The sequence below is a fragment of the Rhipicephalus sanguineus genome, chromosome 3, assembly GCF_013339695.2.
Source record: "Rhipicephalus sanguineus isolate Rsan-2018 chromosome 3, BIME_Rsan_1.4, whole genome shotgun sequence".
Classification (NCBI taxonomy): domain Eukaryota; kingdom Metazoa; phylum Arthropoda; class Arachnida; order Ixodida; family Ixodidae; genus Rhipicephalus; species Rhipicephalus sanguineus.
Window position 1 is genome coordinate 205,539,274 of NC_051178.1, and position 144,179 is coordinate 205,683,452.

At 46.8% G+C, this 144,179-nt stretch overlaps 4 protein-coding genes across 4 annotated transcripts in view; 1 reads left to right on the plus strand and 3 right to left on the minus strand.

Moving 5' to 3' along the window:
- The window catches only part of LOC119388145 (osteoclast-stimulating factor 1), a 12,421-nt gene extending 924 nt beyond the window's left edge, over positions 1–11,497 (minus strand). Inside the window, exons 1-7 of the mRNA XM_037655795.2 lie at positions 11,256–11,497; positions 10,914–10,960; positions 10,667–10,784; positions 8,356–8,447; positions 4,870–4,989; positions 4,346–4,424; positions 2,497–2,595 (exon numbers count right to left, since the gene is read on the minus strand). Of these exons, the coding sequence (XP_037511723.1) occupies positions 2,497–2,595; positions 4,346–4,424; positions 4,870–4,989; positions 8,356–8,447; positions 10,667–10,784; positions 10,914–10,960; positions 11,256–11,301 (601 nt within the window). The 5' untranslated portion in view covers positions 11,302–11,497. The remainder of the gene's footprint in view (positions 1–2,496; positions 2,596–4,345; positions 4,425–4,869; positions 4,990–8,355; positions 8,448–10,666; positions 10,785–10,913; positions 10,961–11,255) is intronic.
- Positions 11,498–11,651: 154 nt separating this feature from the next.
- LOC119388144 (co-chaperone protein HscB) lies at positions 11,652–13,042 on the plus strand. Its single transcript, XM_037655793.2, has 2 exons — positions 11,652–12,093; positions 12,647–13,042. The coding sequence occupies exons 1-2, from the start codon at positions 11,677–11,679 to the stop codon at positions 13,016–13,018; spliced, it is 789 nt and encodes a 262-aa protein (XP_037511721.1). The 5' UTR covers positions 11,652–11,676; the 3' UTR covers positions 13,019–13,042.
- A 3,174-nt stretch (positions 13,043–16,216) lies between these two features.
- LOC119388146 (protein trunk) lies at positions 16,217–17,448 on the minus strand. Its single transcript, XM_037655796.2, has one exon. The coding sequence runs from the start codon at positions 17,401–17,403 to the stop codon at positions 16,561–16,563; it is 843 nt and encodes a 280-aa protein (XP_037511724.1). The 5' UTR covers positions 17,404–17,448; the 3' UTR covers positions 16,217–16,560.
- Positions 17,449–31,872: 14,424 nt separating this feature from the next.
- Positions 31,873–111,117, minus strand: LOC119388147 (uncharacterized). Its single transcript, XM_037655797.2, has 4 exons — positions 111,099–111,117; positions 103,754–103,935; positions 33,658–33,740; positions 31,873–33,138 (listed from the first exon to the last, which is right to left on the minus strand). Exons 2-4 carry the CDS (start codon positions 103,781–103,783, stop codon positions 32,709–32,711), a joined length of 543 nt encoding a protein of 180 aa, XP_037511725.1. The 5' UTR covers positions 103,784–103,935; positions 111,099–111,117; the 3' UTR covers positions 31,873–32,708.
- Between the last annotated feature and the right edge of the window lie 33,062 nt (positions 111,118–144,179).

Consider the following 144,179-nt stretch of genomic DNA (forward strand, 5'->3'; position numbering starts at 1 on the left):
GCAGAATGTTTGTGTACGGTCCCCAGCCCGGAGAAAGAGGTCCCTTTTACAGCCTCTCGGGCGAGCTCGGAACCGCCCCCCTGGCTGTAACCTGACACCGCAGGGCAGCTGCGGGTGAAGAGAACGAGGGCACCGGACAGCGCTGTGACCACCGGGGGAGAAGGGAGGACGAAGACGACGCGGTGACGGGGCAGTCGCAAATTGCCCTCCGTGCCGACAAGAGGTATTGAACACATTGTGTACTCGCGCCGCATTTTTCTTGTTCTAATTAAACGGTTATTTTTGTTACCGAACGGACGCATCAGTCTTTCATTTTCAACGAATGTGAATGACAATTACACCTGCATAGGATGTTTTTCCGAAGCAGTTTCTAGACTTAGCGTGGCTCTGTGGTAGATTACTTGACTGCCATGCAGAATGCTTGGATCCGATTCCTGCCGGGATCCTAATTTTTATTCTTGGATTCGTCAGGTCAACACTGCCAATGTCGGTTTTTCTTAATGCTCTCGCATTTAAATTATCAATGTCTGTTCTTACCGTTCCTGGGTAGATATAAACTTTCTGTCATCTGTGGCACATACCTGTACAGCACGGCCCATGGTAAACGGGTATGTACCACACGTGTATGGAGGAAAGGGTTTGACGACGTGCGCGACAGGATTTTCACATTAATCATGTCATGAGCAGACAGCCATATTCGTCAAACCCCCTTGCCCTCCCATGCCAATCTTGGTCTGCACCAAGTTAAGGAGGTGATCACAAGAGCACCCAGACGTAGGCGGCTAGAAATAGAGATATGTAGCCAGAAATGCTCAAAGAGCCTTGGGTTCGCTGAAAAATGCTTCACATTTAAAAAGAATTTAAGGAGCGATAAAAAGTGCTGGCATTAGAGGGCTACTGAAATGAAACAAAGCTTTCATTAACCAAAGAAATGTGGGGCCTTTGATTGGCAATAAAATTTCATTTGCCCTCAGATTCTAAGCTCCAAAAACAATTTTTGGGGGCTGCAGTTTTACTAGAACATTACTTGGCTCTTCCCTTAATCTTGCAGTTTGTACGTTTCTGTCAGCTTGTAGGAGGTGAATTAACTTGGGACACTAGGTTATGTGCTTGCATAGATAACTTCGTTGCTGCGTAGATATTAGCATGCATTCATTTCAGATGCAAAGCAACTCTTGCTCGAGGGAATGTCCCGCAGCATGGTAGTCCGCACTCAAACTACGCATGCGCAACTCTCCTCCTTCCCTCTCTCCAACAGCTGCGCGTTACTCTCTCCACTTCTCTCTCAGCAGCTGCTTGCGCTCTTGCTTGGCTGCCTGCGTTCTTGCTTCTGCTCTCGCGGCGCATGCACTACTCTCCTCCTCTAGTCTCCTCTCATTCAAGTGGTAGAGCGCTGCGCGCGTTGAGTCCAGCGCTTGCCTCAGTTGACTCCTCTGGAATGGGGGCTCGATATGCCGAAATTCTCTCCTGCGCAGCGCCGCGATGAGCGCCAGCGCATGCGCGTTCCCTCCCCCTCTCTCTCTTATCTCCTACGCTGCTCCCCTCTCGCACGCCTGTAGACCGCGTTCCCCGCTCGCCCTGTGAGAATTAATGGCCAGGCTAGAGGGAAGACACGAAACTGTTCCTCTTCGCGTTCCACGACGTGAGGTCGGTAGCATGCCCGAGGTCAATAGCATGCTTAACGAATGCCAACGGAACGCGATCGTGCAAGTGCTCCGGCTTCGCATCGCCTAATGGTCCTTTTTAGCGGGAGATGGTGTAATTTTTTGCCTAATTACCAGTAATACATGTGCCATGGCAACATATATACAGCCTTATATAAGTTATCACTAAGAGCACTCCATCTGCAACAGACACTTCCTTGTCAAGTGAGGTTGTTTGATGAATGGCCATTGCAATGAAATATTGTAGCCAGGATACTAGAGATAGTAAGGGTTATGGTTTATTATATGGGTTAATCAGGACTATTTTGGTTTACGTAAGTTACAAGCCAAGAAAGGGAAACAAAAGATGGTGCACCATCTAAATAAGGCCTTCCCCTCCCATATTGAAGAAGTACTAGGGAAGCAGTAGGAAAATAGGGTTGCTGCACAGTTTCAAATGGGGTTCTCTGGTTACAACAATATATACCAGATGTCTTGTGATATCCTTTGTGATGCAATGGGTTATATTTCAAGACTCTTCACCCTCTTTTACAGTGTCTACGGTTAGTTCTACAACACTCCACACTGCTAGTCATTTCTAGCCAACACTAACGCACAAGAGCTGCTTTAGAACTGTTGTGGAACCCTTTTAACAGCTTTGCTCTAATGTTGGCACTACCTAGTGCAGTGACATACTCATAGGTTGCAGCTGCTCCAGTAACTATCCTTCACAGAAAGTTCAGGAAATTCACAGACATACCAAACCATTTTTTCTCTAAATTTCACACAAATTTGCAGCAATCTTAAAACTCCAAAACAACAGCACACCATAACGTGCAAGAGGATTACTCACAGGTCCTCTGAGGTGACTTCAGTAAGGCAACAGTTTCTGGATCACTTGCAAGCTCGAGTGGTGTTCTTCCTTCTTTGTTCTTTAGATTCTTGTTGGCCCCTGTCCATGGCACATAAGAAGAGGTATAGGTTATAACTAGGGTGCCGTGTTTTTGGATAAACCTGAAACAAAGCCTATAAATACTCGCCAGCAAAAGTTCTGACAAATCAGGTTTACCTGATAAACTCCAATTTTAAAGGCTAATATGACCCTGTTCCATCCTTTATCGAAAGGGCATGTTTTAAACGGTCACTGATACATCGGCCAATTTGGCCAATATAAACTTTACCCCACGTCAACAGCATCTCGTAGACCTCACCCATCACACATTTAAAGGGCTTGTTGCACACGAAGTGAGAAAAGTCAACGTATGCAGGGTCCCGGGAAGGCAAGATGACATCTTGATATACAGTCCCCTCACGGCACTAGGGCGTGCCAGACGACAACAAATATACCGACCTCGTAAAGTATGCTTGCGTCTGTCACAACAAGCTTTAAGGTTGTAATTCGCACAACCGTAGGTGTCTTGTATTCAAGTATTTGTTTGTGTGCAGATGTGTTTGTGCGTTCAATTCTTCCAGGCAACTAAAACACGATTCAAGTGTTTTTTCGTGTTCAGATATCATTTCATCTAAAATATTGGAGTATACAGAATAATGCAAAATTAAACTCTGGATTTCGGAGAATTGGGAATTTACAAAAATAAACTCCGAAAAACACCTCTGAACTTCAAGAAAAATAAACTCCGAAAACACAGAGCCTTAGTTATAACTTTGACAGGATAAGGGCCAAGAATAAGTACCAACTAGCCCAATTAGCCATGCTACTGCCTTACTTATAACATTAACATGTCATAAGCATAGCCAACAGAGGTTTCTGGTATGTCCACCCTTGCCCCTGAAACCTTACTAGTTTATATTAACAGCGAAGCTGTTAGTCAAACCATAAAGGCGGCAGTCGTGTTGCAGAAAACTATCATCATCATAAACGGGCATGTGCCACAGAATTTTGGGCAAATCCCACTACTCACCGCTCCGGCGTGGCCTGTAATAACCTTGATGGGTGAGAGAATGAGTATGGAGAGGGAAAGAAACAGATAGAAATTCTTGCTGAAAAAAATTATCCACGAGACAGGATTTGAACCCGTGTACCCTGAATCCGAAGGCGAGCGTCCAAACCACTTGGCTATCCAGGCACACTAGCAGAGCATAACATAGCCTGGGAAAGGCAAGTGAGCGTGAGGAAGAGAGATGTGATGGTGAGGAGGAGGCGAGAGAGTAAAGTGCAGCACAGAAAAAAAATGAGAGAGAAATAGAAAGAAATGCAGAGAGAAAGACAGAAGATCAATGAAACAGAGAGAAAATTGGATAGAAAGATTAGCAAGCAAGCACCACGACCAAATATCGCACCATCTGGCCAAGCCGCGCATGCGCGGTAGCTAAGCCATTCCCACCCACGGAGACATCGTGCAACCTCCGCTCTACAGTGCATAGCCTGGCTGCACCCAATCGTGCCGAGACAGCCATGGAAGTCCTAAGAAAGTGCGTACTCCCGAGGAGGACGCCGTGCATCTCAAAGCTAGACGCATCAGTCGACAGTGAGTACGAGCGGCGATGGCCCCGTGCTTCGCTGTGCCAAGCTTTGCGCCACTTAGTGGAAACTTCCCGCATTTTTTCATTATACACACACACAAATTTACAACAAATGTACATATGGGGTGTTTGGAGTCCCCATGAAATAAAATCCTGGCTACACCTCTGTAACATGCAATTCTTTTGTAATGAATAGCAGTGGCAAAAGTGTAACAAACCTGCAGCAAGCAGCATGTGAACAATGTTGCTATGTCCCTTCCAAGCGCTGGAGTGGAGTGGTGTATCACCAAGTTTGTTCTGCAGAAGGGAAAGGCCGACATGAATCGTCATTAGTTAGCTCTAACATTTATCTTTTGTAACTCCTTCAAGGACCCATCACAGTTAACAAATATGTTCACCTTGTGTCATCCATAACTCTTCCAATTTACGTACTGTCACGCTGTAATACTAGCAGCATTATCACAGACAGCCAACACAAAACCCTTTGTCTCCTTTGCTGCCTTATCTCTAATTGTCCACCAACATTGCACATTTTTGGCTTATGTTTTTATCGTTTAACTTGTATCACTGCCTCATACAGCATCATTATTTATTTATCAATACTACTATAAGCCATATGAAAAGGTCACACTCCTTTGAAAGCTTGTGAAAGAAATAAATAATTAGATGAACAAACAAACAAATAAATAAATACTGCCCACAAGACAAGTACCTAGTATGTCGGGCAATAAATAATACACACCTGCACATCAACTTGAACCCCAGGTATGGAAAGGAGTATTCGAGCGCACTCAGTGTGACCTCCATGCGCTGCCCAGTGCAATGCTGTGCATCCGGCCTTATCGAGACTATTGACTGAAACCTGGAAATCGGTATGACCAAAAGGATGCATTAAAACAACTTTACGTTACCCTTGTACTACGCTCTTTGGAGAAAACTCTGCAAGTTATAACCAAGCACATCACAGCCGACAACGTATTGTGATTACAGCCAAACACCAATATAATGAACACAGATATAACAAATTGTCAGGCAGAACCCAAGTAACTTAAAAACCCCTTTCACCTTTATTGCAGTGTATTCATAATGTGTAGAATACAATTTGAAGGGACCAACAAATGGCCAGAATGTGTGATTAGATCTTGGTGGAAATGAAAAGACCATGAATTATAGAGACAGACTGAAGCATCCTTTTTGCTATGTGAGTAGGATTTGTAGTTATAAATCGTGTGTAAAGGTCACTACGATTCGCTGATGACACTGCATTGATGAGTAACGCGGGAGACAAATTACAGCTCATGATTACTGAACTGGATATGGAAAGTAGAAGAGTAGGTCTGAAAATTAATATGCATAAAACTAAAGTAATGTGGAACAATCTTGGCAGAGAACAGCGCTTTGCGATAGGTGGCGACACAATGGAAGTTGTAAAGGAGTACGTCTACTTAGGACAGGTAGTAACCGCGGAGCTGAACCATGAGAGTGAAATAACTAGAAGAATAAGGATGGGATGGGGCTCATTCGGCAAGCATTATCAAATCATGAATGGTAGTTTACCACTATCCCTCAAGAGGAAGGTATATAACAGCTGCATCTTACCGCTACTTAGCTACGGAGCAGAAACCTGGAGACTTACAAAAAGGGTTCAACTTAAATTGAGGACGACGCAGCGAGCGACGGAAAGGAAAATGATAGGTGTAACCTTAAGAGACAGGAAGAGAGCAGAGTGGGTCAGGGAACAAACGGGGGTTAAAGATATCATAGTTGAAATCAAGAAGAAGAAATGGGTATGGGCCGGGCACGTAGCACGTTGGCAGGATAACCGGTGGTCATTAAGGGTAACTGACTGGATTCCAAGAGATAACAAACGCGTGAGGGGGAGACAGGAAATTAGGTGGGTAGATGAGATTAAGAAGTTTGTAGGTATAACGTGGCAGCAGAAAGCACAGGACCGGGTTGATTGGCGGAACATGGGAGAGGCCTTTGCCCTGCAGTGGGCGTAGACAGGCTGATGATGATGAAAGGTCACTAAAAGCTGGTATGTCACGCAGCCTAGCGAAAGAGTCTTGAAGCTGGATTATGGAGTCGTTCACTTTGCCGTAACGTAGTCTGATGCTTTCGTGGGCACCATAATTAGTGCTCAAAGTTATAGTACTATGTGTATTATTATTCATCCTCGCTCTGTTCTGTGTTGCTTACGAGGTAAAACAAACTGCAAGCGAAGAAGCGGCGCCACCTTCGCGGACACTGGTGGAAAATGTTGAGCCACAGTACATGCTCGTGGAGTGTATGCATGCGCAGCAAGCTGCCACACACAAACACGAAGCGCTCTCACACTCACCTCCCACTGTGTGCAGCATGTGTTGTTTGTATACGACTTCATAGTAGCTGCACATCGAACCATCTAGAATAGAAATGCTGCACGGTGTTTCCCACATTACCATTCCGTGATTAGACACTCTGACTAGTAAGCTTTCCGTTGCACTAAAGAAACTGTTGGTTCCTTTAAAGGGCCCCTCACCAGGCCACATAGCAAATTTTAGCTAGACGCTGAAAGTTGTTGTGTGCCGAATGAAGAGCTCTTTGCCGCAAGAAGTTTTCAAATTGGTCCATTACGAGCTGAGAAAAACAATAATTTGTAACGGCGCGAAACCATGACGCGAGGAGGCGAGTTTCAAACCCTTGCCACTCGCCCGCGTAGCCTTCGCAAGCCAAATCCCTTCCCTGCCCTCTTCACTTGACACATACGCATGAACACGTTATGCGCATGCATGGTCACATGAGCATGACGTGCCCGAGCCAGCCCGAGCCAATGCCCGAGCACGCGAGCGGCGTTGCACGGCCGCTACCTTTTTTTTATGTAGGGGCCGTGAGCGTTTTGTCGGCGTCCTCTGTGGTTTACTGCCTGTTTCTGCGGGACGGGCATGAAAGTTAAGACATTTGTACGAGCACGAGAGTGGCGGTATCATGAGCCAGTGCCGCATTAACGTTTACTTGGATGCGGTAGAATAAACGAGCATAATGAGTGCTCGAACGCGCCAGAACATTACTTTCGTTTCCAGGGCTGGCGTCTGCTCGATGTGCTAACCGCGGGGACACGAACGCATGGGAAAGGGAGGCACATTAGCCCCGCATCTCGCTGCAATTCACGAAAAAAAAATGAAAAAGACGCACACATTCTCTTTGCATGTCTCATTATTTCTCTCAAGTTTTATTAATCTATTCAAGCAAGAAATTACACAAACTACACATGTCGTGTCAAATAATTATCGCAGTGTCACGTGCTACTGTTGGCAACGTCAGAGCACAGTCGTCTACGTAGAGGAGCGACGTCACAGCACTACCATCTACGTAGGGCCATTTTCTCATGTACGTCATCCCCTCATTCTCTAAAGCGTGCGCCCGCGAGAGGAAGGGCAAGCAGCGTTCACCTTGAAATTTGACCCATTTCCGCGGCGCGTAGCGTTGCAAATTTTGGCATACGCGATCGTGAATGCCCAGTGTATGCATTGCGCTCGTTAGCGCAAAATTGTCAAACCTGGTGAGGGGCCCTTTAAAGGGCCACTAAAGAGAAAAATGATTTTTCTCATATACTTGTAAGATAAGCTTTCATAATATCAAAAACACAACTCCTGTCGTGAACAGGGACTTGGTGAGCCAGAAAACGCACATAAATAAAATGCAGCTGGTGATGCCACCTTGAAGTTCTTGCACCAACTTGCCATGATTCATGAATTTTGGTGGCGTCTACATAGTTCTCAATCAATGTAAAAATGAAGCACATTGTCCTTTAATAGGGCCAGAGATGTAATGTACCAAGTTTCAAGAAATTTTGTTGAGCCAATGTGACTAAAATATGAAAAAAGACACCTTGAAATCCGTGGCATCACGCTGACGTGCAGTGATTTTTGTGCGAAATTTAAAAATGTAACTTGGACCTTCATTTTCTTGTTCATTAATACTGTCAGTTTCACTGTAAAATTTTTGAAGAATAATTTATAAGTCAAAATTGATTCATTGTTTCGCTTTAGTGTCCCGTTAAGGTAATTTCACATCGAATACTGCTTCGATACAATGAGGTCCAATTGTGATTATATAAGACAGCCCTGGAATGCAGAGCTGATATTGCAATCCCCTAAAATAGAGCAGAGTTTTCAAACTTTGAGTGTGAGTATGTAACTCACAATTGTTCAGGAATTACGTTCTGTTCAGGAGCAAGATATACAACCTTGTTGGAAAGGCACTCTTCTAGGAACTGCAGGTTGCCTCGTTTTGCTGACTCATGAAGAGGGTGAAGAACTTCCTCTGCATTCTCTTCAACTGCAGCCAAAGAAAGCATTTAAATGAACAATCACTCTCTACTCAATCCTCTCTTTAGAGCTGTATATGGTTATTTTGTAATGGTAAACATGTTATACATGATGTGTTTTTCGTTTAATGCAATAAGATTGAGTTCACCAAAACTTTCGACGCATTTTCTAAGACCCCTTTCTGCTCATACACACTGCAATGCTCGTGTGCCTTGTTGCACAACATTTCCAATCACGTGGCTGTCTAAAAATATTCAGTAAACAAAAGTGAACTGAACTGAGTTTACACTCCCAAAATTGGCTCGCGCTTTCTCAGTAACCGATTTCTCTCTGTAGAGACTATGCCTCTGGAAGCAGAAAACATTCACTCACATTTTGATTGATAGTTTACATTGTCTATACAAACATGTCCTGTATGAGGGTGAAGGTTTTGTATAGTACCGACACTTTTTTTACTATGTGCACACAGCTGTTTTTGCATTCTACCCCAATCATTACACAGCAGGGATTCCACTCACACCTCAGGCTCAGCAGTAGAATGTCACAGCTGCTGAGCAACGGTGAATAACTTTTACTCAGAAACTGATGAAGAGCAAGATATGAATATTGAACGGTCCATTGCTGATCAATCTAAATGGCTGAAGAAGACAGCATGTGCTTTTGCCTACAGAAGCTTTCTTCTTTTGAGACTCTGTTAAAATGACAGCTACCTGCAACCGCTGTCAAGGGATAAAGAATGTTAATTGTGCCTCAGTGCCTCTCTACCAAGTGGTACTGAACAAAAGCAAGCAGGCTGCTAACCCACATCATGTGAAGTGTATGAGGCTTTGGCCAGATTGTTCATCATGTTATTTGGCGGACACAAGTTACTTCAAGCAAGTTACCCAACAAAATTGGTCTATGTGAATTGGTTGTGACGTCAGTCTATCATAAAAAGCAATGAAAGAGAGCCAATAACTGCTAACAGATTTGATTTCAGTTGGGCTCAACTACGGTAAAAAAACGATGGTTGATCCCTCAGTCATAGGAATCGGAATAACACGAAAGTTAGGCGTGCCCTTACAGAAGTAACTGAATGTTTACTGTACATTGATATATGAGAGTTTGCACAATGTATATTGAGGTCTGGCTGCTATAGCACCGTTTAACGTGGATGCACCCATTTTGATGATGGGTGGTACATCTCCATCCCGACGACTAACGTCCATGTTAATTAAATGACTACTCAAACCTTTGTAGTAGCTGTAGTTATTAACGGTGAAAGCGTAATCATCATCAGAGAATGAGGTGTGACAGCCAGAAGAGTGTCGTATATTGGACGCAGAACTTGGTTGCCCTCCTGCGGCATGTTAAAATGTGATTGAACACCGCAGCAGGACTAGAGGGAAATGCAAAGCACGTCGTGCCGCCCCGGTAGCCTGGAAGCGATTTTTCTCGGGGCGAGCGCATGAGTGGGGAACGCGGTGTTACAGCCAGGTGAGAGGTGAGACAGGCGCGCGTCACAGAGCTATTTCTGGTTTGGATTAACGTGATGCTATGAGCGAGGCCGACGCTTGGGCTACGATCGCCACCTCGCGGTGTGTTAAGGCAGTGACAAAATTGAACTTCTATTGAAAACGCACCAAATGGGACGGACGTGTAACGCATTGCAGGTGCTAATCACGGAGGCCACAGTAATGACGAATTACTTTACTTTACGGCTCCCAGAGGGCAACACTACCCCGCCGACCGGGAGAGTGTTAGACATAAAAGGTGCGTTTGTAAAGCCTCTAGAGTCTGTGACCATGGCGCAGTAGATAGCGTGCCCGGCATCTGTTGTTGCGGACCGAGCGGTTGTGGGTTCGATGCCCATTGACGGAACTTTTTTCTTTGCCATCTGATCATGTCAATTTTTTCGACGTCATTTCCGTGACGGAAATACGTCGCTGAAGTCTTGGTGGACCCCGGCATAAAACATTTTCGTGTTAAAGAAATGCAATGTGTGACACCCGTGTTCTTTTAGTTACCATCTATCTAATGTACACGTTAATGCTGACTGACATGCTAAACATGTGTTCAACTTGGTCCACTGTTCAGGATATAGTGTCAAAAGCTTTTTGCTCAGTCAATCGAGACTAAAAAAAAGGGCACTTACCCCGGCCTGCAACAAATTACTGGTGCAACAATTATGCTCTGGGTTGAATGAAGACAGTGCCAGTAAAGAGTGCCTGCAATGTAAACTTGTCTTACCATAATTACTCGGAATAAGTCCCGATCGGCGGTCACACCGCGCTTTCCACCAGTTCGGATCAGACGTCATGTCGAAAACGTACAGCAAGTCTCCTTCTTCGAACGAGAGCTCATCTTGCTGAAAAAAAAAAGAAAAAAAGAAAGCATCACCGGAATATACTGTATACGATCCGCTGCTTGTTTCGCTGAGACATCAGTGTTTTCCTCAACTAGTCGGACATCCGGCCGACCATTATATAATACCCACCTGTTGAGCTTGGTATTTGTAGAGCGCCCGGAAAACTTTCACGCTACCTGCATATAACGCGCAGGTTAGGAGGAGAATTCGCAAGCATTCACATCATCTTTTGCTTTAAAATTCAGCCACGATAACGAGCCGACGCACGGGTGTGGCCTCATTAGAAAGGATGACACAAGTTTCGCGCGATGCCGTTCATGCACTTTGTTGCCTGCACTTGCCGTGACACCTGCTTTATTTTTTTTTTAAGAGAGCACTGGCGCATGCATGACGTTTGAATTGGTGCCAGAGCCAGAGGTTTGACGATCGTAACGCTATCGCACCTAGTTTAGGTTCGACAGTCGACTTTACCTGGTTTCGGTGGGGGTGGAGCTGGCCTAGATGGTTTGCTCGACATCGTAGGACAATTCAACCTTTCACTGCTTAGCAAAGAGAAGTTTCGGTCATGCAAGTCAATTAATTCCCGCTGCGGATTGCTTTCCAACGGACGCTACAAACACCTCATTTTCGCTGTTTCCGCCACTGCCGGATTGAGAATGTTTGTTTTGGTTGTTTTTGTTGTATTATATTGGCGCACTTATGGTACTGTGTAAATATTGATATAAAGCGACGACTCTGTCTGGGTTATAGAACAAGATCTCAGTGGCTAATCTTTTAAACCCTGCAAGCACCGAAAGAAAATGTAAGAGACAGAAATACGTCATAAGCGCCATGAAAAGCACCAGCCGCGCAAACCTGACGCGATAGCCGTGGGGCCGCCACTGTAGTGAAAATGGCGGCCCCCTTGAAGCGCTTTGCCGCTGCATTTTCTGGGGTTTCGTTTCGTTTTTTCGCTGTTGAATGTGCTTGCCTAAATCAACCGTTGCGGCCGCCGACCACACGTAAAACTTGTTCACTATGCGCGTACAATAAGGACGCTTTGTTGGTAACAAGCCCCTTGCTGCCTCCGCTCGCACGGCTTGCCGGGCGATCGTCGAATGGAGCTTGCTGGAACTGCTCCGAGCCCCTCGCGAGAACAGATCTCGTGTGCCGGCGGTGCGAGAGTCCGCAGGAAGTGTCTCACGCACCGAACTACTTCGAAGTATTTGACGAAGAGGCGAAATATGACATCGACGCCAGTAAGCTTCAGGGAAAGTTCCGACAGTTGCAGCGCTTGCTTCACCCCGACAAGTTCGCTGCCAGATCTAAGGTATGAAACGTGCGTGTAACACCCTAGATTATCAACGTCAGCGTATCGTGGTGCACTAATTTGAACGTGAATCGAGCGAAAATGTCTATTCAGGCAATGCATGAAGTTTTAGCGCTATTACGGTCGTGCCGTAATAGCGCTAACAGCAATATTACCGCCTCTGCGTGCAGTCTTCGCACCGTGCAGAACAGTGGCGTTGCCAGAAATTTTTTGCGGAAGGGGGGGGGGGGGGGAGGAGGGTGTGTTGAACCGTACTCTATGTATGTTCGTGTGTGCGTTATACACATGCAAAATTAAGCACTTTCGAAGGGGGGGGGTGATTGAACCCCCCACCCCCACCCCCCGGCTACGCCAGCGGTGCAGAGGTGTGTAATACAGGAACATGCCACTTACCATGTTACACGAGGAGTAAGCGGGAAGAATCACCATGTTAAAAATTCCCGCTTGAATTGCCTTCACAGTCCATACACGGAACAAAAGTTCATGATCATATGCGTTTTTTGAAGTAATATCCCTTCGTGATCTCACCTTAACAGTTTCTCTGTCCTTACAGAAGGAGCAGGATCTGTCTGACAACCTGTCAGCACTGGTGAACCAGGCGTACCAAACCCTATCCAAGCCTGACAGTAGAGCCAAGTATTTACTCAAGGTTAGCGGGAAGGATCTAGACTCCGTAATGCTGGATGCTGCATTTTTGGGTCGCATGATGGAACTGAATGAGGAAGTGGCTTCCGTAGAAGAGCGGCGTGATCGAAAGTCAGCAGAAGAATATCTGAAGATTGTGCAGACTGAAGCTGAACAGGTGACAAAGCAGCTAAGTGCTGCATTTGAAAAGAACAGCCTTGACCAAGCTAGCATTGAATTAGCAAAGTTGAAGTACCTTAGAAATGTAGAGGCAAAGCTAAAAGAACTCATAGAACAATAAAATGCTGCTTCATTTAATGCTGGAGCTCAGTGGTTTTCTCTCTCTCTCCTTTTGTTTTTCTTTGGTACCTGTCTTTTCATCCTTTTCTTTTCCTTTTAATTAACTGAAGCTGACTGGGATGGTTTTTAATGTTTGAAATGCAGTTGCAGTCCTGGGACTCTGGTAGCAGTCAACATTTGTTACGCAAAAGGCAAATCAATGAAATACCACAGATCCAACACATTTGTCGGTTCTCTGGTTCCCCTTCATTATACCACTTTGGTAACGAAGACGGAAATGTAAAACTGCATGGCAAAGTTATGTCGACTGTTTTATCCCTGCCAAACAAGCTATAGTTGCCATTTTCTATTGCAAAAATACACTACGTATTCTCCATAGCTCACCGAGAAGTATTTTCAACAAACCGTGCTTCATTAATAGAAGTATCAGGTGATGGCTAACAAAGATGGCTGTGCATCAAAAGGGTTGCAGCACGTTTTACTGCAACAGTCATGCAAGAAAGAAACCTGATGAGCAGAATGTCTCTCACGTTGGCTTTTCTTGATGCCTAGGGTGACCAACTGTTATTGCCATAAGACCACAGAGTGAACTACATGTCAAAGGGTGAGGCTTAATCACCGGGATGGGTCACACTATGACACACTACAAAGTCTGCAGTAATCACATTGGTTTCAGAGAAGCAATATATTGTTAATAACAATTTTCGTGATAAAAGTGCACACAGTGGAATCGGTAATTTCGGCGGTTATGTTTAATATGACAGAAACTGAAGTACAGTTCATATTCAGTTCTCATGAAAGCTGCACCTCTCTAGCTATCACTAAACACTAGATTTAAGGGCAATCACATGCATGGAATTTTGCGCTCATTTAAATGTACAATCATGCCATGTTCAAGACAGCCACAAGCAACTAAAGGTTCCATAGAATTGTAGGAATTCTAGGAAAGTATATGTAGGCTTCCGTCCTGATGGTTGCAGCATTCTGTTATATATATTTCATATGGAGGTCCCACGGCTTTCTCCACAGGAAACACGTGCAGCTGCTACAACCAGCCACTCGTCAGATAACTGTGGATCCTCATTGACATACAAGATTTCTAGGAACATGCGCATATCTGAAAATTTTCAAAATCACTAGGACATTTTCTGATATACAATTTGATCATGATATGGAATGGTCACTGTTTGAAAATCCATTTTCTTAAAAGAATGGTTTTCGTCTTCAGTTGTACATGATGAAGCAGGATTTAAACAAAAATGCGATGACTGTTATCAAATCCATGGCAGACAGCAAATGCGTCACCAAGACATCCAGGCCATTCTGGATAAACACGATCAGTCACAATAACATGCAAAATAATAGTGGGCATTAACTTTATTTATAGATGCAGCATCTGTGCACTCTCATGTGATTAAATAGGAATACGTTCTCTTGCGATGTACTTCATACAATAGTAGCACCATCTGTTGTGACCCTTCAAACGAAAGGCAAAACGATATTTTGCACTGTCATCACCATGAACGGAACACATTTTTCATTTGCTAGAGAAGGCATGCACAAATAATAATTGCTGGTGTTTTACATGCCAAAACCATAATATGATTATGAGATATGCAGTAGTGGTCGACTCCGCATTAATTTTAACCACCTGGAGTTCTTTAACACGCACCTAAATGTAATCGCACAAGTGTTCTTTACATTTCGCCCACATCAAAATGCGGCTGCCGTGACCACAATTCAAACCCATGTTGTTGAGCTTAGCAGTGCAACACCTTATGTGCTTAGCTTCCACGACAGGTCAGTATTCACCGTTATTAATCAGCCATAAAAATTGCCTTGCTGAACTTCATACAGGGCGTGTTCTTTAGACAACACAGATTTTTCTGAAAATGCTATTAAGACACCTGTCGTCTTCACACACAAACTCTGTGTCGAGGAGAAAATATTTTGCCACTGCTAAAATTACATTGGAATGATAAATTAATAAGAACATGCTAATTAACTTTTTTATAATCAACTTGAGAGCAGTTGTTTGTATGGGAAAGGTGCAGGGCATCACAATTAATGGCACACTTATTTTTAGAAATCATAAAAATTGCACGTAATTTGAATTATTCATCAATTAAAGGTCAGGATATCGAAATCGAGCGCACTGGTCGTGCAGAAAATGCGGGCGCTGCGTTACGTCAGACTGGAACTACCCGTGACGAATTTTGAATGAAGGTGCGTCGCGGCAGTATCTTGTCGTTGAAAGTGGCAAGTCATCTCACTTGACCAGCAGAACGCCTTACTTTCGCTTGCGATGTTTGATGCTTATATGCCTCTTTCGCGCTGTGCGCAAGCAAACCGCCATTTGCACCTTTTTCTAAATCGAAGTGGGGGGAAGCTACTGCGGTGCTTCTTTGATAGTGCGACAGGCGAAAAAGTGGTTTGCACCAAACATAACTTGCAAAGAATAAGCAGTGCACTTGAGTATTCACGACTAGCCGCTTCTCCTCGCCGGATTTTCCTGCGACATGCCTCCATTCAAATTTCGTCATGTGATGTTTCGGTCTGTCGTAACCATTGTTCGTAACACAGTGGTCGCATTTCTTGCGCGCAGTTGAAATTTGTTAAGGAATATCTCAAATTAAGATAAATTTTTTTTTAATTTTCAAGAAATTGGCACACCATGAATTGTGTCAAGCCTACAAGTCTACCATATAAACAATTGCCCTATAATTGATAATAAAAAGTTATCTCTTCAAAATAACTTTAGCTGCAGAAGAGTATTTCTGCCTCGGCATGTCTTACTCTCATAGCTTTTTCATTAAAGACCTGTATTGTCTAACTCTGGGCATTCATGTTTTTATGTTCTCTCTTGTATGTCGCACTAAATGCGCGTCGAAAATTATCGTAGGTTTGAACACTTCCCTCCTCCCTCACTACGCCGGGGAACCTGGGAGCACCCTTTGCGATGCGCTCATAAGCGTGCGCAGGGTTCCTCATAAGGGGGGGCGAAGGTTCATCGCAGCGCCCCCCCCCCACCCTACTAAGTCCATGTATGGGGCAGATTTTGCGCCCCCCCTCTTAGATGATTAGGGGGGCGGCACCCCCCCCCCTGCCCACCCTGTGCGCACGCCTCTGGATGCGCTTACGTCAGTATTATTTCCCTGGGCGGGGGGGCGGATACAGTTGCAATGAGAGTAAATCATTGGAGAGGCAGAAACACTCCCGAAGGAACTAAGTTTAGGACTTGAGCATGCTCCCTCGCGCTTGAGAGGAACTTCTGACTGTTGCGGGTTATGTGGGCTTTGATGGTCGTGTACTGGACAAGCGCTGCCTGTCCGGGTCATTTAGCTTTCGGCGACGTGCACACAATCAATAAAACGTGGACACGATAGATCTTAACGCACCTTGAGAGGAGACTTTATGGAGGTCATGGTATCACTTATGAAGTGCACGAGCACATCACCGCGTCAGTACATTGGTTATGTTGTGGCTTTCAAACAATGATGACATGTGATCAGAACGCACGCGCACACACTCGCTGCCGAAAAGTCAATCTTCACTTGTTGCGGCGGTGCAGTCACAGCAGAACGTCACCGCCCGCTCTTCGAAGATCCACTTCTCGCGAAGGTCTTGAGGCAAGTTCTCTGCCGATGCGTGTCCTCCTTCGCACGCTGGCTGGGCGGTCACGCGCCTTAGCACATTGACCGTAAATGCGCGGCCCTTGCATTGGAAGTGGGTGAACCAGCACGCCTCGCCCTTGCAGCGCACCGTGCGCAGGTACCTCGGAAAGCGGTCCTCGCCCAAGTCGAGCCACTCCATGCGAGATTCGCAACCCCAGGGTTTTTTGTTGTCGTCATGGCGGCGCTGGCGGTGAACATTTTCATGCTGGCTACCTTGTCGCGATGTTGCTGCTGCCGACGTTCCTTCACGTTCACGGAGACCTGCCCAGGGAAACTCCTCTCGAAGCGAAGACAACGACTTGCGGTGCTTCCTCGGCTTTCCGTTTGCCTTCCCGTAGACGACAGCTTTCAGATTCCTTCGCGCTCTGAATATGTCGTACGCACTTGTGTGACCGTCGCTGGACACCACGTCTTGAACGAAGTCGGGGTCTACGCGGAAGCTGGGGTGTGCCTGCTGGTCGAGCTTCGCGTTGTCGGCGTAAGGGCCGTCGTTCTGCAGTACGGATTCCGTGTGTCGGGCGTAGATGCGTATGGGATCCTCGTCCTTCGGTGGTTTGTCTATGGACATGTAGCGTGCGTTGAACGCCGGGCCCAGACGCTCTCGAAGCTCTTCCACTGTGGTCTGGGCGCAGCCATCCTTGCTGGATGCCGCTGGTCCCAGGGACTGAGCGAACGCGGCTGCCAAAAGCACGATGCGCACCTGAGAAAGCATGGCGATCTCATGACAGTACCGTCAACGGTTCGTGCCGATTTCATTCAACAAGTCAGCTGATCAGCGCAGCTTCCGGCGCTCGCGTCTCATTTTCCAAATGACGATGCTGTAACGATAACCGTTTATCAGGAAGAAAATGATCAGTTTCCTGTAACGGGCGCCTGACAGTTCACGACGCTTCCGCCCGTTTGCTGCTCCTGCACTGAGGACCAGAGCGAGCGCGCACCATGTCTGAAGGGAAACGATAATTTTCTTTGGAAGCAAGGAGAGTTTGCCGTCTTGCTGACCCAAAGCCAACCAGGAATGCGAGAGAGAGGAACAAAGCAAGTAACAACCGGGGGAGGAAATAGCGAGAGAGTCTGGGTTAGTTCCGAACTGCCGAGAAGAGGGAGTCAGCAACCCCGCGCTTTCTTCGCGAACAAAGCAGAGGTCAGGTGGGCGCCGAGGAGCTGACAGGTATAATGTGCGCCTTCCCTGGCTGCCTGGGACTAGTTGAACCACGTGGCTTGAGTTTCCGGCATTAGGTTTATGTATAGTATGTTTACTAAATTTGTTACGTGTTAGTGACTGATAGTATGCGAATAGAATGAGAAGCGCGTGTCGCAGTGTGCCTGGCGTGTCAACGCATGCGCAGCCGCGCTGCCAAGCACGCTCGTAAAGCAAACGTGGCTCTCGCACGGTCATGATATCGATGCGTTTAGTCGCCACAGAGCAGTTCAGCTCGAAGGCATCGGCTGAGCGATTTTGCATTTCTGTTACAGTTAAAAGTTTATCAGTACCATAGACTCATATTTAAAAAAAAAGGAGAAAAAGAAGAACATGGCTCTCGCCTTCCAGTCGTCCTAGGTGAATGCATAGGGGACCCTGTGAGTTTTTGTTTTTGCTAAACTTCGTGTCCTTCCCATCTCCAACGTTTCTCTTTTTACTTTCTTATGACAATCTTTCGAACTTCTACACGCTTTTCGTAGCAAAACATCAAAACACATGTCAAGGAAATCAGCCTACAGGCCGCGAATATTTCATGCGATGTATTGGAATTAAAAGTACAATCGCGCAATTTTCGTACTTAGCGTGGACTGGCGATATGTCCGAAATGAGCTTCGGCATGAAAAACTGGTCTGTTCTCTACTGCATGCGCCAGGAGGCGAAGGGGAGTGTGCTATATACATTAGCTTATCGTTAGCGTCCTGCAAGGTGCGTATCATCGGTCAATGACTTTCAGGGATATCACTTTCATTGCGCACTGTATGCCATTATGCAATCTATCCAGTCGCCCTGAGTGCTACGTCAGGGGGCGTGGCTTGAAGGGAAGCTTTCTTCGTCGACCTGCCGTCGATTAGATATTGCTTGCCGTCGTTTTCACGTCGAGTAGAAGCTGTTGAAAAAACAATAAATCGTGGGGTTCGTGCCCAAGACATGGTTGAGTCACGCCGTAGTGGGGAACTGCGGATTAATTTTGATCAGCTGAGGTTCTTTAAAGGGACACTAAAGGCAAATAACAATTTATATCAGAGTGAAAGCTCAATGTATGACAACTTCTAAAACGGCAATATTATCAACAGCAGTGCCCTGCTTGCCGAGAAATCAAGCTAAATGTATCACATGATGAGCGCCACCAGTGGGACATTTTTGAAGTGATCCCGATGACGTATGAGAGTCTGCCTACAATAAATCACTGGTAATCAAACTAGCAGCAATAAAGAAAGAACCTTCCGTGCATCAAAAGACGTAATAAAATGCTGTTTGACGTAATAAAATGCTTTCGTTCAAAGGTTCCGTTTTCGCCGAACTGCGCTTTGCCCGGCGCCCTGCTTCGCTCACGCGGTCGCGTCTCAGTGGTAGTTTCGGGATCGCGTACTGCCGCGTGTGTTTTGCGCGCTCGTGAAAGTCCCTCTGACAAAGTTCGACAAAATGCTGCATGCAACGACGCCGGCACTACGAGCCCTCAGCAGCATACCGCGTTCATCGGGGCTCAAGTCGCTGAATTAGAGCCCAGCGTCGCGAGCCAATGTCTCGTTGTCAAGTTCTCCGTCCACATCCATAGCGGCGATTGCGGCAAGCTTCGGTGGCTTCGTTGGCCGTTGTTGCTGCTGTGGATCCCGCTACTTTCGCTCTGCTGCTACTAGTGTCGGCGGCCGCGCAGTAAAGGTGGACAACGTTGGGCACGGCACCAGTGACGTATGAAAGTCTGATTTCAGGCGGGTGATTTGAAGTGCGCTAACGCGATGCGGACCGCTAAAAGTGATTTTATTTCAAAATAAGCACTTCCTAACTGCGGCGCTCTGTGGTGTGTAGTCTTTCCTTTGTCCCTTGTTTTTGCGCCGCCCGTTTCGAATATGCACTCCTTGGCATAAAAGTAGCTCTACGAGGTTTCTGGACCGCTATTTCAGCAATCAACGTCGACTTAATATTTGCCTTTAGTGTCCCTTTAAGCACATGAGGGTTCTTGCGCTTCACCCCAGGAGCGTAGCCAGAATTCTTTTTCGGGGAGGGGTGGGGGGGTTCAATTATACTCTTTGTATGTTCGTGCGTGCGTTTTAGGGGCGTAGCTCCTCTTAGTCTAACCTTGTCACGTCTCCGTTGTCCGGCGTAAACGGATCTCCCGTATGATGCAATAGACGGTGCTGTCTCATAGAAGTACATACAAACTGCAGTTCAGAGACGATATTCTAGATGGCACTGTGCACAATCTGCGTCGTCATCACCATTTCTCGTCTCATTTCCTAGATGGCGTTGGTCCAATAGAATTGTGTGCAATATGGCGCTTGTGTGAATCGACACTAGATGGCGCTGGAAGTGCCGCTGCTCTCCGATTGGCTGCCGCGCGGGCTGCGCGGGGATGCGTGGGGAGCGAGCGCCTCTCTCATTCTCCTGGATCGTCGCCGTACGTGTCGGATCGTTGGCGGAGCATGGACGATGCGCAGCGGCGGGCGCTCGCTCGGCGGCAGCCAGGCAGATCCCGTGACGGCAGATCCCGCTGCGAAACGGGCTCAACGAGAAGCAAATCCCGAGACCATGATTGCGTCAGGAGCTTCGCCCAAGCTCTTCATCATTCACCCTTGGATATGCTGTAATTTTTTTATGTGTGCGTTTACGTGTGAGGCCGCTTTGGTCAGCAGTCGAGCCCGCGCCCTCGTGAGCGCAATAGCGGCACTTCTGGTCGCCTTCACATGCGGGAGAGTCGCGTTACCTTGTACAGAAACGTCACGTCCAGGTCAGAGACGTCCGGGTCACGAACTTTATATTGTGGGAACAGAAGGCCCAAAACGAACAAACATTTATTAGCCGGGTGCCTAAAACTGATGTCACAGCTGCGATGTTCGACCTCGTCGGTCTTCTTTTCACGGGCGTGAAGAACACTGCCCACTGAACGCCATTTAGGATACGGAAACACGCAGCCGCGTAACGCATATATTTGTATCATAAGTACAGGCCGGATTTTTAGGCACTAGAAAAGCGCGTTCTGGACGCCAAAAATATGCAGGCAAAACAATGTTACAGGCCTCCAACGTCGTAAAAATATAGACACGATAAATGTTAACATAAATGCAAATAACTTCAAAACAAAAACATCCGCGACCCGTATGTATACAACAGCAAAGCAAGAAATGTTATTGTTTGTGATGGCACAAAGGCGCCAACAGTTGAACATAGCCGTGCAATGGTCCTTTTTCCCGCACGGTTCGTTGAACACGGTCTCTCCTTTTATTCTGTAGCATGGTGAGTCAAGTGTCCACTGTCGAATCAACAATTCCTGGTCATCTTTCTTTTCAGCATAGCTGGCAAGGGCAGAGCAGGAGCAGATAGTCAAACCGCCAGTGGCGTACCAACTCTTTCGCGAGGGGGGGGGGGGGGGGGCTGGCGCCGCTCCCGCTGTCCGCCGTTATATATATATATATATATATATATATATATTAACTGCGCTGGTCCTTGTGAACTTTTCGTCTGTGTCTTCGTGTTGCGTGTGCAAAATTATCATTAAGCAAAATGTTTGTTTTAAATCAAGGAAGAATCTGCACAAACAGATTGTGCAGGCTGGGCCGCCCTATACCGCGACAACACAGCAGTGTTTAACAACATTTTGGAAATATTACCGTGAAGTTTAAACAGTACACCCAAATTTAACCTAATCACCTGAGCATTGCATCAGCAAACTTCCCAGTCTTAGTTTGGCGTTGTATATACGATGAGTATGAAGAACCTGCTATGATTCTAGTACCTTAAATTCTCACTTATTAAACAAAACATGTGGCTGACAAAGCAAGGTACTTTGCAGATGTCTTCATGATAAGCCGAGTTCCTTTACTGTTAGAGCCCTCTAATATAAAGTCTTTCTTAAGAAGAAGACCAAGTTCAGTCGATTAATACTTAAGCAAACCACATTGAACTGGTTGTGTATAGTTATAAGATTATAAATGACTACGAATTTATATACTAGGTGTCGTTCCTTGCCCTCCTACTTTTCCCAGCTTGGGTGGGGGGTGGACGAGAAAGCGGTGAAGTGGCCCTGTACGCCTCCCCTCCGGTTCCTTCTAGTAAAATAATAGTCTACGTAAACTGTGTAAGCTCAAATTTTCCTTAAACAAATGTGGGCGATTATAACGTTAAGCTACCCCGCACTGTTTCCTTCCGTATAGGTCGTTAGCTGTTAACGAGTGGTCGAAATTTTCTGGGTCATGCTCACAGCGCCTGCTCGCAAAACGACGCAACAAGTGACGCGTAAGTGATCTACCGCGTAATTACCACGTACGCACGACTGCGTAAAAAATAATAATACTGAACTACTTTCAATACGGCGTATTGTTTGTCATTAGTTCTTCGCTATTCGTCAAAAATTTTCAATGTGCCATAAAATCGCCTCCTTGTTACGCGACGTCACAAGTCTGCGAAAACTCGCGACGTTAAAATTTAGTGTGCACAATAAGCAGCACATTACTGTGCTGAACAATAACTCATTTTTTTCGGAATATCCAGATAGTGTCTCTTTCTCAACGCAATTTAAGAAGGCTGCTTATAGCAGCGGGCGAGATGGATTCATATGTGTATAATAGACACTTTCAGGGCGGTAATTAAGGGGGAGTTGAGGGGGTTCTGACACCCCCAGAAATTTTTTCGCCTTAACTTTTCGGATGACACTAAAATACTTGCCCGCCTTCACAGCGACCACCATTTGCCAAAGTTAGCCGGTCTGCACACAAACACACCCCGAAAAGAATTCCTTGGTGGCCCTGGACACTTTCACTTGCAGTATAACGATGTTGAGCCGTTTTTGCGCGTGTACAACTCTCTGGGAACTCATCGTTGCTGACAAAGAGGTAGAGAGAGAAAAAAAATTACACCATCTCCCGCTAAAGGGGACCATGAGGCGATGCGAAGTCGGAGCACTTGCACGATCGCGTTTCGTTGGCGTTCGTTGGGCATGCTACCGACCTCGCGTCGTGGAACGCGAAGAGGGACGCTACGCGCGTCGTATCTTCCATCTAGCCCGGCCGTTAATTCTCACAGGGCGAGCGGGGAACGCGGTCGACAAGCGGGCGAGAAGGGGCCAGCGTAGGAGAGGAGGGAGAAGGGGAGGGGACGCGCATGCGCTCGAGCTCATTGCGGCGTTGCGCAGGAGAGAATTTCGGCATGTCTAGCCCGCGTTTCAGTGGAAGAGTGGAAAGGGGGAGGGAAAGTGGAAAGGGGAGAGGGAGAGGGGAATGGGAGAGGGTGAGTGGAAAGGGGTAGGGGAGAGGAAAAGTGGAGAGGGGAAGGGAGAGGGGAGTGGAGAGGAGGTGTGTGGAGAGGGTATACGCATGCGCAGTAAGGGTGGTCACGCCGCACACCACCACCACCACCGGATTGAGCTCCGCCTTAAGATACTTCGCATCTAATAAACATTATTAGGAACAGACACAATGCATTCCAGGTAGGCAGCCTTCTTAGTCCAGAAAACCGTGGACGCTGATCATCTCCCTGGTGAGGTAGATCAAGTAACGGGGCAACATTGAAAGCTGGGCTTTTCAATGTGCTCGAGTCCACTGCCTTGTTACAAGCCGCCACGATCGCTGCAGGCTACCATATGATAAGCCAAGGGAAGCAGGCTAATCGGAGACTAAAGCGGGAATCTATTTTAGCTGTCCTGGCTAGGCACAACTAAAATACTGGACACTTCTGCACACTCATCAACTCACAGCAGCTGGACTATGGAGCAGTGGCGACGCTAATCGTTTTCAAAGAAAGAAACTGAATTACCTGAAAAATGAGAGCGTTTGATCGTGCTATAAAACGTTTACTGGTTCCCGCCCGTATTTGCGTCGCGGATTAACTTTCAGGCCAGACAGAACAAAATAAAATCATGACAGAATGCTGTAATGTTATAAAGCCCCTGCTGAGCGATATCCTCCTCTGCAATGCTCGAGCGCAAGACGCACGAGCGTGGAATAGGCAGCCCGCACCGCAGGTAGCCTACAGTGCGTAGTTATGACCCACGGAGGAATGTCGTCACAGCAGAATCGTAGGACTAATTTTATTACAAAATTACGTTATTGCTGCGTTTAAGTAAAACTTTGCCTGACTTGTTAGTTCCCCTGTCGGTCGAAAGTGGGGGTGGGGGGGCTCCGCCCCCCAAACATTTCTCAGTGGGGGGGGGGGGGGGGCTAGCGCCCCCCTTGCCCCACCGGTAGATACGCCTATGCAAACCGCTCACAGAGAATGGAGGGATGGCTCGTATTGACCGGGTCGAATCGCGTAGATACGATTTCTCTCCTGGCGGTGAACACCTTAAAAATTAAGTAACAAACAAAAACCGCCACATTTTTCTTCCTTCATTTGCTCTCTGCGGTTTCGCATTCGCCAACCGCTCGCGCCATGTCAGCGTGGCGGCGTACGCTGGCCGGCGCGTCCCATTTCACTGCTGCTAGCGGTTAATTGTTTTCCGGAAGTTGGCTGAACTAGATAACTAGGTTGAACCCCATATAGTTTAAAATAGCCATTGTTTCCAGGAAACATGAATAGCGTTCTCAAACAGCACTCAAAAGCGAAACTTGAGGCTAAATAGTGTTCATATAGGCCCCGATTTTGAAAACAGGCATTTATAGGCATTTCGGCACAAACGGCAAAAATAGGAATTTATAGGCACTATAAAAACACGATGAAAACCCTTCTTAACCTCTAATTCATGCTCATATATCGAAGTGGGGCGATATGAGGCCAAGGAATAGAATAGGCATTTGCCTAAAGTCCGGTCTCTAATCATAAGCAAACACAGCAGGTGAGCACAGCACTGTCGCTATCGAGGATCTTCGACCAAGGGCGTAGCCAGAAATTTTTTTCGGGGAGGGGGGGGGGTTCAAACATACTTTATGTATGTTCGTGCGTGCGTTTGTATGTGCGCGTGTATATATACGCAAGCAAAACGGAAAAATTTCGGGGGGGGGGGGGGTTGAAACCCCCCCAACCGCATCCCCCCACCCCTGGCTACGCCCCTGTCTTCGACTGTCGTCTGTCGCGCCGTTTAAATCCAAACTGAGAGCCGAACTCCGCCTGGCTCTCAGTTCTATACAGCAAAGCGGAGACGACAGGAAGAAAGCGAGCTGTAAGTGAGACACACACACACACCATGTTGTATTGCACGGGTGTAAGGAGCTGGGTCTTGGGTTGCTGGGGTGTTTCGATTTTATTTCAGCCATCACGTGGGTTGAGTACACTCGGCCACAGATATGACACAATGAGTAAGGGGCACACGTGATCACTGCTCGAGCAGGTGACTCAGTTGAGACAAGCGCATCGCGTTGTACAGCGCTCTCAGCGCACCATGCGTGCGGTTGTCACCGCTCCTTGCAGACAACAGCGCTGTGACGGCTGGGGGATATATCTTCTAGCGATGCCTCTCTCGATGCTAATCTCTGCCTGCGCTCTTCCTCGATGGTCAGAGCGATAGTCCGCCACGTTATTAACGGTATCAGCCGGCCGTGATTCATGGATGATAAGAATGGCATAAGATCGTGCGGGGGGCATCGCTACTTGATAGCGGACCGGGACTGGAATAGTGGCGCTCGAGACGCACCTCGCGTTTCATATTCAGTGGGCTAAGATTAGAGAGATTCACACACAGTCATCCCTGGAGTGACATCATGTGGGTTCCAAACATTTCATCCCATAGACCGTTTAGTGCCTGTTTCTCTCGAATAAGCACACTGAGCATATAGTCAACAAGGGTTTAGTTCCACAATCGCTCGGGAAAGATAACGCACGAACAAGCGCGAAATTCGCGTCCAGAGGCCTGGCAGGCGTCCACTTATAGCTACGAGCATCACGGCCACGATACAGCTGATAAGTAACAAAACAAGAGAGTTAGTCCAAGTTAGCAAAGTTGTTTCAACCACCGCTGTACTGATTTGTGAGAGACGGAGAGAAAACTAACATAGGAAAATTAAGAACATTCAACTGTCGTCAACTATAGGCACCCGTCACTGACCAGAGGGCGCGATGGAGCTCTTATCGAACGCCTGAGTGTTGAGGGCACCAGCCGCCAGGGATACCAAGAAAATGAAACGCTCGCTGGACACATCGACGCGCTCAAGTGTCTTCCTTCTGGGCGCCTCTTTCAACGAACGCTTCCTACGTGCGTTCGTAATCACCTCAGGGATGTTGCCACCGCCTTCAATGCAGCACAAACGCGTTTAGAACGCGCTCTTTTCAGGCTGTGCCAAGGCAGCAGAAACGCTACAAACGCGTTTCAAACTCACTGCATTGAGGCGATGGCAAGTCACGTTCAAGTCAAGGAGCGTTTCTGAACATAGAGGATGCGGAGGATAGACACTCGATTTTGCTGCGTCCACTCGCTAGGCTGTGTTTTCTGGCGCTACCATCGTATCTCGGAAACTGCATTGCAGGGTGCCTATACATATCATATGCGACAGTCTTGTAACTTTCAAGAGGATGGCAACTGACAACTTCCATCGACGCCACACAGAACGCAAATATTTACGTGAGACACGGTGAGCGTTCATGGCGGCTTTTTCCGCATGAGGCGGCGAGCGCATTGTTTATTGCGTCGCTGTTCCGCAGCACGAAAGAAGAAAATGAATGGGTAGAGAGGGGGAGGAAAGTGCAACCAGGCATAACGGGTGCTATTCTGGGCACTGTCAAATTCCGCCATATTGTCAAATTTTATAATGGCGGCATTTTAGGCCAATCAGGGAGGCCATAGCAGCCCTCTAGGCCAATCATAGTTGACCAGTGGCGGAATTTGGCAACATGGGCGCATTTGACAATGTCCAGGATAGCACCCCAGGTGGTATTTACTGCACCACGTGATATACACGTGTGCTGTTGAAGCTGTTTCAGTGATATTGACTCAAGCACGGTAAGGGCATGCAGAAAAGTCATAGTCACTTAATACTACGAATAGAGAGGGCCCTTCGTGCGATAACAAGAAATTGTAGACAAGTCTGTGTATGTGAACTGGTTTTTTCGTGACTTGTGCAGGACAAACAGCACAGCAGAGAGAACTTTGGGAAGGAAGATGCAACGGCACTACCAAGCAATTGTTTTTACTTCCAAGCGACGTTCCGTAGTGCTTGCTCAACAAGAAAAAGCCAGAAAAGCTGACAAAGGAAATAATGCAGGTGCTGTTCTTCTATTTCTTTGAGGTACAAAGAGAATTCGTTGGTGCTAAGTAATTAAGTGCTCACATTACGTTTTGCTTTTTGGCGCTCCCATGTCTGTACCCTCGCTATTCTCTAGATAAATTGAAAACTATATACTTTTCAGGCATCTCTGTCGCATCCTCTAAACGTTGAAACCTGCGCAGTATTGGCATAAGCACCGCTTACAGTCATGCCAATCATGCAATGAAAGTCGCTCTTTTATAGCGCCTGCATTTAATGAGAAAGAAATATCGAGTATATTCGAGCGCTTAACGCATATCGTTAGATTGGCTCAGAAACCATTGTTTCACTTATATCCCAGCAAACCCCAACATAAGTACGCGGGGGGTAGGAACATGCGATACCTGTCGTCGAAATTCCACTGAAATAGTGGACGCGCGTACTAAATGCCAGTATCAAAAGTGTCAGTTAGGGCGGGGGGGGGGGGGGGGGAGCTCTCGTACCGTTGTTACCCACGGGTAGGTGAAGCACCGCCTCCCCGTACCTCCTCCTCCATCGCTGAAAGCCTTAATATCCCCAATTAACTGTTGAATATATCGACGAGACACGTGAGATACTGCTGGAATTCAAATTGCGATCACTGTCACAGGCGTGCGCACAGGGGTGCGGTGCACCTAAGGGTGGGGGCGAAGTCTCTGCCCCATGCCGTTAATTAGTCGGACCTGTCCCCTGAAAAGGGAGCGTTGCTGTACTGCCTTATCGTATTTGCGTACCATATTTCCATAACTTGGTAAAGGACTCTAATATGGTGGTCGAAGGCCCCTGATGATGCACTGTTTACTTGCCATCTTAACTCCCTGAAGCGAGGGATCAAAGGCATTGTGATCATTGTGAGAAGCACGTGATCGCTTAATTTCATTTTCTTTTTCATTCATCGTATTGAGACCAATACGATTCATTTGGTGGCCCTTCTACTTTACCCCTCTCCCCCGAGCCGTCATCATCCGTGCGGCCTCATCCGGGAAAGTGGGAAGGCTACCATCACTGGCGAAGCGTAAGGGCTGGCATCTGTCAGGCGGCAAGGCCTGGACTAATCCCAAGCAACCGAACATAACTGCCGCGCTGTGCGCAACAGAAAACACAACGTGCTGGACAGGTTAATGCACTTTTCGCGCAAAGGCGGCATGATTCCTGGAATCCGCATTATGCACGCCATCTCAAAACGGCTCCCAGCGTTCGCTCTGCTGCTGCGAGTCTGGCGAACCTTATCGAATGATCTGCAAGTGAAATCACGCGCTGAGCAAACAGTTGGGCCCCGAAAGAAGGTCACAAATCCTCGAAACAACATCGGTCGCAGCATCACGCTGCTCTTGTTCGCTTGTCGAACTAGCTTTTTCAATTGGTGCCGTGAGGTGGTCTGCGGAACAAGCATATCGCTGGCTGCGTCTGTTTTTCTGTGCGCTTGTGCATGGGCTCGCAGTCTTTTCAATTATCCAATTTTTCACCTTCGTCGTCTGCAATAACAAGCTAGGCTAGTCGACCAGGCATTTCTGGCATATTTATTTATTATTGAAGCCATTTGTTTGTGTCTCGTTCTGACTGCGGCCGTCATCATGTTATTTCGAAAGCGTTCTCGCTTCGAGTTGGGGAGGGAATTTGAGTGTACACCCGGCAACAAAGGCTTAGGCGACGTGGGCTCCACTCCGAATGCGCATTTATGATCTGTTACTGCAGGACGCTTCTAATCTAGCGGGTAACTGTAGGTCGCAGGAACTGCTGCAGGCTCGAACATTTAATTGGAGGCTATGTTCCCAGACAAATTGGAAATATATCTTTCTCGAATGCTTCGCATCCCGTCCACTTTTTCTGGAGGATGTAAGTACCTGTAATATATGTTTATACATTTCAGTCGAGCCGCGGTAAACGCAAGGGGCTTGTGGTGCTACAGGCGATCATAGGCACGGAAATAAAGGTTATGGTTTCGTGAGTCGTATAAATGTTCTAAGCGCATTCCACTTGCTGTAATTTACGGCTTAACCGCTGCTAAGGTTGTCCGTGTGATAGGGGCATGATACACAAGCAGTCGTGGTATTTGTGGTTATTACCTTGATCAGCCTCAGTGTTGTGCTCGAAAAGATTACATCTCCTCTTTTCCCTTGTGCTTTGCGCGTATTACAAGTCCACATTATTGCTCCCTTTGAATTAATGCCATTGTTTTAGGAAAACTGAAAAAGGCGGGGTAGAGTGTTGGATACCGACTGAGTATAACAGATTGTATTTATTCTGCGCAACGCGCTGCAGAAAGATAAGCCCATAACCGGTGAAATCGATTCTTTCAATGAGTAATTTGTGACTTGAAAACGTCGATTTTTAAGGGGGTAGTTTTTATGCGTAGCTTGAGCATAGACTGCCAGTAAACTGTTCAATCGGTGCTTTTATTGCCGACGTCAGCTATCGGTGCCCCATACAAAATAGGACGCAGCTGCTAGCAAACTATAGCACGTGTGCACTCTCTTCTCCCGCGTATGTGCATGCCGAATAAATGTCACGTGCTCTGTTACGTTTCACGGCGAAGCTGCGTACGGCTTGGCGAAACCAAAATTCGTCCGTCCTATGTACGCGAAAGCTCCTAGCGTGCGTGTGCTCCAGAAATTGGGCAAACCACACTTCGCACCACTGGCCCACTAAAAGTGAAGGAGTCGTCCGCGGGCAAAAAACGTATGCGCCACAGAAATTGGTCAAATCCCACTACTAACCATCGATCCACTGAAAATTCAGAAGGAAACACACGCCCGGCAAACACAAATTAAGATTTTCTGCACAGGTGTAACGAATAATTGAGAAATACTTTAATGAACCGCCGGCATTAAACCAGTGATAAACACCGGGGCCGCACGTTTCAGCTTTGCTGGTTAACCGTCTGTACGGAGTGCTGGGCGGTTTTTTGTTTGTATTTTTTGTTTGATTCATCACCGTGAGTAAGTTTGCAGATGTATGTTCTCTGTCTCCATCATATCGAGTCTAAGCAACTGAACTTCATAACACATTATTCGGGCTGCCCGGAACGAAGGAAGTTGAACCAGAAAACGCTTTACAAAGAAAGGGGTGTAGTTTATCTTTGTTGCTGGCAGAAGGAAGGAAGGAAGGAAGGAAGGTGTCGAAAGAGAATAAGCGTCATCAATGGCAAAGTGCTGCACACCGAGGATCACAATGCTGGGTACGCGCGAATAGAGGTGTGCGAGCTGGCCCATAGAAATGCATGCGTATGCGGCTGAGCCTTCGTCATTTGAACAAAGCGGTGCGGTGCATCTGGGACAACCTGTCATCTGTGTCACTCTGCGGCCTGTCTTCGTTCGTGCATGTCAGTTATTTATGCCTGGTTCCACTGATCTCGTCTATGGGGCAGAAGAAACTGGGGCGGTGCAGTTCTCACGGAGAAGACATCGGGTCTTTAATTTATGGCACGCAGTATTTCAGTCCCAAAATATTGGCACGGTGCGTCGAATGCTGCTACTTCGCAAAGGCTTACGCATAATAACCGCGATCTCCATTACAACTCTTGAACGGCGTTGCGCTGTTAACTGTTAGCACCCGCGAAGATCGTTCCGGGAAGGTCACATTGGGTGTATACCTTGGCTGCTACTACGACGGCGATACAACGATAGGACACGCGCTTGCGCAGAATGTCTTTCCTTGCGAAGCTTCATCTCCCGGTTGCAGTGCTTCGAAGTAGCTGTACAAAGAAAGATACGAGATATTCAAGCCTGATCACAAGAAGGGGCGTCAATCAAGGGCTTGTTTTTCTTTGTTAGACACACCCTAATGAGACCAACGGACAATGAAGCCAAGGAAGGTATCGGGGACATAATTTGTGTTGTTTTATCTGTAGTGTAGCAATTGTGATATTAATGTAAAGAAATTAAAGTGGACAAAGTGACAACTTGCTGCCGTTCGGGACCGAACCCACAACCGTCGGATAACGCGTCCGATGCTCTACCAATTGATCTACGGCGGAAGTCATCCTCCCGTCCACTTTATTCGGTATTCCTGTGCACGGGAACCCGGGAGTGTTAGTCAGAGCCGCTCGTAGCCATGACGGCGTTCGGTCCCTACCGTATGTTCGGCCCCTACCAGCGGCGAATTGTCTTTTCGTCCACTTTATTTCTATAATAATCCGTATCATAATTACTACACTACAGTCAAAATTCCAGAAATAATGCTCTCGAAACCTTCCTTGGCTTCAGTGTCTGTTGGTTTCATTAAGCCTGAGCACAAGTAGGACGGGCGCTTTGGTCTTAGTATGCTCGTCTCTGCTCCTGTTACGAAGAGATGAAGTACGAAGACGCTGAAGCAAGAGGAAGATTCGACGAGCGACAGACGAAGCCATGTCGACGATGGGCATTTCATGTTTGCAGGCCACTCCGTGCTAAATTTTATGAAACCTCAGTCACTGCCAATCCACGGACATGTTACATACGTTGTGTTTTGAATCGCAGCGCGAAGTATATTCGCCATCGCCAGCACCAACTCTGTAATACGGACGACCGTTGCATGTGTAAAGGTTGGCCGCATGACATTGTGGATCACCTGGAAGTCGAAACCTGTCGGTCGCCTTTCCGCACCTCCATTAATTGAAATGGAATGAGATCGAAGTGCAGCGACACAGATGCAGAAAACACGAAACGTTATAAAGACGTTGTGTTATATTGTCTACAACCATGCACTGTACGTCGCAGTACCCCCAGTCGGCATTCGAAATTAAACGTATATATGTCAGCAGCTACCGCGAAATCAATAGTTTTCAGCCTGGGGATGCTGCACGGTGTTAATTCGCTACTACATGTAGCTGTGCTCAGACGCCCACAAGCGTCCCGTAGCTTATAGTTGATGCAGGCCCACCTCACCATACACAAACACTTTCTTGACAGTGACGATTATATTACACGACACGACGAAGAACGAAAACGGCAGCTGCTTTACACTGCACCCTGCGACATTGTTTTCAATGAACACAGCAGAAGCTTTGATTGTATGCACGTGCCAACCTGGCATGCATGTTCTTGATATGTAAATACTTTCAGTGTTACAACAGAAGGAACGATATAGAAGAGCCCCAACGTGCGGTCCGTTAACGAGCTATGAGACACGTGCATCGGAACGCGCTTACGTCTGGTGCAACTATGGGGAAGAGTCATCTAGGCATGGCTGAAGTCGCTACGGAGGTCATAAATTGAGTGGACGCGCTTGATGAGTCGCTCGCCCGCGTGCGCTGCCCGATCACGGCGTTTTGCTGCGTGGTGCGAGGGGCTGAATGACTCAGATGGAAATAACGTCTCCTTTGACAGGGCTGACCGGTAGTGGAGCTAGAGGAGTACCGAGAAGACAAAGACTGGTACGACATAACACGAGAGAGCGCCGGCTGCTGGCCTTCTGTTTACTGCTTCTACCATCCTTCGAACAGCTCTGAGATATACCTCTAGCGTAGGAGGGCACTGGATTGGGCTAGTTGGTAACGATAACCTCTAACGTGTCGACCTTTCCATACCCAACGACGAAAACAAAACGCCTCGTTTGACACGCGCTGCAAGTCCCTCGACGCGTGAGTCATCACATCACAACAGTTCAGCGTCAGCGGCAGCGGCTCTTCAGCGGAAAGGTCTACACCAGCAGGTCTCGTCCCGTCGTCCTCCAGGTGGGATAAGGGGCGGGCGATCAAGGCCTGCTCGCGAGCAGGCTGAGCGGGTACCCTCGGGGCCGGTGGACCTGGCAGGAGCATCCGCTGCGGTAGCGGATGTAGTCGAGCCTCCAAGGCCCGTCGGACTGGAACTCGCGCACCAGCGCGTACATGTAGCTGTAGGTCTGGACGCAGCGTGACTGGGCTTCGTATTTGGAGCGCACGTAGCGGCAGGGGCGGCCCTTGACTTGCTCTCGGCACGACGTCTGATAGAAGCGTTGCGTGGCGTTGGGCTCGCGGTACAGCTCCAGGATGCGGCCCGTGATGGAGACGCCGCCGAGTGGCTGAATGGCCTCGGTCACGGACGGGCAGCACTCGGCCGACCGCACGTAGCCCATGTCGATGGGAGCCGAGGGCGGCGCCGAGGGGTCGCGTCGTCGAGGGCGAGGCCACTCCAGAGGAAGGTCCCTGCAACGCAAGAGCATTAGTTCGCTTCTCGATTGGCGTGCACTTAGGTATCTAACAGACTCGGCCAAATATTATCACTATCACACTTCATATTAAGCTGTTGCCAGGCCGGAGAGAAATTTTCACACCCTGAAGCTGTAGAGATTTGGCAGGACGTTTCTCAGTGCTGCGATACGCTGGATCGCGGCAGAAGCACGGCAACATATCTTGTATGTGACCATGGTCGTCAGCGGGATTTTGTCATGGGGGTACAAACCCGCTGGAGGGGGGAGCGCTGGTGTGGCTTGGGATGGGGGAGGGGGGGTAAGTGTCCCTTTTGCTCTCCCTCTGCCGACGTCCATGCATGTAACTCACCTAGCGGCTCAATTGAAACTTTCAAGAGGAAATATACATGGACGACGTTGAAGTTCGTATGTTTGGATTTTAAGAAGTAAATTGCTTATCATCGTTCTTTTTAATGGCGGCAATAAAAAACAGGGACCTAGCGTCACCGTTCTACAAAAAGCGTCAACTACTCACAGGAGGCGCCTATTCTTCCTCGGGGCGGCTCTGCCATGGGCTTCTGTGGCACGGGAAAGTAGGCAGGTCGCCAGCGACACCACCTGCAATCACCAGAGAGATGTATTATGTCAAGAAGGTGGGCTCTCTTGCGAAACAATCTCTGCAAGTCACGGTAAAGAATAAATGAGAGAACCCAGACCGACGTGCAGCGCCATGTTTCCGCAACTTGTCTAAGCTGACTAGAAAGGATGTAGATCATCTGGGCATGTGACAATTGACACACACAGATAACAGTGAGAAATGATGTTTCTCACTGTTGAGCTGCGATGTTTCAAGCATCAGCACTGCCACTTGTTCTTTCCTTGTTTCTGTGAGAGTTTGAGTAGCACTCTTGCTTGCACGGTTATATTTATAACAAGTGCGGGTAAAACTTAAAGGACTCCTATAACACTTTTGGAAAAAAAAAACACGAGCCAGATATTATCGATGTTTTTTCATCAGCGGGTGCACTGGAAAGTTAGCGAGAAAGAAACATTTCCGGGGTCTTACGGGCCAAAACTACAATACGCCGTATTAAGTGCATCGAAGTGGGGATTGTGGATTAATTGTGACTACATGAAGTTCTTTGACGCGCACCTATGTACACAGAGTTCTTTTTTTTTGTTTTGTTTCTCATTTTGCCCCCTTCGCAATTTCGCCGCTGTGGCCGGAAATACAACCTGCGTCGTTGTGCTGTGACCCACACCGGTGCTGCTCATAGGCGTGCGCCGGATTAAGGGAAACAAAGGTTCATCGGTATCATATTCAAATAAGGCTTAATCACACACGTCGCCCTTCATCCCTCGACGACTGTGCACGCAGTGTATCGTGCGCCCGATCAGCGGCTGTCTTTTGCGTCCGCTTGCTTCCGCGGCTGCGGCTGCATCTGGCGTGCAGCTGATGTAAACGTCGGTTCCTCTACGCTGCTCAGGAAAGCAGTTTAGAGCACCGCAGTCGACATTGAGCGTAAGGGAGGCAACTTAGTTTTTTCTACCGGCAGCGCTTTCTCCTTACGCAACGGACGCGCTGCGGTTTTTGTTAACGTGAGCGTCTGCTCTCAATTTGCATTATCGCGGCAAGGTAAAAAGAAGGAAAAAATGTGGAAGGAGCGAGGGTGGAGAGATATAGTTTTTTTCTTATCGAGAAGAAACACTCGTGAGGACAAACATCAAAGCGCAGACGTTGGAACGCAACGCTTCCAGTTCGTTAAACGTGAGCATATGCTCCTCGTTCTCCGCGGATTTCCGCGGTGCTGACAGCTTTCCGCTGGTGGTGGACACTGAAAAAAATGAGATGGCTTGCTTCTGAGGCTGCCTCGCCTTTTTGAGTAACGAAGCGTGACACGTTGAACGCGGAAGCACGTTATTCTGATTATTAAACTTTGGAAACGCACTGTCAGGATTCTTTTTTTTTCTTTTCTTGCCTCGCCTGCACTTTAATTCACTTTGTCGCACGTGCTTATTTATATAATAGTCATTCGTAGCATTTAAAACGTTTGAATTCAGGCACTCGTCACGGAAATGTGCTTCCGAGTCGATAGGCTTAGAGTTCGGAAAACGCAAACTCACAACTTCTGGCGCGTGACCGTGCTAAACTACCGCGGTACGCACAACGGCGCTTCACAATATTACCTTAAATTACCTTTTCGCAACACCAAAAGTGTGACTCTTGCCTCGAGTAGATGCTTGGTGAGCGAGAAAACGCGCAAAATGTAAACACAGCTGGTGACGCCACGTGGGAGCTTCCGCTCTAAGTCGCTGCGACCAGGGCCGTACCCAGGAATTTTTTTCGGGGGGTGTTTGAGTGTAGAACGGCCAACTTTGGCAACTGGTGGTGGCTGTGGAGGCGTGCAAGTATTTTAGTGTCACCCGAAAAGTTAAATCATGCAAAAATTTCGGGGGTGTCAGAACCCACTCAACCCCCCCTTAGTTACGGCCCTGGCTGCTACCATTGGCGTGCGCACCTCAGGTGGGGCAGGACCCCCCCTCCCCTGTTCATCTAAGGGGGGCATCTAGTAAGCCCCATACCTTTATTCAGTCCGACCCAGCGCCGTCATTATTTAATGCGTAGGATTATGGCCACGCAGGTCTTTGACAATGATGGCGGCCGAGGGCCACTCATGTTGCGTTACAAGAACGGCTTACTTCCCACAGGAAAGCCGGGGACCAACGGCAGGCCATTGTGAGCAGCACGTAATTGCTTCGTTTTCATTCATTCATTGCGAAGCTTGTTTTCCTTGAATGACCTTGTTGTGCAATAAGTAATATTGTTTCCCACTCCTTTGGGACTCCAGCAAGGAAGGCGGGGGGGGGGGGGGGCGGCAGCGGTGCAAGAATGTGCATGCCAGGCCCGTAGCCAGGAATTTCTTTCGGGGGGGGGGGGGCACTTGCTGAAAACCTTGACTATTCGAATAGGTAGTATACGATCCGAAATCGAAACTCGAATATTCGCACACCCGTACACAGAATGCGTTACAGAAGTTACCTCGCTTCTCCGCAGAATGACGAATAATGGCGTAGTGGGTGCTTCCCAAATTCACAAAGATTATGATTTCTGGCGTAGTGGGTACGTTGCTGGTGCACTTGTATTAGTAGCCCCAAGCGAGTTTATGGCTGGCTCTAGAAATGCCGCGCTTCCAGTTTTTGCTGTGACTGTACTGCGCTTTCCGCGCAGGCCTGGCGTTTTTTCGATCGTGGGCGACAGCTTAAAAGGGGACATCAAGTCTCATTGACTGGCCGAAGAAGCGGATGCACGTACATATTCATGAGATGCAGGGGCCGAAGAGAAGTGAGCGGACTTTTGAACCGATCCATACGCGTTTTAACGCTGTCTCGGATAATTCTATGCGCTTCTATACAGGGGCACCAAGACTTCGCGCTTCCAGGCTGCATGCCCGAAGCGTTGAACAAAGGCTGTCTTTGGAAAGGGTTTATAGACGGAAGCAAGCTCTAACGTAAGTCGTAAAAAAGACAAATGAAGGCTGAGGCGGCCTGCAGCCACAACGGGTGCAGCAAATGTCCGTACTCACTGCGAGATGTTTGTCGGATAGAGCCTTCAAAAGAAACTAACAAATGCAGTAACGTTTGTTTGCAGAGTTTTAAAGCCGCAAGTTTCAGGCGATCGCCTCAGACGCAGTAGATATCCTTTTTTCTTTTTTCGATGTGCATTCCTTGTGGTGGTTTCTGTGAAATTTGAAATCCCTGGACTTTTTCTGTGGTGCACCTTCTACGTATCCTGTATACACGCCTAGGCCCGGTGCCCCTTGACTGAAAGTCGCGCTGTGAAAATGCAGCTCAAAGAAAAGTGATGCTTTAAACGTCCCCTATACATTATCCGCTGTTTCTATTCTCTTGTTGAAAAAAACGGTGACTAAATTTGGAAGCTTGCGGCGAGCCGCAGTAAACAATAGTACTAATAAAAAGGCAGGTTCCAGAAGCGACGAATGGCGCACTTTCTATAATCGGCCGCGACGGCTTGCGTTGGATAACGTCCGCCGGTTCAGCGACCGTGCATTCCAGACGCGATATTTTCTTTGAAAGTGCATGCGAGCTACAGACCTTGCTTAGTTTTGCCGTTTAAGGAGCTGCACGATTCGTTCTTTAGATAGCGCTTTTTTTCTTTATTTTTTCTTTTTTTTAATTTATTATTATTATTATTTTTTTTTTTTGCTGGAGCATGTATACATTTGCATGCCACGTTTTTCTTACTTTGCGAAGGCTTTACGAACAGACATTCAGAAGGAGTTCAAAATTTTGTGTCAATACTCCACCAACCATACCATATTCCCTTTTGTACTTAGCGTGAAACGCAACGGAAGTAACAAGGTAATTCACCGGACATCTATTTTCCTTTGCCCCTTCACCCCCTCTCTTTATCTGTTCACGTTGCCATTTTCGTTCGCCTGTTCAAAATTACTAAAATCATTAGGGCCGCAAGGAACTGGAGCTGTCGAGTTTAGAACTTTTCGCAACACATGCATCCTTTGCTGAGAAAGGGGCGCATAACAGTGACCATTCCTTTCGCAGCGTACACATTCCCACGGCGACACGCAAGCACTTGGGCGGCGTAGAGCATTCCCAACTAATACCGCGGAATCTCTAGCGTGCTCAATACGAGTTATCCTTTGTTCGACCTTGCGACGGATGCAACGCGTAAGAAAGAAACCGCGGCCCAGTGGCGCTTTGGTCTTCAAGCACGTGGGCCGTCTTTGCTGAGCAAACAAAGAATCGTGCACGCTCAGTGAGTCTTCCCACGACCTGTCAAAACCGTCACGGACAGCACAACTACTACGAGGAAACCACGCGGCCTGCAGATAGCGTGGTTCGTAGTCGTGGTCGACGTGAAGCTCTCGATCGACGCCAGCGTACGCGTCTTGCGCGCAGCGAATGTAGTTCGGTGCAGTAACATTGATGCGTGCTGCGGGAGTCTTCCCCATCCTTTCTAGTGAACTTGATGGCCAGTGAGGGTTCGGGCAACTGTCGGGTTCGACACTCTTTCGGGACGCGACACGTGCAGAGCAATATCGAGGTTGAGAGCATGTACATGCGTGGATTACATATATTGATGACTATCATACTAGAAAACATAGTAACAGCAGGAAATGTTTGATAACATTTTTTGTTGTCGCCTAAGCTAAAGGGAAAGAAAAATGATAGGTGTAACCTTAAGAGACAAGAAGATAGCAGAGTGGGTCAGGGAACAAACGGGGCCCATTCCCATTACGAAGAAGAAATGGGAATGGGCAGGGCACGTACATACGCAAGATAAGCGCTGGTCATTAAGAGTGACAGACTGGATTCCAAGAGAAAGCAGGCGTGCGAGGGGGAGAGAGGAAGTTAGGTGGGAAGATTAGATCAAGAAGTTTGCTGGGATAACGTGGCCGCAGCAAGCACAGGACCAGGTTGATTGGCGAAACATGGGAGAGGCGTTTGCCCTGCAGAGGGCGTAGTCAGGCTGATGATGATGATGATGAATAAGCTAAAAGACAAAGATGCGGGACACCTCTAAAACATGCATGCACTTCACTACTTCTAACCTTTCTTTATGTTAAGAGGACGAAGCTTTCAAAGGGATTATATATATTGTCACGTGGTCGTGACGTCGACGAAGACAGCAGTCGGCGTTTGCAGGTTGAAACTGTTTATTTGGCCGAACTTGTGGCCGGAAAATGAGAACTAGCAATACAGCAATACACGCTGTACAATGATAGCGGCGAACAGGGCGTCGTCCGTCGATCAACTGACAAGCGGTCAAGCGCGTCGGCTTTTATACAGGCGCTATGGAACTTTCCAGCAATATCGCTGGTGGCGGTGTTATCTCTCGACAAAGCTGGAACATTCGCGTGCGGCGCGCAATCTTAACAAAACGATCTACCAAAATCGTGAAGCTTCTCGAACACTGCTTCGGGGCCAGCGTCGAGCGTTGATAACCGTCTTTGCTGGTCAAACTCGAACACATCAAATAAAAGAAGCGGCGTGGCATTGCCCCCCTCTGAAAGAGCATCGTCCCGATGCTTGCAACAGAACATGGAAAGGAAAAACAAGTGCAGACACAAATAAATTACAATAACAAAGGAAAAAGTACAGTCCCTAGGTTCGCTAACGCGCAAAAAACGGCTTAAGGCGCACGACATGGACGACTTCAGGTCGTGCGCGGCGTCGCTGGGAGTTCGTAATGCCGTCCGGGACGACCTCGTAGTCAAGAGGTCGTCCTCTTGACTGTTTTCCTATATATATATATATATATATATATATATATATATATAATATATATATATATATATATATAATATATATATATATATATATATATATATATATATAATAAAACTTCACTTAATAACTGCACACAAGAGACTCCATCTTGTTCTATCGAACTTATTCTTTATTGTCTTCTCCCCCCTGCCCCTTGTCTTGTGTTGTTTCGACTTCTTCCTCTTCTAGGTGTAGGCCGCTCGGCTTGCTTCAATATATATTCACCAACCATACCATATTCCCTTTTGTACTTAGCATGAACGCAAACGGAAGTAACAAGGTACTTAACCGGACATCTATTTTCCTTTGCCCCTTCACCCCCTCTCTTTATCTGTTCGGAATATATATATATATATATATATATATTATATATATATATATATATATATATATATATATATATATATATATTATATTATATATATATATATATATATATATATTATATATATATATATATATATATATATATTCCTTGCTGTCTATTATTATTATTTTATTATTAACGGGGCGAAAGTTCTTTAGATAGTTCTTGCTTCCTTGTTTTGTGTGTTTGCGCTGTGTCGCACATCGTAGCAATCCTTTTCTCCTTTGTCTTTCAGCCTACCTTGCGCATTGTTGTATACGATTTTGTCGTCGTTATTCTTCTATATTTCTCGTGTTTTGTTATTTTCTTCCCCTGTTTTCCTGACTTTTTGTTTTTCCATTTTTCCTCTTTTTTGTTTGTATTTTCTCATATGTAGATTGTCTTTATAGTGGTTTTCTATTGTTTATTGTTAATGTTTTTTGCGTGCGCCAGCACGTACCTCACGGTTGTTCCTGGGCACTTTAAAGGGACCGACAACTGATTTTTCTCGAGCCATTTATCTACGACGCGACAGAAAGCTCACGCTTCGCAGTGTTTGTAGCTGCAGTAGTTAATCCCAAAAGCACGTAGTTATGTTACAAGCAGTATTTTTCGATCTGAAAGGCTCTAAACACGGGCGTAACTTTCCTCCAGCAACGCTGAGAATTGATAGCGATGCCGCCAGCCCTTTTCGCGATTTGTGAAAGCCATCGTTGTTCCGCTTTCGCAGGAGTTCCTGTAACTATGCTTAACCACCTTTATTTAGAGCTTTTAAACTATTTTTGAAAATAGCAAGCTGTTACAATGAGATGATGTGGCATTATACACCTTCCCTGTATTTGTACCACGTTGTGTGCGCATGCGTCCAAGGTTGCCTGCGCCTGTGTCATGGGTGGCTTATCCCGGCGTCGTCTCTCGATGCACGAGCCAAGCCAAGTCATCGAAAACGTCACTACGCATATGCGCGGCCGCGCCGAGTAGCAGCGCGCGTCATTTCTGAGACGAGGTGTAGGTAGCAAAACTATGTTGCTCCAAAATCTTAGCGACCTGGAAACTGCGTGCACGGATGCATGAGCACGCTGAAAAGTTGCTCAAGACGCGCTGACGAGCATAGGATCATTAGGTCACGCGAAGGTAGCGCCACTTTAATGCATACCACTAACGCCGGCCTATATGTACATTTTTATGGAGTATTACCTTTTAATATAAAGAAACGAACAATATTTCATTACTAACAAAAAAATCGTCGACCGCGTACAGCAATCAACGGCCACGTGGCCGGGTTCATCGGATCATTCATGTTTTTGCCGCCAGAGGCGCCACAGGTCACTTTTCGTGACTTTCAATTAAGAAATAAAAATATAAATCCATCTCTCACGAAAAAAGTAGGCTTGGTTTGAGTCAATGCGTCGGGCAATCTTTACATCAGTGGAGTCAACTCATTTCATATTCTGGGCAGTTGTCGGTCTCTTTAAGTATCTGGCCGATTGATTGATTGATTGAATGTGTTTATTATTAGCCTTAGTAGCATTTAGCTGTTGAGCAAAAAAAGCAACAGATGACGCAATTTGCTATGTTGGCGGATGTAACACGCACAGGAAACTATTTCGCCATAGCTTCTGAAATGCTGCATGGTACAGTTGTTGACGCACGGTGTATAGATTGGCGGCTACTGGCACCGGTGCCCGATATGCACCACTGCTGGGCTGTATAGGAGGAGGACCGGCATGTTCGGAAGGGGGCAGAGGGGGTGGGGTCCTCTCGTTGCGTGGGTGCGGCGTGTTTGGATTTGACCTTGGGGCTGACCTTCCCACGGCGCCCAGCTGAGTGTGATTGCGCAAGGCTGACGTCGAGTGTGCTTCGAGTACTTGGTCATTGAATGGGCTCTTAAGTTCTGCGGAGTTTGCAGGCAGCCAATGACGAGCAAACAGTGTCAGTAATGTAGGGTTCCGTCGTCTGCGCATTCAATCCGATGCGAATGTGAGAAGCCTTTGACGATGAAAATGAATTTCCTTGGAAGATGGTCGTCTCGCGGCGCAAAGGATGCGTGATTATTCCGGATGCCATTTCTTTATAGCTACGCAATGGGGAGTAGCTACTCAATGAGGCTTTATGAAGCTGTACTTGCCGTCTGTGGCATTAGTGAAGTAAGGCGGAGCGAGAATTTTCGAATTTTGTTTCCCTCTTGTCAACTGGCCGCAATACTCGCAGTGCACCACATTCTAATATGTACTCGAATACTTTATACTGCATACAGAAGGAAACACGGGCTGTGCCATATCAATCAATCAATCAATCAATCAATCAATCAATCAATCAATCAATCAATCAATCAATCAATCAATCAATCAATCAATCAATCAATCAATCAATCAATCAATCAATCAATCAATCAATGTCGTATTTCTTGCCATTTTAGAATAGGGGGACAACATGAGCGGTATTCGTGTTGTTTATACTTGGTGACATCACCATGTTGTCAGCACTTATAGATTTGACTGACCTAGGCGCACGCAAACGAAGCGGCTTGTCCTGTTGTCTTCCCTTTTTCGTTTTCATTTGCGTGCGCTTAGATCAGTGAAACCACGCATTTCAACCAACTAGCCCAGTTTTCGATTCTGTTGCAACAGTTCTAGATTACTCTGCCATGTGAGCTAGAACTTTACCACGAAGGAGGCTCCTCAGTACGCAAACAGACATAGAGGCTGTCTTCTTAAGCCATTTCCGATCAGTGTGGCTTCCACCACAACAACCACGTGCGAATAAGGGATTTATAGAGACGTTAAGCTGCTCCTTAAACTAGTCAGCGCAAACTTTATTACGACTGTGCAACGCAGGACTTCGCACATTATCGCCCTGCGTACATTGCCATGTCCTCGGTGACAATCAGCGTTACACATTAGATTGCTCTGAATTCGACACAGAACGTAAAACATTAACAGATAGATTAAAACGCTAGATGGCACACTAGTGATGCAGAACTATCGGCAAATTGACTATTGATAGTACCGATAGCTTTCTTGAAACTATCGATAGTGTAAACAAACTATCGATAGTGCTACTATCGACAAACTATCGATAGTGCAATCGGTAGTACCATCGTTAATATTACTATAGCGATATTACTGCCACGCGTGTTTATTGCTTTGTTTTGACGTATTTGGGTTTCACCCACAACGTTTGACGCAGACCGCGCCGTAATGTTTGAGAAGCTTCACAATTGTTTGAGATCACTCTGTAAAGATTACGCGCCGGACGCGAATAGTCAAGTTTATTCGAGAGCTTACGCGAGCACCAGCAATAACGCTGGAAAGCTTCACGACTGATGCATAAAGGACGACGCGTTCCACCGATGATCAGATTACTCAACAGCTGACGACTGCTCCCGCTCCAATCAGTGCGCAGCATGTATCGCTTGTATTTTGAGTTCTGATTTTCTGGGCACAAGTTCGCCCAAATAGAGAGCTCCGTACTCTAGTCTTGCTGCAGCATTCTTCACCGTCACAACCACGTGACAATACTATCGATAGTGGTGTGAATAATGATGCGGTTGCTGGCCGGCCATATTGCCAAAATATTTGCGATAGCCTACTACCAGCTTCGCTTAATTTACGAGCATTATTTGGCAGAGAAATTAATTATTTCCGCAGTGAAAATGGCGGAATATATCCATCAATAAATTCGTATCCAAAAGCAACCAGTTACACCTTACAATTAACTTCTTGATATTTTTTATTTTGAAATCATAAAATGCAATATCAATTTGAAGCCGCGCCGTCCCACCACATGTAAAGGCTTCCTTTCCGTGGCAGCTGAACAGTTTCAATATGATCACGTGTCAGCAAAGCACTGACGTGAAGAACACAATCATATCACCTTTCTTGCCCTTCAGCCTGCTCCTCCGGCTCCACTATGTACCACGCGCGCGGGGAAGCAAGTTTGTTGTGCAGTGAGTCCGCGCTGTTGATTTTATACTATCGATAGTACCATCAAATTTTTTACTATCGATAGCGCTATCGATGGTATTTTTCACTATCGATAGTTCGATAGTGACTCAGCTATCGATAGTATCGATAGTACCATCGATAGTTTTGCATCACTATGGCACACACACAAATGCAACGACATATTGCTCCCGCGAGGACATTAGATATTTAGGAAAGAGGTGCTTCGTCTGCTACTAAAGGTCATCCGTGATACCGGGTTGGAGTGTGAATGCTGAAATGTGTCTGTCGACGTAGCTTGGATAAAGTTCAGTGAGTTACAACTCGATGGGATGAACTTGAGACTGTACCGCGTTTGATAGTTGGCGCTTGGGTAGAAGGGCTGCCGGTAACATTTGCATGCAGCACACATCACTTCTCCTTCTTATTTAATGAAAGGGAATAACGTAGTTATTGCAGTTTCGAAGGGCCCAATTCGTAAATCACCTCGCCAATGGCTGACCGCCTTAATATATGACCAGCATCAGGGGTGTCCCGAATTCACTCTATTGAACAACTCAAGCGGAGAGAAGTATTGACCCTGATACTTATTCTAAATAATATTAGGCTAAAAATAGGTTATTAGTTTACAAATGGGAGCAGATATTCTTATTTGTAAAACTTGAAATCGGTCGTGCTTAAGTTTTCAGAGCAGGTCAGCATTACAGGAATAAGTTGTCTGGTAAAGTCCAAGGTATAACTGTAGGAAACTAGAGGAAACAGATATAGTTTCCTGGCTACATTTAGCACTTCACGCAGGACATGATTGAGAAACGTCTTAGATTTACGGAAGAGCGCGCTTAAATCGACAAGCATTGGACGAAAACAGCACTGACGTGGTCGCTTTTTCAGAGACCCAACTGCTCCTACACTAAACGCTACTGGAGTGGCATCTCGTTTTCTCTCCACTCGCTCTTCGGTCTTCATTTCTGAGGTCAATATCCGCGTTTTTTTGTTTCATTTTCTTTTTTGTTGTTTTGCCGTCTGCAGACAAATGCAATTCGCCCAGTAGAAGACTAGGCACACATGCCGCGAGTTTGGACGCAAGGGCGCCACTCTGAACGTGGGTTCCGGTACAGCTTTCATGAAGACATGATTATCTACAGTTCACCGCCTCTGATTACTTCCACAGCAGTCGGCCACGAGCTTGCTGTATCACAGTGCTTTTCGCTTAAGTGCGGAGTAATAGCAAAAATATAAGAAAGAAAGAAAGAAAGAAAGAAAGAAAGAAAGAAAGAAAGAAAGAAAGAAAGAAAGAAAGAAAGAAAGAAAGAAAGAAAGAAAGAAAGAAAGAAAGAAAGAAAGAAAGAAAGAAAGAAAGAAAATCTTGATACGAGCTCCTGGAGATCTATGAACTAGTCTTGTAGTACCATTTTAAATCAAAGCTTCACCGCTGCAACGTTGAACGCCGGATATGAGGACGGTCCTCAAGCTGAAGACTTGGATGAGAAGAACCGGAAAGGTAGACAGATAAATCAAAGTTGAACTTCACATCGACACTGAGGTCGGTGATTACAGGTGAGCGATAGCGATACATTGAAGTAAGTAATATGGCGCTGGCTGAGTCCTGTCGGCTACCCTGTACGAAGAAAGGGGGAGGAATTAAGAATTAAGATATGAATGTAAAAAGTGGGAGAGGGATAAAAAAAGAAAACGCCCACAACACGCGCACGCATACACACAAGTCACAAGCACACTTTCGTTGTGCGGACTGAAGGCTATCTTTCTTTCACCATTATTTTTACCATAAATTTGTTGCATTTCTTTTCGTTTATATTTGTGCGAAGCATAGAAGGTATTCACGTGACGGCATCCGCAAGGTGCAGTAATTGCCATACCCGTGGTCGCGTGTGCGGTCGTCATCGTAGGACTACAATCAAGGCGCTTGGCCGTGCGCGTATGTTCTTATATCTTTTCTCATCACATCAGACCGTTATGACGGATCGCTGAAGCACCATGGCTATATGGTGGCTAGATGTAGGCACACGCTCGCGCCGCCTGCCAGACAGAGCTGAGTGAATGCCTCCTATCAATGAAGGAAAGCAGATGATTTTTCAAGGGCTCGTTTATCTTTGTTCGACACAATATTAATGAGAACTAACAGACAATAACGCCAAGGAAAGTACAGGGGGTGTTATCTGTAGTATTTAGAATATATTGTTCACAGTTGTTCAACATTGTTCACATTTATATTCTAAATACTACAGATAACACCCGCTGTACTTTCCTTGGCGTTATTGTCTGTTAGTTCTCATTAATATTGTGCCTCCTATACAGTTACACAAACGTAATAATAATTGTTGGGGTTTAACAATAATAATAATAATATCTGGGGTTTAACGTCCCAAAACCACGATATGATTATGAGAGACGCCGTAGTGGAGGGCTCCGGAAATATTGACCACCTGGGGTTCTTTAACGTGCACCTAAATCTAAGTACACGGGCCTCAAACATTTTCGCATCCATCGAAAATGCAGCCGCCGCGGCCGGGATTCGATCCCGCGACCTTCGGGTCAGCAGTCGAGCGCCATAACCACTAGACCACCGTGGAGGGTAAATTGTTGGGGTTTAACGTGTCAAAACCACGATATGATTATGAGGGACGCCGTAGTGGAGGGTTCCGGAAATTTCGACCACCTGGGGTTCTTTAACGTGCACCTAAATCTAAGTGCAATGGGCCTCAAGCATTTTCGCCTCCATTGAAAATGCGGCTGCCACGGCCGGCATAGTGACGGGAAGAATCTGTTCAGGAACAACATTGTTCACAGTCTGTTCACACTCTGTTCAGGAAAAACACTCTGTGCAGAAACACTCTGTAATTCCACTTCCAATCCGAGCCGTCTCTGTCGAAGTCCGAAGTGGCCGTCGTGACATAGATCTTGGTGGGTATGAGGTCTAACTTTCCCAAGTGTGGGGAATGAGGGTGCGATGTTATTGCAGTAGAAGGAGGGTGGATGTGTTAATGAAAAGAAATGAGCAGAGGTTGGCTGGAGGGACGTATTTTTGGCCTGCCGGGGTAAAATGGAAATACGAGGAAAGGGAAAGACTGATCGCCGAGGGAGGACGTAATACCGCAGTGGGCTATATCTGTGTACGTCGTCCAATATGCAGGATGTGTGTAACTGATGCCTTACACGAGGGCCATTATAGGGGCCCACACAAAACGTGCCCGTGAACGGGCGCAGGGGCAAACGTGTTCGCATAATGCGGCGGATTGCTAATTAGCGTACAGAACGTGCGTTATATGGCCTATAGCCTATGCGTCCGCTTGATCAGCACGTTCTGAAAGCGTGCTGCATAGCATCATTGACTAAAGTGTAAGCGCCTGTGGATGTCACTATACTTGGTTGCTGCCGAAGACGACGTATTTCTCGGGGAACATTTCTGCGGAAAATTTAAAAGCTTCACTTTTAAATTTCCCGCGGAAATCTCCGATGGGGACGTCACCGATTTCAAAGTGTCTTTTTTTTTCTGATTTTGGTCACATTGTCACAGCGAAATTTGGTATATTAAGTCTCTGGCTCTCTGAAACGACAGCGTACTTCATTTATACCGATTATAAACTACGCAGTTCCCAGCGGACACCGTCAATATCTATGACGTCACGGCGACCGGGGCGGGAACTTCAATGTGGCTTCGCCAACCGCATTTTCTCATTGCGCGTTTTCTCGCAGCAAGTGTGGTGTCTTTGGTATGGTGAAAGAGTAATCTACTAATACGACAAAATTGCTTTGCTCTTTAGCGTCCGTTTAAACATTGCTTAGACTGCCTGGAGTATGTGCCGCTGACTTCTTTAACAACAGTACGTTTAAACGAAATCATCGCGTTTTTTAACAGCGAAGCTGTTTAAGCCGGCCGTAAAGTGTCGACCCTGCTGCAAAACTATCAACGTCATGCATGTGCCATCATCGTCATGTATGAACGAGTACGTGCCACAGAATTTGGGCAAATCCCAACGACTCACCCCTACGACGGGGCCTGTAATAACCCTGGTGGATGAGTGAACGAGTACAGAAAGAAAGAAAGAAAGAAAGAAAGAAAGAAAGAAAGAAAGAAAGAAAGAAAGAAAGAAAGAAAGAAACAGAGAGGCGGAGAGAAAGATATACTGAAAGAGAAAGAAAATTCTTGCCGAAAAAATCTTTACGAGGCAGCATTCGAGCGCGCGTACCTTCGATCTGAAGGCGGGCGTCCTAACCACTCGGCTATCCAGACTCGCTAGCAGAGCAAAGCATGTTCTTGTATAGCATAGTGTAGAAAGGGGGTGGGAAAGGGAAGTGAGCTTGATGAGGAGAGATGTAATGGTGAGGATGATGGAAAGGAGGAGGGGAGAGAGTAAAGCGTAGCACAGAAAGAAGGAGAAAGAGAGAAATAGAGAGAAAGAAATGCAGAAAGAGAGAGAAAGAACGATAGAAAGAAAGGGAAAAATTCTTGCCAAAAAAAATTCTTCACGAAAAAATTCTTCACGCCCACCAATGCGACCAGATACCGCGACCAGACATCGCGACCAGATACCGCACCAGCTTGCCAAGCCGCGCATGCACGGTAGCTAAGCCATGCCTACCAACGGAGACATAGCGCGCAACCTCCGCTCTATAGTGCATATAGCCTGTCTGCGTCCGATCGCGTCCAGAGAGTCATGGGGCGTCCTAAGAAAGTGCGTACTCCCGAGGAGGAAGCCACGCATGAGCGGCGACGGGCCCGTGCTTCGCTGTGCCAAGCTCTGCGCGACTTAGTGCAAACATTTAAATCTTTAAACGCGTATTTCCGTTCCGGCTCAACGAGAACACCTCTGTAGCGTAAGGCGGTCATCGCCATAAAGAAAATAAATCAATGAAAGAAAGAAAACAAGTTTTCTTGGCGATCGATGCTGGGTTTGAACACGGGCACCCACGCCACAAAGGTGGGTGTCTTAACCACCGGGCTGTACACCCACGCTTGCAGAACGTGGGTATGAACCACATCACTGCGTTGCACCCGCAGTGACAGCACGTGTAAAGAGGATAACAAATGTAAAAAGAGAACTTCCTACGAAGGGTTCGTTGAATTCCCCTTTCGCTGGAATTATGGTTTTTGTAGCGTCGCAATACTGAAGACGTAAAAAGTTAGGCTTATTGCCTAGACATCTTATGCGCGATAGCTTCTAACATGAACGCATTGTTGCGGAAGCGCTAAGTATACGGATTGTAGACTAGCCAGTTGGTACATATATGACCCTTGCTGTTTGTGTGGTGTCACATATTTGTTCCTATTTATTGCTTTTCAAGCGATAATAAATTTAGCTGTTAGTCCGCACTGTGTGCGTGTACTTCATTCCGTTGTCCCGCATTTACGCGCTGTTTTCACGCTCAGATATGTACTGCACATGGTGTTTATGGCCTTAGCTTTCCGTTCGCACTCTCACTGCAAGTGCTGTCAGCAGGCTGATGACGACAAAAAAACAAAAGGATATAGTTTCATTTGAAGAGCTTACGAATACGTTTTAAGAGCGAATAATCGAGATATTACGTATAATAATATTTGCTATAGGGTTTAACACCCCCAAAACCACGATATGATTATGAGGGACGCCGTAGGGGAGGGCTCCGGAAATTTTGACCACCTGGGGTTCTTTAACTTGCACCTGAATCTAACTACACGGGCCTCAAGAATTTTCGCCTCCATCGAAAATGCGGCCGCCGCGGCCGTGATTCGATCCCGCGACGTTCGGATCAGCAGTCGAGCACCATAACCACTAAACCACCGTGGCGGGTAAGAGAGCTTACGTCGGCAAGCTTATTTCGCAAGTTTAATCCAAGAGGCCATTAAGGCACAATTGCAGGTTTATTATAGCCAGAAAATGCTGGGCCAGTTTTGTAGTGCACGTAAAGACTCCTGCGGACTTGTCAACGAACTGAAGAGCATTGTTCCGGGCAGTCAGCAGGCGTGGTCCATTGAGATAGCGGGCGCTTATAAGGCGCTGCATGCCAGGCAGACAAAAGAAGCTCCCGAATTCCCCGAAAGCCGCAGACGATGCCCAAAGGTAATGATGGCTCTGTCGAGACCGCCTACAGAAAACCTTTGGTGGCTCGTCTTTTCTCAGCGTGCTCCTCGCATTCTCGAACTGCGCCATATAGCTATACGAATTCGGAGACCCGCAACCGTTGTCTTCGGGCTCAGAACCCCCATAGGTTCTCCCTGACTGTATTTATAGCCAGGAACTTTATTGTGGTGTCGTGTCTCAAACAGAGTTGTATATAACCGGAACATAACAAACCGCACAGTAGCGGACGTACCATCAGAGACTTAACGCTCCAGCACGGTGATGGTATTCGTTCGCGGAGTCCATTGCGAAGGCTCGTCGTCGTCTCGAATCCGCTTCGTCAGAAAGGAATGAACCGAACAGAGAAGCCGCAAGTTGCAACGGGTGATTGCATCCAGCTGGTGGGCGCTTAGCTCGGAAAGTGCATTGCATGGGAGAAGAACGTGAAGTTGGCGTTGTGCAGGAGCTGCGTCGGGACGTAAACCTTTGCGTCGTTTCGTGGGCGAACGTTGACATCGTCTGAGCCATCATCGCAGAGCAGCTCCTGCATTTTGTGCCAAGGCGTCTGCACAGCGACCCAAACAGATTTGCGTGCCGCGCATTCCGCAATGGCTGTTTGGCGGCGACTTTTTCCTGCGGTGCATGCGCCTAAAAGGCGCAGCGTAATCCGGTGTGTGAGGCGTCACCTGCAGCGCGTGGTGCGTTGCACCCGACGATAATGTTGCTAGCAGTATCAACGAAGCGTTTCTTTCGCACAAGGTACGGCCAGCGAGGTTTCGTGAGCTTTGTTCTTCACGAAAATCGCTCAGCGGGGCAGTGCAGAACGTCACATCGGCTAATGGGAGTGCGAATAAACACACCTATAGACGACGTGCTTACGAAGGAAGCGGCCTTTGTGGCCAGCACCATACCTTCGCGAAATTGGCTACCGCGACTGACCATTCGAGGGCCACTCGGAACCGACTTTAAAACGTGATGAAAAGCATTGAATTCGACCCGTGCGTCTTGACGGCTGGCTGCCGTCAAGAAGCATGGTGCTAGTGAGAAATGGCACACTCGCTCCGTTCGCTCATTAAAAAGAAAAAAAAAAAAACGTTCGAAGATGATGAACACGCGCGCGTGCGCGGTTCGTTGTTTTTCGCGCGCTTACATTCGGCGCGCGCTCTTTGTTGCCTACCTCCGTCATTTGAGGAACAGTGTGGGCGGGAAAATACGGCGTACGCCCTCCCCATCCGCTCCTCTGCCCATGTTTCGTGCAAAGCTCGCTAAAATCGCGCACAAAGGCCTCACGCTTCGTTGCAAGCAGCCGCTTGCACGACTGCGACAGCGGCGTTAATCATCGGCATTCGATGCTCGGAGTTGCGCACGCCTCTTCATTTTTTTCTTTTCCCCGCATGGCATGTTCAGTTCGTGTCTTTGTTGAAGCGATGGATAATGTTAACGCGCCTTCCCGGTAAGGAAAGGAACACGCTTCACATGTGTACAAGCTATGCCACAGTTTGTTTACTCCGAGAACGTGGATGAGGGTGCCATTTTATGCGTACACCCGTTGCTCCGTACACGCTGCAATGTGGGACGTGGGTGGAACATTGGCTAAGCCGATGTGGCCATTCACGGGCTCTCGTGAAACCGACCCCTTGTTGCAGCGCAGCGGTTGACAGATGTGTCGAAGTGCGGCGATTCACTTGCGGAGGCACGCCCATCCCCGTATGCACAAAGGGCTGCGTGGTGCGTTTGGTTCAACGAACCCCATACGCAGTTTTAGCAACCCGTATGCGCCAAAAGTAAGCGGCAGAAACGCAACCTGAAAATGCTGCAGAAAATGTTTTCAACAAATAAAACAGGGGCGTAGGCAGAAAATCTTTCGCGGAGAAAACCTTTTGCAAGGGCAAGGTGGTGTCCGAATGCCTTTTGTGTATGTTCGTGCGTGTGTTTGTATGTGTGCGCGTATATTTACACATACAAAATGTAAAAAAATTCACCGCCATATCCACGAAGTGAATGATGTTAGAGGAGCTTGCTCGGAGATGATCGGTTAACCCGCGAATGCTCCGTGCACATTCCTCTACCATCATATATAGACGTGACAACGTTGTTATACATACATTACATCCACAATGTTTTTTTTTTTAATTTACGGTTGGATGCACTATATACATTTTGATGAAGTATATATACATTTGGATGAACTATAAGCATTATATACAAGAGATGTTGTTTTATCAAGTTCAAGAAGGGCGTCCCTCGATGAGTTCGGGGCCTGGTTTCCCTTTAAAGATGATTGCTTTATGATGGTTGAACTGTATGCGTTACATATACACAAGAGATGTTCTTTTACAAAGTACAAGAAGGGCGTCCCTCGGTGAGCTTGGGGACTCGTTTCCCTTTAAAGATGATTGCTTTATGATCAGTAAAGTATGTTGCCAAGGGGTCATCGATGATGGGACGCAATGGGAAGTTCGAGAAGGCAACATCGATACAAGTGCCCCTGATGGTGGTGGGACGTTTGCAGTCGTACGATACGCATCGGAGAGCGTAACGTGACATGATGTGTTAGCTGGTTATTGGCAAGGCGAGATCTTCCCGAGCTGCTGTTGCTGTTCATGCTGCGGAGCGGCAACGAAGAGAGTTCACTTAGTGAGCTCCCGGCGAAGAGAAAGGAAGCCAGCGAAACGAGCGGTGCGGTCAGCGAGCAGTCACCTAACTAGCGCTTGCGCCGAGCGTGGTGTGTGCTGCCTTATAGTTACTGTATATAAAAGGTAGCATATACAGTAACTCTATGCTGCCTTGAGCGGCGGCGCCATCTAGTGAGCATTCTTGAAATCACTGGAGAGAGCGCAGCTGCGTCGAGCGTGGTGTGTGCCGCCGCGCCGACGGTCACAGAGGTGAGGACAAGGCGCGAGCATAAGAAGCTTGGCGAGCAAGCTCCTAAAATTTCGGGGAGTCGGTTGAAACCCCCAAAGCACCCCCTGGCTACGCCACTGTTTAATGCCTTTTGTCGTTCTTGTGTATGATCAGAAAGGGTGCTAAAAGAATAACGCGAACGCTTTCTATCCATAATCATCGTCAGCCAATTCTATGTCCACTGCAGGGCGGAGGCCTTTCTCAATGATCGCCCACCCACCCTGTCCTGCGCGAGCCGATTTCATTTTATGCACGTCTGCAAACTTCTCAATTTCGTCGCTCCACCCGCTGCACGCTAATCGCGCGCGCCGAAGGACTAAAATAAAGTTGTTCATCCATCCATCCATCCTAAGACCCGGCCTTCCTCGCTGTGTTTCTCATCTCGTGGTATCCCTTCGTTCGCTGTAATTGACAATCTCAAGCTACGTGGTTTTTCAACTTCTCGAGTTTTGTTATTCGCCAAGTTTCTGCTCCATATGTTAGTGCTTGCAAAATGCAATGGCTGTATACTTTCCACTTCAGGGACAGTCGGTGAGTTACCGGTCATGAGTTGGGAATGCATAGCGTATGCACATCATTCCATCATTAGTCTTCGGTGAATTTCCTTTACCTGAGTAGACCTCCCCTATTAGCAATTGACCTAGATGTACACACTCCCGTCCATATTCTAGGACCTTCTTACCAATTGTGAACTATAGTTCTTTGAGCCTGATGTATAACATTATCATTGCCTTCAGCCCCTTTATCTTCAACCCTACTTTAACACTTTCTAGGCTTATGTATTCATTAGAGGTCTTACCTACAGTACCTGCACTGTTACATATACCTACAGGATGCCTATAGTACCCACTTACCCATAGCTATGCTATAGGTCTGTAGGTATAGGTGAGAGAGAGAGAGAGCTCAACTTTATTAATTTCTGGCAGATTGCTAGGCTGGGCTCTCACCTATAGGAGCTAACGGAGAGACCGGGTCTCCCGGCAGCTTCTTCGGCCTGCTGGATCGCCCAGAGTTGTTGGTCCAGACCAGAACTAAGCAGCGCAGTCCGCCAACTCGCCCGAAGGCCTTCATTGGAAGCTGCGACCCCAGTATTGCTGATTAATGCTGGACATGCCCATATGATGTGATAAAGTGAGACTACAGGACTAATAACCGGAATTCATCGTGAAACGCAATGAATACTCAAAATTTCAGAGAAAAAAGAAAGATACCCGCACGCAGCTGAGCTTGGTGTGGACCTGGGCCCGCATTCACAAAAACGTCTCACGCTAGAATTTTTCGTAAGGGAACATTTCAACCAATCACGGTACGGTACATATCATTAGCAAAGCCGGTTGACTCAATGGCAAAACGCAATTACAAAAGAGAAGTTTTGTGAATTCGGACTTTCATCTTTTGCACTTTGGTATCTTCTGTATGCTACCGGGGCACAGCATTTGGCCGCTGAATGCTCACATTTACTATGTAGATAGGATGTATACACCGTGTATCGCAGCCTTACTTTTGTTCTGAGACTATTCCTGTGAAGAGATCGTACATGGCTATCGTGTAGGCAGCAGCAAAGCCTAGCCTTGCACTTGTTACTACAGTCTCAGAAAGTCCCGCGCGCTGCGTCTTCTCTGCGCAGTGAGACAGTTTTGAGCACGTTGTAGATTGGCTTCGTTAGGCGCATGCGCGCACGTAGATGCGAGTGAATGATCGGCGTTTTCAGCAAAAACGCGGAATTCTCCGCCACCGGAGTGTGTCTGCATGCGGGATACTATGCATGAAACGAGCGAAGAGCGCGAGCCACAGTAACGATTCTTTGAATCTGTTCGCAACCTTTCAGGCTGCGTGGTTGTGCATTCGAGCTTCCTTCCTTACTAGGTTGTTGCCTAAATGTAGCTTCAAAAACGGTGGTATTCGATACTCAACGACACAACCGCAATAATACGAGCACCCAGCTTTTGACATACATACGTGCTGTTTCTGTGCTTCGAAACGCGGCGGGAGATTTCTCGCTCGCTGGCATTTTAAAATGGCAGCTTGATCATGGTGCTATTCGCGTGATTTTTCGCTGTCTTTACTCTAACACGTACGGGTGCCAGAAGAATGTAGCAGATGTAAAGGGTTGATATCATCCCTCTTTTTTTTTTTACTGCACCATTGCCATTTATTTATTGATTCACCTAATTATTTCAATGCCTTCAATGCCAGAAGGCGCTACAGAACGGAGCGATAGTTGAAAGAAAAATAATGCATTCTTGTCTGCTGCTTGTACAAACAATAACCTGCAATAATCGTAATACATATTTTCGAATGCTGCGCATATGCAAAACTTGTCGTAGCGGAGCAAGTTCAGGATATTTTCATTATATTTCTTCGAACGTGTGCCATTGATTAAACGTGTGACGACAGCCTTGTGTAGTAAAAGGTTTCTTTCTGCTTGCGCTTTCAAAGAAAACTCAGGGGTCCCTTATGCATTCGCTTAAGAGGACTCGAGGGCAAAAGCCGTCTCCTTTTTTCCTATTTTCATTCTCATTCGGTGTATTGATCCTCCCCCGCTGCCCTTCGAAAGCTTTCTACACCGAAAGCGGCGTTGTACTACGTCCAGAATCGGAGGCATTGCAAACATTCTGCACCTCACCTGGCTTTGTACTGCTTCCGTGATTGGCTCAGCTTTGACCAAGCGACAGTGCCATGCGATGACGTAATCATACGACGTCACGTCATGTGACATCACTATGACGTCATCGTGGCGTCATGTTGACTTCACAAATTTTGGCGACCTGTGTCGTCATAATGACATCACCACGTTATAATAACTTTTTGTACCACTCGTGTTGACGCCGACGCCGAGGGTAAATTTTCGCGTTTGATGAGGCGTCTAAGGCGTTCGCCCTAATAATTGGAGCTAATATGTACCACACACGAAGCGCTTGAAAACAACAGCGAGGATCACACGTGCCGTCGCGGTTCGCCTTAATTTCAAGTTATCAGTGCGGTAGTATAACGTTCACACTTCCTGCTTGAACTCGCATTGTCCAAGAAGTAAGCAAATAGACATGCTTCGTTAATTTTGTGCTAATGACCGGATTCCTTAGATCGTTGAAAGAATCCAGGACTCATGAAATTGCGCATATAAAGTTCGCGTTTGTTTAACAGCGTCCTATTTAGTGGCATTTCCAGAGACACGAGAATGCGGATATGTACAAAAAATACGGATCTTACCTATACGTTCGGCAAAAAGGTTGTATATGAGTTATAGGTTAACGAACCAAGCAAAATAACCACGAACGACTCAAGCGAGCTCCTCCACTCTCTACCAGCTTTTAAAGCGCTAGATTTTCCGGATGATGCGATGAAAGAAGAAAGAGAGAGAGAGAGAGAGAGAGAGAGAGAGAATGATCAAGGAAACTTAATTAAAGGATCAACTAATTTTCAGATCAGTCCACCGCGGTGGTCTATGGGTTATGGTGCTCGAGTGCTGGCCCGAACGTCGCGGGATCGAATCCCGTCCGCTGCGGCCGCATTTTGATGAAGGCCTGCGTGCTTAGGTTTACGCGTACGTTAAAGAACCCCAGGGAGTCGAAATTTTCGGAGCCCTCCTCTAGGGTGTCTCCCACAATTACATCATGGTTTTGGGACATAAAACCCCAAAAAATTGTGATATTATTGATCTTCTGATCAGTGCTTAAACCTGAGGCCATTCTAGTCGGGTTGGCTGCGTGGTGCAAAAAAACAAGATAAAACAAGATAAAAGGAATAAAGAGCGGAAGAAAGCTATATTTGTGTGTGAGGAAACGATAGTCACGATTTGGTATTCGAAATCGTATTTGTGCTTTTGAAGTCCACTGTGGATCCCTAACGGAATTGAGAAGCTGGAAATCATTGTTATGACAGCATACAGTTCTTCCCGTTGTCGAAGAGTTACGTTATATGTTGTTATACGAGAATAACAACCACTACATTTCAGCTGCGTGGCAAGCAGTTGCCATTGCTGCTTTTAAAAGGAAGCTGACGCGAGGTACATAAGCACAAACTTTTTTCTTTTTATTTTGCTATAGTAAAAAGAAGTGCCTGCATTAATATTGATGCTGTGTCAAGTCTAACATACGCATCGCCTCGAAAACTGAAGAATGAGTAACGGGAGATGACAGCTCCATTTGTGAGTTGCAGACGCCACCATCATTTTCGCAAGGGCCAACGAACTTCGCTCTGTCTGTTAATCAGAGGTGACGAAATCACTGCTAAAAAGTAATTAAATTATCTGAATTACTTTCCTAAAATTATAAATGTAATTAAATTGAATTACCAGTTACAGCTGACCGAAAGTAATGCCATTACATTTTTAGAAATTAAATGTATATAAGGAGAGGTTGGTGCCAAGTGCGGCACCGGCTACTCCTTTTCTCTTTCATAATAGTTGCCGTTGCAAAGTAGTGAACAAGCACAAATCTATATAATGGCATACAGAAGAACGCTCACGCACTTAGCCCCACTTCTCCAGTGCATTTACATATTATTACTTTTGAGAAGTAATAAAATTAATTTGTCAAAAGTTCATTCACTTTATTTACAGCACATATAAATTATCTCAGATATCCTAGTTCAACTTTCCACGCTTTAGTTTTAGCATTCAGATTAACTTGTCTTTGTTATCTTTCTTTCATGTTTCGGTCAATTTTGTATGACACAAGGGAAGCGGACACTCTATCTGTAATGTCAAATGTAATTGATAGTAATAATATATGGGTTTTACGTCCCAAAACCACGATATGATTATGAGAGACGCCGTAGTGGAGGGCTCCAGAAATTTCGATCATCTGGTGTTCTTTAACGTGCACTGACATCGCACAGTACCAGGGGCGTAGCCAGAAATTTTTTCGGGGGGGGGGGGTTCAACCATACTTTATGTATGTTCATGCATGCGTTTGTATGTGTGCGTGCATACATATATACGCAAGCAAAATTGAAAATTTTCGGGGGGGGGGATGGTGGTGGTTTTAAACCCCCTTCCCCCCTTCCTGGTTACGCCCCTGCACAGTACAAAAAGCTCCAGCATTTCGCCTCCATCGAAACGCGACCGCCGCAGACGGGATCGAACCCGCGACCTTCGGGTCAGTAGTAAAAAGTAATTGAGAAAGTAACGAGTGATTTTCTTGAAATTACTAGCTTGAATTTATTCGTTACATTGCTAGATTACCAGCCTACAAAACTAATTCATAACATTACTCATTGAAGCAAAACATAATTTATTTACTGTAGTTTCATTACTGCCACGCCTACTGTTGAAGGGAAACATTTGTTCATATGTTCCGCGGCTCGCAATGTACTCGCGTGCTCATACGGGGTCAGCTGTGTAAGCGCACATGCTGTGTGCCGATGTGCCATTAGCTTTACGTAAGAGAGGAGCAGGAGCCTATACGTGGGCGTAATGTCCTAATGTGGTCCTAAGACCCGCCCAGCGACGACCGTCTGTCCTCGTTCTACTCGCGGCGTTACATGTGTTGTTGTCCCGTATTTGGCAGCCTCGTATAGGGCTGCGTATCGAATGGACACCATTACAAGATAGGACAGGATGAGCCCCGGGCGGGGAAATGAAATACCCGACACACCCCCCACGCACGGCTTACTTCACGGTTACTTCTCTCGGCGTCCTTGTTTTGCCTGCCGCCGTGCCGGTTTGTTTACTCCGTGCCGCAGTGTCCGGTAACAAGAGCGACAAATGAGTGGCGAGGAAGTGTGGAACGAAATGAGACAACGCTGTCCATGCTGGTGGCATTGTGTACGGACGTGGCAAATCGAAGAGCAAGGTACCGTCAACACTCAGCGGGCAGTGTGCACACTACGTAGATAAAAAGCGAAGGCTTCGTTTACACAAAAAGTGGCCAAGTCGTCAGGATTCCTTGACGCTATATGTGTGTACGCGCGCAGTGCTGCCCCTCGGGGAAAGGAACGCTCATTCGTGGGCTCGAAAAGTATACACAATTCCACATCTTGAACGTTTTCGTGCTTCGCTGCTGAACAAGGAAAGAGCGTAGTGCATCGACATCTGCGAAGTTCGATGTATCGGGCTGAACACGACGGGGGTCCCATGTTTCTGTGTGTGGTAGTGGCTATTTGCAAGCGTTGCGCGCGCGCGCGCGCACACACACACACACACACACACACACACACACACACACACACACACACACACACACACACACACACACACACACACACACCACACACACACACACACACACACACACACACACACACACACACGCACGCACGCACACACACACACACACTCGCACTCACTCACTCACTCACTCACTCACTCACTCACTCACTCACTCACTCACTCACTCACTCACTCACTCACTCACTCACTCACTCACTCACTCACTCACTCACTCACTCACTCACTCCCTCACTCACTCACTCACTCACTCGAGGGCGCTCCAGAATTTGATTGTCACACAAAAAAGCGTTCATAACATAGTTCAGCGCAAAAAACAGGCAACGTTGCTAAGTTAAACGTCACAAAAAAGCGAAAAACTGGCCTTTTCGCGTTTAAAGCCGAGCAGAGCCAGCTGGTGGACAAGTGATACATAAAACTTAATGGTTGTTCAAAAACAGCGCAGAGAACGCTAATTCCTCCAATCTTGATAATGCCAGGTCAATTAGTAAAAAAGGAAAGTTAGTTTCGAAGGCGTATCTTCCCTTAAGCATTACCGCAGGTGCGTTTGTTCTTTCTTTCTTCCGGACACAGCTAATTTTTGTTCAGCCCTTTTTATGTTCCTGTTCCCAACAAAGTAGCTCACGGGTCATTGACTCGCTCACTCGCATTTTCAGCGTGTTAATACACGATTATCATACACAGTGTGCGGCCGAGGATTCAAGCCCTGAGGCGTGCAGGCCGGCATTAAGATATGCCTGGAGGCGTAGAAAAAAAACACAGAGAAGAAACAGCTCATAAACGAAGAAATGCTCGCAGGAAGTATTCTATACGAGGCATGACCAACTCCGTTCAGAGGCGCCGTGGGTATCGTTAGGATTAAATGACCGTTGAAATAATGAGAATCCCAAACGATGCGACGGTTGGAAGCACGTCTTCCTACACTGCCGATTTGAGTGTAAAGCTGTTGACTGCGCGAGAAGATAATACAACTAGAGCTTTGTTTCGTTGGTGTGAGGACGCCCACGTTATCGAAATACCAGCTGTGTTTGTGCCCTTACTATTTTTTGTTTCATCTGTATTGGAGTCTATAATGTAACGCTGGTTTCTCGTTAGTGCAATCATCTGCCTCGTTCTCTGAGTAGGTGTCATTCAGGCTTTGTGTTGCAATGTGTCCTTTTGAAACTCTCTCCGAGGAATCGACCTTTCTCGCTGTGTTGTGTCGGCGATTTGAAGCAGGGTAGGCGTGGCCTTTTTCCTTTAGACCAGACAACTTTGTCCCATGTCGGACATTAAGAGCGGGTGGTGCGCAATGACGGACTCAAGTTATGAGCGTTGGGAAAATGAAGCCAAGATTCGGGCTGCCAAGACCGCCTGTAGGCGAGTGGAACGCGTTTATAAGAACGATTTTATTGGTAGCTCCGCACATATCAAACAACACAAACTTGTAGCACTTTACACTGCAGCGCGCAGCAAGTATTGATTGCTTCTTCAAGGTTTTGTTCGGTAGCTGCTCCGACTGGTTGAGGCGGACGCGTCTGATGCTTTAATACCCCCTGCAGCGGTGGTTAATCCGTATGTAGCGTGCAATGTATCAACTTTATTACTTTTGACCTGTACTTATAGCATAGAATGGCGAACGGATGCGCTTAGGATATTGTATATTAATTGCACACAGAGTAAAGGCTCACAACCAAAAGGACGTAGAAATTGAGACTTATAGAGTTTGGTTTACATTAAACCACTGCGAGTTAAACTGTTTTCTTTTTATTCAGACTTCGGCTTGTAAAGACGAACAAGTACGAGACGAGTTTGGTTACACGGAGCTCGTTTCCGTAGGTTGCGACAACAAAATCTGTGGGGAGGCGAGAAAGCACAGCGTGGGGAAACACATTAGCGTTAAAGTTTGTTGATTGTAGAGCTTGATCTATAGACCTGCGAGCTATTATAATGGGCGTGAAAAGTGCATATATGTGGGTGAACCAAGTGGCCGAAGCCCTATAGACTATACACTCAGCGTGAGAAGGGCGATGCGGTCAACGTATGCTAAAGAGACCACGCGGCCAGCTAGGCTTTGGTACTCGTACAATAATAATAATTTGCTTGGGTTTTACGTCCCAAAACCACGATGTGTTTATGAGGGACGCCGTAGTGGAGGACTCGTGAAATTTTGGCCATCTGGTTTTCTTTAACGTGCACCTAAATCTAAGTACACGGGCCTCAAGCATTTCGCCTCCATATATGTGCGGCCTCCTTTGCCCGGTTTCGATCCCGTGACCTTCGGGTCAGCAGTCGAGCACGATAACCACTAAACCACCGTGGCAGGTGTGGTACACGTATAATATCAGTCTGACATCTGTTCAATGGAGAGTCTGTTTCCTTATAAGGAAGCAATGTTTGCCGTACGTTACTGCCCTTTCACTGCCAATCTTTATTAAAAATCGGTAGTGAAAGGCTTTTGTGTCGTCTTGATCTGTTCTCTTATGTCCTTGTTTGCACGCCTACGTTCTTTTGTCATCAATTTTTATTCTATTTGCACACGGTTACGAGTACAGCCACGTTTTCGGAAATGAAGGAGCACTTTAAAAAGGAATAAAAACGAATACGACAGAGCGCGCTGGCGGACTTCGTTTTCGACAGCTTGAGAGCCTACGCCAGCAGCTTTGAAACACGACACTACGAGAGGTTGAAAAGGGCCATTCTAGTCGTCGAGACTTTTCGCGGCCTTTTCCGACAGCCGCGTCAGGTTTCCATTGATCTGTGGGCAAATTAGGTGACAGGGTAAGCCGCGGCGTTACTGTTATGAAAGCTCTGAATCTCGCTCTGTGGCACGTAGCAATGTGGCTCTATTGTGTCACATGAAGCACATTTACACTCTGTCAAACATTTTTTTCTAGCGTTGTAGTGGTTGCACTCCAGTAGTTCAGAAGTGTTAGGAGAGCAAAATATTTACGCTTTCCGTTCAACTTTTCGTGTTGCTCGTAAGGCAAGAAAATATTGAACCATGTCACCTTTCATGTGTATCAAGAGCCTTGTGCTGCTAAAGATCGTACGTTAGTTTTGATAAAATAGAAGAAAAAAAAATAGGCTGCCGCAGAGTCAAAATAGCGACGAGGTTTTGTGCTGTTTACGCCTGACTCGGTGTTCATGTTCATCGTGTTATCAACAATACTTCTTTCTGGGCGAGTTGGTTCATAGTTAAATGTAATGTATACGTCGTGCTATGTTGCGCTGGATCGTAGAAGAACTAACAGTGTTGCGACTTTAATAATAAAAATAAGAAAAGTCTTCCCACAGTCTGTTGGGACTGGGGTTTCGTGGCCAGTGCGAACGCGAGTGGGCATCTTGCCCGGAGCGTTCATCAGGGCAAGTTGATGGAAGAAAACCCTTTATGTACAAGTATTTGCATGGTTCCGATCTCAGTGAACAGTCGCCGGCGCCTTTAGTGCGCCGGATTAAATAACAAGGTTTGTGCCCACCCTGTCTTCCTCCTCTCCATGGGGTAGCCAGGATTCCACCAATCCTGCAGCATTGGCAGGTGCACAATGCTGCACCTGCACCACCTGCACACCTGCACCACAAAGTCACTGTCCAGTTGACGACGTAGGGCGTAGAGATTGAAGACTGACACCTCGGATGACACTTTTTGGGGAATCGGCGGCTCGTTGTGCCTAAAGTTCCTAAAATCTAGGGTCTTTAGTTGAGGCCACTTTATAGCACCTGGACGGCATAAGACCAGACTGGTGAGAAGATCTGCAGGTTCGCGGAGTTTCTCCCGTCCGTCCCGCTCGGGAATGTTGTTCTCAGTCGCTATCGCTGAGAAGCGTGGAACGACGACTGGCGTCGGTGGTCGGCAAGGCAAGGCAATGACTCGAGAAGTCCGACTCACTATGAAATCTGCCGAAACAGCGGAGCTGCGGTACTCCTGCGTTTCCCTTGTGTTTTTTTTTTTTTGTGATGCTTTGTGATTTTGTGTGGCTGTCTGTGATTAGGCTCTTTGTAGAGTAGAGATGCGCGGGAAAGGACGTGTGACAGCTCCTGCCACACCCGCCCCTATTGCAGCTTCTTTAGTCCCCATTCCCGCTTGAGCCGCGCTGCGCCGTTTCAGAGTGCGGCTACGGCTTCGTGCACGACCGAGGCCGTTACTCCATATATGAGTGTATCTGGGAACCGCAGGGTGACAAGCGCGGGCACTCATCTGCCGTCAAGCCCAGCGCTAGCGCAGCGCTAGGTTAGAAGCTGAGCCAAGTTTTGTTCATGCTGTCGACATTTTTCTTTGTCACCACACCATCACACACACATTATATATATATATTGGCCCACGCCACTGAGGCTAGCTAGTACCCTACTCCGTGCCTCTTCGCGATTCTCACTATTTAGCATCACTACCGCCAGCAGCTTGACCCGCCACAGTGGTCTAGTGGTTATGGCGCTCGACTGCTGACCCGAAGGTCGCGGGATCGAATCCCGGCCGCGTCGGCTGCCTTTCCGGTGGAGGCGAAAATGTTTGAGGCCCATGTACTTAGATTTAGGTGCACGTTAAAGAACCCCAGGTGGTCGAAATTACCGGAGCCTTCTAGTACGGCATCCCTCATAATCATATCGTGGTTTTGGGATATTAAGCCCCAGATATTATTATTACCGGCAGAAGCAGAGTCGCCAGTGACGTGCGCCGCCGCTCTATCACTGACGTCATCCGTGACGTTTCTTCACAGGTCACGTGGCTCTCCCGCATGTGACGATAGCCGGAAGCTTTGATGCTGCTCAGCTTTTTAGGGTACGGAAACACGCCCTTGAACAAGGGCGTTATTTTTAACACTTACCGCAGAGAGTGTAAGGACGTCTTGCACGTTGTCTCAGGTACCCCAAACACCTTTTCTTCAGAAAACGAGCTGTCGGAGCATAAAGGCGGCCATGCGAGGCTGGCAGTGTCGCAAAAATAAGCCAAATCGCGTTTTGGAAACACCCTCAACGCATAGGTATATCTTATTTTAGGTCGATCCAGTCTTCTGTAGGCGCGTTCTACTGAACTGTCACATCCTGCCGGAGACAGCGATATATTTAACGCAAGCGGCCTTCGTATGTATCGACCAGTTCCTCTAGCAAGTCCTGTACATACGTGCAAAAGCTGAGCGCAAGGAACAAAGAAGGTTTCCGAACAGCAGCGCCGAGAAAAAAGCCAGAGATCTGACGTAAACTCTTAGATGAAAATAAAGAAAGCGTGCATCCAAATCAATAATATTGGCACACGAAGGAAAAAAGAAAGACTTTGTGTAAGCTATGTACCAAGGCTCTCAGTTATCACGTGATATTCAAAATGAGAAAACGTAGACACATTTGGAACTTCATGAAGAAGTGCTACCTATTCTTTATAAACATAAGACATCTCATATTTTAGGCTGCGAGTTCCAGTTTCGTGGGGTACGTTGCAGCGGTGAATACCTGAGCGCTGAGCGCATGGACATATCATTATGGATGTGTCAGATACACATACTGTAAGTGTAAGCCGACGTACGCGCACCAACCTGTCCTAGCCCTTACCACACGTGGTTTGTATTTCGTTGTGACAGGAACTGAAACGTTGGAACGGACGCTGCTCGTTCCACTCACTTTTTCAGTTCATTCCTTCACACCACTGGCGTAGCCAGGGGGGAAGCGGAGATTTAGAATACCTCCCCCCCTCCGTAATTTTTTTTAACACGAAAGTGTTTTATGTCAGTATAGCCGTGGTCCGCCACGGCTACAGTGACGTGTTTCCGTCACGGATATGACGTTGTAAGATATACACTAACAGATGGCAAAGAAAAAAAGAAAAAGCTCCGCTGCCAGATGTCGAACTTACGACCCCTCGCTCCCGCAGCGCGAACCGACTCGTCCACAGACGGCACGTTCTTCAGCATACTAACGGCGAGCTATTTTAGGGGGGCGGAGACCCCCACTTTCGACAGTGGTCACGGTCGACTGCACGCTGGGAAACCAACAACTGAGGTGAAGCTTTCATGCAAAACAGCAATCACATAATTATATAATGAAATTTCTCCTACGCTTCTGCTGCGAAGATTGTCCACCGCGTCTCACGTCCACACAGTGTAGGCTATCTGCGGTGCAGGCCGCTTATGCGACCATTTTGTGCCTTGCGCTGCAACATTGCTGAGTAGGCTACTGTTGAGGAGGAGCTCTGTAATGTTAGATCATTATGTCACGCTTTTATTCTGCTTTGTCTAGCCCGAAATTAAAATCATCGACGACGCAAATACGGGCGGTAACCAGCAAACGTTCTATGGACCGATCAGACAATCTCCTGTTTCAGGAAATTCATTTTTTTTTCATCGAAAAAAAAGATAGCATCACCGCAGCTCCATGTTCAAGCTACTGTGAGCCGATGAGTGTGCAGAATTGTTTAGTGTTTTAGTTTGGCCGAACTGAAAGCGCTATAAAATGTTTCCGCTTTAGTCTCAGATCAACCAATTGCTTATCATATGGTAGCTTGCAGCGATCGCGGCGGCTGGCAACAAGGCGACAAAAAAAAAAAAGGCCGTGGACTCGAGCACATTGGGAAACCCAGCTTTAAAGCTTGCCCTGCAACTTCGTCTACCGGACCAGGGAGATGCCGAAGGTCCGCGGTTTTCTGGATTACGGAGACTGAATTAAGAGACGGACTAGTTGATCTTGATTCATCTCGAATTGACTTTTTCAGCCCAAAATACGACTCGGACGGCAAAGAAGCACACACGCCCCGAGCTGCTTATTTCTCTCTCTCCCTCTCTCTCAGCAAGGACGAGTTCGAAGAGTTGTATATGCGCACAAGCAGCTCAACATCGTTGTACTGCAACTGAGAATATATATTATACTCATATGAATCCATCTCGCCAGATGCTATAACTAGCCACTACCATCGCTGTCGCCCACATTTTTTTTTTCGATGTAAATTTGTGGTCACACTATTTCCGTGGGCGTATTTACTTTGAGGTGCGGGGGGGCCCTCCAAGCAATGTTGTAAATGAGTATAAACAATGTACTACGCCTCTAATAACACCAATTCTTAATTTTTAAGGGAAACTTGTGGTTCACAAGCCAGCAATAAGAGTAACATAACAATAGTAATAATAATAATAGGCACGCGCCAGTAGCGCCATTTTGACTAGGAGCAAGTAAGGCAAAATATAATAAACGCAAGCATGAATATGTGCAATAAACTGTAGTACCTATTACGAAAAAGAAAAGGTGCAGTCATTCATTAAAAACTCATTATTAGTGGGCAGCTTTTTAAACATTAACGAAATGTCATTGAATAATACAAATCTATACTACTGGGGAGGCCACCACCGACATAATTGTATTCATGCGTAATATTGAGTGGTAATGCATGAAAAGTGTTGCTTGTAATACTGTTACATGGATATCACGCATCCCAATGTATGCTACGTAAAAAATCACTGAGCTTTCTCGGTAATGTTATTAAATACACTTACTAAGCAGATTCCCTCTTTGTGTATGAAAAATCATATCAAAGTGAGCGTGAATGAAGTTTTCTCTCTCTCTTCTAGTAATATATATATATATATATTCGGCCGATGGAGTGAGGGTGGTTTGCCCCGCAACTCACGAACAAGTTGATTGATACGCCGTTAGCCGTAAAGTTACCCTGCATTGTTGAACATGATTGAACAAAGTTTGTCGAGAGATAGCTCGTAAGCCTTACGGCGTGACGGTACAGCTCCTTCTTATTCTTCTTACATGCCTGGTTCTGGCGAAGCGACGGCCAGACAGCTGCTTTTGTACACAGACACTGCTCGGCGCCGTCGGCCCTCTCGGGGCGAACGCGCAGTGAACCTGTATGCAGCCAGCGCATCTGGCTGTGGCGGCACGAAAGAGTGATCTTGAGCCGCTGTTCACTTTCGCGAATGCGCCGCTGAAGCTCTTTTGCCGGCGTTGCGAGGACACCGGAAGCGCGTGTAATGAAGCACCTGATCTACGCGCTGATACGCTGGAGAAACGTCGGCGCCAACTCATCGGCGATAACTTTACGCCACGTCGCGGGTAGTGCGTAAACAATTTTCTACAGTGCTAACGCAGCTCTGAAACGTTGACATGACCTTGGCTGAACTTGAAGGTCAGATTCACGGAACGAGACGTTGTCTGGGTTTATGCCTGGGAGAGCAGCGATATCGCTGTAATATGTGGCTATTACGTGCTTAAAATTTTGCGTGTGCCGTCGCCACTGGGATTCGAACTGATGTATAGCTGCAGCAGCGCATGACCCATGATGATGATTTGCAGATAAAGGCGGGAATTCGTATATAGAGGAACGCACTTGATATGATAAAGGTAGTCTCAACACTGAAATGTTTACCAGCTTACTTTCGAACTGCCGCCCTGGTATTCCGAGCGTCTTCCAAACCTTTGCGCAGGCACAGCATGTTGCACGGTATACACGACACGTGAAAGTTAGCCATGTCGCCACGAACATAGCCTTTTGTGTTTGAGCGTGCTTTCTGTGCACGCTGTATTTGCGGCCCACGCCTAGCGCTTCGTCGATATCGTTTGAATCATCTATCCTACAGCGCCTTACGAAACGTATTTTATACGCAAGCCGGATTTCTCATTGGTCAGTGCTAGTAAAGATAGATGTCATAGCGGAATGACTGCACCGGTAAGGCACGCACGTAAGGGACGTAGTCAGGTTAGGTGTTTGCCTTGAGGTGTTCGCAAAGTTTAAAGGGGTCATGAACCACTTTTCCAAGTAATGATCTAATGGCCTCAGTATCGGAGTGTACTGCCTCTCGAATCGATTGCCGCAAAAATTTCTCGAATCCGTCAAGAATCAGCGGAGTTACGGGGGTTTGGCGCACGCTCCCAGCGCTTTCTCTCTTTTCTCGTGCCGACGAGCGCACTGGAAGCTAGACAGGGAGGGATGGCATGGGGGAAAGAAGTTACGCCAGCGCGCGTCATGAAACGCGATCGCTCTCCCGCTGTGATTCGCTTGCGCGAGTGCGGCTACCGTGTACTGAGGAGTGCGGCGCCGGCAAGTGGCGGCACCCCGCGGCAAGAAGCGCATCTGATCCGAACGCCGCTCTCGATTTACGTCGGCTATCGGCCAATAAGCGTGCTATGTCTCTTGCGACGTACAGCGGACAGACGCCCCGCCCACCGACGAGAGTGAGAACCGGCCTCTGTTTGAAAAGAGGGTGCCTGGGGAAACGGCAACTTCGCGCTCCGCTTGTGGCCATTACGCGGCGCGCACGACTGTAATATTTGGCAGAGCAGTTCATAGCCGTGTCAGCTTTCCGCAGGATGTGTTTTTTCAATCAGCCCAAGGGGTGCTTCATGACCCCTTTAAAGTATACGGCGTGAGCGAGTATTCGGACATATATTTTCTTTTATGAATAAATAAACCATTCCTCTGCGTAAGTTCGTGCATATACGCGTGCTATAACGTTCTTGTGCGGAGTAGTTATTGTTAGGAAAGTAAACGCGTGCTAGCCTTCGCGTTACCCGCCGTGGTATAGCTTAGCAGATAAGATGTCGTGCTGCTAAGCTCGAGGACGGAGGTTCGATTACCGAACACGGAGGTCGAATGTCGAGAGGGCAGGGGGGGGGGGGGGTGCGAAATGCAAGAACAACTGTGTATTTAGATTTACGCGCGGCTAAATCATCCTAGGCGGCCAAAATTAACCCGGAGTCCTCCACCACGGCGTGCCTCATAATCATACAGTGGTTTTGTCATCTAAAACCCCAGTATTTATTCATTTTGCAGCGCAGCTGTGTGTGGCTGTCACGAGTGAGTGCCAGGCGGCCAAAAGACGACGACGGCGAAGTTCTCAAAACATTCGAAGCGGCACGAGCGCGTGCACGGAAGATTCGACAGAGCTCGAGGCACGCGAACCGAGCCATGAAGGAGGACGAAGAGCAATGAGCTGGGATTGTCTTCGTGGGCTCGGCGAAGGAAGGTCGCATCGCCAGCAGACGCACTGGCGACGGCAGCGACGGGCGTTCGGGTCTGCGGACGGTGACGCGGGCGTCCCGAGGTGAGGCCGGCGAGATCGACGACGTTCGAGCAAGGCACCTCGGCGACGCAGTGGCCGCGCCCCGCAAGTACGGACGTTCCCGGCGCAAGACCCCTCCCGAAGCAAGCCACCGAGGGCAATCAACGGAGGGCCACGTCAGCGGTGGAACGCCAGGCTTGGCGAAGGAGCCGACAACGACGTTAGGCCTAGCGGGCCTAGCCGTCAGTAGAGCGGAGTGCCTGCTTGTGAACACGCAACGACGATTGGCGCATTGTGCTACGGCGTGGACCATGCCAAGTTAAAAGACCGGACGACGTAGACACCAGACGGGACTTTGGCTTTGCACCAAGTCAGCAGAAATGACAAGTAAGGCCGGTCCGACGTGTTCGTTGTTATAAGACTGGAGCTGGCTAGGGGTAGGACAATTTAGTTATGCACTGAGTTGTGAGGTTGAATTTTGTAGCGACTTTACTTTGTACATTTGTATATGTTAGAGTGCCAAGTTTTCCTAGTTTTTTGTTTGATAAATGTTTGCTGTGCTATGCCCCGAGTCTAGACTGAGTCCATTGCACCGGGCCACACGAAATTCGTGACAATTGGCGAGCCTGCCAGGATTCAATTTCCTGCCCGTTACGGATTTCGGAGCTGTGGCAATGGACTTCGTCAAGATTCTCAGCTTAGCGAGAGACCGAGGTTATTCAAAAGAAGAGGCATTGGAGTTTCTCGGAATGGAGCAAGAGCGTGTTCGAAAAGAGAGGGAGCGCGCGCGAAAAGAGCTCGAAGAAAAACTTGAGGTAAAACGTGCTGAAGCACGTGAAGCACATGCTAAAGAGAAAGAACAGCTCGAGCGCGAACTGAGGTTGGCAAAAGCCACAGACGTTAGACCGGACGTAGGAATGCCAAGGGAGGATTTACCTCGGGAATTGAAATGTCCTGATGTTCACAGCTGCGACCATGTTGAACATATTACTAGCGACCATTGGAGATGCGTAAAGGAAAGTGGGCTAGTAATTAGCAAGGAAAATGAGATCTCAGATTCATCATGTAGTAGCAATATTGAAAGTGTTAGTGCATGGCACGTCAATTGTGTAAATCAGGGAGCAGAGGAAACGATCGCGCTTGAGCCAGTCTTTGCAGAACGTGCTGAACGGGAGAGTAGTCCACCACTCAAAGTTACTTATCTTGAAGAAACAAACATGGGGCGTGCACCGGGAGGTTTATACCGGAGAGTGTGACGTTCATTGGCTTTGCTGACGCTCACGGTGCCTCTCAGTTAAAGCAAAGTAGAAAGAAAACCGCCCCCAAAACTAGGTACAGATACATGGGTGCTAAAAGAGCTGTGCCAATGCTCAGCCGAAAACGTTTAGTTAGGACGCACCCCAGAAGAGTAGTATGGATGAGGCGTTTGATGATTGGTAAAAGCAGAAATGAAGGCAGCGTTTGCAGTGGGCGTTCGCGAAGACGCGCAGTACGACGACGCAAAATAAAGTCGCAAAAGACGTGCACTGTTAGAAGACTGAGAAGTGTGAAATGTTTCAGTCGTGGACATGCAATGGAAAAGAGTGAGGTGGGGATTTATTAAAAGTTTCGCATAGAGAGTTACAGTTTGATGTGGACTTACGCAAGTTTGTTTTAGACAAGGTTATTTGGAACAATGTGAACTGTGACTACTGGTAGCATTTTGTGTAGCGTTTCCGAAACTGTGTAGTGGTCAGCGTTTTGTGAGTCGTGGCGGCCATCAGTGAAAAGTGTGTGCGCAGTGTAGTTCAAAGCAAGCAGACGCAACTCAAGTTACACCCCAAGTTCAGGACATAGAAAAGCAGTTTTTTGGGAAAAAACTCTTCGAAATGGTGGCGTATGTCACGAGTGAGTGCCAGGCGGCCAAAGACGACGACGGCGAAGTTCTCAAAACATTCGAAGCGGCACGAGCGCGTGCACGGAAGATTCGACAGAGCTCGAGGCACGCGAACCGAGCCATGAAGGAGGACGAAGAGCAATGAGCTGGGATTGTCTTCGTGGGCTCGGCGAAGGAAGGTCGCATCGCCAGCAGACGCACTGGCGACGGCAGCGACGGGCGTTCGGGTCTGCGGACGGTGACGCGGGCGTCCCGAGGTGAGGCCGGCGAGATCGACGACGTTCGAGCAAGGCACCTCGGCGACGCAGTGGCCGCGCCCCGCAAGTACGGACGTTCCCGGCGCAAGACCCCTCCCGAAGCAAGCCACCGAGGGCAATCAACGGAGGGCCACGTCAGCGGTGGAACGCCAGGCTTGGCGAAGGAGCCGACAACGACGTTAGGCCTAGCGGGCCTAGCCGTCAGGAGAGCGGAGTGCCTGCTTGTGAACACGCAACGACGATTGGCGCATTGTGCTACGGCGTGGACCATGCCAAGTTAAAAGACCGGACGACGTAGACACCAGACGGGACTTTGGCTTTGCACCAAGTCAGCAGAAATGACAAGTAAGGCCGGTCCGACGTGTTCGTTGTTATAAGACTGGAGCTGGCTAGGGGTAGGACAATTTAGTTATGCACTGAGTTGTGAGGTTGAATTTTGTAGCGACTTTACTTTGTACATTTGTATATGTTAGAGTGCCAAGTTTTCCTAGTTTTTTGTTTGATAAATGTTTGCTGTGCTATGCCCCGAGTCTAGACTGAGTCCATTGCACCGGGCCACACGAAATTCGTGACAGTGGCTAAGACCCGGGATTTCGTGGCGTCCGCGAGCAAAAATTCTAGTTTCATCAGGCTTCCCGTTATGGCGCCTCTCGTCCGCATTGGAGCAAGATGAAATGACTTAAATGTAAACATTTCGACAGAAATCTGTCTGGCTGGGTGGAACATTTAGGAGGTTAATATGGCTCCAGCCAAGTTTAAGAGAGCCCGACGTTTCGGGACCGATTCGGTCCCTTCCTCAGGGGTTGACTGGTTTGGTCATGGAAGCTTCTCCCCGACTTGTTCCACCGCGGCTCCGGATTTCCCTTTCCCTCACGTTTCGGAGGCCGTGAACGTAAACCGAGGGCATTGTCAGTCAACCCCTGAGGAAGGGACCGAATCGGTCCCGAGACGTCGGGCTCTCTTAAACTTGGCTAGAGCCATATTAACCTCCTAAAAGATGAAATGAAACCAGCAGCATGCTCTGCCATAGGACACGCGCGCGCCTCTGGGCAACAGCAAAAGGTAGGCAGGTAATGAACTTTATTCGGGTCCGTAAGAATCTTCACCCCGTTTTTATAGGGGCGAGGCTGCGGGCCACTCCCACGTCGGGACAGGGAGGCCAAGCCTCACCGCCGCACCTGGACAGTCTTCTGGACAGTCCGGAGTTGATGAAACCAGTCGCAGCTCTTGGAAATAAATAAGATGCTTCATCCGTTAATCCGTGGTCCGTGTGGCGCTGTAAAGAGGGGCACTCTCAGAGCATGTGCTTAAAATCGCTAACCGCTCCACAGTCGGGACACAAAGGGGAGACCCGTGTACCTATACTGATGGGGAGTGTGGAATACGATTTTGTTTGCAATAGCCTGAGAATTCCTAGGGCCGCATTATTTTGATAAGACAGTTTATATTGCCCCTAGAAAAATACTTTCAGCGTAGTGCATTTTATTTTAGAAGTGAAGTCGACTTTGAGGGGATCGCTTGGTTATTGTAAGTCGTGCGCGCATGTCGTGAGTCGCAGAATGCGGCCTTATAAGTGGGCTTGGCGAGCAAGCGTCGTTTAAGTGGGCACGCCTACGGCGGCGTCGTTGTCGATGGGTCGCGGTAGACTCTGCACGGTTGTTTGAACGTTGATCCAGCCTTTGATACCAAACTCGCCTCCGCCATGTCACCTCTGCTTCATGTGCTCTTCGCTGGCCATCCACCTTCAGAGTGTATCACAATTTTTCTTCTTCCATTTTTTGTCTTCCGTAGCTCACAATGTTGCGGAAGAGATGTAAGAGAGATTTAAAAAGATTGAAAACGTGCAGCCGTGGCGCAGACTTGGGGTGGTTTGGAGGATTTGAGAGCCTCCCCCCCCCCCCCCCAAATCTTTACGCCATTTTATTTGTGCTATATACGCGCACACATACGAACGTACGCACGAAAACACATAAGGGGGCTCGGCCTCCCCCCTCCGTACCCCCCCCCCCCCCCAAAAAAAAAAAAAAGAAAGGTGCACAGTGAGCGACCAGATCTTTACGACTTTCATCCACCAAACGACGAAAGTCTCGTTCACTCGTGATGGCTGATTCTGCGTTTGCGTGTATGCGTGTTTTTGGTGATTGTGGGATAGAGCGAAAAGTGCGCGCGCACGTGCGTGGGAAAATCTCGGAAGGCAGCTCCAGACAGACTTTATGGCGCATAATTGCTTGATTTGCTAATGCAAAGCTTCCAGCCTGGGTCTTTGGGCTTCGTTGTGATTTTGAAGGCACGGGCGCTTTGTACCACCGTTCGTTAAAGCCACGTGAAAGCCGACCGAAAGCTGAAAAGCATTTTAGTCTGCAATCATCACGGCTCTGCAAAGCTGCTTAACGTCGTGAAATGTTTCAGACTCATATTCTCCCGAAGCGCAATAGACTTGACGCGGCGCGACGGCGCTTTCGTAATTGATAAAAGGTAACAAAAAAAAAAAAGACGACGTATAAAAGGTCAACATAAAGAAAGGGCTTCAGGAAGTCTCAGAGGAGTCACGTTTTGTCAAAGAAAAACTCGATGTCTTTTGTTGCCTGTGGTGATGTTTTCCCTTGTTTCATTTTAGCTCGGAGAACGAAACCTGAGTGAGCAATATTTTTACGATGCATGATTTGGAAAAAAATTCAAGAACTAAATTATAGTTTTCGACAAAGCAGCTAGTTAATTTGAAACAGTTTCCGGAACTACAAAAGGTCAATGTGCGATCAAAGCCCCTAGGAAACCACGAGGAAACGATGCACGTTTTGTCCTCAAAAACTCATTACAAAACGTCTCCGGCAACGAGAGAACATAAAGTCGAATCTGTCTCGTTCACTCGTTTCGTAACACACGACCGAGCTTTGTGCGTAGCGTACTTGTGTTTTCTTGTCAGCCATCGCATGACCGGACATTTTTCTTTTCGCTGTCAAAAGGAGACCACCACGTGAGGGCGTTACTCCTCCGTGCTTGTCATTCACGTATTGTATTTCAAATCCACAATACGAAAGATTACAATTGTTTTGACCTCGTTGGCGAACCACAGTCTTTCTTGCCGTGTCCATAATTAATAAATGATGTTTTCTCTCTCTCTTTCTTCCTTTGCAAAAAACGTCGACCGTCTGTTCTGCCCACGAAGTATAAGTGTTATCACGATACCAGTAATAACTGAAATACTGAAAAACGTATCTCCTTTCCTTTCTTTCTCATCACTTTCACGCGTCCGCGGCTCGCTTTACACCTGCATGAGAGCTTTCGTACAGGGGTCCTTTCAATTATATGACTGGTCCCAAAATAATTCAAACAATAAATGTTAGGCAGTGCGATGGATTTTTCTTTTGCGGCAAGCTTCGTCGTGGAAGCAGACACTAGAAAATGTGCGACAATCGGCAGCAATTTTCAGCAATTAACGAAAAATTCAAGGCGCATGTTTAAAGTGATGGGTTGACGCTAGCGAGTGTTTGAGACGTAGCCAAATAACAGGAACGTTGAGACAGCGATTTTCTGCAATTTGATTTCAGTCCTATGCGAACTCTGCTCTTCGCACCCACGTCACTGTTCACGCGAGCAACTGTAGAAGTACAACATAGTTTCTGGCTACGCCCCTAACTGCGATGGCAGCTTTACGTCTTGGCGTATTTTCATCGTAACCCATCTCTTGCGTGTTTTGTTAACGAGTTCGGAGTGATCCGACATGCGGTCGCGGGGAGTAGAAGAGTTTTCGTTGAAACAGACCCGGAGGTATTTCTATATATGGCGTGGCTTTTTCATCGCCATGGACGTCACGAAAAGTGTATTTTTTTTGTTATTGAAATGATGAAATATAGGTGAGATTGGTGCCATTATGGTGGTACCGGCTACTCTTTCTCGCTTAGCAGACAAAATATGTAGTAAAAAATAATAATAATAAGGGCACAAAGTGTTATACATTCGAACATAACATGTGCAAATACAGTACAATCAAACACTACTTCGCTCCCTCAAAGTGTCACCACTTTTTGAGCCACTTCCACGCGCTTGCATCTTTAAACCCCGTTGCCGCCAAGAGCCTTATTCGCGAATAACTCCATCGCCGTATGAGCGACCACTTCACTGCAGATCACCCAGTGGGACGCACTTGGACCCCGTGTCCGAGAAATCGCGTCTGCCGAGAAGCACCTCTCGTCGCCACCATAGATCCCACATTGCACGCCCCTGCAGTCAAGCATTATTCGTCTTGGTCACGAAACACCAAAGATCGAGGCTATAAGTTACTATAAGCCATAACCTCGGCGGCACTGCCTGCAGCACTCGACTCCATGCTCGGTTTTCTGTACTGTACGCGTCGTGCAGCGTTGTAGTAGTTGTAGCCGAAGTTAGCCGATCAGAAAACAGCGGTGATGAACCACAAAAACAATCTGCGCACATTAAATGAGTGAGTTTTATGCATCAGTCTGGCATAGGTCGACTGGCGATGCGCAGCGCTCACACGCGATGGTTCAAATCACTCGCGAAGGGGCCAGTACGTCCGTTATGCAGAGTTTATTTTGCGAGACATTGCAGAACCAACATCCCGAGAGTTGGCATCATGCAGATGCAAGGAAACGACGCTGCGAGGTGCGAGATGTGACCATAGTTAATGTCAGATTTATAACTTGAAATGAAGCCTATTCATAAGATCAGGAAGCAATACGTACTCCAATTTTTTCCTTTCGTGCACACGACGGGAGAGGCTTCGCCGAAACATGGCGCTATCTTACCGCCTTACGCAGGCGTGGTATAGTTCCTACAGCGGTGCACCGATTTACTCGCGCAGCCGGGCCCAATAAACGCCCCCGATAGCTGGCGACTCCCAGAAGGAACGGCCGCACTCCAGCCAGGGCTGTGAGGGATTTCGACTTCGCACGGGACAAGTGGTGTCGCGACACATGGAATGGCCCGCGTGTCCCTGCACTCACCCCCTCCTCCTCTTTCCTCCTACGCATCGCTTTCGGCGCGGCGCACTTTGTGATCTCTCTTCGGGTGCCACCGATGGTTACAGAAGATGAAGAGAAGGAAAGCGATGGCCAGATTGCCATGCGGGATGGGTCGTTGTCTTCCAACGCATGGATGGCGGTTGTCGTGAGAGTGCGTGCGTTGGCGCCGTGCCACGGCGTTCGCGCGCAGCGTTGATCCCTTGATCTCGGAACGCGGCCGGACGGGTGGTAGCCAGAGCAACGCGGCAGTTGAAGCCGGGTAAATAAAGCAAGAGAGAAGCGCCGGATAATCCCCAGTCATTCAGTGGGACTCCCACCTTACTCCCTGGCACAGATGTCGAGAAACGAGCGGGCAGCAGGCGGAAGAGAAAGGGTGCGCCTCGGAGACACCGAGGATAAGCAAGTGAGCACAAAGATGGTACGATACGTCGACCGGAACCAACACGCGGACGAGGCCGAGCGTGACGAGAGTGGTTTTGCTGGCTGGCAATGTATGAGCGGCACGCGTCGCCTCCTAAGGCGATGCGCTGGAGCGAGTCATCTCGGTATTCGAGGGGGTTCGCCCAACGGTATCACATCTCTATGGCAGCAAGGCACCGCGTAGTGACGCATCTGACAAAACGGAGCATTTGCGCACTCTGTCTTGAACATCGAGTACGCCGAGCATGTGGCGAGGAGGTGAAGCGAAGAGTTAAACGGTCGTAGCGCTAGCTTCCGCCTGGGCTAAGCGAGTTGAATTTTAATTGACTTCATGAACGGAATGTATTGTCATCCAAATGTCCGTTGCGTGCAGCTACAACAAAAATCCATAGCTTATTATGGTTGACGAAAGCTTCCTAGTTCATGTACTGGCCCATTTTCCATCTTGAGAGACTCCGCAAGATTTAGTTGCCATATTTAGTCTCTCTGTACTTCGCGTTTTCGAATTTAACTCTCAATTTTTAACCCTAACATTTTGAACTCCAACCAAGTCGTTGTTGACTCTGCCCGGAGTACAATCCTCGATTTATGGATGGATGGAAAAACTTTATTGAGTCATGAAAAACGCTATTAGGGCGCAGCGGGTCGCTCCCACGTTGGGACGAGCCTGGCCGCCGCATCGTGGACTCTCTGCACGGCCTAGATTTGGTCCCCGTAGTCGGTGCTTTGCAGTGAGGTATTCAATCTTGACTGATCTGCTTGATATGTGCTTCGTAACGAGGGGCATCGCTTGAGCATGTGTTCTATAAGTTAGCTGAATCGCCGCACTGAGAGCAGGTATTGCTAGTAACATGTCTGGATAGATCGAGCGTAATGAAATTGGGTTGGGGTATGTCCCCCTCCGCAAAAGTCTTAGTGTTCAGCACGTTGTAGCCGACTGACGCCAATGCGTGGCCGGTTGAACACTCAAGTCAGTTTTAGAACAAGAAAAAAGAAGAAGAAGAGAAGAAGAAGAAGAAGAAGAAGAAGAAGAAGAAGAAGAAGAAGAAGAAGAAGAAGAAGAAGAAGAAGAAGAAGAAGAAGAAGAAGAAGAAGGCGCGTGCACTGACGCGACCGACATTTCAGTAACACATACATGCGTAACATTTGCTGAACCAGATCACGTCTTTACAAATAATTAAAATGCAGCATGTTGTTGTGACTCAACGCTGCTTCGGTACGTCGCTTGAGAGGCGTTGCTCGAAGCTAAACAAACTTGTTTCTTTATACGGGCTCATCACGGATGCCGCTTCGACGGTGTCAAACACGCGCGTTGGGCCAATTGACACAAATATGTTGTGTCGGAGAAAGGGGCTTAAATGAAAGCCCCGCGTGTTTCGGGCGCGCGACACTAATTAGACTTTTCGGACCCACTCAGGTAATGCCACATCCCGTCGGTGTAAACACGTCGCTCACATCGGGGCTATACTGACGGCCAAACTTTGCGCCTACTCACAGGCAGTTACGACGACCAAGTGCCGAAGAGAAACGACTCATTTAATGACGGTTATGACGCTTCTTTTCCCAGGACGTCACCGTTCTCCGTAAACCAGCGTATTCGTAGGAACCTGTCTGTGTTCTCCGAGCTCGTTTCGTCTTCTTGACATTTTATAATCGAGTAAAAAGTGTTTCCAGCCAGTTTGACACCGTTCGACTCTCATTACTGCCTTCATTCAGCTAATGAAGGCACAAAGCAATCAGGCCAGCGCGCCTCCGCAGTTACCTGTTTGTCATTCACTGTAAGTCCCGACGCCGCGCACACCGCCTGTACCTCAGAACTGGTTACTTGTTCTCGCCCATTTCAGAGAAAGTTTTAAGCCTACATACGACAAGCAGTCGACGTATAGACATGCGACAGGCTCACCGCATCCTCTTGTGCGTCATCAGCGGGCGGTATTTCTGAAATCAAATTGCCATGCTAGACGACTGGATGCCGAGCTACCTCACGTACCGACTTCACTGTTCTCTACGCTATCCAATTAGGCACGTGGGCGGTTAAGTTAATTATAGCCTTACTGCATCTCTCACTGAGCGAAGCGCTAATACACGGCCGTCCCCTCTTGAACATCCTCTCTCTCTCTCTCTCTCTCTCTCTCTCCTCTCTCTCTCTCTATATATATATATATATATATATATATATATATATATATATATATACACACACACACACACACACACACACACACACACACACACACACACACACACACACACACACACGCACGCGCGCACACACACACGCACACATACACAGCAGGGGTAAGGTGTGACAGTCACTTAATAAGGAAGAAGTGTTTCTTCTGCGCCCAGTGCTCCCACCTTCTGCCGTGTCCACAAATGCTTGGCAACAAGACAGGTTTTGCCTCATTCTGACGACCGCAAGGTTCATCTGGCTGTTTTGATTATGTAAAAAGTTAGGCCAACGAGCCTTCTATAGCGTTCGCGACTGCGCAGAAGAGAGAAGCGTGCTGTGGAAGTGGAGAAGGCGACAGGAACAGATATGGCGCGTTCTCACCTTTCTATGTACGTAACGTTATACTGTTGCCGAGCGCAGGCCAAATCGTAACCGGGCTCTTGGTATCGCAGAACGCCCTTTAGTGCTCTGTCTGCGTCAGAATGCACTGGAATAAGTAATTAGTAATATCTGGGGCTTTACGTACCAAGACCACGACATGATTACGAGGCACCCCGTAGGGGAAGGCTCCGGAAATTTCGACCACCTGGGGTTCTTTAATGTGCACCTATGTATAAGTACAAAGGCCTCTTGCATTTCGCCTCCGTCGAAATGCGATCGCCGCGACCGGGATCGAACCCTCGATTTTTGGTTCAGCAATGGAATACGTTCGAAATAATGAAATTGCTCTCTACGAGATTTGAGGAAGTCGCCAACTGTTACTGGCGAGTGATTCTCAAAAAAGCTTTACCTGCTCTCTTCGTCCTCTTCTTCACGCATGCGCCGATTTGTCCGGCGTTGGATGCAGTAACTCTGACGTGCGAGAGAACGAGTGCACACATAGAGAGTGAGAGATAGAAAGAAAGATAGCAATAGAGAGAAATAAAGGGAAGAAAGACAGAAGAAGATAGAAAGATAGAGAGCGAAATAGACAGAGAGAGAGAGAGAGAGAAAGGAAAGAAATAGAGAGAAAAATAGTAAGAACGAGAAAGAGAAAGAAATAGACAGATAGCGAAAGACAGAAATAGAAATAAACAGAGACAAAAAAAGAGGTAGAAAAAACAGAGAGAAAGAGAAAAAGAGAAATAAAGAGAAAAGAAAGAAAGATAAACATAAAGAGAAACAAAGCAGGCCGCCCAGCTCAGCACTTCCTTCAGGTTTGGCGCCACTAGTGCGAAGTTGCCTTGATTTTTTTTCTCGTCCTCTCTTTCCGAATCAATTGCTTCGCTCTGCGTGTGCGAATTTTTTTTTTTCTGCAACCTCGAAGGCGTGCAGCGCGTGCAACCTCCAGCACATGCGACGGATGAGAACAAGATCACCGGTGGCCTCGGCGATATCGCTTTTGCACAAGGCAACGCAGGTCGCGTGGCGACGATTACAATCATTACACTTTCCGAATACTTATGTTTTGTCCAAGATAGATCCTTCGGCGTACAATACGCAATGTAGATTCTGTCCCCAGACGGCCACCCTATATTCCAGATGGTCTGGGAGTGCCAAAATAATCTCAGTATATCGGCCAAGCATGATCCTACAGGAGTCGAGTGGGAGGCCACATTGTCCAACTGTGTCCCAGCGCAACAACAAGCCCTAATCGATCGAGCCCGGACGGTGGCAAGAGCCAATGGTCTTCCGGACTAGATGGTCCAACCACTAGCGACTCAACTCAGCAATAAATGTTTTATTCCCTCTCTCTCTTTCAACTTCTTTCCGAGAAAAAAAAAAGAGCCTGCGAAGCACTGTATTACTGCAGTGGAATTACCAAGCCTTACAACTACTCCCCCTTCGGCCACGTCCTGGCAACTAAATTGACACGGATGATTGTAGTCTGTAATCAGAGTGCCTTAACGTTGCAATATTGCTCTAACGTTACCACTGCTGTTACTCACCACCCGCGAACATCGCTCGTCTAAGCTGTGCGGCACCGCCAACGCACCTGCTTCGACTAAAACCTGACGCGTTCCCCTTTGGGTTTCATTCGTAACTCGTCGGCGTGACTATGAAAGAAGAAAAAGCCCCGATCGAAAGCAATCAGCAAAGTAATTACGCAGCGTCGTGTGAATGCCTCTCTGAACTTCGTCTTCCGTCTTTTATATCGTGCTGCGCCTCAGCTTTAGTAAAGTAGCGTTCGAGTACAGCGCAAGTGCATTGCAGGTAATTATTTTTGACACTAAGTGCAGCCGCCACTCAGTTTTATCGCATCAATATCGATTTGAGGGATGACAGAGTTCAGTTTACATCGTAGGTGTAAAATGACGAAGTTACGCTATATACCTGTATTTCCCTGAAACCGTGGGCGTACGCACAGATTGGGGGGGGGGGGGGTGATGCAGCCACCAACCCCTAATCATTTAAAGGGGACCGCCAATAATCCTACCCCATACCTTTACACAGTCGGAATTTTCACGTCATTTTTTTATGCGCAGGGTTGTGGGCACGCATATTTTTTGACGATAATGGCGACCAACGATCCCTAATGCTGCTTTCAAAGAACTGTTTACATTCCATCTTTACACCGGAAAACCGAGGACCAATGGCAGGCCTTTGTGAGAAGCACGTCATCGCTTCAATTTCATTTTTGCATCCATTGCGGAGCTAGCTCGTTTCCTTTCGGACTCGACCAACGGCACAAAAAAAAAAAAAAAGAGGGGGGGGGGTAATTTCTACGGACCCCGCCACTGCGTGCGTAGCTCGACGGTTACGCACAAAGCTCCTCTTACGTAGCAGCGTTTCCTCACCGGCCGCGTTTGGGTGTCCACTGCTTATTGTAGCAATTGACGTGGCGACCAGTGTTTGTGGTAACCTGCTTCCCTGCAGTGAGAGATTGTATGTGGGAAAGCCAGCTTTACGAACAGGTATCTCAAGTTCCTCTCATTTATAGTTGGTTGCAACCTAAGAATGAATACAAGCTCCACCAGCAGCCATCACTGTCCCACCCAAAGAGAACTGGCATAGACGTTCCACCAAATAATATTTGTTCGTTTACGTGACGTATTACTTTCGCGTGTTTCATGTAGTTGGTGTTCCCATAAATCACATGCTCGTGTCGCTGGTTTTACTTCTTAAACTTGAACTTCCTCGCCTATTTCAACGCAGATTGTGATATCACTGCTTGGCCAAAGGTCATATTTTAGGTAGGAACGAATGACCTTTAGTTTTCATTATGCGTGTCATTTATATTAGCACGTAAAAAGCACTTACGGTTCGTAAGGAAGCCAACTTGCACGATTATCTTACATAGGTGATTGACAAGCGCGCCGCGGCTTTGTGGGCGGTGATTGTATTTATTCTTAGGTTGTAACTGACTATAGTTGCTGGTGGGCTTGCTTGCTTGTTCGCTTGTTTGATATTGTACGTGTGCATACATACCTATAAGATGCAGCGTAGCCTGTCACAATGACAAAAGTAAGTGTACTTATTGTATCTAGATGGTCGGATAAACGAACAAGCCATCGCCCACTGAGATGCCATGGTGCAGAGCGCTGCGCAGGCGTAGGCGATAGCTTTCTGGATGCCCTTACAAGATCATATACCGCTCTAGGATAATCACGTGACAGAGTGGCGCGGCCAGGTGACAGGGTTGATATAGGCGATTACATGTACGAATGTCGCACGTGACAGGTTGTTTAAGGTGGAGTGAGACTTGCCTTGGTCAAAAAACTCAATTTTGGGGTTATGCAATCACCTGATCGAGAATTTGTTTATCTGTCAGAAAATATATCACACTGGGGCACTCGCGGTTTCAAAAATAATTTTTGGTCCTTTTTCTTTGACACATTGACGGGAAATTTGCTTGTACCTCTACGTAACTTCTGCCTTTTTCTCAAAGCAACATTTTTGAAGTTTTTGTACTTTTTCTCGGAAACTATCTGGCATAAAAAAACGAAATTTCTTACATGCGTTAATCAGTGGAATATACATAACTGGAGCCAGAATCACTAGCCTAGATACATTAGTGCTTTTTTACCGTTAATGAAAACATTCATCAGTGGCAACTTTCATACATCGACAAACGTAAAAAAAAAACGTAACAAATTTACTTTCTTTTTGTACCATCACAATTTCAGTTCCACTTTTATAAAGCGTTAGTCGCTACCCTTTTAAAAATGCAGTGTTCTGCAAATAGAAGATCTTAACAAAAAACTTACATTTGTAGAAAAATTAAAAATACAGAAATGAAAAACACTAAGCACTATTTAAAACTAATTTTGAGCTCTAATGAAAACTGCGTCTGCCTTTAAAATACCTTGCAACTTTTATAGCCATAGCTTTTATTACCACTGCTGTACAGCCAAACTTTGAAACGCACTTTCGAAGTCTCACCCCACCTTAAATGAATTCAGCGTAGTCGTTTTGAACTGTAAGCTTTTCTGTATAAACATATCGTAACTTCGTCATTCTGATGTTATTAAATGAAAAAATGCGCTACTCAAAAGGTTGGATAAGCAACTTCCCAAACGTGATGTGCGACAGAATATCTGTCGAATTTCACGCCGCGAATGATTACGGTGCTTAGCTGCTGACTAGCAGGTCGTGGGTTCTATCCCAGCCGCGGATCTTCTGGTTAACTACACCACGTTGGGGAAAGAGGAATAGAAAGATGATGGAGAGCAAAAAGGGGAACTTGTGCTGGTGCGCAGACAGCACCATGTTGTCAAAGGCCCCCGCACAAAGCGGTCATTTCCAAAGAAACTCTAAAGTGCTTTAATTGCCTCTGGAACAATGATAGGATTAGGCGGCGTTTCACTATAGCGTCTCTACGCTCAGTTGGTGGTCATCTAGTTGCACGAATGCATTGTACATTGATCGCCCTTGCGTGTGGAACAGCGCCAGTGATGCAGTAGATTGTCTATGTTCTTTTCGCAGCGGCGGACATCATACGCAGGACTGTCCGCCCTTCCAGTTAGTGTTACTGTTTAACACACGCCGTCCGCTTACCTTCACAGTCATGTTCTATCCTTTCTGCGGTGACTTTTGTTTTTTAGAAACGTTCCTGTGGACTAAAGAGCAGTCTGTTGCACTATGCCTGCAGTTTTTGCCAGATGAGAGTTCTAAAGATTAAACGGTCTAGAGTTAGGATCGGGCGAAACTAATTGGGCGCTCTTTCGTAAGGTTCCTGTAAACAGCCAGCACGCTTGCTGGTGCCTTTCATTTTCGGGCATTTTTGTGTGCCTGCGGGCATGTGAGACATTGAAACCGTGACCGAATTATTTGTTACGATTGAAACATAGTTTGCATGGGGGGCAGCGGCGATCGTTCCAATTGAGCTCGGTAAAATTGCTATCGCTATGACCAAAAAGCATTAACAGTGTTCTTGATTGTGCTGGTTGGTGCTGCATGGTAAACGAAGAATAAAAACAGCGCTAAACACGGGACGAGAAGAGGACACATACGCCGTGTACGTGTCCTCTTCTCGTCCCGTGTTTAGCGCTGTTTTTATTCTTCGTTTGACCAAAAAAGCAATAATCGCAATAGTAGTGAAGAACGGACGCTTTTCTGGATTTGTCAGTGATATCAGCAATTACGGCGCTGGAACGAGTTGCCGATGCCGCTAGAATCTGTGTCGCTCGGCTACGACCTATGGCACGGGTTGACCACGATGCATTATACGCTCGATAAATAAGCGCATAAAAATTACAGTAGGAGATGTGTTCACATTTGTTTATGTAGCGGATTGTAACATGAGCCCCTATTAATTACGCGTTCTGATCGTCCCCATGCATAAGCGAGGTTAGATTAGGAGCGGTAGCGGCTTTCATCTGTATAAGCATCGATAGCAAGCGTACGCCTATCATTTTTACCTGTTTTCTTACCCTAACCACTTGACAAGTATTTGCAGGTGGTTATGAGTCTTTTGAGAGAAGACGAATCTTTAATTCAATTGTGCCAAGGAGTTTCATAACGCAAATGTTGCGAGCGAGTAGACATCACAAGAATAACATAGCCCTTGAAATCTATTCGGGCGAAATTGCGACCCTATCGCAAATTGTGATGTCAACGGAGGCTCTCTTATGTAAGTAAAAAAAAAAAAAACGACATGGCACTTGTTTGAACATATGTATTAAATCTGTGGAAAAGGCTGCAGCTCGCTCAGGCTATGAAACTCTATTCAAAATAGTGAAATCCACTCTTTGCAGGCAGATAACGTTATATAAGAAAGCGTGGCATTGAGCGAACGCTACAGATAACGGGGAGTTGACAAATCCAATGTCTTCGTAATAGGCACTTGACTCAGACTTACGATTGCAAAATTGAAAAGGTACAGCGCATATTCTGACAGCATTCCGTAATGCGCAATACATCAAAAGCAATAGCTGCGGCCTTAATGGTGTCTCGGTTGGAATTACCGATCTCCTTGTCATGCTGAGAGAGAGAGAGAGTTAACGGAAAGACAGGGATGTTAAGCGGAGGAAATCTCCGGTTGGCTACCCTGTACTCGGGAACGAGAAAGGAGGTGTGAAATAGTGAACGATGAGAAGAGAGCCTTTAACGACACTGTAAAGCCATGGCAACAGCACTGTCCAAAAGCAGCCCACCAACATAATGAGCAAGCTATCAGAACGTGTCGTTCAGCCCGGTTCCTCTAAGAAACCGCAGCATGCAGCGCCCCAATAACGACTTGCGTGCGTTGAAGTCCGGGTAGGCCAGTGCCACAGAGCTTTATTTTCTGTCAGAGCGCGCTTGTTCCGTGGGTCTAGTGCGGCTGAGTGGGCTGCTCTCTCGGAGTTAAGCGGGTGCACTTGCAGAGAAGGTGCGCGATTGTTTCGCCGTACCCGCAGTGTTCGCAAATTAGCTTTTAGCATGGACAATACCTGCTTTTTTTCCGAAGACTTTGTCAATTCAGAAGCAGCGACAAGTTTACTCGAAAATCTAATATAAACTTTACCCTGGTGTCATGTTTGTTATAATCCATGGCCGAATAAAAAAAAAAACAAGTGGCGGTCACTTTTTTAGCGTTCTTTAAACAGTTTTAACCGGCTTAATTCGAAAAAGAAAAGACGTCGTACCACGCAGCCTGAGTTAGTGCTTATTATCATAATTACATTACCACGATCCTTAGTGAACTCTTCTGTAGTAAACTGCGAGCGACGTCTAGATTATCTACAGAGCAAACGACGAGCATCAGCAATCTTGTTTTGATACAAGGTCAACATATCGTACGGAACATTTAATTGGGGCTGTGATGTTTCAAGCACGCGTCATTGTGATGGGTGCTTACGTCATACGGATAATCGGATCAGGATTTATCGGTGCGTCATTCGCGCATATTGCTCATCCATTTATTTTCAAGGGTCTTCAATAAAACAGACAAAGAAAGAGTATGAGTGGAGCATATAGAGCCTGCGCGAAATGCGTACTATATTTATCTTCGCGGGAAATTTTAAGCGACAACGTCGCGAGCAACTCCTGCGGTCCGTTTGTAAATCGCTAGCACAAGCACGTAGCTTGGTTTCTGAACAGTGCTTCGTGTTCGCTGAACTTTGCCGACGTCACGTCCGTGGCGTCCGTTGCCGCATGTACATACGGTATATACTACCATAGTAATCGGCTTTGAGGCCGGCTCCAATTAGTCCGCTGCAGCAGCTACGTGTGACCGTGTAGTGAACCTGGATGTGCGTGCTCACGGTTGTGCGAGTTGCGGCAGCCAGCAGTACGGATAACACGCACTGACGCTAGTTTTCGAAATTGACGTGGTGCTATGACGTCGCAACCTATGCGTTGGCTGTGCGTGTGTTCGCGAACACGCCCAGCAAATTGACGGGTTCACGAGCTCCCTCGAAGTCGCCCTCCAATTGTTGCTCAAGCAAGTACAGAGGCCCAGTTGTGACCGATCTGCATCTTTCTCCCGTCGAGGGTCGCGCTGTGAGATGGATGAACTGTGATGCTCTTATCTATCTATCTATCTATCTATCTATCTATCTATCTATCTATCTATCTATCTATCTATCTATCTATCTATCTATCTATCTATCTATCTATCTATCTATCTATCTATCTATCTATCTATCTATCTATCTATCTATCTATCTATCTATCTATCTATCTATCTATCTATCTATCTATCATCTATCTATCTATCTATCTATCTATCTATCTATCTATCTATCTATCTATCTATCTATCTATCTATCTATCTATCTATCTATCTATCTATCTATCTATCTATCTATCTATCTATCTATCTATCTATCTATCTATCTATCTATCTATCTATCTATCTATCTATCTATCTATCTATCTATCTATCTATCTATCTATCTATCTAAAAGACTAAAGATTTCACGAAGATTATTGTTTCAATCTATTTGTGCATGCTATTTCACTGTGCTGTATATGTTGCCCATCCCTGCCATTAGTACGAAGTCGTAGACCTAGTCGAGACCGCGTAGAGGCTTTTTGACCTCGGCATCACGATAAATGAAATCAAGTTTGATTTGATTCCATTACGCGGCATTCATGGCATTCTGCGAGCACTTAAAGCTAAAGCTGCGCCGCTTCTCTGAAGGGCCACCTAATACTGTGTGAGACACTTCGTAAGGTTCAGCATGACAACCGTGCTTGTATTTGAGTTAGCAGTAAAAGAATGTAGAGGCGGTAAATGTTAACCGTTCACTTATTTTTTTTTCTTACTGTACGAAGGATGATAGCTAGGTGTGCGTCCACCAAAAAGATGACGTTGTATTGCGTTTACGGTTTCTGTTGTGTGTGAGAGCGACCTTCTCAGCGCATCCACCTTAACTGACGCACTTAAGAAAGCGCCGCTCTGCCCTACTGCCAGCTTTGCCGCACTGGTGCGCACACGACGAATGAAAGGCTTTGTCAGCTGTCTTGATCTTCACCACCTACTGAGTTTATATAACATTATCTTGCTAAGTAAAATGTCGCGGACTGGACTCCCACCACCACCCGCCGTATACATACATGGGGCAGAACAGGAAGGATGATCGCGCGATTGGCATGGTTGCATTGAAGAAGAAAAAGAAGAGGTTGATTACGTTTGATCCCCTGTCAGGGATTTCAAAGCTATAAAGTACAGTTGTCCTATCTTCAAGTCAACTGAGGTATGGTCGTCTTTCTTCGACCGGTGTTTCGGCAAGGTGGAGTGCATTGATACGTCATCGCGGTAACGCTGCTGTGCGACGAATCGGCCTGCCATCCTTCGAGGGATCGGGGTAGGATTTCGTGTGTTTGAAATATTTTTTTTTTAATTTATTGGCAGTGTAGGGACGATTTCACACCGCAGTTTGGGCGTCATTGAAAACTCGGACGAAATCGTTGGAGTTCTTATTTGAGACTGCGCAAACAGGACGACCTACATGTACACCCGGCTGCAAAACTTTACGGGATGTGTGCTCCTCTGCTGATGCGAATTTCTGTTCTGTTAGTGCATGACGCTTCTAATCTTGTGGGTAATTGTAATCTATTGTTACACCTTGTAATGGAGAACTACTACAAGTTGTAACAATTGATTTTAGGTTATGTTCCCAAACAAAGCGGGAGTATCTATAGCTTTCTCGGAAATTTCACATCCCGCAAACTTTCGCTGGGGGCTGTATAAATACACACAAGCTCCGTGTGCTGAGGACTGCAATTCACAGCCACATCCAAACCTATTTTTGGAACCTACGACCACCTCGTAGCCCCATGAAATTCCGATTCATTTATGTAGAGCGAGAGCGCAGTAAACAAAAGGGGGCTTATATTCAAAGAAGTTCGCCTCTGAAAATGGCATTCGACCGAGCCCGTATGGCGGCGCCTAGAAAGAGAGACGGAACGCAAAGCCGCGAGATGCGTTCAATCACCTCTTCCTAAAGGCTAGAGCTTAACAGGGGTAAGATCGCCCATCCAAAGGACAGGCCGTGCGTCAATCGCGACCCAGCAACGTACCTTACATCAGAATTTAGGAAGTCCTGGGGGTAATCTCAAATCTAAATCAGGGCCCATTTTGTACGGAGGACGTTTCCAGATTCGAGCAGAATTCGTGGAAGTGCTGTGGTGAGTGCGTGCCTCAACTACAGGAACTTCCATTAGCTAGCTGCGGGAGGAAAGCGGGCTCGCCTCTACGCTTTATTTGCCAGGCTGCCTCGCACCCTCGGCCCACGACACTATGTCACGAAGAGTCAAACGTACGAAGTTACGGCGGCAGCAGGTGTGCGAAAACACTCGAAAAAGTGTGACTTCCTTCCTTCAGAGCGGCATAGTTGCCCCTGGGAGTTAGTGGCTGAAGAGATTAAAGCAGCGGCACAGTTTCTAATATTCTTTAGTATAAGCTTGCGCATACAGAAAGCAAGAGCAAGAAGCTCCAGGGATCCATCAGACTTATGGCGCTCGTGTTTTGCTAACATTCTTGAATAAGACGTTCTAGTATACTTGAGAAAGTGCCGTAGCCGAGGAACAACTCAAGACGATATCATTGTTTGCCTTCAGTGTTTTCACAACGCTAAAGAGGAAAGAGAAACGCAGAGTACGAGCCTGGGGCCTATGGGAAAAATGCAGCACAACAAACAAAAATAAAGACCGAGTGTTTTAAGAAGTAACCATCCACCGCGAGCAGATACTAAGTTTTCAATTAAGATCGCATGGAAAACAATTATGCGAGCCTAGACAAAGGAAGCTACGCTTTATAAGTAGCAGTCTCCTGCGAACCTTCGGCCTCTGAACTCATTCACTGCGACAGCAGCAGGTTTTTACCGCCAACGGGTACTGCCGTCTTCACGAGAAGAACTTTTCTTTCTTTTGCGATTCTCGCAGCACATTATTGCCTGCAGGCGTGCCGCTACAACATACATTCTTGCCGCTGCCCTGCACGATGCCCATCAAATGCGTACGAAATATTGTAATTAGTGGTACGTCGTGGGGTGGTTTAAATAAGAACACGAGATAACACTAACTTAATCAGGCATAATACGTCTAGGCACACAAGAAAACTGAGCACAGCGCGCATTATTCCTGTTTGTACCGGGCGTGAACTATATAGTTCAGGGGTCTCAAACTCACCTCAGTTGGAGGGCCGCAGTCACGAAATTTATCGCACTGCTGAAGGTTGGACCGGGGTGGGGGAGGGGGGGGGGTTGAACAAAATTGTAGCAGCTTAATGAGAGCAGCATTTTGGGCTAGTTGGTGATCCATGACATCAAAGAAATTGCGCGACGAAAACACGGACAGAAGAAGACAAGTAAAAACACAGCGCAAACTAGCAGCTCACAATGCCATTTGAAAGAACGGGTTTCCCATATCACATATATGGGTCATATCAGAAGGGGATTTGATGCCAGGCTTCGAGACACATATTGATAGCGATCTCTAGAATGACTAAACTCTGGGCAGCGATTCTGAAATACGCAGTCTTTGTTCCATGGCAATGTTTTAACACAAGGAGACCGCCTGGGGTGGCTCACGAAGAAAATGCGTCAGTCCTGTCACGTCTGCGCATATATATAGCTCATGAAATTCTTATTAACAAAATTAAAAAAAGTTGAACGAAGTCATGTGCGGGCCGGGCCGCGTGTTTGAGGCCCCTATAATTCAAGTGATCGTGTGTTGTTCATTGTCGAGACTTTCTCGGTGGGCTGTGTGGGCGTGCTTGAAGCAAATAAGTACAGTACATGCATTCCGACAACAGTGGCATTCGTCCCTTCTATAGGGCTAAACGCTCCTGCCTTCCGGCTATCGGAAGTTGCGCCGAGGACCATATAGGTCACGATCTTCACTCCCAGCAACGACCCAGGCGAAGGCGTGCCACGTTTGTCCAATGCAATGCGCGCACATGCACTCGGCGGAAGGGAAATCAATGTGGCTTTGCTCTCACCAGAGTTTGGACAAACACGGCCACGCGTTGATCTTCTGCACGGAGCGCACACTATGCGGCAGTATTGAACGGCTGGAACCGGGGTCCAACCTTTGGAAAGCTGGGAGTGTTCATTCGCGCCGAGTAATCGGATTAAATTAAGTATCCAATAACTTCCCGAAATCACACGCCTGAGAGACACACTTAGCACGCGTGACTAGCTTAAACCGCGCGTGTCTGTTCAGGCGGTATGCGTTAATTTGGGCCTTAACTGGCGCACCGCGTTGCCGACCTATACAGGAACACGCGGCGGAAATCGAAGTTGGATGCGTGCGCTGGGCAGGAACGACGCCCTCGCGTGGGGTTTTATTTCAGATGCGGTGACCCGAGCGGTAATCACAAGCCCTATAGGGCATGCTGCCCGATTGAAAAGAAATCATTACGAAAGGTGAAACCCGCGAGGCGGCCCTCCGAGTTACACATAATGCCTGGTATCTTCTTACTTCGGGATCATATACGACCTTTACTCCAGTGCGTAAAGCTGTCGATGTCATCAGAAGGCAACGAGGAGATGTGACTGATGAAAAATTTAAAGTAAGTACAGGTGGGAACCGACGGAGACCGCCGTGGTGGTCTAGCGGTAACGGAGCTCGACTGCTGACCCGCAGGTCGCGGGATCGAAAACCGGCCGCAGCGGCCGCATTTTCGATGGAGGCGAAAATGCTACAGGCCCGCGTACTTAGATTTAGGTGCACGTTAAAGAACCCCAGGTGGTCGAAATTTCATGAGCCCTTCACTACGGCATCCCTTCTAATCCCGCACCTCCACCAAATGTCACGGGAATCAGGAATACACTGAAGAGACAGAAGCGGGTATATTACAATATTTACAAGTAGCTGTGGCACCGAATGGCTGCCAGCATCTCGCGCCGCATTCCAGCTTCTTTTTCTCTTCATCCCTGGGTTGTCTCCAACGGCGTGCTCATGCAGAATGCCTCGTAACATCATAGTGGTTTTGGGACGCAAAACACCAACAATTATTATAGAACGGATGGATAGAAACACAATGCGCTTCAGAGGTATGGACAGGAGCAAGTGGCCTATAGACAGGCCGGCCGACTTTTGGATAGGTGGACCTATCCTTGTCAAAGGCGCCTCATCATCCTTAGCGTGTTAGTTTTGAAAATGCTAATCCTTTCAAAACTAACACGCCAAGGATGATGAGGCGCCGTTAGCAAAGATAGGTCCACTTATCATTAGTGGCAAAACGCGGGAAGGTTTAATTAAGATGGCGAAAGAGCACTGACTTGATCGACCATAAAGCGCCTAGGCACGCGAGAAAATTTAGCACGGAGTGCATTATTCGGGTCAGAACTGGGATGGGCTAGTTTTTCAATAAGTCGTTAGCTTTGAAGGAGATAACCTTTTCAAAACTAACACGCCAAGGAATGACAAAGCGCCTGTGACGAAGATAGGTCCACCTGTCGAAGCTTCGGTCAGCTATACTCTGATGCCTTTATACTTGTTCATTCCTCTATTGCACATTATTAAACGAAAGCCTGCAAGAAACACTGAAAAAGTAGGGTCAACTTATCCTATTTACTGTACTCTTTCTACAGCAACGAATCTTGAGAGGAGGAGGAGGAATAAACTTTATTATGAACCAGCAATTTAGGTTCGTTGGCCTAGGCCAACGAATAAATATTCAATTACCCCCGTGGGGCCCAGTGATCGGTCACTGCAATAAATTACACTTTTCAATATTGTAATTGAAATCGGTAAAGTCTTCTTTTTGTTGTTGTTGTTGTTGTTGTTGTTGTTGTCGCCACGTGTACAAGTCCGCCACACATCCTTAGCGCTGCGATTTTAGCAGAGAGGGAGAGACAGAAAGTAAGAAAGCAGGAATGTTAACCAGAATAAAAATGTGGTATGCTACCCTGCCCTAAGGGAGAGGGAAGAGGGAGGTTGAAAGATAAAAGGAAAGGAAGCACAGGCTTGCTATAATCTACTGCAGACATAATGAAGCTGTACCCCTTCAAAGCGCAATATTTATTACCGGCCACGAAAAACAGCGTAATGTCACGTGAGACCTTTGCCAGAACCGCACAATAAAAAAACAAAAACAAATGCAATGGGCGTTTTCAATATATCACGTCGCAAGCTATTAGGAAACGCGTTTTTATTGAAATATGTCAAAGGCATGTTCATGGCAACTTAAAAGACAAATAGCCGCTTCCGGAATTGCCCTCAGCTGAGTATAATATATAGGCTGACAAAAAAGAAATAAAACATGATAATAAGCAGTGTAATATATAGCCTGACAAAAACAAAATAATGAGAAATTAATAACAAACAAAGGAACGACGTTCTACAAAACCTAGTAGTTGAAATCGTGGTGTGTTGAGCTTTGGTACCCGGAGCCGGTGAAGTGAGCAAAATGAATGTGCGTGAGCTTATGGAAGATTCCATTAAAGAGCGACTGCACGGACTGATTACGGCATACTCCGTTAACAGCCTTCACTGCGTATGCTGCCTCCATCTTTGCGTTCTCACTGTTGCGTCTTGACTCGCTCTGTTTTCACCCTACAGTCCATGTGACATACTCGACCTCGTTAAAGGGCCCCTAAACCACACCGAGTTCAAAGAGGAGAGAGCGGTTTCTTTCGCGCCTTAACTACCCTTCCTACAGGCGCTATCTCCTCCTCGCTACCTATTTCTCCATAAAGCGCGTGGACAATGTCAGCACTAAGCGTTGAGCCTATCAGGATTACGCGCGTTTCGGCTACACGCTGTTATCTCCACTTGCGCAACGCGGAAAGTGAAGTGAAATCAGTTGATCGCGCACGACATTCATGCGAGACAAGGCCGAACGGGCGTGAGACTGTACGGCAAAGCAGGGTAGGCAGCAATTCACAACTTATATTCCTCGTATATATGGACCAATCGAGAGCATATTTCCTCATGACGTCACGTGAACAGTGTTCTGGCGTCACCAATTGCGCTGAAAAGGCGGGAAACGCCAGAAGAGAACAACGCGCTCGTTCTTTGTATTTTCAGAGGTTGTTTAGGAGCCATTTAACACCTCGACTTCAACTGCGGCACGCATTTCGATGTCTCGCGTTGCAGGAATTCACGAAGCGACAGTTCGAAGCGAAAGTCGCCTGCTTGAATTGCTGATTCCTACGGACTAAAATGCGCTTGGCGAAACTTACTGCTATTTTCCAGTCCCCAGCAAAATTGTCTCGCATGAGGGGGGCCTTCGCGAACCACTTAGAGTGCTTGGCTTTTCTTTGGCGCCTGGCGTGCAATTATAAATATTCAGTTCGCGAATCGCTGTAAACAAGAGCTGCAATTTGTAGGACTTGTTGCCCCGCCACGGTGGTCTAGTGGTTATGGCGCTCGACTGCTGACCCGAAGGTCGCGGGATCGAATCCCGGCCGCGGCGGCTGCATTTTCGATGGAGGCGAAAATGTTTGAGGCCCGTGTACTTAGATTTAGGTGCACGTTAAAGAACCCCAGGCGGTCAAAATTTCCGGAGCCCTCCACTACGGCGTCTCTCATAATCATATCTTGGTTTTGGGACGTTAAACCCCAGATATTATTATTATTTGTAGGACTTGTTGGTATTGGAGATACATAGATATATAGATAGATGCGAATTACGTAACTAGTGGGTCGTTTAAAGCTTCCAACCCATTACAAAGGGATCAGCCATAATTCTTTATCGTCATGTCAACCGTCGCATCAGTGCACATAATGCCTTACAGATGGTACCTCGCTTCTCCGCAGAATTATGATTATGATTACCTCGCTTCTCCGCAGAATTATGAACTTCACAAAAATTATGATTTGTGGCGTAGTGGGTACGTTGCTAGAGCACTTGTATTAGTAGCGCCAAGCGAATTTATAACCGGCTCTAGAAATGCCGCTCTTCCCGCTTTCGCTGTGACTGTGCTGCGCTTTCCGCGCAGGCCTGGCGTTTCTTTTTTTTTTGCCTCCCTTTATTGGTGCCACTTCTGCTTTGTTCCCGCTAATTTACATATCAAGTAGAGGCCGCATGTTTGTAACGGAGCAGCTGAATACAGAGCCATGTGGTTTGAGTACATGCGGAACGCGCACAATAACAGATTGAGACCCCACTTTTCTCGTATCACGGCCGTTTGTCAGTCCAGATTCCTGCAGCCTTTGCAAAAGATCGGAGGCGCGTGCAAGCGCTGTCAGTTTTCGTCTATAAACGGCGGATACTTTCCAAAAATAAACTGTTTTTGCAAGCTACCCCGCATCCGTGTATTTGTGTCTTCTTAGCGGCCGCACTGCTTCTTACGCGACACAAATACCTTTGGCAGCAAACAGCCCGGTTTCTCCGTCAGCGCCAGCGCCCTTCCTTCCATGCTTGCTCTCGGTAAAAGCGCGTGGCCACATACGACGCGGATGCGACGTTCGGGGCGACATCCGATATCATCTTGGCGCGCTTTTCTTATCCCGAGATCATCGTACGTGTGTACGATCCTCGAGGTGAGAAAACAGAGTGGCTCTTTCCTTTTAACTCGTCTGCCGTCGAATGTGTACAGCACGAGGCGTGCGAGCTAGGGCGCGTCAAAACAGCTTTCACATTTCTCCTTTATTTGCTCCCAGCGCGAGAAGTTTTATTTTTCAAGACGAAGAAGACGTGCTAAAGAGAAAATAAAGAAAAAAGGGGGCTCGATGACAATAACAACGACGTGTTTTTCTACACTATATAGCGTTTGCCAGTAAGTGGTTGCGGAGGATAACGGAGACATGACGAATTTACTGTGAGGTGTACCCAGTAACGTTATACACATATACTGTGGTTTTGTTTTATTACCGTTCCTCCTTCCGTTTCATGTAATGGAAGCAGGCGTCGCCCGGTTAGATCGACAGACGCCCGAGGGAGGGAAAAGTGACAAAAATGAAAAAGCAGGTTTCAGTTGCACTTCGGTGAGTGCTGTAGCAGTCCACCTGGAAGGTATTCGCGCTGCGCAAACAAATAACACGGGCAGGCCGAGAATATCTTTGAAGGCTACAGGGCACATGGAGTCTGCAGGAAATTAGCAAAAAAAATGAAAACAACAAAACAAGCAACGATGAACGAAGCGCTGCAGAAGCGAAATAGACGAAGAAGCGTTACTGAGCAAGCGCTCGCAGAAAACAGCGGAGCATGCGATTAAGGTGTAATATGCACTATAAATAGTAGGATATTGCGCGATGTTGAACCGAAGCTTGTACGAGAACGAATAAATTGCGGATGTTGTTTTGATGGGTGTCTGCGAGGGGGATTTACAGATGCATTACATCCTGACCTGTACTAGCTGTTATACGCGGGTTTAAGTTAGAGTACCTCAGTTGCTATGTTTCTTTGTGCTATGATGTAAAAGTAGAAGAATAAATGCCAAATAATAAATAATTAACTAAAACGCCTAAAACAAGAAAGGGATAACGAACCAACACATTTATGGAGCGATGGTGAGCGTATTTCGCAACATGTTATATTCCTTTGTGTCCACGAACAAACCATTGTAGATCGAAGGCAATCGTCAAACCCTCCACCTTCATTCGTAAGGCTGCGCTAAGTCAACACTTATAACAAAACACGCACAGGACACACAAATACACGAATAAGGCCCTCGAAGGTGCGCCGGTCACACGCGCGTTTGTGCGCGCCGTTTTGCAATAACTGATGCTCTCTCGATCGTGGGCTTCTTGGCGATTAGCCGTTTCTGATTCGGCAGTGTCTGATCTTTTGTCGAGGTTATCTAGGTGGCTTGCCATTTCACGTTGCCAGGTTTCATTGTTGCCTGGATATGAACGCACGACCGTCCTTGTTGCCCGTAGCAAATGAAGTGTTGCGCTGCTCAACACGTGGATGACAGTCCAATTCCCGTCATGGAGTTAGGAGGGAGTATTGCGCAATGCGATAGATTTCCGATAGGGAAAGGGGTCCTGAATTTCTGCACGAAAAGCCTGGCCCTCGTGTAGTCAAGCGAGAATGCGCAGATACCCCGGCGTAGGGTTTGAAAAGAAAGGTGATAACACAGAAGAGGGATCATCTGAGCGTGTTTGTTTATTCTCTCTGCTTGCAGTTAATTCTCCATGCACTGGCGCTTTGGTGCTTTATTTTTTGTTCTTTTACTGCTTGCCTAGCAAGTACAAAAACAACAGCTACCTCCACTGAACTTTTCCTTACATTCTTCTAAAAAAACAAAAAAAAAACATATTATTCAATCAGTCTTCAATGTAGCTCTCTTCGAGAATATAGGGCGTACTTTTTTCCAATCTGTTCAATGCAGAAGAGTGAAAATTTGAAAACAGCAAAAGACAAGATGCGAGCGCTCAAGTCGAAAAGTTCAGAATGATGTTTTCGCTCGAAATTATTCATCAACCTTAAGACGGTTTTTTTTTTTCATCCCGAAGAAGAGCACAACACGCAATCTGTTTCGACTTGTTTTCGTCGAGTGAGCGGGCATGCCTTTTGTTGTGCTGGTCGTCTCATTCACTCGAACAACAACGTATTGCAAAGTTGGAGCTGGAGCTGCGAATGGGCGATTGCTTTCTGGAAGGCTCGCGAACTGCGCACCGCTCTTCACTGTACACTTGTGAAGCAGCGCACGGGGACATGGCACAAAAGGAACGAAACGTCAAGACACCGCTGCACTCGCAACTAGATTATCTTGAAGAAATAAAAAACACGGTTATATACATACATACCAGCGTACCACGTGTGACAATGACTTTCAATAAAAATTCGGCAGATCTCACGTGCCGTGGAAGTCGATATTATGCGAAGCATGCGGCGGGTAGGTGACTATGGCATAAGTTTTTTACTTCGTCACGTTATAAGATGACGCTAAATATATGTATAAATTTTATACGCACACACATATATATGTTGAAGAGCCTCATATGTGTTATATAACCAGTTGTTTACGGTTGGGTAACGCTGCCAATGGCAACGTGGGTATTACCAACACAAGAAGCGGTCAGCTGATATGTAGTGCTTATACATGTCCCGTAAACGCACGCATGTTTCACGAACCCGTGTGCATGTGTGCAAGAAGTTTTGACAGTTCTCGAACAAGGGCATCATCACCGTGATCAGTGAGCACCAGCAGCTGGTCATGAATTGTTATAGGATCCGGTCGTGATCGTGGTGACGAGGGGCCCATGTGGTATAGGAGAGCTGTTGGAATTCGTGGATGCCTCGGTCATTTCATCGACAAATTTTCTGTCGACATAGCCGGCGACATGTCGGAACCTGAAGCCACCCTTCGCGTTGGTGAGGTATAGGCCGTCGAGGCTGGTAGGCCTGGATAGTGCTACGTAGATCAACATCAGTGGATGGTGTTTCTCGTATTCGTAGACTACCTGGGCGTATGTGGCCTACGTAGAGTAGTCTACAAAGCGGCTGTCAATCAATCTGGCATCATCCTCGGTCAGCATGAGGCCATCGCCCAGCGTCGTAAGAAATGAAGAGGACACTGCGTCGTTCTGGTGGACGAAGTGCACCTTACGGTGTGGTGATGTGGATATCATATGTAACTTTCGTTAATGTATTCCTCCGGGGTCGAGCAATGCTTCAATATAGCTTCCTGAATAATAGAAATACAAACATATAGTTTATTAGACTGCTATAAAAGCGGAGCCAACACTAGAACTACAGACGTTAATCGGATATGACGCCTCTATCGTAGGAGTATACATCGTAGGAGTATCATGTAGTGTTTATTGCTTTCTTGTAAAATAGATAGCCAGCACCACAACCACAATTGACGTTGCACTGATATTACGCCTGCGTAGGCTGTTTTTCCAAAACCGGTTTACAGACCTGGCGTGGCTCAGTGGTAGAATGCCTGATTGCCACGCAGAATGCTTCGATTCGATTCGTGCTGGGATCATAATTTTTATTCTTTCCATTCGTTGAGTCAACGCTGCCGATGTTGGTTTTCCTTAACGCTCTAGCATTTAAGTTACCAATGTCTGTTCTCGCCGTTCCTGGGTAGATATAAACTGTCAATCACTTGTGGCGCATACCCGTACACCTAGGCCCGTGGTAAACGGGTATGTGCCACACGTGTCTAGTGGAAAGGGTTTGACGACGTACGCGGCAGGATTTTAACGTTATTCATGTCATGACCCGGCAGTCATATTCGTCAAATCCTCTTACCCTCCCATGCAAATTTTGGTATACACCAAGTTAAGGAGGCGATCACGAGAGCACCCAGACGTAGGCGGCTAGATAGATAGATAGATAGATACGTAGATAGAAACGCTCAAAGTGCCAGAGGTTCGCTAAGAAATGCTTCGCATTTAATAATAATAATAATAATAATAATAATAATAATAATAATAATAATAATAATAATAATAATAATAATAATAATAATAATAATAATAATATCTGGGGTTTAACATCCCAAAACCACGATATGATTATGAGAGACGCCGTAGTGGAGGGCTCCGGAAATTTCGACCACCTGGGGTTCTTTAACGTGCACCTAAATCTAAGTACACGGGCCTCAGACATTTCCGCCTCCATCAAAAATGCAGCCGCCGCGGCCGGGATTCGATCCCGCGACCTTCGGGTCAGCAGCCATAACCACTAGACCACCGTGGAGGGGCAACAATGACTTTGAAGTGAGAACTAACTGACCAAGGAAAGTATAGGGAATGTTATTTGTAATAATTGGGATATGAAGAAAGTAAAGTGGACGAAAAGATAACTTCCCGCCGGCAGGGACCGAACCTGCGACCTTCGAATAACGCGTCCGATGCTCTACCATTGAGCTACGGCGGCGGTCATCCACCCGTTCACTTTATGGTGTATATATGCGCATTTAAACTTAGGGGTGTTAGTCAGCGCCGATTGGTCCCTGCCGGTGGGAAGTTATGTTGTCGTCCACTTTACTTTCTTCACATTTATATCCTACTTATTACAAATAACATCCCCTATACTTTCCTTGGCATTGTTGTCTGTGCTTTCTCATTAGTATTGTGTCTAACAAAGAAAAACGAGCCCTCAAAAGTCATCTTCTTTCCTTAATTACTTTCAAGTTATGATCTGATCCTTTGCAGCGGTGTCCTGTCGTTTCGTTCCATTTGTGCCTTGTTTCCGTGCGCTGCTTCACATGTAAACATCAACTATGACCAACTCGCCCAACTTTCCACTTTACTGATCTTCACTGTACTACACATTACCTAAAAGTCCTAGCTCAAGAGTTTCCCGTTCTATTCACGTTAGGGCAGACTCAGAATAAAGTGAAGCGATTTCCTACAGTTTTATCTTCCTACAAACGTTTGTCACTGAACTGGGCCGCTGCAGCGCTGTGCGAATTTATCACCACCTCCGCAATTCACCCTCGAGTACTCGGAACAGTCAACATTTTTGAACGTTTGCCCTGGGACAAGCTGTGCCCTTCTAAGTAAGCTTGGGCGACGCTTCTTAATACGGTGAGTACCCGCGTGATTATCGTTGTATGCGCGAGCGCACATGTATGCATACCTGAGGCCGAATTCGCAAAGACTTTCGCTTATGAGTGCTATTTACCGTTAGCCGGCCGGACTCGCTAATGATCAGGACTGGCTGAAATGCTCTCTCATGAACTTTTTTTAGAGAAGGTAGCTTTTGTGAATGCGGGCTCTCCTCTTTAATTATACTTTAACTTTATTACAATTCAACTGCTGCTTCATCGTCCTCTCCGGTTTGGCAGCAAACCACATGAAACATTTCGTTTTACTACTAATGAAATGAAAATGGGAACTATTAATGAAGCACTCCGTTTAACTAGCAACAAGATCTGCTATACCAAGCCTAGAGACGTTTCACTCACCGCTCCCATTCGGGAACAGAGATTAAATTTTATCTGAAAGAAATACACGGTGCACATCTAGAGTGTAAACGTGAAAGAGTGTCTCACGATTCTGTGTCACTATGGTGTAATTATTACATAGAACTTGACTGTTGAAGAAAAATCTTAATAGTAATGACTTCTGGGGTTTCACGTACCAGAACCACGAGGCACGCCGTATTGAAATTTCCGGAGCCCCCCACGAGGCACACCGTAGTGGAAGGCTCGGGAAATTTTCTTAACGTGCGCTGACATCGCACAGAGCATGGGCCTCTAGCATTTCGCTTCCATCGAAATGCGACCGCCGCGGCCGGGATCGAACTCGCGCCTTTCTGGTCAGCAGCCGAGCACAAGAAAAATCAATCTATATAGCTTATTCTATATTGTCAGCCGTTCAAAGCAGTTAGCAGTTTAATCTGCTCTGTCTGTGACGTGACATCAGGTGTGCCTCAAGACAATGTCCTTGACCTGTTTGTTTCTAATATACATCGTTTTCCCCACTGACTTCTTCTCGCCTGCGACTCCTTGCTGATGACAATCATTTACCTCTCGATTAGGCCCACTGATGACCATTTAGCTCACTGAAGTGACCTGAACTGCATTCCTAACTGGTGTTACAAATGAATGATACCTAATTCTACTGGAATTATTACTAACTCGAAATATTATTTATTGGAAGCTCCGTTAGTACAGTACATGAAAATACACAATACTGATTGCGAGGTCAACTTTCTCAGCCGCAAACGTAACAACTCCATATTCTCATAACTAATAGCGATATACATGATTGTCTGAACAAGAATAAATGACTCAGACGGGCTGGCCGGCGTTTCGATAGGTGGACCTATCTTCGTCAAGGGCGCCTGGTAGCCCAGTAGTGTCCCAAGCATCATTGTACAAACAATCGTGCGTGAATCTTATATATAATCTTTCACGGGCCACGTATAATAATTAACGCCGTAAGTGCTTAGGGCCAAACAACGAAACGTTCCTTTCCTTCGACCGCGTCCTCACCTTACGTGAGGCCTCTTTACAGCCAAGTACCGACGGAGGAAGCAAGCGTACTCTGAAAGCTCCCTTCACCGGTCCTCGCGGGAGGAATGGTTGCCGCGCTCCTGCGTTCGAGATTATAGAATATAAGCTTTGCTCACAAGCGTTTATTCTGTAAGAAAAAGTTGGGTCACCACATCACTTCCAAATTGAAGTGTTAATATAGAGACGCGTGAACGCTTTCTTCCAACTGCGATTACTAAAGGTGAAAAGCCACCGTAGTCGAGCGCAAAACGTGGTGTGTTCTAGCAACACTGAAATGCCCGCCTCTTCAAACGCTGTCAGCCTAAACGCGCTTCACCGTGCACGCACTATAGTGCCTATCTATACACGCACGCTCGCGTCTCCCCGCAGTGGTGGGGTGGGAGGGTTGCCTCGGAAACAAGCATCACGTGGGCTAGCTCATCACGCGGGCTAGCTGTGAGGTGAAGCGCTCGTTCAGGGCCAGGAGCGGACCTAAGGACGCACGAAGGTAGCCGCCAAGGAAGCCTTCACCGAGGGCTCCTCAGTGAGGAAGCTTTCAGAGTGACATAAGGCAGCCTCACCAAAATGAAGGCTTCCTTACTGAGGAAAGGAACGTTTCGTTGTTTGGCCCTTAAGCTTCCACGCCACTTGGATACCTGCACTAACAAGCTAAGATCTATACAAATTAAAGCCGCTTGTTTCATTGCACATAACTACAGCCCACACTGCAGCATAACACAGGTCAAACATAACATATCAGTGGCGTAGCCAAGGGGGGGGGGGGGCACACCGGGCCCGTGCCCCCCCCCCCCGAAATGTTTTTTTTTTTTTTTTTTGCCATGGCAACAGAGCACAAAATGACTCTCGACCCCATCTGCCTGCCCGGCCCCCACATCGATCAAGGAGGTGCCCATCCCTTCCCCCCCCCCCCTGAAAAAATTTTCTGCCTACACCCCTGTAACATATCACTTGTGCCTGTTGATATACGACATTTTGCCGCTATATTATGCTCACTTCATTAATATCACTGCAGCACCAGGCCATATCCTTTACCACTAGAAGCGCCATCACGCATTTCGCGCTGCTTACATATTCAATGAAAATATTAAGAGTATAAACGGACGAACTGATGCTTTCAATCCATCAGTATTTCAACGTGACATTGTTCTTTGGAACCGACAATACTGATTCCATTTGCAATAATGAATAATTTAACTATAAAATCCGCAAGCATTTTCCGAAATGATGTTATGGCGTCATAAATAATTAATTTTCATTCGCGAAGTCCTCTTTTGTTGTTTCTTTTTTACGTCCTGTGTGAGATGAGTGTTATTTATTTAAAGTATTCATGCTGATTCTCTGTTATAATCTTATATATCGCACCTACGTATGCTCTTTCTCTTCATTTTTGCCCCGTACGAAAATTTCCCACTCACTGCCTTTCATTTTTTTCTGTTATACCTGCATCGAGAGTGTCCTTACTCAAAGACCTTCCGATCGCCTGTAACTCATCCAGAGTAAATCACTGAACGAACGAAGTGAGACGTGTTAACGCCCGACGGTCACTGCGCAACGTTTGCTTTCCCCACAAGTGCGTTATTTGGCGAAACTTCCACGGGCAGCTGTGAAATATGCGAAGTAGTAATTGCTGAAAAAGCGTCGGTATATTGAAAACAAGTGCACCGCGAAGCGCTTAGAGTGAAAATTCTATAACCGCACCTTACATGCCGCGCCCCGTTGCCTGCAGTGTAAGAATATGAAACGGAATATTACTCTCCTTCCGATTTCTTTTAAGTGCTATACCGCAGCACGAATGACGTATACTCAACGCGCTCTTCCGGCCCCGTTTCCAAGTCAGAGCGCGACGGCTCACTGACCACTTCTAGTTCTTCGCACGGATCTTTTGGCGAGCTCTACTTCAACGTAAGGAGTTTTGTCTCCAAGTCAAATCGGAATAATGTTATCAATTGAACAAAAAAAGGTCACATTTCTGGCGCAAGGGCGAAGCAATTAATGTCATAGCAACAAATTGGAATGTTGTTCCAAGTACGGCTAGCAGCTGACTCCTTTGTCATTCGACATGGCGCAACTCAACAAAACACTGGCGTTAGGAAACGTGGCTGCTGCAGCGAGTTAAGCGACCTTCGTGCTGTCTATCACTTCAACGAAAAGTTAATAGTGAGAACACAACACGTACAAAGGTATGAGCTGTTCTGAATCCTGCCAAGACAGGGTGCACGCGATCGCACCGGGCCGCTCAAAGTACGCAGTTCCTACCGGAGCCACGCAGCCCCGTCCGGGACTCCTTATGGGCCTTTCACTCGACGGAAGAAGGGGCGGCGCGTTTCGTCTCCGCCAGAGCCGCGATCGTCGGCTACCCTCGCACGCATTCAGTTGCACATAGAACATACCGCACGCGGGGCGATATTACCACCCTTGCACTTCATACGGAACCTCACGGCGACGGCGACGCCAAAAATGCGCCTGGATTGTCAATTATAAGAATGGGTACTCAGAGACTCACGGCGATGAAGACCAGTCCGTCGAGTCGCATGCCTTGCAGGGTCGTTGTGCGTGCGGAGCTGGTCAAGCCTCACGACCGGACTGAGGCCGCCGTTTTCCGGGAGACGCTGCTGCGCTGCTGCCTCTGGATTCCGCTGCTGCGGGGGCCACAGCTGCAGGCCGGCCAAGGCATGGGACGGGCCGCTGCGATTCGCATAGCTTTCGTCACGCATAGTATTGTCACAGTTACAGAGGTCACTTACAATGATTCCGCATTATATCGCGTATGACTGTCAGCTACATGATGGAGTTTAGAGCGACTTTTCTGGCTGTATGCAGGAGTTAACGGACATAGATAATAATCTTTAATGAAAATCCCGGAGAGGTTAGCCTGGTTTGCTACACAGTCACATACGCACATATGTACACAAAAGAGTCATTCACAAACTTGGGTTAAAATCAGTGTTCCTCAAGAACACCAACAGAGCTTTTGTGTTGCGCATCGCACAACAGGTGTCTCGCCACGGGCCGAGAAGGTGCCGACGCTGCATGTTACATTATTGTAAAGTCTGCAAAATTTTATTCTTTATCTTCAGTGTCGTGCGACGTAGCCTGAACAACCGACAACGTATATGCATTTGTCTTTGAAACCACATGCTTAAGTGTGGCATTGCATTATTCGCAACATGCTCCCCCCTCCCTTTTTTTTTTCTTTCCTCCGCTTACAGATCAACGTTTTGATGAGCAATTTTCGCCTCTCGTATTATTGTCTAATGCCACCGAAATGGAGTACTAAGAGAAACGGCACGCTTCCAACCTCTCCGCACGATTCTCCTCCTTAAGATAAGGGTAGATTATGAATTCATATCGGTTGACACTCGGAAATAATAAGATTCGGTTCACTGTACACAGCCGGCTCTTAGGATAAATAATACGCAGCAAATTCATCTCAGGAAACAACGACCTCATCGGCAGAGTTATTACAGAGTTATTACCCGCGTCCGTGTCTCGACGTTCGCATCTCCAATATAGCGCATTCTCACAACGTATATTGCGTAGCATGCCTGGTTATGCCTAAGTAGACTTTTCTTTTCTTTCTTTCTAAACCCAATTTCCCTATCACAGTGCAGGATAGGAAACCGGATATTTGGATCTCATTAACCTTGGTGTCTTTACTTTCTCTTCTTTCTTCCTTGTGAATGTTTTGTTTTTATCTATATTCCACTGTCGCTAGATTTTCTTTTCATAACTGACACATCCGGATTCTCGGTGACCTACTTCCCACGCTCATATTCCATAAAATCTCTGCGAATTATTTTTTGTGTCTTTTTGGGACTTCCTGCTACATTCGCGCGTGCTATATTTTTTTCTCTCGTGCACTTACTTGCACCTTGCATATGTAGCAGACCTGGTTTGCCATAGCGAAACGTTTCACCCGTCACTTGTTGAAATGATACAATCACGGCATTATTTTTCACGGAAGACCGAAATTGCACATCACCCGCTATGCGGCAGTTATGTGCACGTGTCATGCTAGATATCAATAATGTACGGTGAACACGAAGAAAGCAAGAAAAAAAAATGTGTGATCGACATTTTTCATCTCGGTTGCTTTGGTTAACGCCTCCCTGAACCTGCAGCTGCTCACGTTAGAGTTAGTGTAGGCATTGTTCTATTGCATTATGTTCTGTTGTATACTTAATGTATAAAGACCACTACTGCGATAGCCCAATCGGGCTGCAGTATGTCAAAATAAATAAATAAATAAATAAATAAATAAATAAATAAATAAATAAATAAATAAATAAATAAATAAATTGGATTTCAGCATATCCTTGAGCACCAAGGCAGTGCAGGATAGTGACGTTTACGTTTAAGAATACTGCAGTGATATACCGATGCCAAAATTGTAATAAATAGTTGGCGAAGAAAGGTATGACTTTGCTTTAGTTCGTATTCAATGAAAATTGTCCAAGTTTATTCTCGTCCGCAAACTGGTGCATTTTACACATTATTTTAAGTACATCCCCAAGGAAGAGTTATGGGGTAGCACGAAGCAAGTGCTTCCAGGCTGTCCTTCTCAGTTTAATGCTGTACACTCTAGGAGGGGAGCATACAAACTGATAGTGTCAATAGTTCTACAGTAAGTAGTCATAGGCTGCTGCTGAGCGTGTACCCTTTAGCCTTAGAACGCGCGGCTTACTCGTGTTACACATGCCGCAAGTAAGGCGCATATCTATAGCTAAAGCTCTAAGTTAGCACTAAACGAAGTATTACGGAAAATGGACTCCGTCTTTCTGTTTGTCACCGCAACAAAATCTGCTTAAAATTTATAAATTCGTCTTATTAAAGCGCTGACACGCAGGTGCGCCTGAGGTCTGAAACATGCATACGTAGAGAAAGCAGTAATTCAATAAAATCAAACGATATCGTGGAATACAGCTCATTTCTAATATGACAGCAGAATATAATTTTTACGGTTGCAGTAACGCATGTTGTAAATCGTTAGGAAAAGCAGCTTGTGTCACGCGTTCTGCTGGTTCAGATCGATTTACAGCAAGGAAAATGAGTGCGCATGGTGAAACGGACGGACAAAGACGAGAGGACGAACAGCGCTGATACGGTTCTTTTCATTTGTCTGAATTCGAATTTACGCTAATTATCTTCACTCAGTACGCGCCAACGAGCCCAGCTACAAGTGCTGCTACGATGGATTTTGACGACAAAATGCATGCCGAAGATTCCATTCGCAGACAGTGAATCACGGCGCGGATTCTTTGGAATTGGGTTCATCGTGTTAATTCCGTTTTAGAATCTTTATTCTTCATAATACTCGCTTTCTCCTTCGCCTATCTGTTACGATGATATTGCATTTTCCCATCGCTTCATCTGTCTGGATTCTGTGTGGAAGGGACAGAAAAATTAAAATAAGGAATAACCTTACCGACCATAATAATATAACAAACGGTACAGATTGTTTCAATACCACGACTTTCGTACGTGCGGTTGGTGTCACTTTTTGGCTAAAAGGTGCCAATCTCGAGTCAGTGACTCGACAATGCTGTTTTTTTTTTTTGAAACTGGCCTTCAGGTGTGTCCGACCAAATCCATGGTTCGCGCAGTGGAAAACTTTATCTGACGAAGCCGAACAACAACCTCAGAGAATACAAGCTGTTAGAAGCCCCTTGCATTAGGCAGACCGCCTTATCACACTCAAGCGTACGTGAAGCCTCTTGGGTATTTTTAAAAAGCAGCCCGGAGTCGCGTATTAAAGAAAAAGGTGACGACGTCTGCTTTTCTTGCGGGTGTTGTAAACGTGGTCTATGAGCGAAAAAAAAAGAAGAAAATAGTAATCCGTTGGTCTGCGTGCAGAATGCGTCCATGCTGGTATAGTCATTCTCAGCAAGGGCCAGTGGCTACCGAGACTGAGGAGGCCACTTGCCTCGGGCGAAACAAGAGGCGCTTTTTTTTTTCACTAATGTAGATAACTAAATATGTACGCACTCTCTCTTTCTCCTCAGCAGCCTATTCCACTGAGCTTTGCAGATGCTCGAAAGAAAGCTGCAGTGTATATGCTCTGGAGGTCCGCACGAACAGCCAGCGCACCTTTTGAAAGCTCGTATGAGAAATTCACGAAGGTTTACGGAGACAAAGGTTTAAAAAAGTTTCCACATCACACAATACGCAGCTTTATGCATCACGACAAAGGTTAGCGCGCTATGTCAGCGTTACATAATTCTATTCAATAGTTCGAACAGGCCATCTTCGACCTTTAAACATAGCTATGGCGCCAAAATGTATTATTCCAGATTTAAAATTGTCGAAGCTTTTTACTCTAGCTAGTACCGCGGGTCTAGAGGCCAGGTTGTCCAGCGCCAACACCTACTCTCCTGTTTTATGCACAAATTTCAAGGAGGCCCAATGAATCGCATATTAAGAAAGAACACTGAGGTATCAGTGAATACCACCTCACATTGGCATCTCAAGCAACGGAGCAGCTGATGCTGTTGCAGCTTCAGCGCAGAACCTAAATTTTACTGATGACACATTGTGCTAATTTAGCAACGTTTGTCTACTTTGTACACCGCGCTGATGCGTACGACTAGAGTATCAGATAACAACATAGAGCGTTGTAATATTGCTCAACGTTATATCTTGCTTTCTTTGGTTGATCACGGAGTTTTGATCGGGCCAGGCGTCATGCGGCGATTCGACTGGAAGCTCTTTCAGAGGCGCTTGTGTCACCTTTCGATATATGCGTACTCGTACTTCAGTCCGCAGTCTTGCTATCTGGGCCAGTGTACCGTAGCAGTTCATTTTGATCTATTCTATTCCTGTTTTATCGCCAGCTGGTCTGGACCGGTGCACTCCGGGTGCCAGAGCAAGTGCAATGCCGTTCGGGTGGCAATAGCGCGAAATAATGGCTAAAGGTCGCACTAAGGTCGTGAAGCTACGAGGCAACTAACTTAGTATACGTGATTCGCAATCGTATCAGAAACAGAATTCATTGGTTAATTCTTTCAGACAAAGAACAATCTTGATGGCTAAGTTCATATCACTACAGGGCAGATAAAGCTCATCTCATGGCTGAGAAATAAAACTTGAATTCCTTGCTTATTCCTTCTTCTTCCTCTTCTTCTGGGGTTTAACGTCCCAAAACCACGATATGATTATGAGAGACGCCGTAGTGGAGGGCTCCGGAAATTTCGACCACCTGGGATTCTTTAACGTGCACCTAAATCTAAGTACACGGGCCTCAAACATTTTCGCCTCCACCGAAAATGCAGCCGCCGCGGCCGGTCCTTGCTTATTCCTGTAATTTGCATGTTTACAATGTCCCGCGTGTTGCCTCTTCGGTGAAATTGCTGTGAAAGCACCCAGTGTTACGGTCGCATTGTTCTGAATACTGGTTCAGCCGGTTTTATCTACTGCTTATCATAAACGTTGCAGAAGTGATAAATGAAGAAACACTTTTGAAGCTCCATATCAGCGGTTTTCCGTAGCTTAATAACTCGAGACCGTATTTCAAATTTGTGTCCTGAACAATAACACCGCGAACACAGAGACAAGAACGGAGCCCACTGCTGCAATACCTGTACTGTTATGCTGCTAGCAAATTTGTTCCAATTCAGCAATACATTTCTAGCTGCTGCTTCGTCCCTAGGTGATAAGTGATTAAGGAATGTGTGTTAAAAAAAAAACGTCGACTTTTATCGCACGTAAAAATATAGTAATCAGACACAGTGACACACCCTTTTTGAACCAGGCAGTATAACTACGACGGGGCTTAGGATTGCCAGGTTTTGAGAAGTAGGCACAAGTTTGTTGGGAGCATATACTATCTATAGGATTATTTTAGTAGTACTCTACACCTTACTATCAGCTAACACCCATACTCCCATATTTGTCAAACAATGCTCGACGAAAGGCATCAGGTTGCAGGAGCTCCAGTCCGAAGATCCGGAAAATACGCTTTTATTAGTGAGCCAACCAGGCATATAACTTGAAAGAGAAGAGGGGCGTAGCCAAGGGGGGGTTCAAATCCCCCCCCCCCCCCGAAAATTTTCAGTTTTGCTTGCGTATATATACACGCACACATACAAACGCACGCACGAACATACATAAAGTATGGTTGAACCGCCCCCCCCCCCCCCCCCGAAAAAAATTTCTGGCTACGCCCCTGAAAGAGAACATGCTTGGGCGTGCTGGTAATCCACAGCAACTTTTTAGTGCCCAAAATAACGCAGAACGGAAAGGAACAACACGAACAAAGCGCTAACTTCAAATGTTTCGTTTGTTTTCTGAAGCAGCACATGTATGGACAGAAGAGAGTAGCAGCTCGCACAAGCGCAATCCTACGAGTTAAATAACACAGCAATATCGCATCTGTGAACTGACAGTATAGATAAAATGATACATTAACGTTCGCGAAACGCTAGCCGCAAGATCAGGAGATCGTGAAATTTTCCAGACAAAACGCAGATATAGTGGCTTAACGGTGATGACAAAATAGACTTATAATGTAGCAGCTAGCTTTTCACGAACTTTATTTTGTAATTTTATCCTAGCTGTCTGTCCACACATTTGTACAAGTTGTACCGCTTCAGGAATTAAACCAAGCATTCTAAGTTGCGTGTGTCCGTGTCGTATCTTTCCGTCCAGCGTTTCTTTTTACGATAAAGCAAGCTGCTAATGAGGGAGTTGGCAAACTCCATCCCGGCGCCGTCAAAATCTTTATGCCACAGCAGGTATTTTTTTTCCAGCGCGCTTGAATGCATGAAAAGAACTAAAAGTAAATATTTAACTTTGAAAACATGTTTAGCGCCAGCGTACGAAGACACAAGGGAGACAGTGACAATATGACACATCATCACATAACACAACACAACACAACACAACACAAACCAACACAACCGTTTCCCTTGTGTCTTCGTCCGCTGGCGCTAAATCTGTTTTCAATATCAGAATACCAGCACAGCAAACATATGTCAGTGTTAAATATTCGAGGCTGCTTATCGATAAGTTTTCATCAAAATTGCAAACTAAGTTTCTAAAACACAATCGTTCCGCGTCGCGCAGTGGAATGCAGACAAAACATGCGGCGTTTTAGTTTGATTGTTTCGGCTCTAATCGAATCGGATACACACGCAACAGCTCGAGCCACTGTAATCTTCGCTGTGCTGTGTTGATACATTTTTTTTTCGCGCTGTTCTCTTCCTGATGAACAGTTGCGTTGCCTCCAGTATAAAAGTATGCGATTGTTACAACTTACGCCATGTCAAGTCGGCGTAATATTGTCCCCGTTAATTGTAGTTTTTCACCTTAAAAAAAAAGATCACCTCGAACGTGCGAGTAACCCCTCGAAAGCGCTTCTCGCGTCGCTGCCAAGCACAAAGGCATGAACGGTGCTCGCCATCCCTTTACCGCGTTCAGACTAAGAAATTCTTGAGCCTTGAATTTGATGACGTAGGCGAATCAACAGTGCGACACACTTGCTCGAAGACGGCTTTTTCGTTCGTTATAGAGGCAGCAAGGAGCAGTTGGCGTAGCTTTAGAAGCATACACGAAGTATCGAAGCAGTTGTTGCAAGGGGCTGCGTCTCCGTTCAATTTTCTATTTAAAAAGTATCCGCAGGAGGCGAGGATTGTAGTGGCTACTACTTTTCGCTTAGGCAATCCATGCACAAAATCAAGTAAAATACCGTGATTGAAATATTTTTCTATGATGATCGAGGACGTCAACCTTTTCCGCATTTTTTTTCGGATAAATTGCAAATACAAATGGGGCAACTAAATGAGCTGCGCACAGTTTGCAGCGTTTTCCATTAATGCGATTTATCCAGCAGTCTGCTGGTAAAGTGTACCTACCGTGGGTGCCGCCGAGAAGAAGTGTTGCCTAGTAGCAGCTACACCCTGTTCGTTGAAGTCAGTCGGGTGCCACGAGAGCGGCGAAAGCGCACGGGCGCGCACACTTGGCACCAAGTCGCCGTCCGGGCCGAGCAAGGAAAGCAACAGGTCTCCTCCTTCGCGTCCAGCTGTTCAAGGAGCGGACGGCGCCGCGAAAAAAGGATTTCGCGGGAGTCGGAGGAGAAAGGGAGGAAGAGCGCGCGCTCTGCGGTCTCTCACTAAAGTGCGGCTGCCCGACAGTGCGGCGCTCGGCTGCGGAGCATCCTTTTTGCTCTCCGCGAGTGGGATGGCCGGATGCTCCCGGCGCTCCCGCGCGTCCCGAGCCCCGACCGTCGAGGAGAAGGCGAGGAAGCGGAGGGGCGAGCGCATGCGCCTCGACCGCGCGCGCGTATACTACCACCACACCGACGACGGCGCGTACGGGCCAGGTACTGCTCGTGGACTTCGCCCCCGCAGGACACGGCGCCCCGTTCACCTTTTGCCGTGGAGCACTAGATACTACGATCGTTGTAAAGAAGCGAACAATTCGATTAACGAACTTACGAAACTCGTTGCAGACGCTGTCGACGAGATAAGGCGCACCGAATACGTGGGGCAAATCGGTTAAGCTTATTTGGTTTTCTCGGGAAAGTTGCGGCAAAGGGTGCTGGTTTATTATAACAGTAACCAAGGAAATCGGCGACCTCCTACGCTTCTGATTTTGATGTCGCTTCCGTGTGCGATAACTCGATTGGGACTTTTAAGGTGAACTTGCGTCACAAACGGTAGTCGTAGTTAGTTTTTTGGTAATAGCTGGCCTGAGATGACGGATGAGCGTCAGCTTCTACATGCAGATTTACAGATCCATCACAGGCGTGGGTGTTTTGGTGCATCAAGGCCTCGCTCTAAACCAGGGGTCTAAACACGCGGGCCGCATGCGGCGCCTTGACCTATCGGCCCGCCAGCACATGAGTGTCTTCGTCCCATATTCTTTTTTAAATTTTTTAAAAAACAAGTACGTTCATGAGCCTTCAACCCGCAATAGAGAGCTGTCCGCACCAGAAAGGAACTTGGCGCGCAAGGTCGACAGACTGGTTACTCTTCTAATGTTTTTGGCTCGATAGGTGACTTTGTAGTGGCATGAGGTTGCCGAAGGCCATGTTGTTGGCCGCGAGAAGGAACTCTAGACTGCCTCCATCTCCGGAGTACGTTTCTCGAATCCTAACTTCTTATCCACTTCAGAAATGACCCATGTATGAGATAGGGGAAAGGCCCTTTTTCAAATGGCAACGTTTACTGACATTTTGTACAAACTCTCCCCGCCCCCTTCCCCGCTGCAACCGTATTCACTGTCCCGACCCTTGCGGGACTAAATTTCGTGACTGCTGCCCGCTAGCTGAGGTGAGTTTGCGACCTCTACTCTAAAGGCTGGTGTGAATGACTTGGCACGTATAGTGCGGTGACGTTGCACTCAGTCCGCTTATTTTGGTCGTATCTTCTGCGTCGTCTCGAGCGTGTCATTCCGGATGTGGCGTGGCGAGGAATTCTCGTCGTTTCATGCGCGAAAGAGTATAAGGCTACCTCGCTTTCGGATTCCGCGCTGATGGCGGCCTTCGCGGACGTCCTAATTGCGGGAGCAGTTAGGGAGATAGAAAGCGACGCTGTTTGTGAACGCGAGCTTCGTTTACATGTAGCGCAGTCAAGTCGAATCAGTGGGCTTGTGTAGCAAGTGTTCTAAGGTTCTCTAACCTCGTATGACTGATGCGAGAAACCGAGGAGCGAGTTAACGACGCTAATGTTATGGCTTCAGGCTTTCAAACTTTCTCTTGCGCGACTTTTACTGCTGGGTGTGTAGGCATTTAAAGTTAAATGCGTTTGAATATTGTGTTTCACGCTGCTTGGCTGATTATGCCGGTTGTTTAATAGACACTATATATTTAGAGCTCTGCAATAACTGCAGACGGCACTCAGGCGAATCCGCCTGCATATTGACTTCGCCATTGACTTTGGCAAAAAGATATATGTAAAAGCGGTTTCTTTTTACGGCAATCACGCATCTCGAAACTGAGCATCCTTTTGTATGTCTAATATTTCCGCGTGCTTAGCACGATTGCGTTGTGGGATGTTATTTTGTAGCGCGACGGCATACATATTCTTGCGTTTTTATCCGATTCATCCTAACGTGATTCTGCGGATGGTTTATTAGGCTGCAGAAAGCATCCTTGGTCGCGCTCTCAATCAAGAAAAACACCTATATGCGTGACTATCGAGTAAAAATAATAGGCAAATGCAATTTCACACCAGTCAAAGCAGCCTTGAACCCCCTCTGCACACCGCGTGGGTACACGGAAGGGCATCGCAACAGGACTTGCCGTTACACAGGGTTCTCAATTTGCTTTCAACGACATGGCGGAAAGCCGCAATGACAACAGCCCCGAACAGGCTCGCAGCGATATAACGTCCATCCGGAACTCACTCGAACAAAGACAATCCGATACATCGACGACCTTAAGTCGCTTCGTTTTCAAACCGTGCGCTCTTAGAGAAGAGCGAGACCTCACTCAGCTGAGTCCTTCGTATATTCACTTCCGCCATTTCAAGAGGGCATGCCTCGCTCAAGCTGTCAATTCAACGGCTTCTCACAATTCATAGAGCCTATGTTTTTCCACGGGGACAGGTTTTGAAGCGGTGCCGACAGCGTGTGTGTATGTACACAGGGAAAGGGGGAGGCGCACGCGTCAGCCCGGTGTAGGAGGACGCGTGCCACGCTTAGCAAAATGATGGAAGCAAGGAGCCGAGGAAGGCGCTGAAATCGGTCTGCCGAAAAGCCGGACGACGCCTTGAAACGCTCGTATGTAAACAGGGAAAGCGAACGACCCCGGCCTCATGTCGAAGCGAAAAGACAAGGCTAGACGAAACAACTGTTAAATGAAGTGTTCGTCGCAGACGTCGATGAAGACAGCTGCCTCTTAGCTGACTGACACCGGGCGCAGCAGATGTCTCGGCGAGACCTCTCGACTGATGGGCCGATGAACGAACGACGGCACAAAAAAGGACGTTGAACCTGGTCGCGAGCTAGGTATTCGGTGGCTGCGAGCCCCACTCGCGGTGGCCCTCTCCCGACAGCATTAACGCTGCTGCGGAGTTCGTCGGTGCAACTGTTCCGAAAGGCCGGACGATGAGCGTAGGAATCTAGCCGAACAGCGAGAACGAAACACCGACGAAAATTTGCTACGTCCACGTGACGTTTTTCAATGCGCATCCAAGCTTGCTCGTTCATTATGTAGCGCTGTAGCGAACTGCGGTGCCCTGCCACTGCTTCGTCCGCTCAGTTTTGCGCCATTAGGGCCCGTAAATGTCCTTTAGTAAGATATACTGACTACCCACGCCTCATTTTATGCTCGTGTCATCTCAGGCCCAACAAGCGTTAAGTAGGAAAGCTGTAGAGGAGCCAATTTGCTGTAAGTGCTGCGCACTCTCGCTGCGTTCAGTTCCGACTTAACGGCTGCCACCGTGTTTTCCCACCATGGCACTCTTGTCTAACGGCGTATAATAGCAACCCTTCAGTTCCTTTAATCAGAATATGACGCGGTAGCCATCCGTAGCAGTGTCATACAGCAGTGGGCGACACGAACACTTTATGTGAAGCTGCCATCCAGCACTTAGGTAGCATACAATTGGCAGCGTTGGATTGTGCCAGCAAACTCTTTATCGTGTCAGAGGGGAAGGTCTTGGCTCTTCTCGACAAGCAGAAGCTACTCTACAACGCAGATGCTCGTTATGACACCTAGCGACACCTAGCGATACCTAGCGTACCCAGCGACGTAAACGCTCATTATGACACCTAGCATTATGACACCTAGCGGTTGGTACGGAACCGAGCGGACTCAAGAGCGTTTTCAGAAGCCGAGATTCTTGAATCGTGGCCATGTGCGCCGATGGCGCAGATGGCAGTGTACTTGCTAGTGTACTTGCTAGTGTACTTAAAGGCCTAGCTAGTGTACTTAAACTTGACAGGTCTGTGCAACCGCGCCTAAATGTTTGTAGGGCTGCTCCATGTGTGAGCGCGATTCGTCTCGCCTTTGGCCTCTCCCCGCAGTGCAGGCGGGTAGCAAACCAAACGAGCATCTAGTTAACCTCCATTCCTTTGCTTACTTCTGCCTCCTCAGTTATGTGTTTTTTAGGCGCAGGTGTGAACCAGTCATCCTTGTGACTTGACTATCTCACAGTATCGATGTAGGGACATGCACGGCGGCGCTCCGTTAAGGCTTGTTCACACCTGCGACTATCGCCGGTCGCGCGATTAGGTTAGTCGTAAAGCGACTGCTTTGCTTAGTCGCTCGCTGCTCGATTTTCCAGTCGCGCGACTGCAGTGCCAAACAACTGAATCATGAAGATGCGCAGGAAGAGGACGTCCCCTTATTTTGCGGGGCAATGGCAGCGCGAGCAAATGGTCGAGCAAACATCAATTTTAAATGTTTTTTTGGCAACGGGCAGGGCGCACTTGCTGGTGTGAACATCGGTCGCCCTGAGTAAGTCTCCAGTCGCAGATAGTCCTGAGACCGGTGCTAGTCGCAGGTGGGATTGAACCCTTGCTGACATTGCGCAATTAAATAAAAAAATATACGAATGGCTAACAAGCCTGCGAAGCGCACTCTTACACCGCAGGCAAATCACGACCTACGCTGTCCAAGGTATTAACATCGAAGGAGCACGTCTCTTTTTTGTCGTCTATAAATTCTTAACATATCGCGCGATGTTATCGCGGCTCCTACGGCGCCTGGGTAGCGTATCGTGAAATATTCACAAGGAATTGCTGCTGTCTCTTGCCCAGTCTTATGGTTAGAGTAGCGCTCCACTCTCAAAAGCAGAGCGAGTGAGATTAACTATACGCGAACTATTCCGTTGCTTTAACATTTATGTTGTAGCACTGGGACATTGAATATATGAGCGTTCGTCTGTGTGCCCTTTCATCAAGAGGCGTGGTTATTGAAAACGTAATGAAGATGCGGCGTAAGCGAACAGCAGTAGCCGTGTAGTATAACTCACTGGGTTCCTTATGAATTCGCTTAAGACGACTCGAGGTCGAAAGCCATCCGATGTGTTTATTTTACCGCGCACTTCATATCGCGCGAACGGCGCTTTTTTATTCTTTATGGTATCGCGAACGCTGCAAGGACGAAGTGAACACGCCGCTACGATAGAAGTTTATTACTATGTGTTACCAACAAGGCCGAACACGCACACCTTTGGTTAGCCATATAGGTGCCATACACACAACATGCAGGCACCAAACTCTTCTTAAACGCACTCATTAAAAAACAAGCAAAAACGCTTGACGATCCTGTTGGACATGCCCGTGGAATGCTTATCGCAACCATATGTATTGCTCTTGCGAGGCTCATAACGAGAGTTGAACTGACTTCAAGGAATCTCATCTTACACGTTCTCACTCGAAAAATGCGCCTCTGTGGACGAACATGGGCACTCGGAACTGCTGAAAAAGTGCACTCGAGAGAGCTCGGGTTAGTCTCGGCGGCATGGCGTAAAGAAGCAAGCTTTGTGAAGGATGCAATATTGGTTTCACTATAGCAACTTGTCCTAACAGAGCTTTCACCGTTCTTGTCTTTGTTTAACCTCAGTGAAGAGATCTGCTGTGCCTTCACTATGAAGAAACGCTGTTTTAGTTCGTTACAGAAGATAAGCACTAAACCATAATAGTGTGAGGAAGTAAGCTTGCAAAACTGGTTTTTGTTTTGTTTTGTTTCGTTTTGTTTATAGGGTCTAACGTCTCAAAGCGACTCGGGCGATGAGAGAAGCCGTAGTGGAGGGATTTGCGGATAATTTAGACCACCCAGGGTTCTTTAACGTTCACTGAAATCGCATAGTTGACGGGCCGCTAGCATTTTGCCTCCAACGAAATGCGACCGCCGCACCTGGGGTTGAACTCTCGGCTTTCGGGTCAGCATCCGAGCACCATAACCACCACGCCACTGTGGCGGCTGCTTGCAAATCTATTTTCTATCATTTAGTAAAGGAAAGAGATTGCTCAGTAGAGAATGAAACGAGCGAATTCACCTTTCTTCATTTGCTGCTGAAGCCTTAACACTGCTACCCCAAAGTGACGTCACGAATTTCAAACCGCTTGGTCACAGTCAGAACATGTTTATACCGAGAAAAAAGATAACCCTTCCATGGTTAAGTTCCAGTTTAAATCAGAATACGATACTATCCTTCTTTGCGAACAAACAACGGGCCAAACTGGAGGGAAGAGACGTTTCAATATCCGCGACGTAGAGATCGAGGAGCTCGTGCGATAACTTCGCGGCTGTTGTCGCCATCCGTTGCTAGATATATCGTTATTTTCTGGTGCAACAGGCCTCCACTAGTCATCAGAGTGAGCCTTTTGCAATTATGTAAAATTTTACTTCACTAAATCAGCTCAATTAAACGTTCGAAATTTGTAGATCTTTGAGTGACTACGTGCTGCAGTTTCTATTTCTAGGCAAGCTAATATGATCACATCCCAGAAGCGTATCGCAGTGCAATGTCGACGTCTTCTGAGAATCAGCAATTTCAAAATTGAAAGCTGCTGTCGATACACATGGTCAGTTCTGTGAGCATCTGACACCACTTTGAGAGTAATTGCTCTCTTTCTTTTTTCGGCCTAAGTGATGTCGCAAAATATCAATATAAAATGTACATTTGCCTGGCCCTTAGGCACTCTGATTGTTTGCTAAATGTAAAGCTGTAATCGTATACGGATTCGTACATATTTACTTATACATGTCTCATAATAAAAGTGATTTGCTGCAGGATTCTCTTTCATAGCTCTGAGGTACGAATGCAAACAATATAGAGACCTTCATTGAGAACCGACGGACGGATGATTTATTTTATTATTCTGCATATTCGTATCGAAACTCTCCGAGGTCACTGCCACTTCTTCACATTAATTAGTCAAGTGCATATCTTAATTGCCCAGGGTAAGAAGAAGCGGAAATTGATAACCGCGAGTGATTATCAGAATTGAAACGGCGGACCAAATCGAAGCAACGAACGCAAGAGATAGAAGTGATTTATGATTATTATTCATGCTCTTGATGACTGTCGCCTGATTCGTATTCATTTTCTGAATGGTGCAAGAATAGTAACCTCACCATACTGCTACACTCTACGAAAAAAAAAAGAGTATGTTCCATTCCTTTCGAAAGTCCCGACTTGCCACGTATATGACTATATTTAAAGATAAAAAAAAAGACAAGGTTGATCCCTCCGTCATACGAATCGGAATAACACGAAAGTAAAACGTGCCCTTACAGAAGTAGCTGAATGCTTAATGTACATTGATACAAGAGAGTTTGCACAATGTATATTGATGTCTGGCAGCTAATGGCGCCGTTTAACGTGTATGCACCCACTTTGATGATTGGTGGTACATCTCCATCCCGACGACTAACGTCCATGTTAAATGATTACACAAAACCTTGTGGTAGCTGTAGTAGTTAACGGTGAAAGCGTAATCAGAGAACGAGGTGTGATAGCCAGAAGAGCGTCGCATATTGGACGCAGAACTTGGTCGCCATCCCGCGGCATGTTAAAATGTGATTGAACACCCCGGCCGGACTAGAGGGAAACGCAAAGAGCGTCGTGCCGCCCCGGTAGCCCGGCCGCGATTTTTCTCGGGGCGAGCGCGTGAACGGGGAACGCGGTGTTACAGCCAGGTGAGGCAGGCGCGCGTCGCAGAGCTATTTTTGGTTTGGATTAGCGTGATGCTATGAGCGAGGCCGACGCTTTTACGACGCTTGGGCGAAGATCGCCACCTCGTGGTGTGTTAAGGAACTGACAGAATTGAACTTCTATTGAAAACGCACCGAATGGGACCGACGTGTAACGCGTTGCAGGTGTTTATCGCGGAGGCCACAGTAATGACGAATTACATTACTTTACCGCCCCCAGAGGGCAACACCACCCCGCCGACCGGGGAGTGGTAGATATAAAAGGCGCCTTTGTAAAGCCTCTAGAGTCTGTGACAACGTGCCGACACCTGTTGTTACGGACCGAGCGGTCGTGGGTTCGATGCCCGCTGACGGAACTTTTTTTCTTTGCCATCTGATTGTGTATATTTTTTCGACGTCATTTCCATGACGGAAATACGTCACTGAAGTCCTGGTGGACCCCGGCATAAAACACTTTCGGGTTAAAAATCCGTGAACAGGGGGTGGGTGCTCGAGCCGACGTTTCGACAAGTGGACTTGTCTTCTTCAAGGCTAGAAGACAAGTCCACTTGTCGAAACGTCGGCTCGAGCACCCACCCCCTGTTTACGGATTTTTTCACCGCAAGCGTCCATCTCCCCTTGCTGCCTTTTTCTGGACCTCTTTAAAGAGGCACGTTACCTCTCTTGTGGGTCGCACGACTCTCTGAAGAGAGTATAATGACCCCTAAAGTGAGTTACGTGCCTCATTAAAGAGAGTAATATATACGTGGCAAGTCAAGACTGTCCGAAAGCAGTCAAAACACTCTTTTATTCTTAGAGTGTACAGCCATGAATCCGCAAAACAGAAAGTATTTAATTATCTTGCTCTGTAGATTCTTTATCGCAGTATAAGCTCTGTGAGGTCAATGATCTCCTTGTTCTCTTTGATGCAACATGACACGTTTCCGCTCACGCTGAGCAAGTTGCAGTTATTTCGGGGTCTTCGCTCTCTCGGACGTGTTTGTGGAGTTTCGAGAGAATTCAATTCTGCAATGCCGTTTTGCAATTTCTACGCCACAGTTCGTCTTCCCCAAATTAAAAGGACGCCAAAGAGAAAAAAAAACGATTCTTCTCGTATTAGTAAATTACCATTTCACGATGCCAAAAACACCACTCTTGCGGCGAGAAGACGCTTGGCAAGCGAGAAGACGCGCAAAAAGAAAATGCGGGTGGCGACGCCACCTTGAAGTTTCCGCACCATTTACCGTGACGTCATAGATTTTGACGGTGTCTACTAGGGCATACGTAGTTCTTAATGGGTCAAAATGAAGTAAATTGTCCTCTGAGGGAGCTAGAGACTTAACATACCAAGTTTCAGGAAATTTCGTTGAGCCAATGTCGCAAAAATACAAAAAATACACTGAAATCCGTGAGGTCACGTTCGGAGATTTTGATGCGAGATTTAAGAATGAAGCTTTGACCTTGATTTTCTCCCTTAATTTTAAAGCTATGATAGTGAAATTAACGACGTTACAGTTTTTCGAGCAAAATTAATCAATCTAAGCATTGTTTGAGTTTATTGTCCCTTTCAATGCGCGTCTACGATACGATACGGAATTCCGGAGAAACTGTAACATTAATGTTTGTAAAACGTACATATTTGCACGTGCGCGCGGGCGCGTAGTTATTTTTTTTCTTCTCTGCATTTTTTCTCGTTGCTATGTTATACTTTCCTGTACGTACTGCAAGGTGTATAGGCTTCCAAAGCAACGTCGAGCGGCGCCACTGCTCTTATCGCAACTGGGGGAGTCCACGGCCGCAACACTGCCGTCCCCGCTTCCGCGCACGCGCAGATTGCATCTGTGGTGCGTCACAATGTAACTGTTGCTCACTAGCAGTGCTCTGTGCTGAATGAGGAGCGCATGCGCGCACGCGTGCTTGCCGCCGCCGCTGGCAAATCCGGCGACAAACCGCCTTAGCGGACAACGTCTTCCCTCAGAAACGCATAGCTCAGCCGCGCGACCGTCGCGCCCAAACTTGAGCTTGGCTTCCCTATACAAATATCGCCGTGCAAGTAAGCCGCTACAGCTTTCAACCCACTCTGTATTTCGAAAACACGCGCAGCCAGACATGCACGGAATAGTCTATTTATGAAATCAAAGTTATCGGACTGAATCTTAGTGGAAAGACCGTAGCGCCGGCCACGCTAAATTTTTGTAGAGAAGCATAATTTTCTGCTGTCCAGATGTTTACGTCTGAGCGTATGAACATTTAAGAAACTGTTCTTTACTCAGTCGTCTGTTCTCAATATTAGGTTATTCGTACTTTTCATTCCTTCTTTAGAACTAAGAAATGGCATTGCCGACAGAAACTATCAACGGCCTTCCAGGTTATGCGTCGCTTCGTACTCCTGCATGGAAAGAAAATGCGGAAGATACGTCCATATTTTTGTGCTTAATTCTAGTGTCGTCTAGTACAGCGTGTTTTCGAAATTCAATTTAATTCCCGAAACAGAAATCATTTACTTAACTCAAACACGCCAGTCCTTTCATCATCAGACCATTGTGCATTAAAATAATAGAACAAAACCCGTTTGTTAGGGTTTTAATATGATAGCGCCGCTTTTTATTACATCCTCTAGTTATTCCTTGAGCAGTTTTTTGCGGAGTTCCGGACGCCATTTCATGCGGAACTAATGCGCTGGAACAAAAGCGTCATGATGAGAGCCTTCTCGCTGTTTACGATTAATCACTCTCAGTGAACGCGATACAGGTACACATTTTTTTTTTTTTCAGCAATTCGTACAGAGCTCTCGGCGCGTCCCACTTGAACAGACTGCCGTGAATGCGCTGTGCGCTCCACTCATGCCTTTGCTTAGTTATCCGCGTTCGTCGAGTGTCTTCCTTCTCTCCTTCGTCCTCCCCCTTTTACTTTGTGCGAACTGCAGATTGATTATTGAAGCTTCGGCTGCTTATGAAAAGCGCAATAACCCTGCGTGATTCTTTCTTTCTTTCTTTCTTTCTTTCTTTCTTTCTTTCTTTCTTTCTTTCTTTCTTTCTTTCTTTCTTTCTTTCTTTCTTTCTTTCTTTCTTTCTTTCTTTCTTTCTTTCTTTCTTTCTTTCTTTCCACGGTGGTGTAGTCGTTATGGTGCTCGAATGCTAACCCGAAGGTCGCGGGATCAAATCCCGGCAGGGGCGACCGCATTTTCGACGGAGGCGAAGATGCTTGAGGCCCGTGTACTTAGAATTAGCTGCATGTTAACGAAGTCCAGGTGGTTGAAATTTCCTGAGCCCTCCACTACGGCATCCGCAATAATCATATCGTGGTTTTGGGACGTTAAACCCCAACAATTATTATCCTTTCTTAACGCGATAGCGTTAAATAGCTCGTTTCGCAGATATTCCGGTGTCGGCGTCGGTGTCGGCGTCGTTGGTTGTTAGCGAAAAATCATCATCTTGTCCGTGATAGAAAAATCGAAAAAGATGAAAATAAAATAAATAATAAAATCTTCGGCAAGACTGTGAATCGAACCCAGGTTGTCTGCGTGGCAAGCAGGTGTTCTACCACAGAGCCACACTATTGCTTGAAACTGCTTCGGAAAAAAAAAAATCTATATGAATGTCATGTAGTGGACGGAGCCTCCTTAACGCATGTAATATTGCATGGCAAAAGCGTGGAATCGCGCCAGGCGTCAAAACATGTGAATTGCACAACGAGTGGGTGTTTTAAAGAACTACCCATTACAAAGCACTCAGATATATTTAATCATCATCAGCTCCAAAAGCATCAACAACGTGAGCAGCTGCGTAGGTTCGGCTGTCGCCTTACGGACGCGTAGTGGGCCCTTCGCTGATTCGCAAAAGGAAGAATTATGACGTAGTGGGCATTTCACAACTGTGCTTGCAATAGGCATACTAGGATAGTTTGAAACGGCCAATGCTACGCGCACAGTCGTTCGTTTCCTTACGGCAAGGTTGAGGCATGCACCGAGAACCAGAAGACAGGTTAGCAAGTGAGAAGGCGATGCGCACGGGGCCCGATTACGCTATCGCGTTCTACTCTTGAAAGCGAAGGTAATGCGTCCTCAAAGTCCCTTTCTTTCTTTCTTTCTTTCTTTCTTTCTTTCTTTCTTTCTTTCTTTCTTTCTTTCTTTCTTTCTTTCTTTCTTTCTTTCTTTCTTTCTTTCTTTCTTTCTTTCTCTCTTTCTTTCTTCTTTCTTTCTTTCTTTCTTTCTTTCTTTCTTTCTTTCTTTCTTTCTTTCTTTCTTTCTTTCTTTCTTTCTCCACCGCAGTGGTGATTACGGTGCTTGGCTGCTAACTCGAAAGACGCGGGTCCGATGCCGGCCACGGTAGTCGGATTTTAGGGGCGAAGCTCCGTAAGGCGGCACCCGTTCGTCCCTCGTAGTCGTAGTAGTAGTAGTAGTGCCTAACCAGTCGTAACGCTAGTACCAGATCTTGACCTCCAAGGTGGTGCCGGTGGGAGATTTTTCCTGTGCGTTGTTGAACAATAAAAAATTCGCAGCGTGCGCGTTAACTAAAAGCCGAATTCTTCTGTCTCTCATTCCCCATTAGCAGCCATTGGCATGTTCCAGTAGGAAACGTTAGTAGAAGTAGAAGTGTAAGTGTTAGCTAAAAGCCGACTTTTTCTGTCTCTCATTCCCATTAGTAGCCATTGTTTACCTCCAAGGTAGTGCCTGGTGAGATTTCTCCTGTGCGTGATTAAACAATAAAAATTTTGTTCAAAACGCCGTTGATTGATGAAATAACCCAACGAAAGACGCCAGATGTTTTCTAAAAGCAAAACGAAAGAACGCCAGATGTTTCTAAAGCAAAACGAAAAGACGCCAGCTGCTTAACGAAAGACGCGAGATGTTTTCTAAAGCAATGGTTTTCTAAACAATGAAAATTCACAGCGTACATGTAAAATTAAAGTGAGCTGCAAGTCGTCATAACTCATCGAACCTTTAGTATAAACGCGCCCGATCTCACATCGGTGATGATGTACTGGGCAGAATTCACGGAAGATTCACGGTTTACCGATGAACCTCCGCAGCTTCGCCCACTCATCATCATTCACTCCGTGGATATGCTGTGATTTTTTTATGGAGGCTAAATGCTAGAGCCCCGTATACTGTGCGATTTCAGTGCACCTTAAGAAGCCCTAGGTAGTTTCCATCGCTCAGAGCCCTCTACTTCGAAGTGTATCATAGCCTTAGTCGCTTTGGGACGTTTCAGACCATAAACCAAGTTTCTTTCTTTCTTTAGCCATTTTTCATTTATTTAGGAGTGGTTGCAGCGTGTTTGCTAAAGCGCGACTTCAGTTCGCGACGTTGATGTGCTTTGTTATTCTCTCTAGTAAAGACTATTTTTTTTTTTTGAATATAAGCGGGTACACTGCATGCGAGTGCACGTAATTGTGCTCCGCGTTTCGATGAGGCGCCATTTCTCGGCAAAAGCAATAACGGACATGCGCGACTTGCCTGGAAGCGTGCCGCGTAACGAGGGAAGAAACATGTGATTGTGTCTTTGATACTTCCTTGGCTCTGTACTCAGCCGAATATGATTTCATGTGATCGCATCTTCGTTAACTGGCTGTGATGTTTCTTAGACACTTTTCTGTCTTCACGTTCGTGCGCATGCACGGTTATGTAATTTCTGGCCTTTGTATGCGTTAAGAAGAATAAATCAATTGATAGTCAGCGTCAGGGCTTGTCTCGTCTACTCTCTGTATTCTGTCGTGGTTCGCGCTGAAATTTTCGCCTTGAAAGTTATGTAACAGCTAGGCTCAAACCAAAGTTTTATCGAAAAAGCGTTAGCGTGCTGTTCTGGAGACACACTTACTTACACCTATAAGAGCGGTAAGACGTTTTAAGGCGAAAGCCTTAGATTCCTCATCAAACGCGAAAATGGACCGGTGTCCCGCGTCGGCGTCCCACGTTGGCGACGCCAACAAAAGTCATCATCGCTTGATGACGTCACGATACGGCAAAATTCGAAACGTAATCATGACGTCACATAACGTGACGTCACATGGTGACATCATCACATGACATCATTGCTTGGTCAAAAGTGGGCCGATCCCGGAGGCTGTGCAAAACAAGGTGCAAGTGCAGAAAGTTTCCGGGAGGCACTGCAAAACTACGCTAGTTGCATAAAGCTTTCGGAGGGAGGCGCGGGAGGTTCAGTACATCGTCTCTGAAGGAAAAGAAGACGCCTTTCGCCTTCGAGTCGACTGAGGGGCATGCATAAGAGACCCTGTCAGTTTTTAGTGAGTAGCCTCGCAAATAGAACATTAAAGAACACAACGTCTTCAAGTAAAAAAAACGAAAAAATAAAACATGGAACAGCCGCAAACGCTTAGAAGCATGTCAGTGCATTGTATGGAAGAACAGCCGCACCTTTCATTTACGACTCCTTGTGTAGGCCTTGTCTGCCTGTATTAGGCGCTATACCATGTCCAGGGTTCAAAGCTCGCGTGATATTATTATATGATTGCGGGGGTGTACCTAATAATTTACAAGTCGTCCGTCAGAATTTCTCGTTATAGGAGCTGACTTACGATGATTTACTACAAATGGCATAAATCGCAAATATTTTCAGCCGTTCGACTGCCATCGAAAGGACATAAAAGCAAACGAAATAAGTGGGCCAGAAACGAGGTTCGCCGTGCTACTTGGCTACAATGGGGCAAATGTTCGTCACTCTGTTACAAAACCCAACCGCGCATTAGGCGGCCCAGCATAAGCATGCATTGTGGCTTACCTCACTGGTTTTTGCGTAAAGCGAACGAGCGCAGTTGGAGTCTTTGCTAAAACATTCACGGTACATCGGGCCGCACGCTTCACGCTCAGTGGGCGCAACGCACGCTCCATTCGCTAAGTGGATGCGATTAGTACGAGGTGCATGAATGCTTTTAGTGAGAAAGGATTTGCTTTGCACCTAGGCCGCCCAAAGTCCGCCTGACCGCTAATGACTGCGGCCCAGCGCATAACAGTTCGCTTCGGTTTTTGAGCGCCAGACTAAACGCCACTTCATTGCCGCTCTCTCAGGTGCATCAGAATTCATCTTCGAAAGGTTCTGAGCTTTACCTAACTTGACATTAGTTACGTCTTCATATCTGTACGTGAAGTTATATAATGTCCTTCTTTACGCAAATGCACTTTTTCTCTTAGTTCATTTAAAAGTCCGTTTGTTCGTTTGTTTCACTGGACAGTGAAGATACCTCAGGTTCAGCGAAACGCGGTTGCAATAAGGTATACGTTGTCGACGACGCCTTCTGATATGCGTGGAATGACAACTCACTGCAAACGCAGCTGTGCTTGGTACGGTGTCTGAAGTGACTGAACTGCTTGTTTAGGGTTGTACGTGGTGTTATCATATCCGCGCACAAGTGCTGTAACACTAAGAACCAGGCATCAGCATGACAAACAGATCACCTGAGTTGCTGTGAGTTGCTGCCAGGGATTTCCGAGATCGAAATTACGTCTATAAAGAACCGAAGCTACTCATTTTGATGACTTATTTTGGAACATTCAAACTAGAAGACACGTGGCGTATTTAGTTGCGTCGTCGCACCAATAGGTTCTAAATCGGTACGTCGACAACAATTGCGTGGAAGTACTTGTGCTAAGTCAGTTTCGTCGGTAGCCCTGTTGCTGCTCAGAAAGCTACCAGAAAAAGGACTGCAGTATTGAATTCACATTTGGCATACTTCCCCACTTATGTACCTATGGCAACAAAAGAACATGCCGCTTTGGCAAGGTACATTACAAATACCAACTACCTACGAATGCCATTCACCGACATCTTAACTCATCATCATCATCGTTAATATCATTATCATGATTATTAATATTATCAGTATCACATTTATGTCCACTGCAGTATGAAGGCCTCTCTAAAAACTTTTCGTAACTTCTAATCCGTGGCAGCGCACCTCATTTAACCACACCTAATTATTTGCCGTCTTCGACTGCCCTTATCTATGATGCTCATTCCGTAATTAATGGGCAATGTGTCCTTTCGAATCTATAGGAACGTGGAATATAGAAACACGATATTCAACTCCACGTGATGCTGTCACTTCAACTGTAGACCTCTTTAAATTACCACCACAGAAGCCGTTTGTTATATACAGGGTGCAGCAACAATGTAAGGCCTAACTATGTACAGAGACGGAAGAGGTTTACATCCAGTGGCATTAAAGGCCGAGCGCGTTTAATATCCTAACTGCGATAATTCGGGTGATGCAAAGCATTAGATCCGATGCTGTCGACGTCTCAATAGAGAGAGCAAGGTAAACAAGATAGGCACGGACGTCAACCAGAGCATAAAATCCACTCTCCCAAATTTCTTGTACTAGTTTTATCTTTCTAAACTACCAGCTGTGGTAAGTTGACATACAGTACCAGATTCTTCAACCTTAGAATAAGGACTTCGTTTTGGGAATAATTCCTAAGTCGATTCTCGCACGCGTGCCTAAAAGCGATAGTTCAAGTCGAGCAATGTCTAGAGCGTGCATATATATATATATATATATATATATAGTTATTCATTTATTTTTATTATCTCTTACAATGGATCGCTCGAAAGTGTTGACACCAGCAAACTGTAATATGAGCCCTGATGGAAAAGAAAGGGCGCCAACGTGGGCGCATTTGTCGTTGAATCGACTTCCTGTCGTAGGCGCAGTTTGCATTAGCCGAACACCTCTGGTTATTGTAATACGCTGACATTCGCTCGTACGAATATTTGTAGCGTCCTTTGTAGTCAGATCGCCATTGAACGTGATATTTTGTAGCACAAACCACTACATCGCTAATGATACGTACCCTGCGCGGTTAACTAGCACTGCGTGATTCGGCTGCCTGCATTGGGGGCATTCTACTGGCACAACCACCCTTCTAGAAAGCTCGCGCTCAAATTATACGAAGGTTTACGCAGGTGTTTCTGCTTACGAATGCAATATGTAGCCGCTGGCAGAATACTATATTCGAGTAAAATAAGTGGCACAAGTTACATGAGCGGAACTATTAAGCATTATAATAAAACTGTGAGAAAGCTCGTGAGGTCTACAAAGCATGGTTTTTGAGGCGCTTCTCGATACAAGACACACACAGAGGTACACGTGGCAATCTGTGCGTGCGTGCGTGCGTGCGTGCGTGTGTGAGTTCGTGAGTGCGGTGTGTGTGTGTGTGTGTGGAGGGGGGGGGGGTTCTTCCTTACGTCTGTCCTGACTGAGCCCCAAGTACCATATTTCATATTGCATTAATCTTAAAGAGACACTAAAGGCAAATAACAATTTATGTCAGAGTGAAAGCTCAATGTATGACGACGTCTAAAACAACAATATTATCAACAGCAGTGCCCTACTTACCGAGAAATTGAGCTAAATGTATCACGCGATGAGCGCCATGAGCGGGACATTTTGGAAATGATCCCGATGACGTGAGAGAGTCCGACTACAATTAATCACTCGTAATCAAACTAGCTGCAATAAAAAAAAGAACATTCCATGCATCAAGAGACGTAATAAAATGCCGCTTGTTCGTTTCTGTTCGATTCATGGAAAAAAGAACCCCTTTGGCGTTGCCATGGGGAACGGCGCGCGTGGTTTAAAGGTTCCGTTTTCACCGAAGTGCGCTTCGCCCGGCGCCCTGCTTCGCTCACGCGGGCGCGTCTCAGTGGCAGTTTTGGTATCGCGTACTGCCGCGTGTGTATTGCGCGCTCGTGAAAGTCGCTCTGACAGAAAGTTCGACAAAATGCCGCAGGAATGTGATGTTGCCGGTTGCCTGAATGGTGCACGCCGCCGCGCAGTACAGGCGGGCAACGTTGGGCACGGCAACAGTGACGTGGGAAAGACCGCATTCAGGCGGGTGATTTGAAGTGCGCTAACGCGATGCAGACCACTAAAACGTGATTTTATTTCAAAATAAGCACTTCCTTGGCACAAAAGTAGCACTACGAGGTTTCTGGACCGCTATTTCAACAATCAACGTCGACTTAATATTTGCCTTTAGTGTCCCTTTAAGCTTAAGCTCACTCTTTCTCTCACATTTCTACTCCCCTTCCCCTCTAATCTCTACATTTCTACTCCCCACCAACCAGAACCTTTTCTGGCTAAGCTTCCTACCATTCTGCTTTTCTGTTTCCTTCCTTGAGTATGGCACTGAATTGCATTATGCAATTTTGTCCGCCAGTTTGTCCGCCAACGCTGAGTAACATCTACGTCTTGAAGTTTGCACAATGGCCTCTGAAATCAGATCTCAGGTAATAACGCTGTCGTTTCAATGGAATGATTCCAACACACATTCGCAGGCTTTATTGCATAGGCGTTTGATGTCCATTACGAGCTGTTCCTGCGTGCTTGGGGACTTCAGAGACTGTAGCGCCGATCTTGAGTCGGTGAAGATGACCCAAGACTCGGCTGTCTGGTCTACGATGAAATTAAAAGCAGCCCGTAGTGCGGCCAGTTCGGTGGCTGTAGGTGAAGTACGGTGACTGAGAGTGGCACAAATGGTGACATTGGCAGACGGAATCCATACCCCAATGGCAGATGACGTAGGCGTGACAGAGCCGTCAGTGTAAATATGACGGTGAGCCGTGTAGCTGTTTTCCATGTGCTGCAGAGTGAAATATGTTAGTGCTGGTCCGGGTGTGCGCCTCTTGTTACTGAACCCAGGCACGAAAGTGACTATTGACCACGAAGGAATTTTCCACGATGGCTCCGCAGGCATTGACGCGCTTTGATAATGCAGCGGGAGTAAGCTCCGTACCACAGGACCGCTGTCTGAAGCAAGCGGATGACCTGGCACTCTGGTGGCATAGCGCAAGTGGACACGAAGAAACTCCTGCTGTAGGAGCACTGGAGCTGATAGGCGTCTGCTTTCGGCAAGGGTTCCGATAGTTGTATTTTTTGGTAGGCCAAGGCACACCCTCAGGGCTTTTGCTTGAGCTCCAGTGAGTGCTTGTATGTTGGTTTGGGAAATTCCATGTAGCGCAGGAAGGCTGTATCGCAGAAGACCTTCGCAGAGAGCCGTGTACATTCGCAGCAGGGCGTTTACGGAGCAGCCCCCGGCGTTGCTTGATAACATGCGGAAGATGCTCGCGTATGACCCAATTTTTTCCTTTAATACTCGAACGTGGGGCGTCCACGTCATTAGCCTGTCGATTGTCACTCCCAGAAACTTATGACTTGGCACATATCGAATGGGAGAATCTGCTACCTTTAACATATAGCGCGAGACATCACGCCTAGTAAAAGCAACGGCGGCACATTTTTCTGGTGACATCACCGCATTGTTCTACAGTGGATACCTGCCCACTGCGGAATACAAGGCAACGTCCAGGCTGATGACGCTGCCAAAGCTGGACATGACGCCTCGAGAGAAATGGTTGAAATACCTTTCTCGAGAAAAGACGCGGCGACACTTGTATCGGCACATGCATGGCGCTTCCAGCGATCCCTCTGGACAGATGCCAGTCACCAGTATGGGCCTCTTTACAAAATTGATCCATCATGTGCCTTCGATATGCCGCGAGACCTCAACAGACAAGAGGAAACATGCTTGCACCGCATCAGACTAAACGTCGCCTACACTCATTACTTCAAGAACAAAATCAAGCTGTCGGACTCACCGTTGTGCGTTCAATGTAACGTCCTAGAAGACCTAAAACACGTTCTCTGCGAATGCAGGCGATACGCAACAGAAAGACTTTCTCTGAAGGCGGCTTTGCACCTTCAACAGGACTCGTGCTTAGAACTGCAGCACATTCTGGGCCCATGGCAAAACAGCACCTGTGCGTTACGCGCAACGAAAGCGCTGCTGACTTTCTTGCGGGCCACAAGCCTGACCGAAACTTTGTAAACAGTGTAGTCTATGTATGTATGTGTGGTTATCAGTGTATATATCATAATCATCACCCTGGAGCACCTGGAGTAGCATGTCAGGCGAAGAGCCAGGCAAACATCTCCAGCTTTTCATTAAAACATTTCTCTCTCTCCAACACACATTAATATTTCGGAAAACAATGTAGCTGATGCTCAGGTGACCTCAGCATGCGTCATCGGCTTTACAGGCTACCAGTTATGCAATCTCGACGACGCACGACTGTTTATACAACGCTCACGCTCAGGATGAGCCAAGCGATGGCAGTATGCGATTCTCTAATCTCGCGTTTTAATCTACTGCACATACTCTCTCTAGTTCAATAGATGTTTCCCAGCTATTTAGCGCACATTATTCGAAGCTGGGCGAACTGCACACAGAGCAACATGATACTGGCGAACAGGGGTGCTATGCAGGATGGCCCGAGCTTCTCGGGAACACGACTTTGCTCCGAGCTCGCACTACGGCGGTCATGGCAGGAATAATAATATCTGGGGTTTAACGTCCCAAAACCACGATATGATTATGAGGGACGCCGTAGTGGAGGGCTCCGGAAATTTTGTCCACTTGGGGTTCTTTAACGTGCACCTAAATCTAAACACACGGGCCTCAAACAATTTTTGCCTCCATCAAAAATGTGGCCGCCGCGGCCGGGATTCGATCCCGCGACCTGCGGGTCAGCAGTCGAGCACCATAACCACTAGACTGAAAAGGAATTTAAACAGCCCGTACCTCTAAAAAAATTACACCATCTCCCGCTAAAGGGGACCATGAGGCGATGCGAATCCGGAGCACTTGCACGATCACGTTCCGTTGGCGTTCGTTGGGCATGCTACCGACCTCGGGCATGCTGCCGACCTCGCGTCGTGGAACGCGAAGAGGAACACTACGCGCGTCGTGTCTTCCCTCTAGCCTGGCCGTTAATTCTCACAGGGCGAGCGGGGAACGCGGTCGACAGTTGGTCGACAGGCGTGCGAGAGGGGGTCAGCGTAGGAGAGGAGAGAGAGGGGGAGAGAACGCGCATGCGCTGGCGCTGGCGCTCATCGCGGCGTTGCGCAGGAGAAAATTTCGGCATGTCGAGCCCGCATTTCAGAGGAGTCAACCGAAGCAAGCGCTGGGCTGAACGCGTGCAGCGTTCTACCCGCTTTATATTCACACTTGAAGGAGAGGAGACTAGAGGAGGAGAGTAGCGCATGCGCCGCGAGAGCAGAAGCGAGAACGCAGGAGAAGCGCAAGCAGCTGCTGGGAGAGAAGTAGAGAGAGTAACGCGCAGCTGTTAGAGAGGGAAGGAGGAGAGTTGCGCATGCGTAGTGTGAGTGCGGACGCCAAGGCCGCGGGACATACCCTCAAGCAAGAGATGCCTTCGCATCTAAAATATCGTTAGTAAAAGTTTCTGACACTTTTCTTGCATGGGTGTACTTCTGCACTAGTGGAACGACAAACAAATGAAAGAAGATGCCTCTAAACCAGAAGCATCTTCTTTCATTTGTTTGTCGTTCCACTGACACCACCCAACTTTGTCGACCGCCCTTGATGTGACGCCGCGTTCCATCGTAACCAATGAAACGCAGCGCGCGCTGAGGAATGGATTTGACCTTTTCGTACTGTTAGCTCGTTCAAAAGGGGGTGTGCCAGAGCTCGGAAAGATTCCGAACTTTGCCAGCCTCGGGCCATCCTGCATAACAACCCGGGACACGGACGAGTACAGAGACACCATCAACGCCAGACTTAAACTGTCGTTGTTGGCGTCTCTCTACTCGTTCGTACACGTTACATACCTATGACCAAAACCAACTAGCCCAGCTGTCTACGCTTGGCGAACTGCACATATACTGCCTGTTCCTGCTTCTTCGTGTTCTATATTTAGCTCTCTCTCTGGCACCACGTTTGTCTCGCTCATGTTAAAGCTTCGGTTGTGTCAATGAGGCGCTTATGAGACTTTCCGTGAAAACTGGCTTTGCAGTGCAACTCCGTGACACTTCTACTGTCCGGGCTGTGTTCAGTTTTGTAGAGTGGAAATACGCGCGTTCTGCAAGAGTTTCGCTCTTTACGCTTCAGAAAGACAAAGAAGCGGGTAAGACGGGAAGAAAAAACTGTTTTCACGAAGAAGAGGTGCCCACCTTGTCAAGCACACATAAAAAAAAAGCTCCATAACTATGCCATGCATTAGTAGCGCGCGTCACTTGACGCTGTCGAAAGCACCGCCCCTACTGGCAGAAGCACTGCCCGCCTCGGACGACACGCCTCTGCAGTGACTGCAGTGCCACACCTGTAGAAGGAGGCGCACCGTTCTGCAGTTACTGTTCACCTGGCTCTAGATGAGATCTTCACTCAGGTCTGCACGCATATCCTGTGTGTGTGTGTGCGCACACACACACACACACACACACACACACCCACACACACACACACACACACACACACACATATATATATATATATATATATATATATATATATATATATATATATATATATATATATATATATATATATATATATATAGTGACGTCGCCGTCTGCGTCTGGTCCCTCATAAATTATTCAGCCCTTCATTTCGAAAGAGAAGCTTTACTAATTAATTCAGAACAGTTTCGCCTGCGTGAGTTGAGCTGCTTCCGGGACTCGGAGCTCACCATCACGAGCAACAGCTGGCTAAGACGCCTCGAGGAATCATACGGACAGTTCTTTCTTCTTTCGCTTTTTTTTCCCTACTTCCATGTGTAACTCGCAAGAGCAGCCACACCGCAGCCGCGTTCACAGAAGCAGTCCGAGAGAAAGCTGCAGTACGCATGCGTGACCCACTTAGTTTATATGTTACATCCAGGGATCGTTAGAAACACTTCAAGATATAATGTAACCGAAGTGTAGCCATTCTTCATTGTCGCGCGTATGCGAAACTTGCATTATGGTCTAGTGCCCTGTTTTTTTTGTTTTGTTTTTTCAAATGCTTAGCATTTCTTTGCCGATCAAAGGCAATTTGACCGTTTCTATCTATCTATCTATCTATCTATCTATCTATCTATCTATCTATCTATCTATCTATCTATCTATCTATCTATCTATCTATCTATCTATCTATCTATCTATCTATCTATCTATCTATCTATCTATCTATCTATCTATCTATCTATCTATCTATCTATCTATCTATCTATGCGCCTACGTCAGGACGCTCTCGTAGTCGTCTCCTTAACTTGGTATAAATCAAAATTAGCATAGGAGGACATAGGTGTATAACGAACACGATTAACATGTTATGACATGAACAACGTTACATGCTTGTCGCGTACCTCATGAAGCCATTTCCATCGATCACGTGTGGCACATACCCGCATAGCACGGCCCATGGAATGCGGGTATGCGCGACACGTGATTCACAATCTATACTAACCCAGCAACGACAAGTTTACACTTCTGAAATATTCACATCATAGCGTTAAGGAGCCCGTGTGCAGAAGAAACTTGATCGGCGCAAAGAACAGAAACCACGGTTCCAGCCGGAATCAAATCTAAACATTATGCGTGGAAGTCAAATGTTCTACCACAAAGCCACACCAGTACTTCAATCTAGTTCGTAAAAACATCGACCGCTTACAGGCGTCATGTCGGGGGAACGTCAGTGGCGGCTGCACTGTTCCCTAACGAATTTGATAAAAATAAAATAAACATTAGGTATGTACTCTTACTGGACTTAGCAAGCTGCAGTCAAGCGCTGTTCAACCCCGGAGATATGCACCAAAGACCGTAGTTATGATACGTCATCGCATCGTAGCGTGCACTTCGTTTCGATAAAAGTGATGTATGCGCTCTAACGTGAGTACCAATCATATATTGCGCCATGAACTTCCCATTAGGCGCCAGTGGAGTCTTCCTGCGAGACACTGGGCTGCTCAACATGTGGCGACAGACACCCAGAGGCTCAGGAGGAACAATTGCCGGCCATGCAGGCCAGGTAACCCCGCCTGCTGCAACATCACATCCACCACCACCACCATCAGCGTGCTTGGTAAGCCCTCGATATGCCCACAACTACACAATTTAACACAATGACGGCGATCCACATTGTAACGCTTGGCTTAACGGAAAAAGAAAAAAATGGAGCATAGACAGCTACTCGCTGCATGCTTTGCATGAAATCGATTCCCGCAATGTGTGGGATCCGCCGGAATATTTCTGAGGCTGTGGAATCAGCTGATCGACTCTGCAAGTTGCGTTTCTTTATGTATGTTCGTGCGCCAACCTTTATATGTCTTTGTTCGTGTGTTTGTATGTGTGCGTGTATATATGCACATGCAAAATCAAATAATTTCTGGGGGGAAGGCAGGGGGGAGGATGTTTGAATCTCCCCCGCCATCCCGCCCCCTGCATACACCGTTCGTTCAAGCCTATAGTTGATGTCGACGTCGTGACGTGTGGCGTTTCGCGCTCACTTGCGAGGCACACACTTTGCAACTGGTTCTAGATATTTCCTAGGCTATAATTTGCCCTTGATATTTTGTAGATGATGTGTACGCGTTCACAGGTATTGTTATCGCAGGTTATCTCGCCTACAAACTTTTGTGTCGTTCTACCTTCAAGAAATCCATTCTACCGTTTGCGCATGAAAAGGTGTCCGACGCTCGTTCGAGCTTGCATATGTGCACATGAAATGTGTGACCTTCCTGCGTTTTCAATATATCCGAACTATTCGCAGTCTCAGCAAAATTACTATTAATACGACACGCATATGTGGTACGCGTACCCATAACTTTGTTTTAGGTACTTTTATTAGTTAACCTTTAGTTGCTGAAGTGTTCGTGAATTCTCTTGATAACATCCTTCAAACAGTCTTTTTGTTCAGTAATATTGACGTACTTATTTTTGTTTTTACTAGAGCAGAGCACATTTTCACTGTGCATCACCGTTCATTATGAAATAATTCCAGAAAAAAAATTAATAAATAAAATTTCCTTTCATGCCTCACATTATTATATCGTTTGCATCCGGAGTATCTTAATTCTTGCAGCTTTTCGGACTGTACAGCTTTTGCAACGCCTCGAGTTCATGTTGTGGGAATATGAGACTCCAAGCGTGAATTTTCTATCGCCCCGTTACCATGGAGACGAAAGCCGATACGTGCGAATTCACGTGACGCCGTCCAACACTGGCTCAATCGCTGCCGTTTGTTTTGAAAAGCGGTCTCCCGTCGAGAAAAAAGACTATGCGAGGCGAGTGGCTACAAGAAATGCGATACCACGAAGTACTCTTCTCACAGAAAACACGCGTATCGCTACCTACGTTTCATTGTAGATCCGTGAGCAAAAGGATACGGACCATTGGCGTCCGTATATTTTTGCCGTCTGTGCCGTCTATAGTGGCGAGCCGTCTGCTTTCGAGAGCATTTCTCTGGCGAATTCCGTCAGAGCAATGCTCTCTACAGGGGGCGGCTTGCCACTAGACAGCGCTGACGGCGATTTCGGTTCGCGCTCCCGTGGTCCGCATACTTTTGCTCGCGGGTGTACATGCTGCGTTTGTTCGATAAATTCAGTCGAGAAAAAAAAAGTGGTTCGTAGGTTTTTGTCGATCTCTGATATCGCTAAAACGCGATCTTCGTTATCCCATGAAACGGTGTCCACCATTTCACGGAATAATAGCTGCGCTTCAATTTCCATTTGTTCTCTCAGCTTTCGAGAAAGCCAATACTGAACCGACGAACAAGGTTTTGCCTGCTTTCTTATGTTGCAGGCTATTAGATACGTCTTTCATGGTCTCTTTGTTGCGCTGCAGATGACGAGACGAGGACGATACAGGGACACAGGACAGGTCCCTGTATCGTCCTATCGTCCTCGTCTCGACATCTGCAGTGCAACAAAGAAACCACGAACGACCGCCAAATAGCCCAATTCATCGCTCTGCTAATTGATACGTCTGTCGATTCAAGAATCTATACCAAAGTGCGTATACGCAAAAACGACCTCGCTGTTTGTTCCATTGATACTTTCACAAGGATTGATGTTCGTTTTATTTTAAAGACGTTAGTCCGAGTCAAGTACAAGCCTGACAAGAACTCGCAAATAAGAGAGCAGCAGTTCAGTACAGTAGTAAAAGATCACTTTGCCGCAAGCATGTGTCATATTTTTGTTTTCGTTTTGTGCGCACGATGACACTCGAAACGACGAAGGAAGGTAAAACGATCGTTTTGTACTTTGTGCTAATTAAATTTCTGCATTCTTTTTATTTCTTCACATTTTGTTAAAACTTTCTTTTCATTAAACGAGATCAGTGACCACAAAATGTAAACATAGCGGCTGAAATCGATAGGTAGATTGAGTACTGAGTTCTTATATACTTAATGTCACCAGGAGATAACAAAAACGAAGACTGCGAATGTATCTGATGACATAGCCGTAAAATTTATATAGGCGTGGGAGTACTCTATTATGATTCCATGTGTATCGCCTATGCATTTGCGTTTTTCGAGTGAATTCTTTGAATATTTACAGTTGCGCGTTCGTAGGCATGTGCAGCTACACTCTCTCCATAACATGTGGACAGCCGTGAAGCGGGGCTGTGGGTTGTGTTTTGGTTCGAGAGAGTCTGTACATTATTTGAAATTCCTGTTATTTACTATTGTAAACCCTGAAGCTTCGCGCAGCCTCGGCCTGAGTCGAGGTTTTGTGATACTAAATGCGGCCTTTGCGGTTTTTACGATACTAAATGCGGCATGCACGGATACAGGGCCGTAACAAAAGGGGGGGGGGGCGAAGATTGAGGGGTCCCCCCCTCTCGCTCCGCCCTGGAATTTTAGAGTGCAGCTCTTAGGCGCCCTTTCCTGCGTTGAGCGGCGTCGCCGTCAGCGTCGGTGCCTTAACCGAGCAAACAGGTACGTGCCACAGGAATTGGGCAAGCCCCACTACCGTATATAGCAGATGCGAGCGTCAAACGAAAACGAACACGTGAAAATGAGAGAGAGAGATAAAGAAAGAGATAGAAAATAAAGGGAAAGAAACAGAGAGACAGAGCAAGAATGCAATAGAAAGAAAGAGGAAGAGAAAAATAGAGAAAAATAAGGGGAATAAAGACACAAAAATATAGAGAGACAGAGAAAACCATTGAAAGAGAGAGACACAGATAGAAAATAAACAGACACGAAGAGGAGCTAGAAAAAATAGAGAGCAAAGCAGAACGAACGCGTGAGAATGAGAGATAGGGAGAGAAATAGAAAATAGAGAGAAAGAAACATTCACCGACGATTACGATACTGCCTGATGCGAATTCTGAGGGCAGCTTCGTGTTGGGGCAACGCCAACTGTGTTTCAAGTTCTGGCTATCCGCATTTGTAGCAATGTAACATACGTTGCATATTGTCTCAGAAACTGCCAGCACTCGAGTGCTACGCGCACCACTCTGTGCAGTGCAGGCGTCCCGAACCAAGCGAAACGCCGACAGCGCTCGAATCTTCCTCTTCCTCTTTCTTTCCATTGCTTTCCTACTCTCTCTCTCTCTCTCATTTTCACGTGTTCGTTCTATTTTGCTCTCTGTACGTGGCAGTGGGGCTTGCCCAATTCCTGTGACACATACCCGTTCGCTCGGTTACGCCACCGACGCCGACGGCGATGCCGCACAACGCAGGAACGGGTGCCTAAGCGCTGCGCTCTATAAAGAAAACGAACACGTGAAAATGAGAGAGAGAGAGAGAGAGAGAGAGAGAGAGAGAGAGAGAGAGAGAGAGAGAGAATAGAAAATAGAGAGAAAGAAACGGAGAGAGAGAGAGTAAGAAAGCAATAGAAAAAAGAGGAAGAGGAAGATTGGAGCGCTGTCAGCGTTTCGCTTGGTTCGCGACGCCTGCAATGCATAGAGTGGTGTGCGTAGCGCTCGAGTGCTGGCAGTTTCCGTGGCAGTATTAACGAATGTTACATTGCTACAACTGCGGATAGCCAAAACTTTATAAACACAGTTGGCCTTGCCCCAACACGAAGCTACACTCAGAATTCGCATTAAGCAGCACCGTAATCGTCGGGGAATTCTTTTTCATGCCTTAACATTTCGGGTGATACTAAAATATTTGCACGCCTTCACAGTGACCACCAGTTGCCGAAGTTAGCCGTTCTATAGACAACACACCCCCGTGAAAAATTCCTGGACACTGCCCTGCACGGATATACTACCAACGTAAATCGATATGCGATTATTCGAATGCATTGTAGTCATTTCGTGGCTTTTCCCTAACTGAAACAATGAATTGCGCCATATTGCAAAATGGGCACATGTGACTACACGACGCTTATAAACGGATTACAAGTGCGATATCTTGAATTTCACGTAAGTGCGTAATCGACATCCATTTCATGTCTATCCGTTATTTACTTCTACTTGTTTAGATGTGAAAACACGTAAGGTAGGCTTCGTTATATCCGGTTATTTAAAACTCATGAAAGCAATACTTACCTAACAAATGACCGAGAAATGGCTAACAAAGAAATAGTCAAGCATTCTGCGGGTGTATGATTGCAAGCGTACAAGGCATGTCTTTGTGGGAAGTGTTAAAACATATAGCGCATACGCTCATAACACTGAGATAATGTCTGCATGAGTATTTTTCATGCACTTAAAAACAAGATGACCATGAGATCCTGAGATGATATGATAAAGACAAACAGCAATATGGGTTATAGACAGTAGACTAGGCTTGTGTACTAAACCTTGATCGAGGTAACGCAAGATATATCCTCCTACTTCGAGCAATCAGTTTAGCCATTGGCTAGAGGACACGGATAAACCGTGCATTGCAGGAAGTGGGTAGGCAGTTGTCTTGAGCAGCGTTTCTGATGTACCCGTCCATTTCGCCCCTGCGATGACATATCTGAAGTGTTTAGCGTAGATTTATCAAGACGGAACAAGAAGGGATAAGACGTGCTTGGTAAATCTGCGCTAAACCCTTCAGATATGTCGTACCAACAAGGCCAGAAGTCAGCCCTTGCCAAGTAAAGACGTTGAGGGTTCGGTTGACGTGCTCCTCAAGGATATTTGGGCGCTCCATGAAAGGTTGCGCTCAAAGACTATTCCGAAAAATTAATGAGTACATGTCATTGGTAAGTGTGACTGTCTTTCATTCTCACGTTCACTGTACTGTTACTTGTGGATGGTTATGCATCTGATCTATACGGTTTCAGCCAAAAAAAAGAAAGAAAGAAAATCGGGCGTCGTGTCAATTCTTAATTTTTCTTTGAACTGAAAGGTACACCGATGACGAATTTTTGGGTCTAGTTTTTACCTCGATTTACCGCATGTGGCGCTGCCATAAATTTTTCTGACACAATACTTATTCTATGGCGTAGAGACAATGAAAAGCAGCAAAGTATGGCTTACCTTCGGACCCATGAAGACTAAAGCCTCACGAGGCACGCATGTTGCCACGGCACTCCTTCTTTTTGAATTAAATGTCTTCCTCGACTTCTCCGTCGAGTACCTCGTACAAAAGCTCGTAGAGGGAATTCAACGTAATAATAATAAAAAAAACTAACACACACACAGGCACACGTTGTCGAAGTTGGACCCGTTGACAGGTAGCAAATCGAAAGGACGTGGAATACTGCACGAAAAAGAGCACAGTTCTTGGCACTTCGGGTGAATTCCTTTGTGATCGCGCAAGCTGTCCAATGCAGGAGTTCCTCGCTAGCAGGTGTTTTCTTCCTAATGGAACGCGCTCCAAGTCAACCGCCGCCGGCGCCTTCAACGCCACTTCTCACACATCAGCGTGTCCACAGCTACAGCAATTGCCACAATTCGCTTTCGGGAATATCTTTCTGCTCATAGGTGTTCCGTGATGAAAAGAATCCGGGCCAAAGCAGGCGTTTTCGACGTCTCTGGCGCCTCCGATGATGCTTGGGTAACTGTATACCAGAGAACAAGGGCCTGACCTAGATGGTTCCCTGAACACACCATCCGCAGCTGCCTCCTGTTTGCGTCCTTGATACGACCACGTCCACTGAAAGCTGATCAGACGAGCCCAATCACGACGGGCGGCCGATACACGAGAAGGTGGACGCGATTGGTCGTCATTTGCCGTCGCTCATCGGTGCGTGACGCGATGTAAGAAGCCGCAACGTCTCGCTTGGCGAGGCAGCTTCAAGACCCGACCGATGAAGCTTCTGGTGGCCCGCCGAGGGGAGAAAGTTACGACTGGAGGAACCATTCTCGCGCGGCCGGGGGTGAGGCCCGCAAGCCCGCAACACGGCGAGAGAGCGGTGCCGATGGAAAGGGGGTGGCACCTAGGAAAACGATACAAAAACGGCGCTCCCTATACAACGAACAACGCCGGCGGCATTCGGTGCAGCGCCGCAGGCGTTGGAGGTCGCGGCTTCGGTGTGCCCTGAGCAAACGAACGAACTCCAGAAGGACTCCTTTTCATCTGTTCTGCTCGTCTCTCAAGCGCCGTTGACTCGCCACTACCTCTTCTTTTTGCTCTCTCCCTCTCTCATCCATGACTCCTCGATGTTAGCGTCTCAGGTTTATAAAATGCTTCCTCTCCCCACTGTACAAGCGTCGCGGAAGTTGACAGCGAAACACCCGAAATTACCCTCGCGATGGATGAAAATACTAAAAAAAGAACGAGATGGGGGAGGCAGCGAATGTGGAGTAAGGAGCCCTAGTGGAAGTAAACCAGAACAAGAAAATACTAGAGCTTGCTTTGCCCCATATCTTATCTGTGCTCGAACTGGGCTTTTAAATATGTCCCTGACTGGCCGGCGTCAAGCTTTCGTTTAAGAAAAAAGATCTCGGCTGTGTTTGTTGTCGCAGCGAAACTGAACCGTCCGTTAAAAGGGACCGCCCAGAACTAAACAAGTTTATTAGTGTCCTGTCTCACCACCGCGGCCGTCTTGCGCCACAGCCTGCCATCGCTGGTTGGCTCCCACGTGTGGAACCAAGCACGGGGACATTTGTGGCGGCGACAGCGGCGACTGCTTACACATGCATGGTGCAGGAAATGGCATTTTCTTAGGAACGCTGCCTACCGGCGCTCCTATTGAACAGATGCCTCTTTGGCTGTAGCAGTGTAAAGCTCACTACTATACCGGTTCCCCTAAACGCTTCACTTTGTGAAGTCGGCGGAAGTGTGACACGTGTACATAAAAATTACGATGCGAAAGATGGCAGAGGAGGAGAGAAGTTATTCGGAAAGAAGATGCGATCGCCATGTGTGCTCTAATGTTCGTCCGCATGAGGGTGTTTAGTGGCACCGTTGCCACAAGAAAATGAAAACGCGACGTCTTGTGCCGTATACTGCAGAGGTCGATTTGGTTGTACTGTTTTTGAACTTGGTGAGATCATGTGCTTGGTTGTGCTTCGATCTATGGCACTGCGCCATGTACTTTTTTTTAACGCGATAGCGTTAAAGCGCTCGTATCGCAGAAATTCCGCCGTCGGCGTTGGTGTCGGCGCCGTTGGTTGTCAGCGAAAAATCATCATTTTGTCCGTGACCGAAAAATCGAAAAAGCTGCAAATAAAATAATAATAAAAATGTTGGGTCCGAGTGAGAATCGAACCCAGGACGTCTGCGTGGCAAGCAAGTGTTCTACCACACAGCCACGCGCCTGCTTTTTTTTTTCTTTCATGGTATTTATTCAACATAGGATATCACTTGAAAGCAATTGAATACAGACAAAGAACTAATATGTTGATTATGCTCTTATCGCAGCACAATGACGAACAGAAGGCACTACAGAATTCGCAATCATCTCTATAGCGGATACATCACATAACTGATTTTTCAATTGTGTGCTAGAACAGCGGTAAGGATAAGCACCTCACCAATGCCGTATACCATTCTGGTTGATATTCCATTTGCTCGTAGACATCTCTTAGCTGAGTGACCAACCTAATGAAGTGGGCTGTTGAGGAAACTATCGGCTCTGCGTTTCTCTGCAACATGCGCGTCTTCCACAGGCTATGCATTCCAATGAGGAGAAACATGTCGAATGGTACGTCATTACAACTCGCTGGCAAGAGATATCGCACGGAATGGGAATTTAGCACAAAGTCTTTTTGAAGAGTTCGTTGGAGCACATCCCAAAATAAGATTGCATCTCTGCAGTCTATAAAACAATGTTCAATTGTTTCTGGCACATCACACAGAGGACAATCAACGGACGACACAAAAATGTCTCTTGAACGAAGCCAAGTCTTCACAGGCAAAGTCTCTGAATGTATCGTGCAAAATACTTGGGACTGCCAGGACATGATGTCTTAGATCGAATACGTAAAATGCCGCTGACACCATCGACAAAAACGTTCTTTTTTACAGCCACGCGCCTGCTTACAGCTGTTACAGCTGCACTGAAAGTAACTTTCATGATTCCCAAAAATACGCGTCCTGTATACAGGTGTCACAGTACGAGATGTAATATCGCAGTAATATTGCGTGGTAAAAGCGTACATTGCCATCGGGCGTCACACCATGTCAGTATCCTAACGACTTGGTGGTTTAAAGAGAGCCACCCATTACAAAAGGCACACACATTACTGCGCGTATTCTCTTAAGATCACGTCGTGGGTGCATTGCAACTTCGAAAAAGTTTCTCGCGCATAATTGCTCCTGGTTTAAAGCATGCTACCCATTACATAAAGCACACACCTTAGTGCGCGCATTCTCTTAAACACTGGTAGTGTTCGAACTGCGCACTAGGGGCAGGATATCGTTATCGCGTTCAACTCTTAAAGGCGAAGCTTAAGTGTCCCCCAATTTTTTTCGTGGGGAACTTCACAAGGACATGTTTTGTAGTACTTCGACTACTTCAGTCACTTAGGTGATCAATATCTTTTACCTCAGTCATGAAAATCTAGTTTTTTTTTTCTTTTTAACGCAACGCAACTCGCTTCATCAAGATCGATGTTGTGGTGGCCGTCAAAGACAGGCAACTGATCCACTTTCATCTGTTTAGAGAGGAGCACCCGTGACACGAGCAAGCCTGGACTCGCATATCGATCGTATTATACAATGGTACAAACTGTTTACTTCGTAGCGATTTGATATGTACGAGATGAATTTTTCTTCAAATACGAAATTATCTTTCACAACCACGGGGGAACGAGAGGGGGGGAGGAAGGAGGACGAGAGGATTGTAGCTACATGTGAGGATGACAATTACCTTGTCCTGTTTTGTGTGCAACTTGGCTCCAGCCGGCGTCTCTACCAGTTACATCGCTTCGAGCAATGCAAAGCAAGGATGCGCTTCGTCTCGCACATGCTTTTGTCACAAGTCGCATCTTGTATGCGACTCTGTACCTGCACTTACGGAAGCATGATGAAGATTCTTTGGAGGTCATCCTCCGAAAAATCACCAAGCGAGCCCTAGATCTCCCCATTTCTACTTCCAACGCAAGGCTTCTTGCCTTGGGGGTGGTCAACACTTACCGGGAGCTCCGGGAGGCTCTCCTAACAAGCCAATACACCCGCCTGGCACAGGCACCGTCGGGCAGACGACTCCTAGATCGCCTA

What these genes read in the sequence shown, in the direction of transcription:
- LOC119388144 (XM_037655793.2), top strand. Translation starts at nt 11,677, where the DNA reads ATGGCGGCCCCCTTGAAGCGCTTTGCCGCTGCATTTTCTGGGGTTTCG. An exon ending in AGTTCGCTGCCAGATCTAAG is followed by an intron (nt 12,094 to 12,646) that starts GTATGAAACGTG and finishes CTGTCCTTACAG; the next exon opens with AAGGAGCAGGATCTGTCTGA.
- LOC119388146 (XM_037655796.2), bottom strand. Translation starts at nt 17,403, where the DNA reads ATGCTTTCTCAGGTGCGCATCGTGCTTTTGGCAGCCGCGTTCGCTCAG.
- LOC119388147 (XM_037655797.2), bottom strand. Translation starts at nt 103,783, where the DNA reads ATGCGACTCGACGGACTGGTCTTCATCGCC. An exon ending in ACGGACTGGTCTTCATCGCC is followed by an intron (nt 33,741 to 103,753) that starts GTGAGTCTCTGA and finishes TGGTGATTGCAG; the next exon opens with GTGGTGTCGCTGGCGACCTG. An exon ending in AGGAAGAATAGGCGCCTCCT is followed by an intron (nt 33,139 to 33,657) that starts GTGAGTAGTTGA and finishes CTTGCGTTGCAG; the next exon opens with GGACCTTCCTCTGGAGTGGC.